Genomic DNA, 117,499 nt, shown 5'->3' with positions numbered 1-117,499 from the left:
TTTTAATTATTAAAGTTATCGTGATTGTCCTTTGGTTAACCTGATGGCGTAAAGACTTTTATGCTTTGATAATGCAAACTGAAAGTGCTTGGTAAGAAATCGGTTTGCTCTTCTCAACAAAAGTCGATTTTTTTTTTGTGACTCCCACTTTCCATCTGTCAAAATCATCAAACCAATTCATCTTCCTTCAAGTTTCTTTCAAAAAAGGCATACGAATCCAGCTTCAATGATCCTTCTTCATGAAAAACAAAAGATCCCTTTCCGGACCAAATAGATACAACATACAGAATTAGAAATGACGCAAATAAAAAACTCAGTTACTAAAAGTTTGTTCTTTGATTACCATTACCACCTCTTAAATTCGGACATTTTGCTTAAAAGTTCAAAGTAATAAAGGAAATTACTCATGGCAAATAATGACACGCATGCCCTTTATTATTCTTATAGCCTATTAGTTCTTCGATTCACTAAGCATTAGGAAAGTTGCGCATATTATTGCGTCAACTTTAAGACAATGTTTTATACACATATGAACACTTCTTCTGAAGTCTTCCTCTTTAAAGTTCTGCATTTTAAATATTTTATCATATTTTGTTCTTATTAGAATGCTTGGTTAAGTTGATTAATACTTATACAACTAATGATGCATATGTAACTCATTATGTAGACATGAGGACACACCATCTTCTCCTTGATTTAAAGGCAATATAGTAAAAAATGTACCTCAGTTATGTTCTTTATTTAAGACCTTTTTCATATATACTTTTTTCTTGACTTATATTATCCAATATGTATGACTTATAAACATTGAACAATTTCATCAAAGGTATTATCGAGGTCAATATATGAACTTAGCTTATAAAAGGACTTGATCCTGGAAAATGTGATTTGGTTTTACACATTGAAAGGCCAGCTTCTTAGTAGGCTACCGGAAAATAAAAACTACTGCAAATAAGACATGCTAAATAGCTAAGGAGCAACATAATTTTCGGGTGGACGGACAATTTTTTTATATATTTCTGAACACTTATCAAATCATATGTTATAATAACTTTGAACTGTAAAATTTTTTCAAGATTAATCTTTTCAATTGATGAATCTTTGAATGTTATCACCAAAAGATAAATGGGTATGTATTAATTTTCATTTCAAATATTTTCTTTTTTGTTTCTGTATCGTTGTTGTTGCTATTTTATTAATAAATTTTTTGGCTTTCTTATTCACTTTGATTTAACTTCCTACTTTCAATGGGAAATGCCAGAGTTCATATTATTTTCTTGTGCTTATTACAGAAAAAAGGAAACTGAAAAGCACTCTACCATTTTCAGCTTTTTTTGGGACAAATAGGATCTGCAATAGAATTAGTTCATAGATTATAGTAGTAATTTTTTTTTTATATGTATTGTCACTTCTAAAATCTGACTTAAAATAACATACAACTCTCTCATACATATAAAGTTGAACTTTTCAAAAGCAGAAACTATTAAGTCGAACGTGAAGAAAGAGTTCCTCATATGTAATAAATGGTGAGTGACACTATCATCGATTTACTATATTTGTAATTGTGTTATTAGAACTTACTTTACCATAATTTATTCTTATTAGAATATTTGGTTAAGTTGATTAATAGTTATACAACTAATGATGCATATGTAACTCAGACATGACAACACATCATCTTCTCACTGATTTGAATACAATCCCTATATTGCAAAGTTAGTACCTCAGACTGTCCTTTATCATACTTAGGCCCCAATATTAGCCCCAACGAAATTCATCTATTTATTTTTTATTTTAATTTTTTTGAATTCGATCACTAAATTTAATCTCATATATATATATATATATATATATATATATATATATATATATATATATATATGTTTCTATTATCTCTCTCCGTTCTTTTTTCATTTGAAGCGATCCGTGCATCGCGCAGGTACGTTTACTAGTTGTAAATTAAAGGAAGTCAAGTCACAAGTGTCATGAGCATGGGCGTAGAGGCTATTGGGCTAACGAAACGACATCGTTCTAGAGCGAAGTGCACCAGTAGCCACTTTTAGGGCTGCTGTTAAAATTATAACCGACGTTTATAGAATATTTAAATTTTAGCCATTCTGTTGCTCCCTTCTTCTATTGCGCTTCTTCCTATTCTTCTTCTTCTTCTTCTTCTTCTTCTGTTACATCTCAAAGGCCATATTTTCAGATAAATTCAATACTTCAGTTTCTCTTGGAAATGCTGCAATCATGCTTCGTGTTTGTCTTAGTCGTGAGTTAGTATACTGTATATGTAAACTATGCGAAATTGTACACATTTGCCCATCGTTAAAAGGTGGACTCAGTCTTATTCTTATCGTGTATAAGTTGGGTCGCATATGCCTTTTTTTAACAAACATCACTAATAAAATATTTAGCACCAGATTTTGACACGTGTCATAATTTGGTGCATTCCATCTATACCATAATTTTAAATAATAAATCAATCCGACCCATCACTTTTATTTTATTAAACTGACCCGACCCAGTCTTCTTTTTAATATACCCTAATCTTATTTTATTAACCCACTCTTTCACCTCTCTTTCTTCTCTCAGTTTCTGCTCAGCCGATCACACCACAAAGCTGGACCTCTAGGGTTTCCTTTTTAGAGACAATTCGAAGGTTGGATGCTTTTTCAAGGTATGTTATCTTTTTGTCTTATTTTCTTTTTTCTATTTGTGGATCAGAGTTTGTTTGTTAGTGTTTTATATGTGGGGTTAAGGTTTCTTGTCTTATAATGGGGCTGTTGTTTATTGATATATATTTTGTACTTTATCTACTAAAGAATACAATAAAGTGAATAATGTGTTGTAATTGATGATTTTGTTGTCTTGTTGTGGTCCTGCATTGAAGCTGTTTGTTTTTAGGTTTTTTTTACTCGAACTTGTATATTGCTTATGGCTTTCTACTTACGGTTGTGGACCCCCACTTGTCCCTCTTTTATACCTTTGCATGTGATACAAACTGAAGATGATTACTAAAGTGGACCTGGTATTTTACTATGGGAGTAATTGGGTATTTTCACCTGAAATAGTGTATGATCAGAAGCATATGTACACTTTGTCTGGTTATGATTCTTGCCTTGTCAACTATAAAAGTCTGTGTGAAAATTTACCACACAGACTTTTAGTGACTGGACCTTCGGAGAGGTACTACCTGGTAATTAACGGATGATGATGGTGTGAGGACTCTTCAGTACTTATTCTCTAAAGAGTTCAATGTGATTAACTTTTTTACTGTGGATGAGTTTGAAGCTAGGGTGTTTTCTCAAAATATTATTCATCATAAAGAACTATATTTTGTAGACATTGATGTAACCTCTCAATGTGAAAGTAGTTTGGGTGGTGGTATTTTTGATGATTCGGAAGGTTCTGAATATGATTATTCAGAACTTGAAGCTATTAGTCTAGAAAAAAGAGGGTTGTAACTGATAGGTTATAACATTTTAAGGAGTTAGAGTTATGTATGATATTTAAGGATATTGAATAAGCTAGAAGGACAGTAAACTTCTATGCATTAGCTAATAGAAGAGGGTTGCATGTGATCAAAACTGATTCAACTAGTGCTAACTATAAGTGTACTACTGGTTGTCCATTTAGATATTATATTTCACAGGATGGCAATAGTGATAGCTATCAAATGAAGACATGGAAAGATGCCTATACATATAATCCTTGCTTCAAAAATCCTAGGGCTGATCAGAATACTTTAGCATACCTATTTAAGAGAAAAATATAGTATAATCCTCAATATAGCCTGAAGAAAATGAAAGATGATTTAGAGACTGAATTTGAATTTAATGTGTCAATGTCTAAGCTTAAAAGGGCCAAGAATTTGACACTTAAAGAAGTTATGGGGCAGTTTTGTTGATAACTACAAGAAATTTGAGGCCTATGGACAAGAACTTAGACAATCTAATCCTGGTACTGATGTTATAATTAATATTTCTAAAGATGCTCTTGAAGAAGGGAAAAGAAAGTTCTTAAAGATATATATATGCTTCAATGCATTGAAGATGGGTTGGAAAGATGGCTTGAGACCACTTATTGGGCTGGATGGTACTTCTTAAAGGGAGATATAAGGGCCAGTTGCTAGTGGTTATTGGTCAAGATAATATGAATCATTTTTACCCACTTGCATGGGTTGTGGTAAGAAAAATTCTAGAACTTGGGGATGATTTATTGAGCTTCTGAAGCTTTCTTTGAAGCTAAATGATGGTCATGGAGTTACTTTCATCTTAGATATGCAAAAGGTATTACTTTCATCTTTTATTTGTTTTTTTTTTCAATTCTGTCCAGTTTTCTTTCTCACATTTATGTTTCTTTTGTCAATAGGGTTTACTTGATGCTGTGAAGAATGTACTTCCTAATGCTCACCACAGTTTTTGTGTGAGACATATTGAAGCTAATTGATAGAAAAATGGAGAAGTGGACAGATGGAGAAACTTTTATGGTGGAGTGCTTGGAGCACTTATGAAGAAGATTTCAATGATCAACTTACCAAGCTGGGTGAGATATCTGATGATGGTGCTGCTGCTAAAGACCTATTACATTATTATCACGACCCAAAATTTCACCACAGGCGTTGTGATGGTACTTAGTCTCTAAGACTAGGTAAGCTGATTACAATTACATTTCGAACCATTTTTTTAAATAGATAATTTAATACAAGTGTCGAAACCAAATGCGGAAAACAAATATAACCACCTCCCAAGACTGGTAATACTGAGTCACGAACCCTAACTGAATACATGCAATGATCTCAAGGATCATATATAATACTGTTCGAATAAGAGTTGACAGTACAATAAGATGGAAAGACTCCAAGGGACTGCGACGACAAACAGCTCTACCTTGAATCCTTACGATCAACACACTAACTCTGCCCGAGTCTGATATCTCCAATACCTGACTCTGCACAAAAATATGCAGTAGTGTAGTATGAGTACACCATAGTCGGTACCCAGTAAGTATCAAGACTAACCTCGGTAGAGTAGTGATGAGGTACGTCAAGACACTCACTAGTCAAATAACCTGTGCAATATAGCAGTATACAATAGTACTAGAAAATAACTAGCAATGATAGCAACAAAAATCAACCAGTGATATAAACAATAAGGCAATAAGAACACCATAATTATTGCTCAAACGAATAAGGAACACAAGTACAAATAATTAATCAAGTCCTTCAAATATAAATCTTTCACATATAATTCTTTCAGATAAATATCTTTCGAATATACTTCTTTCAAATAAATATCTTTCGAATATACTTCTTTCAAATAAATATCTTTCGAATATAATTCTTTCAAATAAATATCTTTCGAATAAAATTCTTTAAAATAAAGTCACTCCGTGACACCTCATTTCATAATCATAAAGCATAGGTCTCACTCCACTTTCATATTTTCGTAACACGGGTCTCAGCCCACTTTCATATTTCCACGGCACCTCGTGCCCATATTTATATCACAACCGCACGGATAACTCACGTGCCAAAATATCAATATATAAGATCCGCACAGACAACTCACGTGCCAATAATAAAATTATCATTTACTCACGGCAACTTGTGCCCCACGTCTCATTTCACAACTGCACGAACAACTCACGTGAAAATATCATAATCATTATATACCCACGGCATCTCGTGCCTACATTTCATATCACAACCGCACGGACAACTCACGTGCCAATAACATATTCCGCCCGACAATAGCCACATGCTCACAATTTCAACATGTATCAGACTATTATCAAATTTACTGAATTAACAAAACAACTTGCACAAGATATAAAAGTAATCACAAAAAAAGCACAACATTACGTGAAAATCACCAGCACAATAGCCCCACGTCATCACATAACATTCTTGACAATAGCCACCATTATCTCTCATATAGCCACCATTATCACTCCTATAATAGCCTCATTTATCCCTACCCCTGATAATATCAATAGCCACCCTTATCACTCCTATAATAGCCTCCCTTATCCCTCCGCCCTGACAATATCAATAGCCACCCTTATCGCTCTTATAGCCACCCTTATCACTCCTATAATAGCCTCCCTTATCTATCCATTTAATAGCCTCACTTATCACTCCGCCCGGATAATATTTCAACACATATAACAACAGTGAAATGCCACCCTTATGCCCGCATAATATCAACAGTGGGATGCCACCCTTATACGACGTATAACAGTAACCCAAATCACACAAAAATTCACACAGAATATTATCACAACAACACAACGTAATCAACTCGTATTTAAAAATTGCCCGTAGGCCACAACCTTTCCAAAGATACAACGGAATCAATTAATTTCACAACAGATATCCCACGACTCAACATAATGTATATAAAATCTCAAAAACAATAACAAGGATAGAAAAGTAACTCAGCAAGAACAACGCTTTCTTTAATCCAAATTTTTGATAAATATATTAATGCCTCTTAAACTTATTCAATTAATTATTTACAGATGAAAAATCCATAATGTAATTAATTCCAGGAAATGTCAACTCAACAAGTACACGAAATTCACATAAAAATCAAAGTAGCAATCATACCAAATTATCATATAAAACAAATTCGACAAACAAAGAACGAAACGTGACAAATAAGGATTAATAAGTGCCAGCAATTTCAAATTTAATACTTAAAAATGCCTACGACTTTAAACCAATAAAATTTGCACATATAAGTTCGAGTACGTACTCGTCACCTCGCGTACACGGCTTTCACATTATACAAATGGTACATACGACTCAATGCGTAAGGGGTAATTCCCCCACTCAAGGTTAGGCAGGATACTTACCTTTTTGAAGTTAGGCCGATATTCCAAAATAACCTTCTTGCGTGAAATGAACTCCGGACGGCTCAAATCTAGCCAAGTTATTTACATAACTTCATTAAAATTTATTGAAAATAATTCCGGATAATATAACTTCGACTTAAAATTTAACATAATAAAGTCAACCCGAAAGTCAACGCGGGGTTCGCCTCTCGGAACCCGACAGAATTTTTACGAAATCCGAACACCCATTCTGATACGAGTTCAACCATACCAATTTTATTAAATTGCGATAACGAATCGACCTCCAAGTCCTCAATTTAAGGTATAAAAAATTTCTACCAAATTCACTAATTTCATGATTCATGTATTTTAACAAAAATTGAGTTAGGAATTCTTACCCCAATGTGTTCCTTGAAAAACTCACGAAAAATTGCCTCACTTGAGCTTTCTTCATCCAAAAATGGAAGAATGAGATGAAGTCTCATTTTTTGACTTTATTCTGCTGCCCAGGGGTTTGTTCTTCGCGTTCGCGACCCTCCCCTCGCGTTCGCGATAAACAAATTCCTCAACAGCTATTTCCATACTCTTCTCCGACATCCTCTAGTATAATGGTCATAACATTTTTGTACAAAATTCTAAATGATATATGGTTTGACTTTTTGAATACTATACATCAAGGGCTACAACTTTCATGTTTTGATCATCTCTCAATTCCTTATAGATTGCGAGATATAAGTTTCCAAAGTCAACCCTGTGCAGCAAAACATTTCCTCTATGCGATCGCGAAAAGCCTTCCGCGATCGCGCGATTCACAGGCCAATATTTCCCATTTTACTCTTCGTGATCGCGGCCAATTCCCCGCGATTGCAATTCACACTATTGTAGCTAAAAACCAACAACTAAAAATGGCCTAGAAATGGTCCGAAACCACCCCGAAACTCACTCGAGCCACTCGGGACCCCGTTCGAATATACCAACAAGTCCTATAATATAATACAGACTTAATCGAAGCCTCAAATCACACATAACAACATCTAAACTACCTCGATCCTACGAATCGCAACCCAAATTCAAGAATATGAACTATGAACTTTCAAATTTCGAAATCAATGCCGATTTATATCAAAACAACTCCGATTGACTTCAAATTTTATAAGCAAGTCATAAAATGAAATTACGGACCTATTCCAACATCCGAAATTGGATTCCGACCCTGATATCGATAAAGTCAACTCCCGATCAAACTTTCAAATTTTATTTTCCAACTTTCGCCAATTTACGTCGAAACGACCTACGGACCTCCAAATCAACATCCGATCGTGCTACTAAGTCTAAAATCATCATACAGAGCTATCAGAATCATCAAAAATCCATTCCAAAGTCATTTACACAAAAATCAAACTCCGGTCAACTCTTTTCGCTTAAGCTTTTGAAACAAAAGTTATTCTTTCAAATTGATCATGAATCATCCGAAAACCAAACTCGACCTTGTACGCAAGTCATAGCGTATATTACTAAGCTGCTCGAGATCTTAAGCCACCGAACGAGACGCTAATTCTTAAAATGATAAGTCGGGTCATTACAATTATCCACTTCAAGTTTTATGTACAATGTATTTTGATACTCAGTGTAAAAACAAGATGGTTGACAACAATTTCACTGAATCATTCAATGTATGGTTTCTTCACGCAAGACATATGCCAATCATCAAGATGTAAGAGGAGATAAAGATAAATGTTATGAATTTGTTGGCTACAAATGGAGATAAGATTAGTAAATGGAATGGTGACTTCACTCCAACTACTTTGAAGCTTCATAATGATTATATGGCAATAACACTTTACTGCAAGGTTGAATTTAATGGTGACTTTGGATATGAAATCAGTGAAGGTGATGATAGACATACTGTGGATTTTAAAAAGAAAAATACACATGTATAATTTTGCAGTTATCTGATATCCCATGCTCCCATATAATCAAGGCTATATTGTATGACAAGGTATGAGTCACAATTATCTTTCACTGAATCATTCTAATGTTATCTAATTACTAATATATTTTTACTTTGGTAGGGTGAGCCACAGTCACAAATCTGAAGATGAAGGAATGGACTTTGACAGTGAACCTGTGACACAACAGACACAAGAATCATCTTATACCACAACTGCTTTATCATAAGGCTATGGTCTTGTTATTGGTACTGATGAAGATCCACCTCTGAGGTCAATGGTTATTGCTGAATCAGAAATAAGACTTGTAGTTAGAAAGCTGTCTGTAAGGCCACTAACAGGAACAAGAAGAATTCAATTTTATGAAGATGCAGATAAAGTGGCAGTGCCATCAAATTTGTCTTACTCACCAACTAAGGCAACTTGTAAGGGAAAACCAGCTGTCACACTCAAGCAGATCCAAGATGAAGCAAGAAAAAAGAAAATATTGAAGATGACATCAAATTATAAAGTTTAGCAAGTTTAGGAACCTTTTTAGGATAGATGCCTTTTCGTTAAAAACTTACATTATAAATGAAATTTTGGCTATTGGTTTTTGGTGATTTCAGACCTTTGGGATAGATGTTTTTTGATTAAAAATTTATATTATGGATGAAATTCTGGCTGATAGTTTTTTGGTAAACTCAATACTCTTCTATTTGACTTAAAATGGTTTTATGCAAATGAATATTATTCTAAATATTATTTTAGTTGGTTTGTTGCTGTTGGATTCTGTTTGACTTAAAATTATTTCAGTAAGCAAGCATGTGTATGTTTGTGGCTATATTGTATAGGTTTCGAAGGAACTTATATGTGTGGAGGGCATATTTGATCAAAATCGTTTAGTTGAAGGGCATATTTGATCATAATGCATTTACACACTGTTAACAAGTGAACCCGTTTTACTGAAAATCCTTCTAAGCTGCACATTATTAGCTCAAACTATCATTTCGGATTTAAACATTTCATCTACGTTGTTGCAAACTCATTACATTAAAATCAAACCATTACACAAGCAAAAATTACATAAAGTCATTACATTCCACTCATTCATATAGTCACAAAATATGATTAAATTCCATCTAATATTCAAAAGCTATATAACTTAACTATATAATATATAACCAACAATAAACCCAACAAGGAAGCACAATAACATAACAATTACATTTTCTCTCTTCTTTTCATATCTCCCATCATTTTCAGTAGAGAAAGGGAGATTATCAATAGCAAAAGATGTCTCCAAATCAGCAACTATATCCCTCAATGATTTAGTTTCAAGCTGAACAACAACAACTTTTTCTTTCAAATACATGATTTCTCTCTTAAAAAAATCAGCTTTTTTCTTCAAGTAATCATTTTCACCAACAAGAGTATACTTTTCACTTTTCAATTTGTTGATGACAATAATGCTCTTGGATGAAATTCGTTATCATCGCATTCCCAATAGCCACATGATATTGGATGCAACATAACAACTAAATTTGATTATAATTCAAAAACGAAAAAAAATCCTATAAACACAAATCTAAAAATTTAAAAGAAAACAATAACTTACATCAGGTTTATAACACCTAAAGAAATGTCTCCCAGGATTTTCAGGAGTCCACGAAGTGATATCGAGTGCAACATTTCCACATCGACAATTCCTTACACGTCGATTAGAAGAGCTCGATGTTTGCGACATTTCATGAATGAAGAAAAAAAAATAAAGGACCAAAGTTGTTGGAACTTAAAGACTAAACCCTAAGTAATTCTGAAATTGGGTCAACGATTTGGGAAAAACCCTAACAGACCAGCTATGGTGAGAGGAGAAATTGGGAGAAGAAAGCGAGATGAGAGAGTGGGTAAATAAAATAAGATTGGGGTTTATTAAAAAAGAATACAGGGTCGGGTCGGGTTTAATAAAATAAGTGTGATGGGTCGGGTGGTTTATTATTTAAAATCAGGGTATAGATAGAATGCACCAAATTATGACATGTGTCAAAATCCGGTGCTAAATATTTTATTAGTGAGGTCTATTAAAAAAAGGCATATGTAACCCAACTTATACACGGTAAGGGCATGACTGAGTCCACATTTTAACGACGGGCAAATGTGTTCAATTTCGTATAGTTTACTGGCGTATCTAGACCTTTTCCGTAATTTATAAACTTGAAACTTTGGAGCCAAAATTTTTAACTCATATAAAGTTGTGTGTTTTGAATCTTTTTGTTGCCTTCTAGTAATTTTCTCTTAATAGTAGAGTCATTTCAGTATTCTCTTGCCAACATTACCACGATATAAGTTTTAGCTTTTCTTCTATTGTATGTATGGCATAATTTTAGAAAACTCTCACACCTAAATATTAAACAAGTACCAATTAAAGCTTTTAAAGCTTAAAAGCTCACTACTTCCAAAAGAGAGTTAGGACCTCAGAAGAATTTGAGTTTTTATTAAATTTCTTAAGCAAATAATGGGTAAAGGAGTTCATCACCCCAAACTTCAAGCATATTGTAGTCTTCTTCCATTTTTTAAAAGTCAAACGGAAAAGTCATGGCTATTTACTCATTTATGGTTCAAGGGCTTATTTGAGTCTAAAGTTATACAAGAGATTTGGTGATATTATGAAGATAAGTTAAAAATTTACCTTAAATATGCTCGAGATAATTGACTTGTGTTATCACAATTCAATAACACAACCTACGTTCAAAACATGGCTATATCAAACGAGTGAATGCCCTGCGCTCTAAGCTTAAGCTGCACCTCTATCTATATTTAGCAAAATCATTACCTCATACACAATAGATATCATTGTTAAGTACATTCCTGGAAAATAATATCTTTATAATGAAAGAACCTTAACCTCACGCATTACAAAAACAGAACTTCAAACTTCAATAGAACTTGCCAAACACGTCAAAAAATAATACTGACCATACATAAACCTATTATAGTGACCTTTCCTAATTGTGGTGTCCCAGTATTTTAACTTCAATATACAGACTTATGGAGGCAATAGGATGTGCTAATCATTTTTCGTCAAGGCCGACTTGTGTTTTACCTTCTACATTTTTAGGAGACAGCTCAGACAAATCTATATTACAACGTTGGTCTTCGTTTTCTGCTTTCCTCTCCTCATGGTGATCCTTGACTCTGGTTATGTCCTTCACATCCTTCTCCTCGTGGTGATCATCGCATGTAGTTTGTTCTTTTACGTCCTCATGACAATCATCAAGTGGCATGCAACACTCCTTTTCCATTTCAGCAGGATGAAGATCAGGCAAAGCACCTTCATTTGTTTCACTAGATTCCGGTGTACTTCTCTGATGATCCTCATAAGAGGAATCATGTGCTTTTACAACTTCAGCATGTTCCCCGAGTTCAGAAGACAAATTGCTAACTGTTCTCTTTTGGCCCTCCAGGTTTTCACATGTTTCAGGGCATTCTCCTACCTCAGACTGACGTCCAGGCAAGAGCACATCATCGTGGCTTAATGCTGTTATATCCTTCTCCATATGGTGAGTATCAGATAACACCCCGTCATGGAAGCCATCTTGGGAACCAGTAAGCTCCTGTGTCTGGTTGTTGCTATCGGCATTGACTGACAGAGTGTTATTGTCACTAGCAATTTGATTTTCAGCAGTCATTTCTTCTATCTCATTCTGAGGTATAGACATTGAATTTCCCTTAAAGCCACCATCTGAAATTGTAACAGTAGCTTCTTCTACCTCGTTATGAGGTACAGAAATAGAGTCTCCCTTGAGGCCACCATCTGAATTTGTGCTCTCAATTGAGTGAGAATCCTGAAAGTCGGTTTTAGTTGGGCCGTCTTCATTAGTAGAAGGAAAAGACTGAAAAGTATCCCAATCATCGTCTTCCTCTTCCTCAGACTTGTCCTCAACCTCTTCTCTACAAGCAGCTGAAACAGTAGTTTCCTCTTCTCTACTTTCCTCTATTTTTGCAGGCAACTTGATACTTAAAGATGGTCCTGTGGAATTGACTTGTATTTGGTTCTGGTCTTGCATTACAGAAGCACGTATTATATCCTGTAAGCATAACATTCAATAGACTGAGAATCTCTTTTTGGTTTCTGTTAACCAAAACTCTTACTGATGCTGAACCACTTAACACATGCCCTTCGGAACCATAGTTAACTGCCAGACTTCTAACATTAGAGAAAGCAGAAAAACTCTCAGCTCAAACTATTAATGCCTGATTTCCTAGGCAGTCAAAATCTCAAAAGAAGGGAAAGGGCTGCATTACTACATAAGCACCTCTTTTGTGAAAATCTATGGGCCACACTTCCGTTTTGAAACATCATACGCTCTTTCAGATATAAATGAATTCTTTCTAAATTTCAAAAATTTCAAGTTTCAAATGTATTTGACACAACCAATTTAAACCATGATGGGAGGATTTGTCCACAAAAAACATTTGAAATATGATAACATTTAATTGAGGAGATGTATCCGTTATGTAGTAACATTACCAAAAAAGAAGAGATCTTGCAAAAGAATAGCAAATAAAAAGGTTAATACCACTAAAACATAAGAATTAGAGATCATCAAGAAAGAGTGCGTATTTCTCCTATTTTTAATAAAGTTATCACCTGCAGTTGTTGCTTTCTTGTAATGGGCATTGTCAGTAAGACCTCCTTGATATAAGCAGATGAGCCAGGGAGTTGAGCCAGTTGTGCAACTAATTTTATAGCCGTGATCTTCAAATCACGTGCTTCCTACAATGTAAACAAGATCAATCAGACTGTGAAGGCAGATGAAGCAAAACATAAGCTTCATATATGATAGAACCTGAGAAGAATTCTCTGATGTTGTAAAAAGGAGAACAGCTTCCAAAAACAGATTCATTAGGCATTTCTGACACTCATTAGTTCTTGAGAGTGTCTGAAGAAGCATCAAAATTTTCAAACACTCCCCAGCAATAGCCACCACTTCCCTGTTCATAGGTGTCTGTCATCAAGAGAAACATCAGGTTCTGTAACTGTGTGAAATTCAAGTCACCGGCTCCCCCCAGCCCCTGGCGCCAACAACAAGAATGGAACTCGTACAAGTGGGAAATAAGCAAAACTGAACACTTTGGCTACCTTAAAAAGTTTCTGGATTACAGATCCAAGGTCTTCAACAAGTTCCCCAACAAAGAACACAAGGAATGAGTTAAACTCTGAATTGGTTTGTCTTGTTAGCATGCCTTTCAATATTTGCAACCCAATTGCTTGGACCTGCAGTTGAAAAATTATGTTCGCTAACCAGTTAACAAAATCATCATTTGCAATAAAAATTGCTTACTTGAATGTCAGAATTAGTAAGAGCACTCCTGAAGCATCGAGTTGCATGGCATATCATGACATATAATATTGGTTTACATCCTTCGTTTTCTTCGAGAAGTTGAATTTCAAATGCTAGTTTAGTAAATGAAGTAGTCTGTTCAAGAGAGAGAGCAAGCTTCAGCAGCAGCAGTTTATGTAAGTGGGAGCTCTTATTCTTCTCAAGCTGATGAATTCCTTTAGTGCAGTTCTCAGCAAAAATAACACTCGCAGTCAGACAAGTTCTTGCTATTGTCGTCAAGTGCCCAATGCTATCATTTCCAAGTTCAGAGATATCTGTAGTTAGAGCAAATAACCATCAGTCAAGTAAAATAAATATGTTACTGTGGACAATTTAAGATTGGAAATTAATAAATGGACACACTGCACTTTCTCTAGATTATGGAATTGAACCTGGAGCTCACCATATGGATCAAGAATACATTTTTCTTCATGTTTCCAAGAATCACTTTCCCCAACTTGGTTGGGGCTGAAATGTAGATGTTGTTCCCAAGAATCACTATTTGGGTCCAAAATACAAAATACTTCATTTCTTGTGTTTAAAGAATCAAATAGTGTGAAGGACGATTGATAATTATAGTACAACAGTTTGTTCATTGGCAGTGGAAACCAAAGAGAAGTATGACCAAGGCCCAAATAAGAGAGCTTGCAGGCTGTGTTGTGCGGACTCTTCAAAATCCCTGCGCAGGTGTGGGATCCACACCAGATTTGGTCAACTTACCTTGTGTGCTTTGACTGCATCTGTGACCGAGAAGTATAGATTGATTGGGTATTTAGTTTGATATATATATATATAAAGTATGAGAATGCTTTACTATTACGTGAGAATATCTTATAAATAAAATATTGGGCATTTATAAAGAATTAAATTTTATTAGTTTTAGTTCAATAACTTTATCGGATACCCACACCCGACTCCGAGCAACATAGCTTGCATGGAACTTTGATAAAAGAATCTCCTCTTAGAATATACACAAAATATTCTCAGACATGCTCTCTTTTATGCATGGTGTCGACACACTCTACAAATACATGCAGGGCAATGCACAGAAAACTGTTGCAAAACTTGATCCTCCTAACTTTTGTGATTAAAGGGTTCTTCAGAAATCAATGGAAAACCATAAAATTCCCCTAGAACGTTAGAACGTCAAGTGTTAAATGCATTGCAACCATGCCTCTTAATACTTCAGGTCAAGGTTTGTCAGATTCTTTCAGAAAAACCATAAATATATTCCACAAAAGGAAATACAAGCTCACATCTAACTAAGTGAACTCTCTGAACACAAAGTTCTTCATATCACTTGCCACATCCATAGAAATGTTTAACTTTAGAATAATTTGCAGACAGATTTTGAAAGACAAGCAGGACCAGAAAACACAATGGAAGCAAAGGATCTATATAGACAACACCAACTAATTGAGATTCAGAATTAGTTGTTACACTTACATTCAGTCCGGTATTTGTCAAGAATCTTTTATTCTCTTAGAGACGTAAAAGCAAAGGACATATGTAGACAGCACCAACTAATTGAGATTAAAAGGTAGTTGTGTTACACTTACATTAAGTTCGTTATTTTTCAAGAATCTATTATACTCTTACAGACATATCTTTCTGTAGGAGTAAGTGCGAGATTTGAAAAAGCTCTAGTTTCGAGAACCCCTAATTTGCATTAACAGACAAATTATTTACTGCTGGATTGAAATGAACCCGAATAGAGTGAAATGGATATAGAGGATTCGTGTAGCTGACGCCCGCTAATTTGGGATCATGAAATATTTGACTGATTTTTACATGCGCAAATGAAACACAAACATGAAATTAACCGACTCCATACATTGGGGAATGAGTTAATTATGATTACTAGACTGAACAAGATTCTAAAGAAATCCAAGCTCAAAAGCTTTCTTTTACAACCTAATAATCAAAAGAACAAGGACCTGAATGTTCATTATGAGAATTGCTTACCAGTAACATACGATTTCATTAAAGAAGTTAGACACCGGACAAAATCATGAATTCTTGAGAGAGAAAATTCAGTTGAAGCCCTTTGAATGCACTTATAACCAACCAAAAGAAAAGCCAAAATTGATTTCAAACCCATCTGCACGAAAACCGTAAAAAAAGAATTGCTCAATTCTCGTCAGATGAAAAATTGGGATGCAATGGAAGCAGTAGAATCATTAAAATATTAACTAGAGACAAAAAGGAACTGTCTGTAAGACATGACACCCACCTTTGGCTCATAACGTTTTAAAAGTGTCGGTGCTGTGGTAAGTAAGACAGAAACAATATCGTCCTGACTTGAATGGTATTGAGACGTTGCACTGACAAAGACAACGCAAGTTAGTTCAAAACTACTTTTTGTTACTGTTTCATGTATATGGTAATTTGACTTCACTGAAAAGAAGCGGTACCTAGTGAAGGATTTAAAAAGAAGCGCCAAATAAAGTTCTGATACTAAATACACAAAACTTTCCGTCTTCAGGAAATCTGTGGGGCAGTTCTGCACAATCTACCAAACCAATGAAAAAGAAACAAGAAGTTCAAAGACAGATCCTTTATGGGGCTGTTATGCACATATAGATAAGAAATTCAATTATGTGCCTGCATAACTATAAGAAAATACATTGAAATTAAGCCATAAAGAACTTACCAGTATCAGGTCCTTTAGGTTACACAAAGATATTATTTGACAATAAAAGGTCGTGCATAAAAGGAAATCATAAGTAATGCAAAGTTTACAACAACATACATAGAACCAGGGTTCATATCAATTTCACTTAAGATTGGTAAGCCATCTTGCATTTCAATATAAAGAAGGACCTTGACGTGTAATAAGGACCCTTCATTAGATACATCCTGAAAGTAATAGCATGATCATGACATGAAATGGGATGTCACCTGTGATAAAATAGAGATTGCAAGATTGTCCCATGTATCTTCAACAAATATGGAGAAAAAGCAAACCTGCATCCATTTCAATTATTACTTTGATTAGACTTCACGAGAGGCATGTCAAATGAGAATATCTAACTGAAAACTTACTGCACCTCCTCGCAAAAAATGCATTAAAATAAGACAAGAAAAAAGAAATGAAGGAAGACATTGACATCCTAGAAGAAACCTCCAGGGCAACTAGTGTACAACAATAACAATAATAAACCCAGTGTCATCCCACAAGTGGGGTCTGGGGAGGGTAATGTGTACGCAAACCTTATCCCTACCTTGTGAGGAAGAGAGGTTGTTTCCGATAGACCCTCGGCTCAAAGAATAATGAAAAAGAAGCAAAACACTATAGCAACAACAAGGTAATAAGATAACGGAAGCGAACGACGCAACGAGTAATAATAAAGATCTAAGAATAAGAAAATACAAGAATAGTACTAATACTACTGGTAAAACTAGGAGAAAATCTCGACTACCTGTCAACTTGCAACCCTAATACTCGGCCTCTACACCTTACTATCAAGGGTCATCTCCTCGGTAAACTGAAGCAATATCATGTCCTGCCTAATTACCTCTCCCCAATACTTCTTCGGCCTACCTCTACCCTTCCTCAGACCTCATGGTCAACCTCTCACACCTCCTAGCCGGGCAATCTATGTCTCTCCTCTTCACATGCCCGAACCATCTCAACCTCGATTCCCACAACTTGTCCTCCACAGGTAGCACTCTCACCTTGTCCCTAATAACTTCATTCCTAATCCTATCTCTCCTGATATGCCCACACATCCATCTCAACATCCCTATTTCTGCTACTTTCATCTTCTGGACATGAGATCTCTTGACTGACCAACACTTAGCCCCATACAACATGGTCGGTCTAACCACCACTCTGTAGAACTTACCCTTAAGTCTTGGTGGAACATTTTTATCGCATAAAACACCAGAAGCGAGCCTCCATTTCAACCACCCCGCTCCAATACAATGTGTAACATCCTCGTCAATCTCCCTGTTGCCTTGGATTCCAGACTCAAGATATTTGAAACTATCTCTCTTGGGGATGACTTGTGTATCAAGTTTCACTTCCACTTCGGCTTCATGCATCCATCACTGAACTTGCACTCCAAGTATTTTGTTTTTGTCCTACTCAACTTGAAACCTTTAGACTCCAGAGTCTATCTCCAAGCCTCCAGCTTAGTGTTAACCCCGCCTCGCGTCTCGTCAATCAGCACTATGTCATCTCCTGGGCTACTAGTGTAGAAACCAAAAAGTTAATCCGTTAATTTCCTTTTTCCTTTTTCACTAAAAATTTCAGCTAGCACCTCCCTGCACAGCCTCTCAAAAACTGCATCAGAAAAGGACTAGAAGAAGGAAATGAAGGAGGATATTCGCATACAAGAAAGCTTGACAAGCAACTAGGGTAGAAATCGGAAAAAGTTAATATGTTAAATACTTTCTCCTTCCTTCCTAAAAGTTTTAACGGGAAAGACTAACCAACTAGAAGTTTAAAACATACGCCTATTTTCCTTCCTGATACGTCAACTCAAAAACCAAGCTAGTTTAACTGAACTGTCAGTGTCAACACAGTAAATAGCACTCTTGAACGCCCAGTCCTATGAACTTGGAAAGAAGGGACTCGATCTCAGCAAAGAAACTGTGTCCTCAACCTCTAACGTCATAATTGGGACATTACCAAGAGAACTTTTGGGCTTTCTGGACAAAGTTATGACATGCTCAAATACAATAAGCAACAGTAATGCATACTCTCTAGCTTCATAATGATGGGTAATAGGAACTCCAAATGAGAGTTCTGGTGGCTCCATTTTCTTTTCTTTTTTTTGTTTTAAACAGGTAAAGCTCTGGTGGTTCCATAACCAAGTATGAGTCGGCGATGGGCTTTAACCTGCGTGGAGTATCTTTTTTTGATAAAGCCAGCATTCAGTATCTTAAGGTGGTCTTTTCATCATGTCAGATGCCAAAGTATCAATAAAAGCAATTTGCAGAAAGCCACATGTAAGAAAATATCAAGATTCAATTACAGAAGTTCACATTAACTTCATTAGAGATCTTTATATGGAAAAAATTGTCAGAGGCCTATGCGCAGAAGAAGAAAGAAACATATATGACAAGCATGCCAAAAGCCTTTTGTTTGATGATAATAAAGGTTCAAAATTGGAATGTAAAAAATGAAGAACCACAGCATGGATATTCTCCAAAGAAGAAACCAATTTTTCAGTGACAATAATTACAATCTCTGTGAGGTTCTGCATAGTTGATTGCCCATATGATATGTCTGGAGAACCTTAAAATGCACACCCAAGAAAAAAAGAAAGGGTTATGATATCCATAATGCAAATACAGAACAGACAACCAAATTACTTTGGAGTGACTTAGCAGGAACAACAAGACATTGAAAGTACCTGCAGCAGTTCTTGACAGGAAACCACAGTGAGAAATCCTACGCTAAAAAATCTCTCCGCTGACAGAACTTGAAACACAGGCAAAACAACTTCACACAACTTCAAAGAAGTCGACTTTACTTCTTCACCAACACCGCCGCCACATAATATGGCATTGACAGAACCAATAGGTAGCCTAGATTCACCAAGAACCGAATCTTGCCCCTGAAATAGAAGAAGAAGGGCAAAGCCCCACAAAAATCGAAACTCTTCTGAACCTAACTCAACCATGCTGTACCCAGAAATTAAGTCCGTAATAGATTGATTTTCAGTTTCTGAGGATCGTTCTATATATGTGTTCAAAGGAACCGCATCCAATGCCACGGCTTGCAGGATCAGGGGCCAAGCTTCTTCCAGACATGCTAGCAATTTAGTTGAAACTAGCGTTGACTGAATTCCATCAAGAAATGGTTTCCACTGCATGTAGTGCATATTGGAACATGGAAAAAATTGCCAGAATTAGCAGAGAGAGTGCAACAACTACTTAGTGTTCCATTCCCTTAGAAGTGAAAGAAGCTATAGCTATTAAAGAGAGAAACATGTACCAAACTATGAGCTCACATTTTCTTTAGGAAATGACTGAGTCCTGATATAGCTGTAGTCCTTCAGAAGACAGAGCCAGTAAATTCCAAGAATTTTTGAACTCTCTGAGAAAAGAGGCAATAAAGCTAAATATTCATCAGAAATCTCCTTCTGTTGATTTTTCAAGAACGCAAAGGTGTAACATTTCAGAGATGCATGTGCTGTAAGGAGTCTCACTTTGATCTGGAAAGACAACATCGAGAAATAGCTTAGATAGGAGAAAACAGTGTAAGGAAATATGCCTATCCTAATTTTCCTCTGGACAGGAAGCAACCAACCTTGCATGAGACCCATTCTGCAAAGGACGGATAGTAAAGGTCATTGAATTCATTTAGAGGCCGTGAAATCAATGAAAATATCCGCTTAACGGCAAGTTGATCCCGACTAACAATTTTACATGTCAATATCTGCAATTTCCACACGTGATTCCGTTTAAAGCTTACAGCAATCAATTTACACTACTAGATGCATGGCAGCATTCTATAACCTTTGTGGCCAGCTGCAAGCCTGCTTCCAATAGGACAGGGCCGGAAGATGAGTCCAGTGCAGTTCGAACTGCAGACACCAATTGGGCCTGAATAGAAGTAACATAACTAGCTTAGTTGAGCTAATATCAGTAAGGATTTTGCATCAATTTGGATTATGCCTTTAAACTGGGATTATTCAAGACATTTAGGAAGTATACAAGCTGCTTAATAGAATAAACTGAAAGAATGATCCAAGGACTTACCTGATACTGTTCCAGTAGAAGGTGTCCAGGAAGCTCAGGGTCCAATGTTCCAAACTGAAATTTATAGTAATAGCATTGACAACACATGATAAGCATGAGAAACTAAAAATGAAACTCAACAAAGACAATGTAAGAAAGGCCATAATAATCTTGACGCCAATTATACGTGGGACTAAAATGAGCAGCAATAACCAAAGATGTAAAAATGTGCAAGGTCATTATTGGAGACTGGTTGGCAAGCTCAATGACCTTATGATCACACGACCAAGCTCTGTGTGACAGTCATTGGAATGCAGTAGTAGTTTACAAACTAAGTTATATGAAAGGTTCACCAGGATAAGGTCTATTATACGAGGATAGAGGACATACATACTGAGCGAGATCCCCTTTAGACAATTATGGCCCACTTCAGTGTATTGTGTCTAATAAGAGGAAAGCTAATATCTTGAAATAGTAAAACTCAAGGTGTAGTAGCTAAATCAAATGCAAAGGCAGACCAACTGCACCTTGATTGCAGTCTAATATCTAATATGGACTTACAAATCATTAAATTAGACGTCAAAGTATAGGCTGATGTCTAAAAGATAATGGTATACCATTTGAATGGCCATAATTGATTAAGTCCAACCGAATAGTTGAATGAACATTGAAGCAGTACCTTGTCAATAATAGTACTCAGTAGGGTCACACCAACTGGCCGCATGTTTTCAAACTGAATTGTGCTGATCTGTAAGAAGTGATGGGAGAGAATTAATTTATTTCGCACACTAAAGCTGATTTTAATAGCATTAGTGCAACAAGGTGTTGATTTCGAATTTTAGCACCTGATAAGCAAGTGAAACGAGTTCTTGCAATTGAAGAACCAGCCAGTCTCCAGAAGTTGGTCCACTGGCAGGCTGCTTTCTTGCCAACGCTACATCAAAATGGGCTGGATTCTTTCCAACTGCTGCAGGAAGATGACTCAAACACCTAAAAGCCAGAGAAAATTATTCAGATGGATACATTATATCAGAGACTAACACGTGGAATTTTTTTTTATATAACAAGCAGAACCATTTTCTTGACAAGACAAAGTAATTTGGAGAAAAGATATGCACTAATATATAGGAAAAGATTCTCACAGTGAAAGATAATAAAATGAGAAGCAACGAGAAAGAGAAGAATGAGTTGGGACGGCTCATAAAATGGAATTATGAGGGGATTCTGTTTTCATCGTAATTTGGACAACAGATAAGCTTATGGATCTGGAGCACATGGTATGCAATCGCATTAACACACCAATCCTAGATCTTGATACTCTCATGAGTGAATGAGCAGAAACAGTTCCGAAATGCTATTTCGATGAATACTTATTTGGACTAAGCACAAATTGCACCCATATCACTTTGCTACAAGCTTTCCAAGTGACCTTATCAAGAAAATCTTTACTGGATTAGTTAACTGCATTGGGGTTGTTGACCTTTAGCCTCATTTCAGTTGCAGCATAATGCATTCCTCTGTGTGCTTCTTTTTCGGAAGAATAGTATAGTTATACATCTATCTAGACGAGAAATACAAAGGCCTAAGATAATAACAAGAAACAGCCAAATAACATTTAAAATTTGTGGAATCTTAACAAAGGTAGAACAAATTTCATTAAAGAGAAGACATACAGGCGGGCACTGAGTGTAAAGACTTAATACTATCTAAATAGCATTTAATAGTGTGAAGTAATGTTGGACACCACAAATGTAGAAGATAGATGCCTGCCATATTCCTTTTGTTTCATTCCCACTGCTTGTTTGGCATTAATGATTTGCTGTCACTGTTTTTGACATTTCATTATCCTTACATAATTGTTTTATTGTTTTATAATTGTCCATAAAAACTCTGTTGGCTGATTATACGAGTTTGAAGGGTGGGTTGTGGGGAAGAAGGAAGATCAAGATGATGTCAAAGGAAAATGCTTACAAATGGCATACAACAGAGTTGCAGTGAGAGGAAACAAAGAGGGGAGCATAAAACCAAAGTCGGTTAGAGTGAGGAATAAGCTAACGTCATGATACACCAGGAACACAATTGCCTACTCACTCTGCAGCAAAAACTCTTGTTCGATATCTGAGGTGCTTGTTCCTAGGAAGATAGGCAATGGGATGATTGCTTCTATAACCTTGGAAGGTTGGGTTTTGGGAGCTAGACACCATGTTCTCATCGTCATCTCCATAATTAAGTCCAGTTTCACCATCCAGACCACTTGAAGAATCATTCTGTGAACTGTCACTTCTGCTGATCACTCTTGAGGATGACGAAAGAATCTAAAAACAATAAACAATTTCAGTGAAGCATTCTTCATCACCGGCATAAAACACTATAAAAATCAAGAAGGGAAACTACACGCGCCATGTGACACAAGGCAAAAATACTAGACAGGCAAGATAAAGATTGCCGAGAGCATAAATGCTAGACTCTGGGCTGTGAATTACATGCAGTCATATGATAACTGGTTTAACTTGCTGCATAATCCTTGAATAAGATCATAAATATTTCATAGACGAGTTTCGAAGAATCTTTTAATCCTGTTCAGTCTAGTTTAATTAAAAATAAAGTAAAATGTTTTCAATTCATGACTACACTCCTTCAATTTTCAGAATAGCTTATCCCGAAGATGTTGACCAGATTACAAAAATAAGTGGCAATGTGGATGATAAAATTACCATATTGCGGCAAATTGATAGCCATCGTGATGGCTGTGATGGACATGATACATAAAGCAACCGCATAACTGTGGTCCGTGCTAAGCTGCCAATCCTGCAAAATTGGAAGAACTCTAAGTAAGGCACAAAAGTTAGCACACAAATTTGAAAGCATCCAATTACAGGTAGAGGGAAAAACATTAAGATAATTAGAGCGAAAAGAGATAGCAAAAGTAAAGCAAATATAAAGCTATTCAGGTAGATTAATACAGAGCACTCGAACAGGCAAAGCTAGCAACAAAAAGGAAAAACACTTTCCAAGGGGGTAAAGAAAGAAGATGCATGGCATTAAAAACTACTATAATTCAACCAGCTACTCCCTTAGTCCGAGTATATGATACTATCAATAATTGGGAAGTCAATTATTTGTCTTTGACTACAATTTTCTCAAAAAATTCATAAATATTTTAAATTTTTAAAATTGTGGTTTACACATTACTTTGTGTGTAGTTTCTAAACTTGTAAATTTTCTTTCCAAAAAGTTAAGGAACTCAATGTTCAATCACACCAAAAATTACACGGTTGCCTCTCGTATTCCGAACTTCAAAACAAAATTAATTCCTACTTGATCCTTGACGGAATAAGCTCAAATTAGTAGGGTATTACACTACAGGAAAGCCTATGGTACGTCTTCTATGGCACATGAATTTTATTTTGAGAGTGAGTGAATTTTTTCTATCTTACATTTCTAGTTGTTGTTGAAATTTACTGTGTGTAGAACTATTCTCTATTTTGGTGTGAGGGCGCAAGATTTGCGAAGTAAAGGTATGTCTTTGGCCCTTATGTTAGAGTTAGTGAGCGGATGTTTAAAAATACGTGGTGCTTGTGAGTTGAGTCTCGAGGCTTAGTGATTATTGTATGGTGATGAGTTCGCTTTAAATATTCTTGACGTGATGAGTTAGGAAAATTATTTGATAAAGAGGCCGCCACTATTTGAAGTGTAATCTGATTGCTCCAGGATGAGCAATTGTTTAAGTGTGGGGTATTAATGGTTTGGGGGGGGGCTACATTTACCTTTATACAAGGAACTAAATCAATAAAAATGTTTTTCTTCATGCTTGGGAAGGATACATAACGATGTTAACTATTTCATCTTGTGTCATAAACTAGGAAGTATGATATACCCACATATTTCTTTCCTATTGCAGTTTTCTCCTAAATTACTTCCCTCCCTAGTCAAATGATTCTAGTGCATAACTTTGCTTGTTCAAGTAAAAAAGCATTTCATTAATCTCACACCGTTAAGAAAATGGACCTTGGGCCTCCCTCAATCTAACTAGTTAACTCATTTCCAAAAAAGAAAAGGAACGCCAGACACTAGACCTAAAACTAATAAAGCCAACCCAAACAAACGGAAAGAGACCAAATTAGAGAACAATTAAGGGATAAGGGTTAGGACCAGTTTGTGTGGGCATAATAACTTACTCAGCATCAGTTTCCTCATCCAGCATATGGAATAATGTATCTTCAATATTTTCATTCATGATGGACCCCTGCACACCATCAAGCATCAGTTAAAATATAGTGCACAGCAGACAAATCGGAACTCGGAAACTATAAGAGTGAATTGAAAATAGATCTCCTGAAATTGCCATTTTATTATTCTTCATAAACTCTTCTCGAGTATACATTACATTTCTCATTTAAAGAGGTTGTTCTTAGCTGTATGATTTTCACATGTTATGTTTTCCAAGTGGAAAGACATGGGAGCAGTTTTCCTGCCAGTTGAATGTCAAGAACAATGAAAGAAGTCATCAAAAGGATGAAGTCTGGAGTTGACTGCACAAAACAGCCCTGTAGTTTTGCAGTCATTTCAGAGTATTCAGAAAAGCCACTCAAACAGGCACGACAGGATTTCAACCAAGATCCAAAAGGTTGTCAGTATATAACCTGGCTGATGATTTCAATGTATTCTTCTGAATACAGGAATGGTGCCTGCATTAAGGGAGAGAGTGGGGATGGCCAGGCAGAAGCCCGAGGGGTGGGGAAGGGGAAGGTTGCCTCATTTCTAAGCCAAGGGAAAAAGTTGAAGGGTTAGGAGTTTGGAGCGGGGGACGTGGATTGGTGGAAGTAACAGGAAGAAGGCAAATAAAACAAACTCCTGTGTCAGTGGAGCTGTGCCGTGAAGTTCCACTTCTGGATTCCGTCGATGAATACTTGTGCTCTCGTGGTGTTTTTTGTTTCTCACATGGGATATATACTTTAGTTAGGATTAAAAGGATCTGACCCCCATTTGATGTGATGTTTTGCTCTTTAAGGATTTTCAAGTTTTAGACTATATGAAGAGTATTTTATTGCCTATAATGCCATATTCTAGTTTAACATATATTTGAACAGAACTCGTATCATTAGAGTTTAAGCAATTAACTTGATTCTTGAATATTAGCTCGTCCTAATTAGTATTCGAGCAAGCTCTATAGTATACAACAAAGAGGTTTAAAGCATAGAAAGTGCTATTGATCCGTCTATATCCCTGACAACTGGCAAAACCTAGCCTCTTAAGGTATCAAAATATCTAAAGCACAGGATGGCACATAGGTCAGAGTCAAATTACTTACTGGATCCTTTTCAATGAGATGTCTCAGAGTGGATAGAGCTAAACGTCGCAGCGTTGGCTGTTGTAAATGAAATTCAGAAGTTTCAGTACTCACAAGATTAAACAAGAAAGGAGTCACTCCCAGTCCTCTAGTCCTCTGATCCCCCACCCTCTTTTTCCAAGGGAGAGAAAGCACTACCTGTCTTGCGGATAGAGTTGGGAGGAGTGTTTGCACATTGTAATGCACAGTAACAGCTTGTGGCGCAAAAAGAACTAGCTGCTGAGTGAATCGGACATTCCTTCAAATTAACAAGAAAAATAAGATAAAATCCAAACATTAAAAAAATTCAACGTGAATATTACAAAGCTAGATAAAGCAGGCATGAGTCAAATGAAGTGCTTTGATGTCCTCGCCAGACCTAAACCACACTGGTCTCAAAACTATTGCTTCTTATTTGGTTAATAGAAAAATGGGACAAATATATGAGCAACAAGTGGCCATACTCATAAAGTGTTGCAGTCTCTTGCCGGGAGCTGATCTCTGCAATGACAGACTGAAGAAAAACACAAGATTAAATTGAAACTGGACAAATTAAGGTTAGAAAAAGCTAGTAGGCAAAAAAAGAAATGGTGCTACTGAAGTCAAAAGCCACCTCAATATATTGGAAGACGTGTATGCTAAGCACAATACCAGTGAAGAAGATTATTCACTGCATCAATTACCCCAGGCAAGTATTTTATATCTTTTAGATAACTTTGTTCGGATAATTGAATATCATAATATTGATAGCGAACAGTGACAACTGACAAGACGACACAGTTTATAATTCCTTGTGGTCAAATATAAATTAAAGACCTTCAAATATGGTAAAACAATTCATGCTAATAGGTCGTTTTGTTTAGTCCTCCAACTTTTAGTAGATTTTTGCGTCTCATTATCTCAATTCCTATACTAGGATTATTTGGCAGAAACCCCATAACATTTTATACGCTAAACTTTACAATAAATAGTTCTAGGACAAATACGGTTATCAAGGAAGTTGTTCCATCTTTTTTTAATGTATTTATCTCTTGATAAGAGCATCACACTACTTCTTAGCAGAGAAATTCCTCGGACCAGAGGATATCCACTTTTAGTGCATACTTTGTTATTTATCTAATGATGCCATAGCTCTATTGCCATCATTTTACCAGCCCATTTTGATCAGGGATGACATGGGTATCTTTAAAATATAATAACAACCTAAAAAATTAAACATACCCATCATATCCCTCACCAAATTTGACACTCCTACTTGAGCTCATGAAACAAAGTAACATAAAAATGCTGTAATTACATATAGGTTCCTGTGTATTGATATTTAATGATTAGAAAGTATCTAATTAAAAATCCATCCATCTTTTTCAGCAAAAATGATATTCAAGTGTATTTCATTTATACTTATAAATTTATCTAACCACAAAATTGCTAAAAGATAAATGTTTTGAGATGACACAGACAATCTCAAAGTTGACATTTTGATGGCTAAATCATCTCATTAAAGGTAAAATGGAAATTTAAAGTTAAAATGTTTCTAAATCAGAAAGTATGACATTCTTTTTGGAACAGATTAAAAAAGAAAGTATGACATATAAATTGTGACAGAGAGAGTAGTACATTACATATCCGATATTTGCCTCAGTTAAATTTGACTACATATAGAGAAACTTCAACAAACATGATGAGTTTAATGAATGTTTAAGAGACACTTGACATACACTTGTAACCCATAAGTGATCTTTCATTTATCAATACAATGTTACTTAGTTGCACATATAACACTTGCCATAAAAAGGTGGTAAGTAAACGACATACAGGTTTCTCAATTTTAAAAACTAGATACTCTCAGCAAGTTCGCTTTACTAAAACTAGCTTTCTAACATATCCATGTGAGCTTGGGGGAGTTCTTGCACTTTTGTTGTCTTAAGGTTATGATGCTTCTATTAATATGGACCAAAAATACAAATTAAAGCTTCTTAAAGATTGAATTGACAAACCTTGCAACGCGAGAAAAATATACTGCCAGGAGAAAGTTCAGGACCAAGGACAGCAACAATAGCATTTATAAGGCGTCCCACTGCCTGCTGCAGGTTAGTCGAACCAATCTCATTTGACAACAGAATATCCATGGCAAGGCTAAGTGTCGCCTGAAAGTAAAAGAAGATAGGAAACTTTAGAGTTAAACGAAGAGTTGAATTAGAACCTAGAGGTGCCAAACAAAAAAAAATGATAAATCGCCTTTCTTGTTCAACATATCAGAAGGGTAACCTCTTGAAGCAATGTGAACATAAAAATGGTAACCAAAAAAATAAAAGTTACAACTTACAACATATCAGGTGGGGAAGCTTTTAAGGCCTAACGATTCAAGAAAATTCCTTAATCAATAATTTATCGCGATCAGGCTTCAAAATGAAGAGCAATAAGGAAGGACAATTACCCACTTACAAAACACAAGATGACACAAACACCATCTGGAGAACATATCAATAAAATAGTAGAGTGAACATTAGATGCGTTTCTGAACGAAGGTAGCCAAGTAAATCTTAACGGATTTATTAGCAAAGCACGTTTTGTTCTTAGCCTATGGTCTCTTCTTCACAACTGAATATCTTGACTTTTTCCACTAGATCCAACCAAATATGTTATCTGAACATGATAATTAGTTTCTTGATAAGTAACATGCTCAAGAGAGAGCCATAAACAGCTGGCTGAAGTTCGAGAGTTTCTATTATTTATCATCTATTCAAGAGACACTTCTGACCTCCGATAAACCAGAAAATAGTTAAACCCATCCTCTTCTTATCAAACACTTCCTATTTGAAAAGAATATCTTAAATTTGGTCAGCATGAGTAGATTCTACAAGATGTGATAAGAGAAACAGACAACTAAATCAAATGTTAGCCATGACAACCGAAGAATGTGATAAGAAAAACAGACACTAAATCAAATGTTAGCCATGATAATCAAAGAATGTGGATAACTGATGCTCTCAGAGACACTGAAGTATCATACTCAGAATATATGGATACCTGAACATGAGAAACATAGGACAATCCAGCAGCCTCCACAGTCAACAATAGACCATGCAAAGACCAAATTTGTAAGGCAGTGTTTGAACTTTTAGCCAGAGAAGAAAGAGAATTAACAGTAGCAGGAACCAAACTTGACAATGCAATCCCTCCTGCGCTGCAAGAAGGTTTAACAGAATGAGGACTGCAGATAACTAACAAACAACAATTCAAACAGCATACTCAGACAAACCTCTTAGTGCAGAAAGATAACTATCTCGGTTTCATAAATAAACTTATATAGAATCTTTGGAAAAGACTTTCTTTCATAAGAAAGAAAGTACTTACTATCTTTGGGATCAGATACTACACATTTACTCAAGACTTTGGTGGATCGATTCAATTACATAAGTTACTTCCTAAGTATTTGCTCACATCATGAGATAAGTATTTCTTCCATCATTGACATAAGTAAACTGTTTTTTATTGTATCAGCTCAAAACCTCACTAATTGATCGGTGCTTACAAATTTTAGCTCCAAAATGCATTATAATTAGACAATCAGCTATTTTCATTAAACCTTTATTTACCTTAAATACTGCTTTGCACTTCAATTTGACAAGCTGCTCATGGACAAGCAGAATTGGTGCATTTAAAGTTGAAACACATCGACATAATTACCAATACCAAAGATCTCTTCATTGGAGGGAAGGGGAGAAAGAAGTAAGTAATAGCACCACCAGATTGGTCAAAGGTTGTGGAAGAAATTTTCATGTAAGAAAGAGTCGAGAGCGACAAGAACTGTCATATAAAAGGAATTCATGCATGTGTTTAGTGAAATGATAAAGGTACACACTAAGTTTGCATCATTCAACAAGCTTACCTGCGATGAATGCAACCAAGTGATATAGCAACTGAACCAGCATAGTTTGAATCTACCGCTGAATTTATATCACCAAGGAGCACTCTTGTCTGCAATGACACGTACCAGTTAAAATGACAACGGAGCATGGGTAATTGAGATTCTTACGGATTCAATGATACTAATTGTTGCATGACTCTACAAGATGCAACCCAGAAAGCTGTCCTAGAACCAGGAGGCTGTGAAAAGATTCAAATGGAACTAACCAATCTGGCAGTGAACACATCATTTCCTAGTCGAGCTAATAGGCCAAGACCTTCAGATGATGCTCTGCGTTGAGAAGCACAGATGTCACCCTCAGCCAGAATGCTCTGTCAAGGTAAACACCAAACGCTAAGAAAGACTGTAAAGGACAAAGAAAGGCAAGGGCACTAAAATATCAACAAAAAGATAGTGAAAACCTGAAAGATGGATTGTGCCAGACTAAGTACTTCCAATGGTAAGGGTTCAGGACGTAGAGCAAGCAAAGCCTGTGATGAAGGCAAGCACAAGAGAAGCAGATGTAAGGCATGTAAAATTCCGGACAAGCGAATAAAAAGTCTAAATTATTAGATCACCTTCAAGCCAGATAGCAGGCCCACACATATGTTTGTAACACTGGTTGCATGCCATGCTTGTTTCTTTCCAGCTCTCAGACACTGCTCAATCATTTCGAGGAGTGAGAGCATTCCACCAATATCCTGAGGGGAACAATGACAAACTAAGTTGCAAGCTATCAATGCCTCCATATCTGCACATAATTCTAACACAAAGCCAAGCCATCAACCATATTCACTTACCTCGGAAGCAAATATGGATCCAAAGCAGAGGAGCTTCTGATTCACTAACATTTTGCTTGTAGTCTCCGGCTTCATGATCAGAAACATGTATTAGTAATGGATATCAAACAAGGGGAAAAAGTTGAATCCTCTTCATGGCTTCTGAAGTTATATGACGTCAAGCAAATTATATTTCTTTCATAAAAAGTCAACCTCTTCAGCGAAAGTTCTTTACCTGAGGAAAGCTCGGAAGCTCGTTATCCCATACACATGGTACTAGACCATCTTTTCCACCTTGAAATGAGCGAAGTTCATCCTCAAACAAATCCCTGGATGAACAATCAACAAGATAAATGACTAATTTCTATATTGGGTTATTAGTACCAAGTTAAAAGGAGACAATATTTGGTAATGATGTGCACATCATTAACCATAGCCAAGTCCATGGTTAAAAAAACAAAGTTACTCCCCTGGAAATTGCAAATAATCCACGGAAAGAAAGGAACAAGTTCCATGATTTTGGTGCTAAGTACCTGCCAGGGTTCCAAGGGCCAAGCCAAGCATCTCTTTTGTCTAACAGCATCCTCAAGCATGAACTTTCCTCACATTTCGAAGCTTCCCTATCCCGAAAAGGAAAAAATAAGAATGACATCGCTCTTCCAAAAATGAAAAGAAAAAGAGGTGCCCTTGCAGAAAAAGAAAAGGAACGACTCTTGCCAGGGAAATACATATCTACGTCATAGCTGATGAGCTGGATCAAACATTCACCTATAAGGAGTTGCACATATCTGAATAAGACGGGCATGGTCTCTCCGATATGCAGTTGGATCTGAAATTGACTGATAGGCTATTAGTGTCTTGATGATAAATATCTCCGCTGCCTGTTTGACACTCATTTGGTCTTTGGCTGCCAACAGCAATATATATGACAGAGCCCTGTATTAACAATTTTCACAAACATAAGCAACATAAGAGAGCTCCACCAGACTCTCACAGAAAACGTACATAAGTCACATGTATCTATACCTACTAAGGTATAACAGAACTGGTTCAAGTAAGATCCCCTTGTTCACAGCACCAGAAGAGATAAAACTCTTTATAAATGCTGTCAATGCATCCACTGCAGCACACCATACGCTACAAATAAAATGAAAAGAGCTTCACAAAGTTATATATAGTCGCAGACTTCAGAAACCACATTAAAAGTTTTAGGAAACAAAATTGTACAGCAGCACAAAGAGCACAAGATTACATTTAGAGACATTTGCTTGAAGACACTTATAAAGTACAGAATGCTGCAATGGAACAAAAAAAGATAGATAAGTATAGAAATTATACTGATCATACCAGCACGTGGGCTATCTTGTTGATCAGTGAATGTGAAAGTCGGACTCAAGACCTTTATCAACTCGGATATACCATGTTCAATTATGTAAAACGCATCATCCAAAAGTTTAACTGGTTAAATAGGGAATACTTATTTATTATTTATTTAGGTTTGCGAAAGCAGATATTATATTTGTTGCTTTTCTTAAAAACAAGAGGATTCTTATCTGATGAAATTTGCTCTTTTTGCCTATGTTGTCCCTCAGTAAAATAGAATGAGAAAAAGGGAAGCCCGGCATTCACGCAAGGTCCAGGGATGGCCGCACCCCAGGGAATGTGATGTAGACAGCCTACACTGATGATAACTCGAACCCATGACCTATAGGTCACACAGAGACAACTTTACCATTGCTCCAAGGCTCCCCTTTGTCCCTCGGTAAAATAGAGTAGTTGTATAATCTTCGTGAATTTCCTTTTGCAAATTTGTAACTCGAAAGAACGGGAAAGACTAATAGACGTGGAATGATTTGTCAAAGTGAAAAATTTTCATCCTAAAATAAGTAATAATCTAAAAACCCATTAAATTGGACAAAATCTAAACATGCATACTTTCATCTGACTTGCTTACAAAATTCAGATTACTTTGATGCTATTCAAGTTACATTCTTTTCAATCAGTGTGGTCCTTCCATCGGAATAAGTATTTGGTAGATTCTTCTACTGTATCGCCAATGCAAATAGCAGGAACAACTTCATAAGAAGGAATTATTCAACATTACCATCCCTCTACAAGAAAAAATGAGGAATGGAAACCCAACTTTAAAGGCAGCACATTTCAGAAAATCAGCCAGATTGAGAGGAATGCGCTTGACTAGTCTTTCGAGGAGGATGAAGTGGAGCAAGCAGAGAGAAACATAGTACCATACAGGGACAAGTCACCGGCCTGTTAACAGCTTCAGTTCTGCCTTTTTCCATCATTGCTGGGTGGTGGTGATGAAAGATGTTAGGGAACGTTTGGAGTATTTTTACGATATTTGCTGTTTTGAGAAGAGCTTTCACTCCTCATTCATTGTTTAATCCTGAAGAAGGGGGAGCGCTGGACACTAGGAATAACGACACTAGCCTACTAGGCAAAATTACCACCAAAAGTACTTGTAAACAGATTGAAGGCGTCACGGACAAACTCATCTCGACACCAGAAAATACATTTGTGGGAAGGAGACAGATTTGAAACGCTACTCTGATTGCAAATGAGTCAGTAGATTACAGATCAAGGAGCAAACTTCAGGAAGTTAGGTGCAAGCTGGACACCGAAAAGGATTATGTATGTCAAGTAGAATTTCCTGCTCTACCTTTTATAGAATGAAATGCTGGACAAGTCGAGGAGATGGATTTACTAATATATCTCTAAATTAAGTTCTCCATATGGTGAATAGCACTCCACTTTGGTTCTTTGCCAGTGGCAGGGGCTTAAGACAAAGAGCCTGTTATCTTCAATAATGTTCTTAATGGTGATGAAAGCATTAAGCAAGCAATTCGAGCAAACCATCTGGGGAGGATAGTTTGCAGGTTTAAGATAGGGGGTTCGTCAAGTAAGAAGAAGTGTATCACATCCGGTGTCGTCAAAGGCACGCTTAAGCCCTGAAACGAGGCTCAAAACAGGTTGAGCGCTTCGCCTCGCTTTGTGGGCGCTTTAGTATCGCATCAAGGCTCTTAGGCCTACTTTTACTTGCCAATGAGTGTAATCCTGAAAAGGCATCATTAAACAATTGATATTTCACTTTATCGTAAATTTTTTTCAATTTCTTTGTCCATATATTTGTTATTCATGCTTATAATTAATAGTCTTACACTACATATACATATTTTTACTTTTTCTCCGGTTGCGCCTTTTTTCATTAAAGCCCACGCTTTATTTGCGCTTTGCGCTTAAAGCCCCGACAGACCTTAGAGCTTTTTTGCGCTTTTCGCCTTTGATAACACTGATCACATCTATTGTTTGGAGACTTACATGTTGACCATATGTGACCAAAGTGAAACAGATTCAAGCGTTTTTCAGGACTTTGATCTGGCTTGAGAAATGTCTGGCCTCCAGCTGGCTCCAGATGAAGATGAGGAAGTCAGAGCTCTTACCGGTTGGAGAGGTGATCATCAATGCATCAGCAGTGAGAGGGTTGTAAGATTTGTAAATTACATACAAGATAACTGATTTTCAGGACTTTGATGAGTTGATCTGGCTTGAGAAATGTCTGGCCTCCAGATGAAGATGAGGAACTCAGAGCTCTTACCGGTTGGAGACGTGAACACCAATGCATTGGCAAGTGAGAGGGTTGTAAGTTTTGTAAATTACCTACAAGATATACCTGAGTCTTCACACTAGGAGGAAATACAAGGAAGTGGAACTCTAGGAACCGGGGATGCAAATATTTGAAGAGTAGATTAGAGAGGTGGAAGAGATGGTATCTCTCAATAGGGAAAGGAAGTCACTTTTATAAAGGCAACGCTAAAGCATTCTCATACTGGAGAAACTAATGAGAAGTAACCTATGGGATAATGCAAATGCAAGAAAAGAAAATTTTCCACGTGAATTGGAATAGGACAAAACCTATTGAGCTTGGGGGCCTAGATATATACAGAGACCTGAGATATTTCACGGAGCTTTGAGGAGAATGGCTTCGAATATATGCAATGGAGGAGAAGCTGTTTGGAGGAAGGTGATTACAAGAAAATATGGTGATGATCAATTTGGTTCACTATGATGTACAATTACCATATTAGACCAGTAAATAGAAAGGGATCATGATAGGGAAAATGAACTTCTGACTTTATTTGTTTGTTCATTGGTTGAAACCATTAGAAGATACAATTTTGGCTCGATGTTGTACAGAGATAACACGATGAAAAAAGACTTTCCCTGCTTGTTCTAATTGGTCACAAACAAGAGAAGGGCAAGTCTCGAAGCCTGGAAGGAAACAAACTTCATAAGACATCTCCTTTAGAAGATCTCTGTAGAACTGGGAGTTTTATGAGGTAGAATCGTTCCTATTGAGTCTATACAACTTTACATACTTTGGCGGAATAGATAGTATCATCTGGAAAGGTTCTTCACAATATAATTCTCAATCAAGTCCTGTAAGAGATATTCAGGGGCGGAGAACCGAGCCCCACATAGAAGGCTATATGGAGTTACAGACTACAGGCACTGGCTAGTGCAACAGAAAAATTAGAAAGACCCCAGACGAATTTCCTATGGATGCTGCAGATTATATCAGAAAGTTTACACAGTGAGTAAGAGGGTCATCCCATCTCCGAAAAGAAGGTGGTGTTTCAGGAGGGAAAGACCTTAGAGTGTTCAACAAAGGTTTGCTAGAGAAATAGCTATGGAAGTTATGAGTTGAGGAGCAGGCTCTATGGAGTGGTAACAGAAAAGTATGGCACAATCGATGGCTGTTAGAGGATTAGAAATTTCTTACTACTGTTTGAGTGCGGACTATAGAGGAGCATTATGAAGGACTGTGAAGACTTCGGCGTCCATAATACATTCATGGGGATGGAAGAAGGATTAACTTTTGCAACCACAAATGGTGAGGTGAAAACATGTCGAAGCTTGTTTTCCCTAAAATCGGCAGAGTATAAACCCAGAGAGTGATAACAGCCCAATAGATACATTGGGTGCAAGAGAGGGGAGATACTTTGGGATCTGAAGTTTAGAAGGAATCACTAAGACATGGTCGCTTTCCAAGACTTGGTGGAGTTACTCTAAAAGCAGAGAATACTACTTCTGCACAAGATTCGTGAAGGTGGGGAAAGAGGAGAGATAGGTTGTTCACAGTTAAATCATACTAGAAATTGTTGCAGAGGGAGTAGATGGTTTTCTGTACGCCGCCAGAAAAGGTGTAATTTTTTGGACGGCAGCAAGCGATAGGGATAGAGGAGAGTAAGAAGAAGTAACATTAACATAGAGGGGCTACACTTTTAGCTGTTTGGTATGTCCCAACAAAGCATGACAATAAATTTCTCATAATGATCGTATCCATCCATCTTATGTGGTTTAGAGTTGGGATACTGGCTTATCCAAAATGTAGGTGATCTAGGCTGACTAAAACGATATTGAACAGTAGGTACACAGACAAAGTCACCATGTCATTACCAATATCTAATTTTCCTAAAATTCTACCAAACGACAAATAAAACATTCATAGTTGTGTAAAATTTAACATATCTAACCAGGCTTATTTAATTTTTCCTCAAATCATAATAAATAATTTTCTATAAATTTAACATATCTAACCTTATGTTAGATTGGAGATCTTCTGTTTCACTGATATGGCGTTCTGGATTTCCATGGAATGCGGAAGCCCATAAAGAAAGAATATCAAAAACTTGATCCTCAAGTTCCTGCATCTCCAATGAAATAGCACCATGAAAAACAAAAGCGGAGAAGTTATATCAACAAAACCACTAACTGTACCTCTTTCGGCATGCATGCAAGCAGTGAGGATAAGAGCATCCATCCAGCCTCCTTTTCAACGGCTGCTGCCATAGGATTCCGACTTGATTCCATTATCATTTTCTTAGACAGTTCAACTACTGATCTGGGCAAACTGCATAAGGTCCCCAAGATAAAAATAAGAAAAAAGTAAAGAAAAGCATGAGGACATGAATAAAAGAATACATGATACTGCTAACAACCATAAAAAATGCCTTCGACTGGAAAGAAAAGGAGGCTGAGATAATAGCTCTAGCAACAGAGATGATAATAAAATCAAGGAAAAGAACTACAGAATCCTGTCGAACTGTTTTCAGTTTTTTTTTTTTTTTTTTTTTGATGGGTAAATCTGTTTTGAGATATTATCTTTGAGTCATGTTACTTCAGATGCCTAACACCAGAAGGACAGAAACAGGCTACCCATAGAGAAATAGATTTCAGAAAGAAAAATGCAGCAAAGAGGAAATATATAGCATATTAACATTGTGACGCGAGACAACCATGAAAATGATATAACAGTTGCCCGTTATTTTTCAGATCAATATGCATGCCTGAACAAAGTAAAATCTACGTATCTCAAATTTCAAAGACAGCTGGATCAGATACAGATTGAAAACGACGATCTTCAACTACACGATGCCGAAAAGTATGCTTAGCAGGATCTGCTAAAATATTCCACTAATTAGCGGAGATCCTGAACTTCAAAGTTTAGGATATATTTCCAATAACATCTTCAGAAATGTTCTATACAATAAGGATGGCAGCACAGAAGCAAACCATTGAACGATACTACAACAGGAAGGCTCATCTCAGATACTTCAAGATTGGGGACTTTGTTCTGAAAAAGGATTTTCAATCAACAAAAACAGCTGGAGCAGGAAAGTTTAACCTAAATTGGGAAGGTCCTTATAAAGTGCGAGGTATCGCTGGGAAAGGTGCTTATGAATTAGAAACCATGGACGACAAGGTGTTACCTTCGAATTGGAATGTTGTTCATTTGAAGAAATATTATTTTTAAGCAAGGGAAATACCCACGATCAGGTATCACTTAACTACGATTTTGTTTTGTTCAGTTAAATTATACTAACAATTTTAGATGATAGGCAAAAAGCTAGCCCATACCAAATGATGATATTAGACCTGAAAGACACGCGGGATACAAAATTATTTTCGGTCTGAGTTACAACCTTTCTGATGGAAATAAAAAGGGTTAAGCAGTCATCATCTAAAAATATACCTCCGAGTCCGGTATGTATTTTCCTTTTTAGGAGATGGACCACATGGAAGGAATAATCAAGTGCTCGAGATTACATACTTCAAAATCTAACACTTGGGGGACTATGGAAGACAAAGAAGACTGAAAGTCAAAGAAGACTAAAAAAGACTAAAAGAGTCAGAATTCAAGTCAAGCCTGGATCAATCCAAAAATCAAAAATCAAGAGCTAATCAAGAGCCAAAACTTCAAAACTTCAAATACAAGGCCTGACTAGCTGTCCATGCAAAACTAATCTCAGCAAAAAAACAAAATTTCTACAGTTAGCCTATTCCTATTTCAGATTCATATTGGAGAGGTACATTAAACAAACAGCAAGTGAAAGAGCCATGGAGGAAAATCCAAATTTAACACTCCAATCAGAATCAACACATAGAGAATCAGCATAGCAGGTGAACAAATATTTAATCTTCTCAGTTTTTAAGTGAATTTAAAGCTTTCTAGGAATTAAGGGAAAATAAAATTTTCCGAGCCGCCTATAAATCAGATGCTCGTATTACAAGGACGAGACTAAGGTAGATATGATAATAAGTAAGAAAGCAAAGTCAAAACGTGCAGAGATTTTGCAAACTCAAGAAATATGAATAACTAAAACTAACTAACAGTCATCACAAGCATGGAACTTTAGACAGTTATGCATTCTTTTGGGGAGAAAGAAAAGGTTACACATAAATGGAGGAAGCCATTACCGAGATGGATAACCAAGAGGTAAGCTTGGTGAAATAGACACCAAAGCTGCCAAAACCGCAGCCTGACCATCTAGACACTCCAGTTCATACTTTAGATTAGTTCCCTGTAAATCAAACAGAAAACGAAATCATTAAACCAAGGGCAAAGAGAACATGATTTTCAAGATCAAATATAATTTTCTTTCTGTTTATTTTTTGGAGCACACAAGACATTGACTTGTATAGCTGATTGGGTAGGCGCTACTCAAGCCTGTGGGATTATTTTGGTTTTTTTACACCTCTCGTACAGGGGGAAACCCTTCTTTAAATCAATTAATTAGAAGAAGGATGACGTAATTTCTCAAAGTACTAACCCAGTAATACATAGCCAACGTCTAAAGTACAGGTATGCCTACAGATCTGAAGGCTAAAATACTGCAAAAAGATATACAACAGCAAAAGAAAGTGTTGTCAATCCTTGAAGACAAGGACAAGATAACAGTATCCTACCAAAAAGCTGAAAGGACATAGTGAGTTTGCCAGAGAAGAAAAACCAACTCAATAGAAACACATCTTGAGGAATTCTGAATCAAGGTCTTCTTGAAAAACAAATTTTTGGGTGGAAATATTCTCTCCTTTTCATTTATTTATGAAGGTATTTGAATGGAAATGGAGTTTAAAATGCTAAATTGACTTGCGTATTATATTAGAGGGATGGAAGAAAACACTAAAGCAATGGTTGAAAAGATTGCTTGATTGAGAAAATATCACCGTCAAAGTACAAAATTCAAATAGTTAAATGAATCTGAACATGAAAGTTGTAAAAGTTTACATAAAATAATACTACTAATGGAATAGTGTCAAACATGTAGGAACATCCCAAATAAAAACAATGTCATAAAAAATGAAGCACAGGATGTATAAGCGAAAGCACGATAATGAATAGGTGAATCAAGAGTTCATTGTTAAGCAAAAGAGACAATCCAACCTAAGTTCCATTTCCAGAAAATTGGAGACCACTGTCTTTAAATCTAGTTATGTGGTTAGTTGATTTGTTTATGGTCCATAATAACAGTTTGACAAGACAAACATGACCTATTTCCACCAAGAGATGCAGTTTGAAACAATTAGATAAAAATGTTGAACAGGAAACATCATGATGAACCAAGCTGATAGAGCCAGGTTACCAGGACAAAACTAGAAAAATGAGCACCAAGTATCTATCTTGGCTTTACCTTTTCAAATGAAATATTTTCTCTCACTGCTCCAAGCATCGTTATTGCATAAGAAATCAAACCACCAATACATGTAGGATCAACCTCAGCTAACGCGCGCAAGGTCAAAGCGGCCTCAATGCGCACCTAACAAAGCAACAGTGAAGGAGTCAGAAGCCAATGAGTAGATAGACAACCCATGAAATCAAGCAAATGATGGATTCAGTAAAAGGCCTTGGGTGTTCCAATTTAAAAGTATATAAACATATTATTACGAGACCAAAAGCATAAACAGGATTTCTTTCCTTCCTTCACAACTATTAAGAAAATGTTTGTGGTCCTAACTCAACCCCAAAGCTAGCTCATGAGATGTGTCAAGAATATTATAAATAATATTGTGTATCAATTATGATCAGTGAGAACTAATTAGATTGTTACTTCCCCAATAATTAGTTAGTTTATGGTCTTCCTTACTATTTTAGATCTTATACACTTCAGTATTTGAACTCACTAGCTTGAGGGAATAATCAAGCTGTATTTTCTCCTCTTTGCTTCATTCTTCACATGGTACAGAGGCAGACTCATCCTATTCTTGGTTTACCCAGTGTTGACTGTTGCTCCCATGCTATAATGTCCAAGCATCAGATGTCCAGTCGTAGGCGTGCTTGGGCATTAAGTGTCACACGTTGATTGGTGAAATAAGTTGTCACCTCATATGGGCTTGGAAATTCCTCACCTCATGAGTTAGCATTTGAGGTTGAGTTAGGCACAAGGTCCATTTTCTTTACAAGATGAGGATTGCTCAAGACCATATGAGGAGGCAACCCATTCTCCCAACCAATGGGGGACACTTAACCTCTCCTCATCCGTACGCCTAGGATTGGATATCTGGAGCACAACCAGAGAGAATAAGACGATTCGGAGCACCAACCCCCTGGTGCTTTATGGGTCCTTTGGAAGGAGAGGTGTTCTCAAGGAAATGCTAACAACTGTATATAAGTTAAAGAGCAAATGTTTGCAAATTAGACATGACCCCAACCTCAGGGATGTATATAAAAGTAGACATTTTCCATGATAGCAACTCCACATAAAAATAGGGATAGCACATCTCTCTCTCTTTTTTTCTTATTTTGATAATCGAGAAATCCTCGGGGGCCAGCTGCCACAAGGTTCTAAAATCAGTGGATAATGAGCCCATTCCTCTAGCCTTTCCACTTATATATAAAGTTAATTTGTCCAAGGCAGAGTTCGAACTCGTGACGTGCGTCTAACCACCCATCACACGTTGCGCTCTTATCACTGAATTAAAGTTCTGGAAGCAATAAAATTCTTAAGGATAGCCATCTTTTTGTTTTTCCCAACATTATCATAGTGCTGGTTTTTCCCGACCAATAAGAATTTTCTTATTCATCATAAAAATAACTTACTCTTATTTAATACCAAGATAGAAACAAGAGTGACTTCTGCAGAAATTAAAATAAATTACAAACTTTGCTAGACACGACAGGCTGATGGAACCTGATTTATAGATTTTCTTTAAGTATTCGTCTTTGATAACTCAAGTCTAGGAACATGTGAATATCTACTCCCGCATTCAATGAAGCCACATACGAACATAAGTAGAAGCTTACCAATGGTGCATGTTGTGAAACTGCAGCAACAACTGTATTATCAAGAACTTCCTTAAACTCAGCCGGAACCTGCATAATGGCATACCAATTACTAACCAAACACTGGCTCTACAAAGCAATCAAAACGACTTATCACAAACCAAACTACCGTATGTAGGGGCAAACATGAATTTCAATTAATTAGTCAAGCAATCAGCTCAAATCAATTCATCCTAGAAACAGATAACAAGAAACCCAAAGACCCATCAGCTCCCTGCTTCCACCCTGTAGGAGTATATTTGCTGAATATCAGCCAAGCCAAACCAGGTAATATAGCATAGCTGGAAGACTCGTGCTCAAAAAATTTTGATTATCGAGCACAGGTTAATCAGTAAAAACGATTAGATTCTCACTCTCACATAGCAAAATTAAGTCCACATGACACTGCACTTGTAGATGATTGGATGGAGTTTGTAGAAAAAAACTTTTCTCTGTAGAGATAGTGTACCACTTGTAAACATGATTTCCCATTTTCTGGCAATAAAATGTCTAATTACTTATCAGAAAAGAATGGTCCCATGAGTGAAAAATTGTGGTAAGGGCATAAAGGTACAAGTTTCCAATCTTCAATAAACCAATCAGAGAGAAAATCAAGCTGCATTGAATCCCAATCCCAACTATTAACTAGACCAAGCAAATTATCCAAAGGATTAATAAAGTGGACAAATAACAGGTAAACATATGCAAAGCAGAGAATATTGTCCTTCACCTCCCCTAGTGTTTTCAAAGCATACGACATGGTACGCAAAGCAGCAACCCGCATGGATGGAGTAGCATCAGGAGATTGAAGCTGCAGAAAGCAACTGTTAGAGCATCTCATGTGACAACACATTTCACAAGAGCCAAACACCACCAATAACTTCAAGAAGAAATTTCCAGAATACAATTCACTAGAACAAACCTGTTTGCCCAAAAGAACTAAAAGGCCTCTCTGAGTAGGTTCACTCATTTGGTCAGTTATACCCACTCGAAGGATGTATAAAATGCATGCCTTCAATTAATCATCAACAAAACTGGTGAGGATATTGAGTCTACAATCTTGAAATCAAAAAAAGCATATAGTACAACGCAATGAAGAAGATAAATCGTTGCAATAAATTAAGGTAAAGACCAAGTGGATACAACTTCCATAGACACCACTCTAACTTTATGGCATTATGATTGGATTTCGTGAACTTCCTTTTTGGTGGCTGTATCACTTTATTTCAGCTTCTTTTACAAATAAAACAGCATGCTTCAATTAGATTTCCCCCAGAAGGTTCATTAGCTAATCGGGAGTCGGTGAGTCCACACAAGAGCAAAAGTTGGTATCTAAGCAACCTTGTACTTGGAGACAAGTCCTTCAAGAGATAATATTTAGCATCGTAACCTAGATTATATTTTGTGCTTCAAATCAAATTAGAATGTCCATTGACATCAACAAGCTTTTGATTGAAGTTTATATCCATCAACTTCAAGCCACATAAAGAGCAAGCAATGATCAGAATTCCTGAATTTTAAATTTAAATCCGGACTTCGGCTGAGTATATTACAGATGTAAGTCTTATTGCATTTACTAACGTCCATAAGTCATTTCCAGAAGCTCTGAAGAATACAAATTCTATACGTTCTTAAACGCACTTAAAGTAATGATGGGAATTCTCATCCAGAAACAGCACGAACGTGCTATATTGAACAGTAATCTCGTGTAACTGAATAGAACAGGGGGAGGGAAGAGCTATAACCAACAATTTGTCATGCATCAGCAATTAGACAGATGAACACTTATTTAGTCGCTTCCTGGAGTGGAATAAACAACCGAAAAAATTAAGAAAATGTCCATGAAAGCCAACTCTCTTTCACCTCAGCAAAGGACAAAAGGCAAATATTTTGATGAGACCAGTCACCAACTAGCCAAAATAAAATGCACAATTGGATGAAATTTTGGCAGAGTAAAAAGAACTATATACCAGTGCTTGAGCATCAAACAAACTATCAGCACGAAGCATCTCCATCACTTGAAAGATGTACTTTTCAAGCTCAGTATCAGGCTGAAGATACTTCAAGCGAATGGCCTGAAAAGAGAAACTCATCAATGGTATGTTCTTCTAACATTCTTTGCACTAAATCTTCCTCTCTTTTTTTTTTTTTGCGGGTGGGTGGGGGTTGATAAAAGATTGTATTATATAGATTGCACCAAGGAGGTACAAATTCACGATAATAAAAAAATTAGGCATAGTTCAAGTGTATATTTTACTTGGGGTATGTTTGGAAACCACTGTGTAATTACAATGACAGGGCACCACGTGCATTGAAACTACCAACTTTTCATAGATAAAATTTGTCCTCCTTTCACCAGCTTCAATTATAGCGGAGGTGGTCCCCTCGGGGACATCCGATAAAAATAAAGGTATAGTGGAGGTGGGACGTTAAACTCTACTTTATCAAAAGAGGACAATGCCTGTATAATCTTCCTTGATGACTTAAAAATGTTCACGTATAAAATATTGGACAGACACCCACATGCATTTGTAACTTTGATATTCCAAAACAGTATAAATCTTTTATCCAAAACAGGAAAAAGGATGTTTGGATGTAAGACAGGATTTATTGATTCATTGGCTACCTGGAGAAAAGAAACCCATGACAAGGTTAGGCCAACGCGCAGAACTTTCACCCGAGGACCACTAGCTGCAATTTTTCAACTTATCAGAGACTCAGAAATCATTGTAAATCTTCCCAGGATTTTCAAGAAACAACACACACACTGAAACAAAGAATCATGAAGCAATGCTAGTTATGTGGAAAGGAGGAGAGACAAACATGTCAAGTTACACTTTGCAAACAAAAGACTAAGAAATCAAGCATGGAGATGTTACTTTTCAATGTGAATACTTCATTTTTGAAAAGGATCAATGTGAATACTTCATTTAGCAGATAACTGACAAGGCTGTTTCAAAAATAATGGATTGGTCCAAGTAGGAGTCTTTTCCATGAGAACTCATTGTTCTGGTAGAAAATTTAACAAAGATAAGATACGACACTTCACTTGAGAGTAGCAATTACTTAAACTTGGAACAGAAGGGACAAAAGAAGGGAGGGACACAAATTTCCAGTCCCTCCTGCTCCAATTCTGTTCCTTCAGTGTACGTCAGAAAAAGAATCTTGTCAATCCACCAAGAAATACACTAGCAAACTCCTTTGCTTGTGGATTTGTAGCTAATAAGGGTACTGTCATTTTACCTAGATAGATCCACTCACCATGATAATGGAGCAGGAGAATCAACTTAGCTAATGCTCAATTGTTATGATTTTTGAAAGATGAGCAAAACCGGAAACCACAATGAGAAGGAAGCTTGTTTGAAATTGGATTTTAATGGAGACTTTTTACTAAACATTTGAACATTTTAGAACTTCCGATTAAAAAAGGTTGTTTCTCTATAAGACGGTCAATTCCCTCAGGGAGAGCTACAGAAAGAAAGGATGCACCCTTGTATATTACGTTTAACACTCTAAATCAATAGCACATGCCATCTTTCCACATTCTGATTGCAATGATGTGTTTAAGACCTAAATTCACTGCAATGAGCTTTCTGACAAATGAAACATAGTGAGATGCTAAATATACCTTTTACAAATGGCAAAGTTAAGTGTCTCTCCAAACCCCCATCAAGTTTCTTGGGAGTAAAATTACTTTTTCCCCTTGGTTGTACCTAATGAGCATAAGCAAAGTCAGATCAAGAAATATAAAATATTTTAAAAGCATTTACAATATATTTATCTCCTTTTCCAATTCGGAGGTTTCTTTTTGCCCAGATTTTGTTTCCTTTCTTTTTCTGGGTTCCCTCTGTTGGTACATTTCTCTTCTAATTATATATCCTTTTCCTTCTTTTAATAAAATTTTCGTACTTTATCAGAAAAGGACTTACAACCTGTGCATCAGGATTCATCCCAAGACCAAGCAATGCTCCCAGAGCTTCTGCAAATGCATCCCTTATTGACGAGATAGGGTCTTCAAGGGCCTGCAAAACACAGAGTTAGAGATTCAGTGTTTATTTCCAATAGGATGAGAAGAAGCATCCACGTTAAAATGGGAAACTCAAAGGAAGAGAGCAATTCATCAACCTTGACACAAGAAGAAGAAGCATTATCAAGTTCTCCAACCCCTAATCCCGGCCCTCCGATGTTTGCAAACGCTTTTAGACATCTAGCTGCAGCTACTCTAACAATAGATGATTTGTCCACGATACCGATTCGCATAATGATACGAAATGCATCAGTATATGCTGAGGCAGCAGCAGCGCCCCCACAGCCTTCTAAAGCATTTTGAAGCATCTGTAAAGCTTCTTCTCTAACAAAGTCCTGAATGTACAAGTGGTTATATAAGATAATACCAAGTTTGAAATGCTAAACCGCCTTTTTCATAAGTCAAATAAACATTTGAAAGCTAAACATGAGCTTGAAGGAAAAAGATTTGGAGATTTGTGCTATATGGACAAACTTTCAGAGGTTCAGTTATTTATTCCATAATGCATCACTGGAATGATTATTCAAAAAACTTATGATAATATCAACTGATTAAAAAAGTAAAGAATAAAGACACAACTACCTATTATGCACCAAAGCTAAATACCCGAGAGTTTTCCATAAAATCAACCAAACTCTTTTCAGCTCCCTTAGCTTATATTGACAGCCTATTTACAAAAAATGAAAGACAGGTTATACCCACATCTCAATCTCCCACAACTGCACACCACTCACTTAAAACTAAGCTTAAGTTGGACATTATAAATGCAATATACTATTAGCATCGTAGCCATAACCCGAGGATTTATTAAGGCTTCAAAGGAATTATCCAGACTCTAAATTTGATGACAAGGCCAAAGCAGAACTTGAGACAAATATAATAAAACTTTAACTGAAGCAAAGAACAAAATACCATCTTGAACAAGCATTCAAATGGGTAGGAGAAAGAACTGGCAGCAGAAAAATGAAACTGGGAACAATACGCAAGTAACAGGTGCGAAGTTAAGGGACAAAAACAACAGCCTATACAGTAACTCTTTTATTAACTCAGGGCATAAGGTCCATAATGGCCGACTGTTCCTTCCCCACACCTCCACCATCTTGGACATGCATTCAAATGGGTAGAAGAGCACCCGCAGCAGAAAAATGAAACCGGGAACTATAAGCAAGTAGTAGGTGTGAACTTCAAGGACCAAAACAGCGGCTTGTACATTAACATCGTCTAAATACCCGAGAGTTCTCCATAAAATCAGTCAAACTCCTTTCAGCTCCCTATGCCCATAAGGCCAGCCTTTTTTTTGACAAGTATAACGACAGCCTATTTATAAGAATGAAATAACAGGTTATACCTACATCTCAATCTCCCACAAGTTCACACCACTCACTAGAGTCCTAAAACTAATCTTAAGTTGGACACTATAAACGAAATATAATATTTGCATCGTAGCCATAACCTAAGGATTTATTAAAGCTTCAAAGGAATTATAGCCACAGACTCTAAATTTGAATACAAGTCCAAAGTAGAACAGTTAGGACAAATACAATAAAACTTTAAATAGCAATATCTGCAACACTATTTGGACTTTATAATCCCCTGAATATAGTCGATTTTTGATTGCCAACTTTAACTGAAGCAAAGAACAAAATACCATCATGGACAGGCATTCAAATGGGTAGGAGACAGCACCGGCAGCAATGAAACCGGAAACATTACAGGCATCTATAAAGTAACATCTTTTTTTTATTAACTCAGGGCATAAGGGCCTACTGTTCCTTCCTCACACCTCCACCATCTTGGAAATGCATTCAAATGGGTAGGAGAGCACCGGCAGCAGAAAAATGAAACCGGGAACAAAACACAAGTAACAGGTGTGAAGTTCAAGGACAAAAACAACGGCCTCTGCACAGTAACATTGGGCATAAGCTCCAAAATGGCACACTGTGCCCACCCCCTCTCTTTTTCTTTTTTCTTTTTTTGAATAACAGGTAGGAATATTTATCTTTTGGATCAGTAACAAAAAAATAATATTTTATTAAGGATAGCGCCAAGGTAGTGCATTCTTTACGCAAAATGCACACTTTCACCTCCAGAAAACTATAGGAAGCTCATTTCCTCTGTATTATTTCTGATCTACTCGTGTCTCAAGCCCATTACAGTATGTAGTGTGTACTAACTTTCTGGTACTTAACACTCTGTATTGGAAGTTATGATTTGGTTGAGACTGCATTTATCAAAAGACTCCACTTAATCAAAAACAACTCTCGGCGGTCCACTTTTCTCCAACATCCAATTGTTTTAAGGGAGAGACCAATTTCAAAACCCAATGTCACCAATAGCCCTCTCAAAGGACCCAAGTCACGCAACACAACTGTGAGAAGGCACGGGAGAAAATATGTTATTGATATTGGATGAACAATACAATACAAGAGGTCCTTATTTATAGCTATACTATACAAGGACATACTACTCTTCTACCAATGTGGGACAATACTACACTATATACATGCTGTAAACTAACACTCCCCCTCAAGCAGGTGCATACAAATCATATGTACTGAGCTTGTTACATATATAACCAATACGAGGACCAGTGAGAGACTTGGTGAAAATATCTGCAAGTTGATCATTCGACCTCACAAACTTTGTAGCAATCTCTCCTGAAAGTATCTTTTCTCTGACGAAGTGACAACCAATCTCAATGTGTTTAGTTCTCTCATGGAACACCGGATTTGATGCAATATGAAGGGCAGCTTGATTATCGTACACAAGTTCCATCCGACTGATTTTACCAAATTTCAACTCCTTGAGCAATTGTTTGGTCCAGACTAGCTCACATGTTGCCATAGCCATTGCTCGATATTCTGCTTCTGCACTAGACCGAGCAACTACATTTTGTTTCTTGCTTTTCCAGGACACCAAATTTCCTCCTACTAAAACACAATATCCAGACGTAGAACGTCTATCAGAAGGTGATCCTGCCCAATCTGCTCATGACCTCGATCCTCAAAGAGTAACCCTTTGCCTGGAGCCGATTTTATATATCGAATAATGCGGACAACTGCATCCCAATGACTATCACAGGGAGAATTCATAAACTGACTTACAACACTCACAGGATAAGAAATGTCGGGTCTAGTCACTGTGAGATAATTTAATTTTCCAACCAGCCGCCTATAGCTTGCAGGATCGCTAAGCGGCTCCCCCTGTCCTGGCATAAGTTTAGAATTCGGATCCATCGGAGTGTCAACAGGTCTGCAACCTATCATCCCCGTCTCCTCAAGAATGTCTAAAGCATATTTTCTTTGAGAAATAACAATACCTGAGCTAGACTGGGCAACCTCAATACCTAGAAAGTACTTCAATCTGCCTAGATCCTTAGTTTGGAAGTGCTGGAAGAGATGCTGCTTCAGATTGGTAATACCATCCTGATCATTGCCAGTAATAACAATATCATCAACATAGACTACCAGATAAATACAGAGACTTGAAGCAGAGTGCCGATAAAACACAGAGTGATCAGCTTCACTACGAATCATGCCAAACTCCTGGATAACCGTGCTGAACTTACCAAATCAGGCTCGAGGATACTGCTTTAGACCATAAAGTGACCGACGCAAGCGACATACAAGACCACGAGACTCCCCCTGAGCAACAAAACCAGGTGGTTGCTCCATATAAACCTCATCCTCAAGATCACCGTGAAGAAAGGCATTTTTAATGTCCAGCTGATAGAGGGGCCAATGACGAACCGCAGCCATGGATAGAAAAAGGCGGACTAAAGCCACTTTAGCCACGGGAGAAAAGGTATCACTGTAATCGAGCCCAATTATCTGAGTATTATCCTTTGGCAACAAGACGGGCCTTAAGTCGATCAATCTGTTCATCGGGACCAACTTTGACTGCATAAACCAAACGACAACCAACAGTAGATTTACCTGAGAGAAGAGGAACAAGCTCCCAAGTACCACTTGTATGTAAAGCAGACATCTCGTCACTCATAGCCTGTCGCCATCATGGATGAGACAACGCTTCACCTGTAGACTTAGGGATGGAAACCGAGGACAAAGAAGATATAAAAGCATAATGGGGAGATGACAGACGATGATAGCTCAAACCGACATAATGAGGATTAGGGTTAAGTGTGGTCCGTATACCTTTCCGAAGTGCAATCGGTGTACTAGGAGCAGGGTCCGCAGCAGGAGCAGGGTCAGGTGCAGGACGAGAACCAGTTGGGCCTGATGGAAGACGCAAACGACGATGATAAGTCAAAAGTGGTGTTCCTGTGGCTGGGGAACTAGGGGGAACAATACTAGACTCCTCAACGGTTGGTATGGATGAAACCTCTGTGGTCGAAGGTGGAGGAGGAGCTATAGTAAACTCCTCAAAGGTCGGTATAGGTAAGAGCTCAGATATATCATGGTGGTCAGCAGAGGTAAAGAAAGGTCTAAACTCAAAAAATGTGACGTCAACTGACATAAGGTACCTACGAAGATCTGGAGAATAACAACGATATCCCTTCTGAACACGAGAATAACCAAGGAAGACACATTTGAGAGCAGGAGGAGCTAACTTATCTTTCCCAGGGGCTAAGTTATGAACAAAACACGTGCTCCCAAAAACACGAGGTGGAAGAGAGTATAAGGGTGACGGGGGAAACAATACTGAATGCGGAATCTGATTCTTGATGGGAGATGAAGGCATCCGATTAATCAAATAACAAGCTGTGAGAACTGCATCGCCCAAAAACGCAGCGGAACACGAGATTCAATTAGAAGCGTGCGAGCAGTCTCAATAAGGTGCCTATTCTTTCTCTCAGCAACCCCATTTTGCTGAGGGGTATAAGGACAAGATGTCTGATGAATAATTCCTTGAGAAGTCATAAACTGCTGAAATTGAGAAGATAAATATTCTAAGGCATTATCACTGCGAAAAATGCGAATAGAAACACCAAATTGGTTTTTGATTTCAGCACAGAAACTCTGGAATATAGAAAATAACTCAGAACGATCTTTCATTAAGAAAAGCCAAGTACATCTTGAATAATCATCAATGAAACTGACAAAATAACGAAATCCCAAGGATGAACTGACTCTACTAGGACCCCATATATCAGAATGAACTAAGGAGAAGACAGACTATGCATGACTCTCAACACTACGCGAAAAGAAGGCTCGGGTATGTTTCCCAAGTTGACACGACTCACAATTTAATGTAGACAAACTAGATAAACTAGGCACCATCTTCTGAAGTTTGGATAAACTCGGATGTCCTAAACGTCTGTGGATTAGATCTGGAGGATCTGTAACTAGACATGTTGTGGAAGGACTGAGTGAGTTAAGGTAGTAAAGGCCTTCTGATTCACGTCCTGTACCAATTGTCTGTCCCGTACTGCGGTCCTGCATAATAAAAGAATCGTCAATAAAATATATACCACAATGGAGGGCACGAGTCAAACGACTAACAGATGCAAGACTAAAAGGACAGTCAGGGACATAAAGAACGGAATCTAGGGTGATAGAAGACAAGGGATTAGCTTGTCCAACTCCTTTTGCCTTAGTTTGACATCCATTGGCTAAAGTAACAGTGGGAAGAGACTGTGAATATACAATATTTGACAAAAGTGATATATTACCAGAGATGTGATCAGAAGCGCCGGAGTCCATGACCCATGGGCCAAGAGTGCTAGACTGGGAAACACAAGCAAAAGAATTACCAGTAACAGAAGTATCAGTCTGAGCAACTGAGGCTACTTGTGGAGATGTCTGCTTACTTGCTCGATACTGAAGGAGCTCATTATATTCTTCTTTAGATAAAGAAAATCCTTGGTTACCTGGAGTCTCGGTCTGAGCAATGTAAGCATTTTTGGGTGGACGACCATGTAAGGAATAGCACATTTCACGAGTGTGTCCAAGTTTGTGACAATAAGAACACTTGGGTCTAGATCTTCCAAAACGACCTCCTCCTCGTCTATGCTCCATAGTTTGAGATGCCCGAACATCCATTGTCTGGGATGCAAGAACAGAGGAATCAAGTATCTGTGATGAGATCACTGGTGGACTTGGTGCTGCAGCAAGGCAGAGTAATCGAGAGAATAATTCATCAACTGTCGGGACAGACGGACTAGCCAAAATCTGGTCGCGTACTGAATCAAGATCATTAGGAAGTCCAGCGAGGGTAAGAACGAGAAACATCTTATGTCGCTGCTCTTGTTGTTTTTCCACACTAGCAGAAACTGGCATCAACTTCTCAAATTCCTCCATGACTGCATGTACTTGACCCAAGTAAGTAGACATATCCAATTCCTGCTTCTTTAAGTTTGTCATCCGTGATATCACATCATAGAAGCGAGATATGTCATTAGTGTATAAGATGCGTGCCTTTGCCCAAACCAAATAACATGTCTGGAATGGACGAAACAAGGGCATCAACTTGGAATCGATAGATCGCCACAAGATGCTACATAACTGAGCATCGATTTTTGCCCAGAGTGCTATTGCCTTTTCATCTCCATCGTTAGACTGTTTGATTAGATGATCTTGAACACCTTGACCTTTACACCATAACTCGACAGATGAAGCCCAAGCTAAGTAGTTTGAACCTCCCATTAAAGGTTCCGAGGTAATAATAGCACTAGAGCTTCCAGAGCTCATGTTTCTAGACCCAAAAGCATCAAATCCCAAAGACATCGTTGCAAATTATTACCAAATAGGAGAAAAAATCAACTGTAATCCACTGAAACAGTGTACGGAAACACAGAAACAGAATACTGAAATATTGTAGCTGCCGGAATCTACTGTAGCTGTCGGAATAGTACTGTAGCTGCCGGAAAAAATTCAAAGTTGTCGGAATGAAATGAAAACAGTAAGGGTAGGATCGGAATTACCAGGCGACCCAACTGTTCTGAAGAAAGATTTTCAAAAAATGGCCGAAAGTGGTCGTACGCGCCGGCGCGTGAGCTTCTGGTGGCGTGTGAAGGCGCGTGAGGAGGCTGCTGCCGGAGTTTTTCACTGGGGTTTGGTCGCCGGACAGTGACGACTATTGTGGTAGTGTTGGATTTTGCACAACACTGACAGAAATGAAGCAGATAGAAAACAGACTTAAAAAAGTACTGATTTCTCTTTCCCGGAATTGCTGGAAATTATGCACAGCGATTTCTCTTTCCCGGAATCGCTGGAATTTATGCACAGCGATAAGTCTCTCACAATTGCTCTGATACCATGTGAGAAAGCACGGGAGAAAATATGTTATTGATATTAGATGAACAATACAATACAAAAGGTCCTTATTTATAGCTATACTATACAAGGACATACTACTCTTCTACCAATATGGGACAATACTACACTATATACATGCTGTAAACTAACAACAACCAACAGAATAACATTAATTAGAACGCCATTCTGACTCACACAACTCTGTGAGGAAGTTGACTAGACTGTACTGCAAATATAAGCTAGCAAGTTTTTATTCCTAAACAAAGAGAGTCATGCATGAACACGTAATATGGAAAGACGTGGAATGATAATGAAATCACAGTACCTCATTGAACTTCAGTAGTTTTGTGACAATCGTGGTTGTTTCAAGTAAGCCTGAAGTGATTCGTCTACCAAAATAGCGATACAATTCTCCCAAGCACTCAGCAGCACCTAAAATACAGCGACTTAATATAGCAACTCCCATATACACAAGAGAAACCCGTAATGCATACCAAGAAAAAACATCACAAGGCATAGGTTAGGACATATCAATTATAATAAGGAAAACAAGATGCAACCTGAAAATAAAGCCACAGAAAATTTGATACTTAATCCCATATTAGGTAGTTCTTGGATTGTTGAATAGTTTATAAAGCTTGAGTTCTTGAGCACAAGATAACTGGGCATATTTGGGTAACTTCAACAAAATTGGTAAAGAATTCTAGATAAACCAATTCCATGCTATGAAGCTACAACCACTAGATAATAACAACTGAAAAGGAAATTTATCCTGTAATAAATGATCCCCCAAGTTCTATGTGCAATTATCAATGAAATAAAGAATATACAACAGAACTCAAAGTTTTAGTCGTTCTTGACACACCTGCAATTCGCTGAGGTTCACTTTTCTTTCCATCGGAAAGAAATCCCTGCAAACTGCTAGCCCTAGAGTATATTGAAATACTGTCACCCTTTTGTATAATCCTTGCCATTGCCACTGAGGCCAAATGACGCACCGGTTTCCTTGCGCCAAGCACAAGTAGAGAATAAAGTGCATCCTCACATTTCCTTTGCCACAGCAGTATACATTCCTGAAATTTTACAATTTTAGGTATCCATTAACATAATAAAGAAAAGAAAAAACAAGTGGATCAGAGTAAATAGCTCCAACAAAAGTTCATGCTAGTCAAACAAACAAAAATTAATAGACTCTTTGAAGTTGATCACAATCCAACTAGATCCTTCTGTCATAAATTGACAACGTGGTATTCAAAACTCTAACAAGTTGGAAGATTACAACTTTTAAAGTTCACTACATACCCAAACATATTAAAATTGATTGAATCACTTCGTTAAAATTGGAGAAAATTAAACTCTACACCTTTATGTTAACACAAATTCAAAACAAGTAACATTAGAAAGAATGTGAAGAGAAGAGTTCTAAAGAAAGACAAGTGGGACAAATAAGAGAAGAAATTGGAGACTGCGTAGTTGACTAATATGGAAGATACAACAACAACAACTATGCCTCAATCCCTAACAAGTTGGGGTCAGCTATAGCAATCCTCACAGACCATGTTACTCCAACATTCTGACACAGACTCTCTTTTTTTGTTGATGTGTCATTGTAAGACGGCCTTTCATGAGCAGACACCATCTCTCTTAATTGTAATCTTTTGCCTGGATCCGCTGGATGCTTTTAATGAATTCTCCTTACTTCGTCAAAAAAAAAAAAACATGGCCTTTCATTAAATTGGAATACGAAACATTGAATGGTCATCGCTAATATACCTCGAGAGTGTATCCAAAACATTTGAAAAGTGTATCAGGAACATTTACCAGAAATCACACTGGAAAGTCATCGACAAGTTTTGATACACCAAATCTCATCAGAAAAATTTTGGTCATCAAAATTTCAGCAAAACATTTACCTATAAATGCATCTTGAACGTCCTAAGGATATGTATAATGTAGGAAAATGCATTTATTAATTTTTACTTTTTGGTATACTTCTTGTATACGGGGATCTCCCCAACATTAATAAAATTACTTATCTTATTAAAAAAAGTGAATTAATTAGTATGGTCAAGGATGATACGCCCAAATGAACAAAAGTAAATTAAATGGATTAAGCTTTGCATCACCACCATCAGCTTCTCTATCCTAGTTTAAGGATCTCCTAAAGTTCTCTTTCCATCCCAAAAGGGGTTGAGACGATGACACCCGTTATCTCCTTTCCTCTTCATCCTTGCGGTTTGAGCAATATGTTAAAAATTACTGTCAGAAAAGGATATATCAAGGGATTCCAGATAGATTCTCCAAAGGCTAGCAAATCAAAATCTCTTCTGTATATTATGTAGAGGACACAGTAATTGGCTAGCAAATCAAAATCTCTTCTGTATATTATGTAGAGGACACAGTAATTCATGTAATGACGTGTGATGCAGTGGAGGAACAATAGAAATATCTCAGAATTACCGCACCAGCCTTTTAATCAGTCTCTGCTCTGAAAAAATCAACTTAGCCAATAGCTTCTTGTACCCACACTGAGGTGCTAAATATTCAGTCATTAGCAAGATGCTTTTGGTTAAATTGAATCCAGCCCAAACTATAACAGGGAACTTCTAAATTTTTACTTAATAGTTTGAATTTACTTTTATCAAAACATAACCAAGATAGACAATATGTATGTTAACCTCCCTGAAAAAACGAATCAATAATCATGTTAAACTGGATGAACAAATGATTCAAATAAAATTTGAGATTAATCAAACAATGTATTCGAACTAGACCAATGTATACATCCAATAGATATGGTAAAGGACATTCGGGGAAAAAACACTACCCAAAAGTTGCCAACAAATCAAGAAGAAACGCATTCCCCCCAAATTGGTCAACAATGCATTAATATAGATTGCAACCTTTGTATGTAATCCTTTCTTTGCAATATCTTTTACAGGGGAGTCACCATCTTGGCATTTTTTAATACTTTCTCCGATCAACAACCAAGAAGGATAGAAATTTTTGATAAGAAAGAAGATATATAAATAGTTATATCAAGGAATATCACGAAGAAACAATGGATCAGTACCTACTTGGTAGATTGATGCTTTAACATATCGCTATTTGAAAAATGAGCAGCAGATACACATGATAATCCAGGAAAACATCTACTACTGCCCTTTCAAATTTAGTTTTACTTCATCTTTGAAAAGGCGGAGACATTAAAGTATGCTTGTTAGATACCAACACTGATTGGCTAGGGAAACATTAAAGTATGCTTCTTCAAGTATAACAGAATGCAGCAACCCAACCAAACAGGCCCCAAGTGCTTAGCATCTTCCAAGAATTGCCAACCTCGATATGCAATACAATCAATAATAGCCAATACAACAACAAAACAAAAAAAAAAAAGTGGATGTGAACTTATAAAAAATACATATCTTTAAAAAAATCCTTAATGCATATAGTTTAAGTCAAGATTAGTTAGCTGAGACTAGAAAAGTGAAGAAAAGTCAATAGAAATTCCTTTTTTTGGATACGTTAATGGAATTAGAGTGACTTTTACTATGAATGCGACAATGTTGAAATAACTGGATACAATTCACAATGAAAGTCGATCAAGATCTAGCGAAGTTTACAAAAATAAAAGCGGAGTGAGAAATATAGTGACCTTGGATTCTTCATCAATGGCGGAGATGAGATCAGAGAGAAGATCAAAACAGAGGAGAGGGTCGGGAGACTTGTGAGCAGCTGAGGCCACTATAGATTCCAACTGCGCCACCAATACGCCAAATCTTGACAGTGGAACGTCGTCTCTGACGAATTTCTTCGCCATTGTAGTTTAACTGAAAGAGCAAACCTTTTAGGGTTTTAGAAAGTATACAGATTTCGCGGTTTCCTCATTAGTTGGAGTGAAGTACTGAAATGGCGAAGGGAATGAGTGATATTACAAGAAATCTAATGACTTCCACAGGCTGTTGCGAGTCGGGATCGGGTTTTCAAAGTGGATGTGAAGGGAGTACACGGTAACTATTTATAGAGAAGTGCTATACCGAGTCCGACACGCATATGGAAAGTGTAACTTTGGAAGTTGGAACTATGTTGTGTGAATGTAAATGAGGGGAAATTGTTCTAATATAACCAATTGATTCATGTAAATTGAACATGAGGTATACCAATATATTTTGTTTGCTAAGTTAATTGAACAGACTACACAATTTATTGAACAATTACCTGTTAGCGAGAGAAGTTTGTAAAATATGATGGAAACTCCATTTTTTATAGATATAAAATATTTTATTCGGAGAAAGTGAAAGAAAGTTAAGATACTTTAGCTTAGTTTTACTAACATTTAGCTAGCGTTTGGTCATAAATTCCCAAATTTATTCTAAAAAATCTGATTTCTGTGAAGTTTGGTTTGAAAATAAAAATGCGTTTGGACATATGTTTTGGGTGAAGTTTGGTTTGGAAAAACATGAAACATGACTTACACCCACAAGTTCTAAAAACTATCATAAATACTCAACAGTACCATTATCAATAACATTCATTATGTTATCGCAAACCATAGTCCTGAACATAAATAAATTTGATATAAAATTATCATTTTTATAATGAACTACATGATACACTATCAGATGACCGAGAAGACGAAGCAACATCGTTATAAAATAATAAATGATGGGCTCTTTTATAAAATACAAAAGTTTGGAGCAATTTTTAAAGAAATTTTTACATACCTATACACTATTAGAAATTTTATTACCCTCTCTACTCAAGTTTTAATTTAATTACATCCTATATACAAATTTACCAATTATATACACTTTAGGAATTAAATGAGTATCCCTTTTATATTATGAATCAATTATTTCTCATCCTTATTCTCTCTCCCTCATGCGCTCTCTCTCCGTCTCTCTCTCTCATGCGCTCTCTCTCTCTACGTCTCTCTATATCTCTCAATTTCTAATTTCAGTAATGTAGAGCAAAAGAAAAAAGAGCACAATTCCACCATTGGCGGCATTAAAAAGCTTCGATGCTTTGAATTCGAATTTGGGTTTTCAAAAAATATTATTTGTTTGAATTGGGTATTGCTGTAAATAATTGGGAATTATCTCTACGTCTCTCTCTATCTCTCAATCCATAATTCCAGTAATGTAAAGTAAAGAAAAAGAGAGCAGCAATTCTACCATTGATAGACATTAAAAAGTTTTGAAGCTTTGAATTCGAATTTGGGTTTTCAAAAACCATTATTTGTTTGGATTGGGCGTTGTTGCAAATAATTGGTAATATGGTTTGGAGTTTATATCTCAATTTTGAGGGTGTTTTGGTGAAGATCAGACTTGATTTTCGTTGAATTTCAGATTGAAACTCGTCGAAGAAGAAGAAGAAGACATGACATACATTATACTTACGAAATTGTAGTAAAATTGTAGAAAAATTATATTCTGTTGTTTATATATATTTTTTTTTAACTATTGTATGAAAGTTGAACAATATTGTATGTAAGTTGTATGATATTGTAGTTGCATATAACTAAAAATAATGTATGACAATTGTAGACAAGTTGTAGATAAGTTGTAGATAAGTTGTATAATATATATAATTAGTTGTATGAAATTTATTTTTACGATGTATAAAATACAAAATATACAAAAGACATATTGTATAAAATTTGTATATACGTGGTGTAATATTGTAGTTATATATAAATTGGTAGAAATAATGTATGAAAGTTGTAGATAAGTTGTATAATATATATAATTAGTTGTGTGAAATTTATTTTTACTATATATAAATCAGATACAAAATATGCAATAGACATATTGTATAAAATTTGTATTTAAGTGGTATAATATTGTAATTGTATATAACTGGACAGAAGGCGGAGATCACCATCACAATGAGGGAGAGGAGAAGAAGAAGAAAAAAGACAAGAAGGACAAAAAGGAGAAGAAGCACGATGAGCATGACAACAGCAGCAGTGACAGCGATAGCGATTAGATCTAATCCTCGATCATTAAATAAAGTTCCTTCCTAATTAGCCTTTCTCCAATGTATTTCCTACTGCTTTCTGATATAGATCATATATCTTCCTTACCACTTAGCAGTTGCTTGTATGTTTTAAATTCGGTGGAATTTAATTAATATTTGAATCACTTGTTGTATACCTTCTTCGATTTTTCTTTTACTTTTACTCGTTTTTGCAATTAAGAAAGTCACGGCCAAGGTGTTTTCGTCGGCAAGAGGAGGGCATATAAATTACTAGACAAATCTGTTCATGGATCCCAAGGGTTCAAAGCAGCCGCATGAGAGATCCCATACTAATATTCTGGAGAGAAGAAAAAAAAGAGGAGAAAAAAAAAGAAAAAAAAAGGCTTTAACTATATCCCTTGATTGAAGGCACTACTAATGAATTAGTAGTCTTTTAAGGTGGAATGTATATATTTTATAAACAAAACTTGTGTAGGTCGGGTAAATATCAAAACATGGACATTTTTCGTAATAAAGTTTCAAATAGTGTATAAGAATGAAAAAATTCCATTTTAAAAAAATATAATTATGATATTTTGGCCCAAAATCAGCTATTGAGCTGGTTTTGGGATTTAGAATTTTGCCAAAATGTAGGCAAAATCTATGGCCAAACATGTGTTTGCCAAATAAAACTCAAGTTTATTTTGACAAAATTTATGGCCAAACGGGTCCTTAATATATAAGCCTTTTAACTTAGCTCGGACCCTAAAGAAAGAAAGAACAGATAAAAGCGCAAACTTCATATACTCTCTTAGTTTATATCTTCACTGAGTCTTGGTCCAGTGGTTAATTAATACTTGGTTAAAATGAAAAGTGTTGAGATAGTTAAGTTCACTTAAGTGTGAATTTATATTCAATTATACTTTAAAAGTCGATATCTCCTAACTATTATTGTAATGATCCGGCCAGTCGTTTTGAATATTATAACCCCGTTCCCCCATTTACTGCTCAATTTATGTCTTGCAATTGATTTATGACTTATCGGGTTAGTTGGTTCGGGTCTGAAAGAAACTCGGAGTGAAATGAGACACTTAGTCTCATAATGAAAAAAAAATCTAAGTTAGAAAAGTGGACCGGAAATTGACTTATGTGCAAAATTTGAGGTCAATCGGACTGGATTTGTTATATTTCGACATCGATTCTTCAAGAATACGTGATATCCTATTAATCAAATGAGCTCCAAATTCAGTTTTCATTGAAGCATTAGATCCGTATTGAAATTTTGGAGCCATAGAAAAAAGAATCGTCGAATTCGGACATCGTATGAGAGAGTTATGCCTATTTCTGTATCGGAGGAGATTTTCCGTCACCGCGAGCGCCCAGGATAGCGTGGGGCGCTAGCCCTGGCGCTGGGATATTTAAGGGTACTGGAAATAGTGCCACAAGCAGCGCCCCACCCTACCTGTGACGCTCGAAAATACCAGAGGCTCTATAAACGAGTTTTTGGCCATTTTTGACATAAAAATAGTTGGGGAGCTCGGTTTGGGCGATTTTCACGGGTAAACATTGGGGTAAGTATTCCTTATCCTATATTGATTATTTCATGATTCCATACTTATTTACATCATGAATCCGTGAATTTCTAGAAGAAAAATCAGTTTTTTTTTGTAAAATCCTCCAAAAATATAAAATGAAGATTTGAAGGTCATTCCGATATCGGAATTTGATAAAATTGGTGTAGGTGAACTCGTAATTGAATGGGTTATCGGATTTTGTGAGTTTCGTTGGATTTCGAGACATGGGTCTCACTGGCGATTTTTGAGTTAATTTTTGGATTTTGTTGGAAAATTTGTATTCTCATATGGAATTAATTCCTACGATTCGTGTTGAGTATATTTAATTAATTATGAATAGATTTGGAGCTTTTGGAGATCGAGTCCAGAGACGAGGGCATCCAGGAGTAGGATTTCTATGCTGCTAAGGTAAGTAACAGTTTTAACTCTGGCTTTGAGGGTATAAACCCGGAGAATTTGATATCGTGTGACTGTTTGGAGGTAATACCCACGCTAGGTGACGGGCGTGTGGGTGTATACCTCGAGGGATTGAGACTTGGTCCGTCCCGTGAGGCCTCATGGCTATCATCTGTCTCTACGTAGTTACTTGTTGTTGGACTTGTCTGTCTTCATGTTAGAGATCATGCTTAGGCTTTACTCATGCTCACATTATTTGTACTCAATCATAAAAATTATTGTACATATTTACCTCAGTCTCTATTATTTGTTATTATGCTGTGATACTTGATATGGCTGTGTTCACTTATTTGTTGATGATGGTGAGGCTAGCGAGGTACATGATTGAGTGAGGCCGAGGGCCTAGTTGTAAGAATATTAATACCATAGCGCGTGAGTTGACCGTGCGGGTCCAGGTATTGATACCATAGCGTGTGAGTTGTCCGCGTAGCACGTGAGTTGACCGTGCGGATCCAGGTATTGATATGATGGTAAGTGAGTTGTCCATGCTTAGCGCTTGGATTTTGGGAGCCCCTCCGGAGTCTGTACACACCCCAGTGAGCGCAGAGTGTTGAGTGTTTTGAGTATTGAGTGCTGAGGGCGAGTGATGAGAAATGGAGTGACACTGCTGTGAGGTTGTATTTATTTGTGTTGTTGCTACATTTACTGAGTTATGGAATTTACCTGTTTATTTTTAAATTGTGAAAATAAATAATTGGATTATTTTACTTAGCTCGTCATTATTGCTCAGTTCCTTAGTTATTTCTGTTACTTGTTGAGGTGGTTATACTCATGCTACACCCTGCACTTAATGTGCAGATTCGGGTGAGTTAGAACGCGACGATCGTTGAATTCAGGCCGGCTATCTGTGAAGATTGCAAGGTAGCTGCTAGCATCCGCAGGACCTTGTTACTCCTTTTATCATTTCTTCTTTTGGATTGTATTGACAGTTAGACAGTTTTATTTCTTAGTTCATAGATTTAGACGCTCATGACTTAGTGACACCCCAATATTTGGGGCTCGTTTTCGTATTTCTAAAAATATATTTAGAGTTGATTTAGTTATGAGAAATTCAAGTGTTGAATTATTTTATTAAATTCTTATAATGGGTTTAGTAGAAATATTTTGGGAAGTAGGCTTGCCTTGTAACACGATAGGCGCCCTCACGACCATGGTCATATTTTGGGCCGTGACAAGTTGGTATCAGATCTCTAGGATATATAGGTCTCACGAGTCATGTGCGGGTTTAGTAGAGTCTTGCAGATCGGTAAGGAGACGTCTATACTTATCTTCGAGAGGCTGCAGAACCTTTAGAAAAAATTTCACATTCTTGGATTCTTATCATGCGTTCTGTGTATTCTAGTAACTAAACATCTGTATTTCATTCTCTCACAGATGGTGAGGACTCGTGCTACCGGTCAAGAGGGTCAGCCACCAGTTCGGGCCGCGAGAGGTCGAGGCTGCGGTAGAGGCCGTGGTAGGGGCAGAGGTGCAGCCCGTACAGCAGCTGGGGCAGTACCTGCAGATCCACTGGTTGTCCAAGATGAGGACCAGGTTCCAATTGTTGATGCATCAGCCCAGGCACCACCTGTGCCTATTGTGATTCCAGGCCTTCAGGAGGCCCTAGCTCAGATTCTGACAGCATGTACCGTCCTTGCTAAGGCAGTCTCTATTTCGACGGCTGCGGCCACTTCTCAGGCTGGGGGGAGGCACTCAGACTCCCGTCGCTCGCACACCCGAGCAGGTTATTCAAGGACTTCATACACCGGAGGCACCACCAGCCCAGCCGGTTGCAGCTGCACAGGATTATGTGGTTCTTGCTATGACTGAGGATGATCAGCGTAGGTTGGAGAGGTTTGGGAAACTCCAGCCGCCACCTTTCAGTGGCACCGAGAGAGAGTACGCTCAGGACTTTTTGGACAGGTGTCAGAGGATACCCTGTACTGCTGGTATTCTGGAGACTTGTGGAGTCTCATTCACTACCTTTCAGTTTTTTGGGGCTGCACTCAGATGGTGGGAGACTTACGAGAGGCGTAGGCCTGTTGGCGCAGCACCCCTTACTTGGCAACAGTTCTCCGTTCTCTTTCTAAAGAAGTTTGTACCTGAGTCCCGCAGAGAGGAGTTGCACAGGCAGTTTGAGCAGCTTCGCCAGGGTGAGATGCCTGTTACACAGTATGAGATACGGTTCTCCGAGTTAGCTCGTCATGCGGTCTAGTTGGTTCCCACAGACCGAGAGAGGATCGGGAGGTTTATAGATGGCCTCGGTTTTCAACTTCGATTGCTTATGACCAGGGAGAGAGTATCTGGGGTTACCTTTGATGAGGTTGTCGACATTGCTCGACAGATTGAGATGGTTCGAGGTCAGGAAAGGGCTGAGAGGGAGACTAAGAGGCCTCATGGTCAGGGTGGTTTCAGTGGTGCTCCTCAGGGAGGTCAGTTTCAGCAGAGTCAGTCATCATTCAGTGCATTGTCAGCACAGGGTTCTCATTATGCCCCGCCCGCTCAGGTATCATCGGGTAATATTTTTGGGCATAAGGAGAAACAGTTTCGTCAGAGGAGGGGTTGTTTCGAGTGCGGGTATTTTGGTCACATTGCGAGATATTGCCCTAGGCTGTTGGGTGAGACTCCAGAGCGGAGTACTCGGCCAACGACACCAGCACCAGTTCCCCCACCACCCGCCCATCCAGCTAGGGGCGGAGCCCAGTCAGCTACGGGTCTCACGAGAGGGGGAGGTAGATCAGGGGGTGGTCAGGCCCGTTTCTATGCCCTCCCAGCCAGGCCAGACGCTATTGCTTCAGATGCTGTGATTTCAGGTATGTTCTTCTGTTAGACTCGTTCGAGGACTAACTTTTGTTTAAGAGGGGGAGAATGTAATGACCCGACCAGTCGTTTTGAATATTATAACCTCGTTCCCCCGTTTACTGCTCAATTTATATCTTGCAATTGATTTATGACTTATCGGGTTAGTTGGTTCGGTTCCGGATAAAACTCGGAGTGAAATGAGACACTTAGTCTCATAATAAAAAAAAAAATATAAGTTAGAAAAGTGGACCGGATATTGACTTGTGTGCAAAATTTGAGGTCAATCGTACTGGATTTGTTATATTTCGACATCGATTCTTCAAGAATACGTGGTATCTTATTAAGAAAATGAGCTCCAAATTCAGTTTTGATTGAAGCATTAGATCCGTATTGAAATTTTGGAGCCATAGAAAAAAGAATCGTCGAATTCGGACATCGTATGAGAGAGTTATGCCCATTTCCCTATCGGAGGAGATTTTCTGTCGCCGCGAGCGCCCAGGGTAGCGTGGGGCGCTAGCCCTAGCGCTGGGATATTTAAGGGTACTGAAAATAGCGCCACAGGCAGCGCCCCACGCTACCTGTGATGCTCGAAAATACCAGAGGCTCTATAAACGGGTTTTTGGCCATTTTTGACATAAAAATAGTTGGGGAGCTCGGTTTGGGCGATTTTCACGGGTAAACATTGGGGTAAGTATTCCTTATCCTATATTGATTATATTTCATGATTTCATACTTATTTACATTATAAATCCGTGAATTTATGGAAGAAAAATAAGATTGTTTGTAAAATCCTCCAAAAATATAAAATGAAGATTTAAAGGTGAATCCGATATCAGAATTTGATAAAATTGGTATGGGTGGACTCATAATATAATGGGTTATCGGATTTTATGAGTTTCATCGGATTCCGAGACATGGGTCCCAAGGGCGATTTTTGAGTTAAATTTCGAATTTTGTTAGAAAATTTGTATTCTCATATGGAATTAATTCTTACGATTCGTGTTGAGTATATATTAATTAATTGTGAATAGATTTGGAGTTTTTGGAGACCGAGTCCAGAGACGAGGGCATCTCGGAGTAGGATTTTTACGCTGCTAAGGTAAGTAATAATTTTAACTCTGGCTTTGAAGGTATAAACCCGTAGAATTTGATATCGTGTGACTGTTTGGAGGTGATACCTATGCTAGGTGACGGGCGTGTGAATGTATACCTCGAGGGATTGAGACTTGGTACGTCCCGTGAGGCCTCATGGCCATCATCTGTCTTTACGTAGTTACTTGTTTTTGGATTTGTCTGCCTTCATGTTAGAGATCATGCTTAGGCTTTATTCATGCTCACATTATTTGTATTCAGTCATAGAAATTATTGTACATGTGTTACCTCAGTCTCTATTATTTTTTATTATGTTGTGATACTTGATGTGGGTTGTGTTCCCTTATTTGTTGATGATGGTGAGGCTAGTGAGGTACATGATTGAGTGAGGCCGAGGGCCTGGTTGTGAGGATATTAATACCATAGCGGGTGAGTTGTCCGCATAACATGTGAGTTGACCGTGCGGGTCCAGGTATTGATACCATAGCGTGTGAGTTGTCCGCGTAGCACGTGAGTTGACCGTGCGGATTCAGGTATTGATATGATGGCACATGAGTTGTCCGTGCTTAGTGCTTGGGCTTTGGGAGCCCCTCTGGAGTTTGTACACACCCCCAGTGAGCGCAGAGTGTTGAGTGTTTTGAATATTGAGTGCTGAGGGCGAGTGATGAGCGATGGAGTGACACTGCTGTAAAGTTGTATTTATTTATGTTGTTGCTGCATTTATCTGTTAAACTTCTTTGTGGCATTTACTGAGTTATGGAATTTACCTGTTTATTTCTGTTTATTTTTAAATTATGAAAATAAATAATTGGACTGTTTTACTTAGCTCGTCACTATTGCTCAGTTCCTTAGTTATTTCTGTTACTTGCTGAGGTGGTTGTACTCATGCTACACCCTGCACTTTATGTGCATATTCAGGTGAGTTAGAGCACGGCGATCGTTGAATTCAGGCCGGCTATCCGTGGAGATTACAAGGTAGCTGCTAGCGTCCGCAGGACCTTGTTACTCCTTTTATCATTTCTTTATTTGGATTGTATTGACAGTTAGACAGTTTCATTTCTTAGTTCATAGATTTAGACGCTCATGACTTAGTGACACCCCGATGTTTGGGGCTCGTTTCCGTATTTCTAAAAATATATTTAGAGTTGATTTAGTTATGAGAAATTCAAGTGTCGAAATATTTTATTAAATTCTTATAATCGGTTTAGTAGAAATATTTTGGGAAGTAGGCTTACCTTGTAGCACGATAGGCGCCCTCACGACCATGGTCAGATTTTGGGTCGTGACAATTATACGTTAGCTATTTCATTTAATTGAATTTATGATATATGACTTTTTACCAGTTGACCATAGGATTATTTTTTTTTTTAAGAAAGTAGGTTTAATTTGTGAAGATTTACAATCAAGAATAAGAATTTTATACGAGTTAAATATTTATTACTCAATAACAAAATAAATAAATAAAAATTATAATACCTTAAAATGACTAGAGTCCCAATTTCATTGGTTCCAAATTTATGTGGATGATATTGATTACTGTGCGGAACGAGGACAAAAATATTAATATTTTAAAGTTTAGGGCAATATTGGCTTCTTTTTATTTCACCTATGGCGGTTGTTGTTGCGGAGGGCGTTTTTGTGCTACTCGGCTAACGACGAGGGCATTGAGCTACTTGATTAACAGTGAGTGCATTTTGCCACCAAAAAAAACTAAATGAAAGGCAAAGTTGTCTCATTTCTAATAGTTCAGGGGCAAAAGTACCTTTTTTTTTTTTTTTTTTAATATAATCAACAAAATTCATGATAAATTAAATCAAAAAATGACAAAATAGTCCCTTATGTTCGGGTAGGGTTAAAATACTCTTAAGTATACTTTTGAATAGTTTTGACTTTTGGTGCCCTTCAAATATTTAACAAACTCTAGTTGATAATAGTAAAATTTTTTTTTTGATAAAAACTCATATTTGGAGGTGCAATTTTTTGCAGATTTATACTACTTTTTAAAAAAAAAAATCTATTTCTGGTGTTAGATGTAATTTTTCAGTATAATTTCTGCTATTTTAATCTATTTATGTGTCTGATGCAGCTTTTTGTGTTGTAATCTTTGGATGTGATGAAACTCTGTTTCTGGCAAAAGTTTGGACTTTCTTACTTCATGACATATCTTTATGAAATCAAATACGAATTCACAGAAACATGAAGCACCAGAAATAGTTGAAGCCTTGACCAATATCATACATGCCCTTCTACTCTATTCTATAAGCTATAGCATCCACAACATTTCCACATGACTAAATTTAATTAAAAATCATTCAACATGTCCAACTATATATATTGCTCCAACTTAATACCTTAATAAGTTAATAATGATCATGGATAAAATTCTTGAGATGAGACGTCATATCATGAGTTCTTGGCTGAGAAAGTGGAGAATTATGCAGAATCTGAAATGCATGTCCCACACCTTTGTAAACCTGCTTTTCCACTTTAATTCCAGCATCTGCCAATGCACTACACAATTCCAAATTCCTATCTTTGAGTAAATCCGTCTCCGAAATACAAACCAATGTAGAGGGCAATCTTATATTATAGCTCAATCTTGGCTTACACCACGGATGGTCACGATTAGAAGCTACTGGCAAAGCAAGTCTCCAGTAAGTATCTGATGCAGGTAAGTTTAGTGCAGAGTATGGAGGCTGAACTGAATATTTCTCAGAGTGAATACGTGATTCGCCTCCAAAAAATGGTTGGATTAAGATAAGTCCTTTGAGAGATAATGGCTTGAGATTATATGAATTGAGCCTAGTGGCAACGTGATAAGCAATATTAGCACCAGCACTATCACCACTAAGGAACAAGTTGGAAAAACTGCATTTGCTTGACCACCAATTGTGTTCCTTGGAATTGGCTAGTGCTTGATTTTTTAGCCACGTTATAGCGTGGACTCCATCGTCATAAGCAGCAGGAAGACGATTTTCAGGTGCTAAACGATAATTAACTGACATAATTACACAGCCAATTTTTGAAGTAAGATTTGCTAAGAAATCATGGTAACATTTCCATGCAGCAGAACCTACACAGAAACCACCTCCGTGAAAATAAACAAGTAAAGGCAGTTTCTTAGCTGGGATTAAGGTATTGGGAAGGTAAATTCGCGACCATAAATTGGTTGGATTGTGTAAAATGACATCTTTGGCTGTGACACCGAGTTCTTGAGGCAGAGAATAAGGTGGGACAGTTGGGACAATTTGTGGTCTTTCGATGTGGCCATTGTTGTAAAATTTTATAAGACCTTCAATCTCTTCGAGTACAACTACTCCATTTTGTTGATGATGGTCGTTTCTTACGTTGAGATTTTGCCTTGGATCATAAGAAATGGCAGTCACCATTTTTTTCCAGAGGATGATAGCTATAGGGAGTATATCTTAATTCTTAAGTAATGTAATTTGGTTTTCTGTTTCTGAGTTGTGGTGAGTCCTAAATTGGGACTTTGGAGCTCCTTTTATAGAGGCTCAGAAACTCAAGGCACTTCTGTAAAGGTGAAGCAAGAATATTGAGGATTCTTTGGCAACGTGGAATATTTTTGGGTCAATGTATAGTTAATATATGTGTTCACAAAAAAGAAAGATATATTATTAGACTTTATAAGGCGATTATTCAAATTTGCTTGCATTGCATTATTTGCATATCAAAATTACTTGGCATTGATTATCAAAATGGATTTTTCAGATTGCATATTTAAAATAGTCATTGTTAAGAGGCAGACACTATTTTTTGTAGAGAACATCTAAGTTTTGTGTAATATTGTACATTATTTCTACACCATCAGGTAAATTAATAAATTATACGTGAAGTTATTGTTTATAGCAAACATAATCCAGTAATCAGAAAAATAAGTGGAGATGATTTGTCGCTCTGACAATTTAAACTATGTTAATAGTGTAAAAATTCTTTACATTATTAGGATATATATTTTAATCTTTTTCCTAGTGATCAGATTGTGAACAACAATGGTCGGGGAATTAAGCACTGTGCGCCCAAAGTTAGAGCAGTTTTATTCATAAATCTGCTGCATCAGTAGTTATGCGAAAGTCGGCATGTAATTCTTCGGCTTTGTAAAAGTTATTCGTACCAAATTACACAAGCATATGTCGTACATGGATAACTGGAACTAAAGTTACTCGATTAACCAATATTGGAAAGTCTAAGAATTTCCCTTTTTGTCCGTTTTCAAGCTCCTTTTTATTCCATAATATTTGCGTAATGTTAATCAAACCTCAATTAATTAAATAATTAATTAAGATTCTCATACTAGGAGCATTTGATGACCTTTTCTTGAAGTAGCAGACTGAGGAATTATCTTTTGGAAAGGAGGGCCGGGGAAGAAATTTGAAGGGAATATTATGCATACTTCCTCACGAGGTGCATGTAGAAAATAATTCTTCTTCTTTTTATTTTATTTTGAACTTCTTGTCCAGCCATATCTCATTATTCTTTTTAGGATGGATGGACTAGTTCATATTTGTCCTAAAAGATTACTTATTCATTCATTTCATCATAACGCAGGGCGACCTTTCACCTTTTTTTTTTTTTTTTTGGGAGAACCTTTCCATGGATGCATGTTGATTTTGTTAGGATCGAAAAAATCAGGTGTCATGCGGAAGCTAATAAAGCAAACCTTGAATGATGATACGTCCGACAACAAAAGAGAAATATACCAAAAGAGACAGAAACATTTAACGTGGTTCGGTCAATTGACCTACGTCCACGGGCGGAGATGAGGCAAACACAAGTGACACACTAACACTTGTCCCGTAAAGTTCTCCCCCTAAACACGACTCTCAAACCTCTTATGGCTACATTGTGTATGTTACTGAATAAGAATGAATGATCCTCAATTTATAGAAGTCCAAACTTTTTCCTACAAGAAAAGAGACTAGCCAAATATGAAAGATATATAGTTTCCTTCTACAAGAAGGAAAACCCAATTATGGTAAATGTGTTGGCTCTTTCCTTCAAGAAATAGGAGAATCAAATATGATAAGAAAATCAGGACAACACCTAACAGATTTCGAGTACATGCATTGTTTCTTGTGATCCAAGCTCATTTAAAATATTGCTTACTTTTCATTTTATTATTTTTTAGAGAGGAAAATCCTTTTTCATATTAAAAAAAATTATAACGAAAAACATCAAATTCCTGTTTTTCATTCAAGAACAAAGGATCACATGCCGATGGAAGTCGAACACTCAAGTGGTGAAAATAAACTTCACGTTCAAACACTCACAAAAAAAAAAAAAAAAAAAAACCAGAATTAAAAGAAAAAACAAAAGCAACTCCAACAAAATTGTTTTCTAATCCAAACTCAAGTTAAATTCGAAAAGATAAAAGCCTCTAGGAAAAGACAAGAAGTGAAGAACTTTCCATTAAACACCGAGAGAGAAAAGAAGGAAAAAGAAAACAAGAAAGTAACAAAGGGAAGCCTATCTATTTCCATGGAGCATCTTTTTTTGCATTCGCCACTTGCGCGCATTTGGACTTGATCTGACCACCCTTAGGTAAGGTACTAAGGTTAAACGTAAAATGCAAATTGGTAAACATGACAACTAGTGGCGGACCCAGAATTTTGTGCAAGCGGGCTCAATCTTAGAAGTACATAACTTTAGCCGTAAATTAGTAGTTGTCAAATAGGTTCAAATAAAATATTTATACAAAATTTACGCAGTTTTAATCCTAATTTATACATATACACAGTATTATTTTTTTTATGAAACGAGTTCAATATATACACAACAAATTTACGCAGCTTGCCATCACGTGCGTCCGCCACTAATGACAACTTAGAAGAAGAGAAAAATTAAAGCTTAAGTTGTATATATACACATCGATAGTGATTTTTTTTTTTACAATTAGGTTAATTAAGTTAATTTACAACGACAAATAACTTTTCATAACAAATCCGATATGATAACCGAAAAAAAACAAAAAAATAACTTACTATTTAAAAAAGAAAAGCGGGACAACTGCAAACTGCAAAGACGAGAAAGGGTGAAAAGCTAAGGATATTGACAAAGAAACGTTCTTTATATCCTTAGAGATGCAAGCATGCAACTATGCAATAGGGAGAAGTGAGTTGGTCAAAAAGGAAGTCCCGAATATTTGAAGATCATAAAGTTGGCAAACCAGTTGCACGTACGTACTTGAGGTCTGACTAAAAATTAACGTGTATTTCAGCTGGAATCTTAATTATGTGACCTTTATGCTTGCAAAGAGTCTCTGATTGGGAAAGACAAAGAAAAACTCTATCTGCTGAGAGAAGTGCAAAGAACTAAAGATCTCTTTTTTGATAGTTGAATACTTCAATTTTCCGATGCATGGCATGCATAACCGCACATCCTATATCATGTCGCTGTGACAGCATTATATCTTTAGAATAAAATCTTCTGCTTGGGACCTACTAAATTTTCTTCTTACTATAAGGGTTCAAAACTTGATAACGCGGTAGGAGAAATAGAATGCAATAAAATAAAACCACCACACGGGAAAGATTCACTCGGTGAGTTCTTTGTATATGTCTAAGTTTTGGTGCATAAAATTACTCGATACTTATGCAGGTGTAGTAATTAGTGTCTAGTTAAATTAGTTAAGGTACAAACTTGCCCGAACATCAGCAACAAAGCAACAACAACCATGCCTTAGTTCTAACAAGTTGGGATCGCTATATATGAATATTCACTAACTATTTATCTATATTACGAGGATCCATCATGAATTGGTTAGTTTTATTCAAGTTTAGAACCGACAACACGAGGAAGCTCACACAAACAAAATTGGCTCAAACACCAAGTTATAAGTACAACTGACGTTATAGCAAACAAAATACCAATAATAGTACAATAATAGAAGTAAAACATAAGTGCTAATTAGGGGCGTATATGTATCGGGTTGGTTCGATTTTTATCAAAATCAAACCAAACCAACTGTATCGGTTTGGATTGGTTCGGTTTTGTCGGGTTTTTCGATTTTTCGATTTTTTTTGTTACATGAATATTATTCCAATCTTACTTTGTTAAAGTTATAGATAAAGTTTTGATAAGTGAATATATGTTTAGTAAATATTGAAAAAATTGACAAACATATGATCTATTAACATATTCTAATGGGAGAATTTTTTTAGTAACACATGATGGCTATTTTCTTAGTCGTCTAATAATAATTTTCGTTAATGTGCGCTTTCAAGGTTAACACATGAGAGGATCCCAAATATTTCAATATTTTTTAAAGAAAATTCAATATAAAATCTTAAAAATATATATAAAAGTTATATATTTATATGTCGGTTTGGTTCGGATTTTTTTACTCAATACCAAACCAAGTCAAACCAAACCTAGTCGGATTTTTTAATCGGTTTGGTATGGTTTTCCGGTTCGGTTTGAATATCCCTAGTGCTAATGCTATGCAACTAAGATAGTCACATGCTTGTAAGTTACTGACATGCAATATATAGGGATGGCAAGCGGTGCGGTGTGGGTGCGATGCGGTTCTATATAAAATCGTAAAATTTCAACCCACCTCGCTTCGCCCCGCCTCGCCTCGCCCCGCATGGCACTTCCACCCGCACCACAACCACACCCGCATCCACCCGCCCTGCCCCGCCCCGCTTCAGTTTTTATTTTTATTTTTATCATTTTATTAGTTTTGTTTCTTTTTTATTTTTTTGGCTAAAATTCTCCATGTCCGTTAAGAATTTAAATTTGGATTCAACTGCTTTGTTTAGTTTCTCAAATATATTGCATAGGATTAAAAGTAGACAAAGTCCAAAAATAATAAGGATATCTAGAAATTTAATTCTTTTTAAAAATATTTTAAAGTAGTAAAATTATATAAAAGTAGTAAGTAAACATGAAACTAATTTGTATGCATAAAGACTTGTGCGGCTTTCGTACTCCATTATAGATTAGATTCATTACACCATGTAATAAGACACTGTTAATCTTTGTACATTATTTGTTATGAATTACTTATTAAAAAAATACGAATTAGGCTAATAAATTTAGGATTGTTTATTATGATATGCATAAAACCTTTCTAATGCAGACAAACATACTTTGACATGAACACTGAAGCTTAATATCTCAAAAGTAAACCGAAGGCATCACTGAAATGTTGTAATTTTGTAAAAATATTAAGCTCTAACCCACACCCGCATATTTTTTTATTTTTTTTAATTTCAACCCACCCTCCCGCCCCGTCCCGCCCCGCATATGTTAAAACCCTCCCCACATCCGTCCCGCCCCATTGCCATCCCTAGCAATATAGTACCATACCTCTAAGGGCCCGGTAGTTTGGTTGTTCGGATAAGGAATAACAATTTTATCCCGCGCTTGATTATGGGTATTATTTAGTCCCGAGAACCATTTTATACAAAAATGGTTGAATTTGTTATCCCATATAAAAAATAGATTAGCTAATCTCATAGAATATCTCATGTTCTATCTCATGCCACCACCAAACTATCCCTAAACTACTCACACTTGAGTTTGAGTTATACATGGTTCGTGAAAATTAATATATACAGCTAACTTTTGCCAAAACTTGTAATGTAACATTAGAATAGTCCAAAATATGAACGTGATTTAAATTGTCAAACTAGAGATTTGGTTCCAAATTCCGTATTTCCATGACCAAGATGCCAAACCAGAAAAGTCAAGCCCCTTAGATATCAGGCTCGTGCATTATACCGAGCCTTGAATTCTTTGGATTAGACATTGTAGATAAGGCCTAAGGGTCACTATTGATTTAGTAGCTGTCAAATGTCAGTTGGGCGGTTCACAAATTATTCCTTGAATTGAATGAAACTTATCCCACCTAAATATATCTATAAGGCACCTGATTTACGCAAGGATCGAGTGGGCTTAATTCTACAATGTCAATGTTGAATCTCCCTCCTTTTCAAATCTCCTATACCTTTCAATAAGATTGTTTTTGCAAAAGACAAAACAGTTGACCAGAGTTCCTATCCATTTACTCGAGCTCTTATACCATTTCTTGTGGTGGGAAGGGGTAGGAGAAAAAACTCGAATATTGTCATAGTTTTAAGAGTCTAATCTAAATTCATTAAATTTGAAAAAATAATTTCTGATTTGATTTAGATATGGGAGGGAAATTTGAAAAAATAAATAAAAAAATTTAGATATGGAACATGATTCGAACTCTACATAGTCTAGCTCAAGAATTGAAGAAAAAGAAAGCACCACAGAAAAAACAAAATGTCACTAAAAGACTAGGATCAAATGTAAAATCATTCCCCACTGACAATTTACGGTCAAATGAGAATTGATAGAAGCACTCTGTGCAATCTGCCAAACTTGCGTTCGGAACCAGAAAATAACCTTCCCGACATATATAATATGTCGATTCCATAAAATGAAAGTCCAACTTGCGATTTATGATCAAATGGCACAGTCCGAAGAGATCCATTAGCATCTTCCTACATTCAAAAACGTGTTCTGGGATTAGTTATGCTGGTTTTATTCGTATTGACTTTTTAGTAGTATATTGTATTAATCCTGGAAGTGTCGTTATTTTTACTGCTTTATCCTAAGATAACTAAAATTATTATTCCACCATTTGGCAATATAAGTTATTCCGATACTATTTTTAATTATGAGATAATTTATCTCAGGACTAGTAACCAAACAAGGGATAAGCGATACTAAATTTTTATCCCAACATTATTTTCGCTTATCCATAGTACCAAACGACCCCTCAAGTGTCTAACTAAACCAATAAATATATGACATCACCGAACCATGGTATATCAAAATTTTACCTAATTTTATCATCCAACCATGGTAATAAACAAGAAGTATGAGTAAACATTTTTTTGCTGATGGCCTGAATTGCAACTTGCAATCCGTAGCCATTTGGCTTCACTTCAACATTCCAAACGCCCACCAATCAAATACCCAGAAAAATCACTCTTACCATCCTTTGACATGAAAGAAATGAACCTCCATAGAACGCAATGAATACAGATGATTTACATACTCACTAAGTAGAGATTAAAAATAGTCAACTGATTGATAAAAACATCTTTTGATAAGTACATAGTGCAGAAATACAAACACGAAAGATGTGGTTGGATATAATAATGGTGTAATGGTTGGAATAGAAGACATGCTAAAAGAGGCAACTGATGAACAAAATTATCCAGGCACAATCTACCCTTGTGAAGGCCTTGTCAACCACCTATCACATTCAAAACACGATTTGCCGTCTCACACCACCAACTCCATCCATCTGGCTTGTTGTCATTTTTCTTTTTCTTTTTTTCCCCAAGAAAATTTAATGAACACGATGAATAAACATAAAACTATTATCCTATGGAAATAAATATACATGAAAAAGAACAACTAAGTTGGCTTCCGCATGTTACGTCCTGCACGGATTACTTCATCAACAAGTAGCAGCTGAGATGCAATAACAGGGCTGCAAAACAAAAATAGATTATGGGTCAGATGCTATCCAGCAAAAATTCACCTTTAGTTGGGTTGGGAATTAAGGGAAAAAGAAGAAGAAACGGAGAGCAAAGAACAACAAATATCGCTCCAATGCTTACTGAAAGATGCTTTCGCTCAGAGCTGACTGATATTGAAACATGAATTAATACATGCATATACAACAGAACATATATGCAATGAATTATTTCTACATACCCAGAATTCACAATCTGACGCTTAACAGAATAATTGTCAAATATCCCCTCCATCTGGGGATCTATAGGTTCTCCAGTGTGCTGATTTAGTCCCACAATATTTCCTTTGTCATGCTCTCCCTGCAAAAAGATGACATGCCAGGATGATAATAGGATTACTTTTTTCTCAGTAGGATGATAATTGAAACGATTATAGTTGCATTCAAGAACACGAGCAAGAGTAGTATTCAGATACCGTCAGCGCTATAATCACATCTTGAGTGTCAAGGCCAGAGTTCTCAGCAAGTGTTTTTGGTATCACAAGGAGGGCATTTGCAAATGCTTCCACACCAAGTTGGGCACGCTTATCAGATATTTCGTCATAGACCAAAGAAAGTCAGAAGATATATACACCCCTCAAATACATCTTGCATATGGAGGTAAATATTTAGACAATAATAAATCTGTACACATACCCCTTTAACAGTTTTCTTCACTTCATTGATCAGGTATTGTCGAGCTGCAACTTCAAAGGCACCAGCACCCTTAAAATGATCATACAAGAATATATCTCAGGAGCAGACGATGCATTACTTCATTCTCATAATATGCAGAGACAATGCTTTCACTACTTCAAACAAGTGAATCACAAAATTTCATAACCAAATACAGGCACATGGACGAGAATTCATACAGCAAGTTGTAACATCTACTAATTAGAGATAGAGTGCTGCTTACGAAGTCTAATATTGCTTCCTTTTCATACTGCTGTGAAATAAAAAATCAAGATAACAAATGACAATTCCGTTAAGTCCATTAAACCCTTAGTCGAGAAGAAAGATTAACATCAATACCCAGAAGAGCAACATGTTTATAAACACATGTAAAGCATCATAATGCATAAACAAGGAAAAAGCCATCAAGTGAAGGCACTTGTACATGGAAATCACACAAATATCCATTTTCTGGAGTTCCAGGTATCAATTGAGTACCATACCAGTACAACTGCTTCATCTTCAATGGTATTTTTGACTGCTCTCAGTCCATCACGAACGGCATCCTTAATTTGTGCTATTGTATGGTCATTTGGCCCTGTATAGGAAACATCAGCATTTAACAAGAACCAATTCCTCAAACAGTGACATTACAAGCACCATCACCACAAAACAATAGAATCCACAAGAAGAAAACATTAAAAAACATTAAATGACAACTAAACAATTCAGAATACCTTTTATAAGAATAGTGCAGGAATGAGGATTTTTGACATTTTCAACAAACGTGTACTTCTCTTCGCCAAGAACATGCTCATAGACCAGACCAGACCAGCCAAGGCACTCAGGAGTAAGGTCATCAACAGAGTTTACTGCATCACCACCACATGCCAAAATCAAGCGTTCCATATTTCTCCTCTTTGCTCTTCGAAGAGCAATTATCTAAAACATGAAATTGGAATGACAGTCCATAAGTTGGAAAGTGGAAATAAGATTCTTAAATGTCACCCATAATTCAAATGAAACATTTATGCCATAACATCTCTAGTTTGGTATCTCAAGTTGCTATAAGGAGCTTTAGAAAAAGCAACTTCAACAAAGAATGGACGTTTAGCGTTGAGAGATGTGGCAATGCATTAGTGTTTTCAAAATATCCTTGATCATTAAAGATAAAAAGTAAAAATTGTAAAGAAAAAGGGGAAGAAAGGCTAAAAGGGGCGCAACTGTATTCAAGCATACAATGGCCAACCTTGATCTACTTATGACATAGAAACTTCTGATTAACTGTCAACTATGAGAATCCAATAACCTAATATTTCTATCTACTCCAACCCTTCCACATAAATGGGATGGAGAAGGCATCGGTGCATGTGCTCTCGTGGAACCTTCAGTTTAGTCTAATAATAAAAAGGGAAGACCATCTAATTTTTATATGCAAGGATGGCGCAGTTCCACAAATTTTTCTTATTCTCTTAATTAAAAAAAGGATTAAAAGACAAAGGGTACACGTCCCCATCATAACTGCTCCCTTGTTAATATAGAAATTCATGATAGGTGCATAAGTTTCATAAACATCTTCGATGAACATATTACATTAACGTATTTTGGAGGTTGAGCTCATTTGTTGTACTATATGATAACCCTTCTTTCTCTCCCTGATTTTCCTATTTCTTGTTTTTTCCTTGTAGGACTATCAAAGAACTAATTTATTATCTTTTCAGGAAAAAAACCAAGTATGGTAGGAGTTAGCTGATAGAGATCAGTTACCCAAAAGTACTAGCATGGCAACAGAAGGAACCAACATGTTTCTAGGAAGAGCAGACATGCAAAACCAATTTGAAGAAGCCACATGCCTTCGACGACTAAATGGTTCAACTTGAGAATTTACTAAAAACTGAATAAACTAGAGGGATGACAACTTACTCCTGCGCGAGCAAGAATGTCAAGAGACGGAGGATCAATCCCCTTCTGATTGATAACAACAAAGTTGTTTTCATTTCCTGAACAAACCTGCATGCAACCAGGAATAAAGGTCGAAATAAATATTTCATTACATTGACACAACACAACAACAACAATAACAACAACAACAACGACAACCCAGTAAAATCCCACAAGTGGGGTCTGGGGAGGGTAGTGTGTACGCAGACCTTACCCCTACCCCGGGGGAGTAGAGAGGCTGTTTCCGATAGATCCTCGGCATTTCATTACATTGACACAAAAATGCCAAATACTCCTAACAAAACTGCAGACCTTATTTTTAAGATCAATTATCTTTTGCACTCTCTCATCAACTGAGCGCCTTTCAGCAGCAACCATTGCCTCTCTTTGCTCTGCATTCGAGTAGAAAAACCCTGCATTTACTTCACTGAGAAAGAGAAGTGCATCAACTACGCGAACTCAATAAATCCAAGTGAATATATGTAAATATGAGGCTGCGATGAACAATAATCACCTCTTCTCGTATTCCAAGGATACATTACAAGTCAGAATGTAACAGTTCTCAGCTCGTCTTTTCATGTCTGGATGTCGTGAACCATGGTCGAGCACAAGACCCTCAACCTGATAGCAGCACCAAAACATGAGTACTGCAACATGTTAAATCTGTGCTCATAAAATTCAACTTTCAGTTCAAATTTTCATAGAAAATGGAAGGGTGTTTGACGCTTTTCTAAAGAAACATGTCTACTTTTGTGATTTTTTAAAGGTTGATCACTTGGGATAAGACCAATTTGATGTTTTCCAAGTTTCCTCAAAGTTTACTTGTTTCTCTGTTAGTTTCCTTCCATTCCCCTTTTTCTGTGTTGTAGACATCTAGCATTAAAGATATTGTTTTTAAAGCATACAAAATTTAAATTGGAAAATGGTTTATTAAGCAAAGAGTTGAAGACTTTGAAATCAAATAAATTTCTTTTTTATTAAACATCTTTTCTTATATGAACTATGTAGAAAGTCTTAATATTTAGCACTTTAAAATCATTTTTTTGATAAGGATGAGATGCACGCTGTCTGTGGGGATCGAACCCACGACCACGTGGTTTTAAAATCATTAAACAACAACATCAGACACAGTGTAATCTCACAAGTGGGGTCTGGGTAGGGTTAGGGGCGTCAACGGTACTAATAATAGGGTACGTTTTAAATTTCATAAAAATAAATCAAAAAATATTGAACCGTACCGAATAAATTTATATATGAAAAATATGTTTTATATACTAAGTTTAAAACTAACAAAGCATTAAGTTTTTTTTCTTGGGTCTTGGATTATGGAAATGGCTACAAGTGACCACTCATGAATTATTTTTCTTTCTTTTTGCATTCATTTCAACAAATGACCACTCCCTCTATTCTTCATATACTAAGTTATTAGTTCTAAGATATTAACTTAACGTTAGTCATTTTAAAACTTTGCATTAATAATTTGGGATGCAACACAAGTAATCAAACATGTTCTTCTTATATACATATTTTACTGATTGACGCTATGCACACATGCAACGCACATACACTAAAACTAGTTTATGAGCAAATGAAAGAAAACCCCATAAAGAAGAGGCAGTCAGAGCATTTAGTGGATGAAGTAACACTTTTCAATTTGGGTGGGGGTGGGGGGTAATAGTGTAGTCATTTCTTGAAGTTACATGTTTAAGGAAATCATATGCTTTAAACACTTTTTTCATCAGTTTCATGTGATCCAAAATCTAATGCCGAACAATGTAACACATGGGTAACTTTGCGGAAATGACAACCAACATTCAGAAGTTATAAGTTGCATTTCACATACCAAACGAGTGTCTACATCAAACTTATGGCGCATGTGCATTATCTCAACCATGAAAAGATCAATAGCTTCTTCAGGCTTGCGTATGCAGAGCACCTGTCACACAATTTGCAGGAATAGTAATAAATCATCAGGAGAGGGAAGAAAAAACCCACAAAAAATTAACAAAGCTAACTTGGAAAGACAGAGAGACAGATAACAACTAATGGTAGTGAATCATGAATCATTAAGCAAAAGTATATCTCAGCAAAGGTGCTATCTAAATGCATTCTCTAAATGCTAGAAGCAAGGAGGAGCACTTACAGCATTCGCAACAATATCTGTCAGTTGATCAGCTAACGCTTCATACAACTGTGCAAAACCATAAATTGGTATAAGCACCAACAGTAAAGGAAAGGGCATTTAAGAAGAACGATCATAATTTACATCACATTCAAAGTGCAGAAGAAACACCTTTGTTCTCAATGTTGTTCTTGCTACCATCTTCAATATCTCTCTATCTGGCTCGTCACCCATCACTACAGGAGTCTTAAATTTTTCAAGAAATTGTAGTGTTGCTCTTTTTGCGATTTCAAAGCCATCAACTAGCACACGAGGATGCATTCCTGAAAGAATGTTCCAAGCACTTAAAACCTAAATTAACTAAAGGAAATTTTTGTCGAGGAGAGTTCAACAGTCATCTTTGGCGGGGAGTGCAACCAAAAAATGGACTAAATACGACACTCAACAGATCGCCCAAATATTTAATTTGTCCAGAACATGTTCTATGATCAGACAAGCAAAACGTAATCATGAAATAGTTAGTTGCAACCTATGTTGCTAGGACTCTTAAAAATGCCGCCGGATGCATGTCGGATCCTCCAAAACTACACAAACTTTTCAATACACGTATCTCCACAAATAATTTTCTGAATCTTTCTAGATTTTCCATTTTAGACCGGGTCTCATATTACATCAGAAGAAAAGGCAGCGAAGTTGCTGGGAATAGAAAATATATGGCAAACCTTCATCTATGCAGCGCTCAGATTGTTTCATGAGCTCCCCAATGAAAAGTACTGTAGATGTAGTACCATCACCACTTGTATCATCTTGAGCAACAGCAGTCCTAGCAATCATTATTGCAGTTGGGTTCTGTATTTGCTGCAATTTTATTGAGCAGAAAATTATCAATAACAACAAAAACACTTATCTTTTAGCCATTCACAATTCACATCCTCAAAATGATATTCTTAGTTTAGCTGCATAAATGAACAACAAAGGAAGCCCCACATTACCAAGACCAGCTTCAACACTAACCTATTACAAGACCCAGTTCCAACTTCGTTAATCGGTATGTCAGATGAATCACAAAGGAAGATGCTCTAGGTAAACAAGACCATGTTAAAAGATGTGCTCCCACCAAACCAAAAAGACGGCGTTTAACCACAAGCATTAGCATCTCTAATTTTTGGGGTGAATTCGGACATCAATTTTTTTACTTTTCTGAATTAAATTTGACATTTTTAGTGAGTACTTATAAAGAACTATCAATCACAATCTTTATAACTGTATATTCTTTTTATATGTGTCATAATCTCAAAAGTTAATAGATATTTGAAAATGTTTGGGAAAACTATTGGAGTTGACACCATAAAGAATAACAGTGCCTTGGTGACAGAGGGAGTAGTATTCATCTTGTTGCTGGGTCGACTTCCATCAACAAACTTAACTTAATTCTACATCTCGACTTCCACCCACAACAACAACAACAAACCTACTATATTCCCATAAGTGGGGGAATCCCACCCACACCATTATCAAATAATTTTCAAGACACTTAAAAAGTGCAACATTGAGTGAAAATGTGGCACAGCAAGCAGGACATTGAAATGCATAAATCAAAAACAAAAATATCAAAGCAGCTGAAAATAATAAGAGTAATAACTCACCATTTCTTTCAATAATGTATTGCCATCCTTAGTAAGTTTAATATCACCCGCACCACCAACAAGCCTAGCAATTGTAAGTAAAACAAATTTCTATAAAAATGACCCAGAAAAAAACGTAGAACTGAAAGCAAAATCGAAGAGCTAGTGCAACTCACATTTTAATGGTGCCCTTAGGGCCGAGATTGGTCTTGAGAACATCCTGCAAACCCTTGGCAGCATTGATGTTCATATGAAGCGCCGCCGACTTGTTGAGTACCTCAGCATTTGGATTCAATACCTTAACAGACATCTTCTTCGCTTACTGTTATAATTAGTGCTAAAGTAGATCGCAGAATAATGAGAGAGAGAGAGAGAGAGGGGACTGGGTTTTGAGGGCTCGCTTTCTGGAAGGGTTTTGTTCTTCGAAATTGAACCTGAATTTAACTCTGGACCAATGCGGTTTCCAAGCTAAAAATCTGAATGCTTTTTGTAAAGTCGTATTTGTAGTGTTAGTTTGTATAAAGAAATCTTTTTTTCGAGTCAATAAAATTTTTAATTTTCACTGAATTTTATAATTTTTTAAAAATTTAAAAAGTTCAAAAAAATTATTTTTTAAAATTTTCATGCAGATCACTCGTAAAAATTAAAAAACAAACGAAAATTATATTCATGTTCAAACACAACTCCAATTTTCAAATATCATTTTTACTTGAAAAAAAAATTATTTTTTTGGTATTTTACAATTCTTATGTCCAAACGCCCACGTAGAATGCGATGTAAAAGTCGAGTACAATATGTAAGTTTTGTTTTGAGTCGCATTCACTTAACTACGACATATAAGTCGCATATGGTTATTGCAAATATAACCAACAATAACATACCAAATATAATCTCACATGTGGGGTTTAGGTTATTGCAAATATAACCCGCATTATTAAATACGATTGGTAGTTGCATACGTAGCTTTTTACTATATTCCCTAATACCCAGTTTTTTCCCTATTCTCCATTCCTATTTTGGATTTTCTTATTAGTTACGTATAAATTTTCTTTTCAAGATTTTACTCTTCATTTATGATTCTCCGAAAGATAATGACTTGCCTACCAAAATGTATAGGTTAAAAATTATCTTTGATATGATTAAACTGTATCAGCATTAAGAAGGTCTTCATAGGCTGCCACGTGTCACCAGTACGACTTCAATAAAAGGCCTGCCCAAGGTTGAAGTGGTCTCTTAAGAGATGAAGGGCGGGGTCGATGAGTCATTGAAGATCAAGGTCGATGAGTTATTGAAAATCAAGGTCGATGAGTCATTATGGACCAAGGTTAAGACCGAGCATTCATCTTAGACAGAATAATAACGGCTAGTTTTAGAATAAGACATTAAAGAGGATATTCTAGTGGATATTCTCTTTACCTGTACTATTAGGGTTTTTAGGTATATGTTCCATATAAATAAAAGGAGACATAATTATAGGGGACATAAGATATTCACTTGTAAGAAAATACTTTGACATTCTTTATGGAATCTGGCTTTATTGCACACACAAAATATACCTTTTTCTTGAGATTCTTGTTTAACTTTTCCCCACGATCCAAGAACGATTCGAATATTCAAATGCTCATCAATTATTCATCATTGTCAGAAAGAATATCTTCAAATCTTCCCCTTTTCGGGTTACTCACACGCTCTTATTTACTTAAATATCATTCATTGGTATTTATTGTTATTTAATCTACCTCCTACCTTTTTGGATTATTAAACATTGTTATTGTTATCGTCATTTATTACTAGCTAAAGTAATATATGTATCATCTTGTTACAAATGTCGGTTAAAACTTCTTTTGGACATTAATATTGGCTAAAATTGACTATATTTCATTAAATCTAATTGTTTAAACCTAGATCTAAATTTTGGGTTAAACAGTTTAGCACCGTATATGGGAACTTCTTAGCTAATCTTTTTGTTTCCGTTAGATCTACAACTCACGTGATTTTGCTAACCTAACAAACCACAACGTTTTCTCTTTCTCTGCACGTATAGAAATTTACATGATAGGTAACCAAGGAGACAGAACGAAGGTGACAGGTGACATCCCCGGCAACCTCATGAATGCTATCAACAAGAGCTATGAAACGTTGGGTGATGATGTGACACCCACTGCCTCCCCTAGGCACGAGAGGTTGCCTCCCCCCATTGTAGCACGACGAAACCAAATGGAAAAAGGCCATCCACATCCACAGGAGAAGGGACGACCACCTGCCATGAAAAAGCTCCTCGAAGCGTGGTTGACTGATACCTTAGTAAGTGTGCTCAACAAAAAATCTCTATGCGCGACCACAAAAATCGCAAGAGCCTATACGGTACAATGAGGAGACGAACAAGGCGATCAACCAGACCCTCCAACGTCAGGTATTACTCATAATGTTACTGGCAGTGCAGGTGATGGCGTCCTCGCCGTTGTCTTGAAGAGAGTGGAAGAAATGGAGAATGAGAACAAAACGCTCAGAGACCAAATGAAAGAACACCAAGAAAGAGTCGACAAGATACCAGGCGCCCCTAAGCTACTGCAGAAGAGGGACGCCGACATGTTCATAGAGCAACCATATAGCGAAGAAGCGGGCCCACATGCCATACCAAAGACCTTCAAAATGCCACCATATCTCAGGATATATGATGGAACTACCGACCCCGAAGATCACGTGACTCATTACATCACCGCCGTGAAGGGCAACGACCTCACCAAGGAACAGTTGTCCTCCATTTTGCTGAAGAAATTCGGCGAAACCCTCACTGGAGGGGCATTAATATGGTATTCACAGCTACCAGCCCACTCTATAGAAACCTTAAAAGAAATGGCCGATAAGTTTGTGATAGTGTATGTTGGGGCCAAGAAAGCCGAAACAAGAGTAAATGACTTATTCGCCATCAAGCAATCCCTATGAGAGGGACTAAGGGACCTCTTCGCCCGATTCAACAGGGTAAGAATGACTTTACCAATCGTAGGGATGGCAGTCGCAGCCTTTCAGAAAGGGTTAAGCAAAGAGGGTTCAAGTGCGACCAGAAAGTTGCTGAGCTGATTGAGGAAGTACCCTCAAACCACTTGGGACAAAATCCATAATGCCTATTGTGCCGAAGTCCGGGCAGATAATGATGACCTCAACGGACCAACTCGATGGCTCATCTCGGTAGAAGCTGAACCTAGGAAAGAATGACATCAGCTTTACGTCAGAGCCTTCATCCCTCCTTCCTTCCGCTATGATGATGGTCCATCTAGGGCGAGAATGTGGACTCACATGAACGAGAGAGGTAGGCCCCCTATTATCTACTTGCAAATTTTGTGTTTCACTTACAGAAATAGTATATGCCCAGGAAACTCAGAACAAAGGTGAAGTGACCATCAAAGGTGAGGTCCGACCTAAGTACTAGAAATCTGACGCCCTCTACGAATTCCACCAGGAATGCGGGCACAAAACAGAAGATTGCATCACCCTAAGGTAAGAGGTAGTGAACATATTGCAGCAAGGGCACCTCAAAAAGCTACTAAGCGACAAGGGAAGGAACACCTTCACCAGGGGTCGAGAATGTCAAGGTCCGCCGAAGCCACCCTCACCGGCCCGCACCATCAATATGATTATTGGTGGCAATGACGATGACTCCATCAATGGCATCAAGTTCACTGCCACTCACAAGCTCAAGAGATCGATCACCCACAAATGGTATGATGGACTCGAAGAAAGTATCATCTTCGACGAGTCAGATGTTGATGGTTTGACTTTACCTCACAACGATGTTGTTGTCATTACTTTACAAATTTCAGATAGTGATGTTAAACGTATCATGGTAGATGATGAGAGTGGAGCGTGTATTATCCATCCCCGAGTCCTCGCCCAGATGAGACTCGAGAACAAGGTAGTGCCACGCTGCATCACATTAATCGGTTTTAACAATGCAGTTGAACAGACCTCGGGAAAAATCACACTCCCCGTCCTCGTCGGCGGCATAACTCTGGAGAAAACGTTCCACATCATGGACCAGGTCACCGCATACAATTACATAGTAGGACGACCATGGATACATCCCATGAGAGTCGTCCCCTCTAGCCTATACCAAGTGATCAAGTTCCCAACACCTTGGGGAATATTCAACATACGAGAGGAACATCACACGTCCCGGGAATGCTATCGTATCGCCATGAATGACTCGACAACCCAACAAAAGAAAGATAAGGAAAAAGAAATATAGCAATCAACAGGGCCGAGGTCGACACAAGAAGAGACCAGGGACATCATTATGGACCCTGAAACGGTTGAAGCCACAGACTCAACTATAGAGGACCTAACGACGAGAGTAGAATATAAGAGCTCGAAGAGGTTGACGGACGAAGAAATATGGTAGCATGGTCGCCCAAAAACAACAGGCGAAACTTTACTACAACAAAAAAGCAAAGGTCTAACCGCTCAAGATCGGGGACTATGTACTCAAAGCCAAAGCCCAAGCAAACAGAGATCCACGAGAGGGAAAATTGGGAACCAATTGGGATGGACCATTCAAAATCATAGGAAGAGTGAACAAGGGTTCATTCCAACTAGAGACAATGGAAGAAAAGCAATTATCAAACAATTGGAATATTAGCCACCTCAAATACTTCAATTTTTAGAAAATAAGAAGTGCCCCCCAAATCGTACTTGTCGCGCCCCATTTTCTCGCGAAAGCCGGTTTCGATGTGTGACAACTCTTTTAAAGGGAGGTATTAAAAGAGAAGAGTCACCACCTAACAATTTTTTAAGGTGCGTAAGGGCACCTATTTGTGAATAACTCTGTTTGACTACTCTGTGTTACCAACGATCGGGTAAGGGCTTAAGTTACTTCGAAGAGAAGGTGTTAGGCATTCTTCGAATACCACAACTGTGGGTCTCGGCTGAACTTTAAACCATGTGAATTATGTGATTAGGCTAGGTGATCAAATAAACAAACTTAAATATAGAAGTCGAAGAGTCATACTATAACATATGAGAATCGGTACGAATCTTAATGATTACAAGGATATAACTACATTGGTCTATATTAAATGAGTAAGTGTAAATAGCCAGTATATAAAGAAAGGGGGGGTCCTAAGTTTTTTAGCCTAATGGATCACCCTGTGCAACATAAATAATACTTCATAACTCCCTTAAGGTAGGGTTTGCTCATATTATTCAGCGGGCACAGACTATCACCTCCTACTACCCAATTACTATGTTGAAGTTGTTACTTAAAGACGCTCTAATTCAATTCTAAATCGTATCCTATGCGAGCACTACTCGTCACATACCTATGGTCGAGGAGGCTTCGCACCTACTATTTGGATGGTTCTAGACTTCACCTAGGTTGCTCAAAATGATAAAACTAAGCGACATTCAAAAAGACATGACTTCACATAAAGACAATTAAAGGCCCAAGTTAGCTTCCACACATAAACAACAAATGCACGCGGGCAGTTTAGGCAGTACACAGTTTCAAAATCGAGACTTAGAGTCCTATAGGCATGGTTTCTAGGTGATTATGAATTCCAGTATTATGCAAACAACATTGTTGTTTCTGACTAATGAATTCGCAGATTACAGGCGTTTAAAAATCTCCTCTAGGCATGCTCTCTGAACTGTTCAAACAATGAGCTAGTAAAATCTATTTGAAAGTTCAGAATTAGCGACATTGATTTATAGGCATGCTTTCTAGACGAGTGATAATATCCTATAAGCAAGATTTATAACGAATTGACAATTGAACTTGGTTTCTATAGCACTTTATTCCTATAGACATGTCATCTAGGCGGGGCAGTGTAATGAGAACAACAAAAGTAGTTTATTAATAAAGTAAAATCCTATGGTCATGATATGTAGATGAGCAAAGTATGGAAGACATGTATTATCAGATCATATAGGCATGGTGTCTAATAATTAATCAAGGCGTTTGATTCCTATTGGCATAATGTCTAAGAGTGCACAGTGATAGACATGAAATCAAGTATAGTTATTACTAACATGCTTGAGATAGTATGCGAGACAAGTTAGGTGCAGTGTGTGCGATTCCTATCAACATGGTTCCTATTAGTGTGCACAAATAGGGCATGCTAGACGTAATGGCAAATAGAACACATAGACCCTATAAGCATGTTTTCTACCCATTCATGCAAATATTAGAGTATCCCAGTCCTTTTTACTAATCTCCCAATCATTTGTTATAAATTGTTACAGGTCCTATTGAATAATTACAGGCAGAAATATGAATACACAATGTTTCAGTAACAATCTGGCCTTCAAGATAAGTTTAGAATTCCATGTGGATTGCATGCCCAGACTCCAGGTGCAAACGGTATTCTTTAGACTTCCAATACCAAAGCAGGCCCAACATACCAGGCCCAAACGAATAATTTCTTACCCAAAGTATGCTAAGCTTGGCTATACATATGACACTACACACATAGTTAAGTGAACAGCTCTGAAAATTAAAACACTCAGTCCTTAAGTTGTGACTAACAAACATCTCTAACCAAGACTTATAGATAGGGTCATATAAACACATATGCGGCAAGGTTTGTGGTTGTAACTCCAGAAACAGAGTTTAAGAGTAACGTGGCTATTTCAAATAAAGTTCCAGAACAAAGCTTGGTCAAAACCATCCTAAGGAGCCTTAAGCAAGGGTTTGAACATGGAATTCTAATAGTGTCATGGGCGAGATTAATGAAATGTAGACTTAACATGGAAACTTCAACACAAGAACCTAATGAGAGCAGCTAATTTGCAGAGCTTAACATATGGGACAACAAACTAACTCAGTTTATCAATAAATGAGTATTTAGATAAGAGGAGGATGATTTTCAGGCATGTCAAGTAAGCAGGCATCGTATAAATAAGAGTAAACAAGACTGGGATTGAAATTCATCCTAGGAGTCTCAAACAATAGGTGATCACAAAGCATCAAAGCAAAGAATGAGCATGCTCTGGTATTACAACAACATTAGCACATAGAGTTCATATGATCACAAGTTGGTTTCAGGGAATAACAGGTATACATAAAAGATTTGGCATAGGTTCTAGGCATGTATTGATTTCCCAGAAGAGTCCCAATCAAAACAACAATAGTCTTGAATAATCAATTAAGCTTAAACATGGAGACAAACATTCAAACAACTTGATTATCTATAATAGGCAAGCATTGAGGCCAATAAAGTCAGGGAAAAGCATGCTAGGCTAAGTATTCATGTAATGTCATCCCATAGTTGCAGCAGGATAACAAGTGATGGGTAAGGGATTCGACAAGAAGAAAAACACTTATAGACAGACATAGCTTCCCAGAAATCCAAACAACATTATATGAACATTAATCAAGTTTAGTTGCAAGCCTAGTAACATCATGTATCACTTAGTAAAAGTCAGTATTAGAGCAGGTTTGAGATAGCATGATATAAAGCACCCACAAAAATGCATACAATCAGAAAGTAATAAAATTACGAGAGTATAGGACACTAACAAGTTGCAAATAAACTAAACAAAGGATGAAGAACTCAAAAATCTTAAGAATAGATATAATTATTGAAGACCAGTAAAACCCCAACTCCCCAGTGCTTCAGAGTTCACATGAGCCTCGAAATGGACCCCGAGCAGTGCTTGCGCTGGAGGAAGGTGAACAAAACCCGGTGGCCTTGGCTTTCAGCAGGCCAAGAGCTCAATTTCAGAATAGTATAGAATAAGTGAGAGTGAGAGAATAGTTCTTAAGGTGATTCCGGTCCCTCTAAATGGAAAATTGGGGAGGGGTTATATAGTGGTAGAAATCAAACAAGCAAACATGAAAAACAATTAATCAAACACAAATAAATAAAGAAAAATCAATCATGTTTAAGCAGGAACAAAGGAAAGTCACATGCATAGCCTATTCTGAATTAAAATAGGTAAAAAATCTGACAAACCCTAGTTTGACAAATGGTCAAAATTAGCCAAGAATCTCGGTGAATCAGACCCATACAACCGTGTTGAGAGCGTATACAAACGGATTTTCGTCTGAATCTTGTAGGTTGAGGATGATTGTAATTGATTCGGCGAGGTAATACTTGCAAAAATCGGGCAAGTACTAAGTAACACCATGAGTGTATGAATGATAACGAGATAATGCAAATAAGGAAAGCAAATCATGAAAGAATTTCATGATTTAGCCAGTTTTTGATGGGATTTGGGAGGAGACGACTAGGGTTTAGATATGAGAGAATGCAAAGGCGACCGGTTTGGGAGAACGGTCTTTAGGGTTTGATTGTGGGGATATAAGAAAAGATGGAGATTTATTATGGGTCGTTGATCATTGAAGATCAACGACCAGGATTGGCTAAGAAATGGGGCGGGTCAAATGCAACAGGTTGTGACTGGGTTGGTCGCAAGGGTCGTTTTGATTGGGCCAGGGCATATTGGGCTAAAGCTTGGGGTGTTTGGGCCATGAATTTGGTCCGAAAATTGGCTCAAAATTGGGCTACAATTTAAATACACGAAATTCATTAAGAATAAATTATAAAATAATTAATAAATAATACAAATATTATTTGTGCAATAAAATAACAACTTAACATTATAAAAATATAAGAAAAACTATTTTGATATAAATAATATAATAAATACAATTATGTGTAGAATATAGGCTATTATTGTAAAATTATATAAAATAGCTTTAAAAATACAAATATAATTATATAAAAACAAAGTAAAATATTATGAGATATGTATGTGGATGCAAATACTAAATTTGGATGATTAAGTTACCACAAAATAATTTAAAGGGTAATTAATACATATTTAAGTAATTTAAATGTAAGAAAATTAATTTTAAAGTTTCAAAAATTATGAAAAATTATAGAAAATGCAGGAATGATATTTTAAAAGCATATAAAAATATGAGGGTAAAATTGGGTATCAATAGCTGCCCCTCTTTACCCGGGAATGATAAAAGAGTTGTCGGGTAAAGAAAATAATGACCAATTTTGTTCGAAGTGAGTGAGGAGTGATGTATTTTGAAACCTGGTTCTTGAGTTGCCTACATATCCCCTGTGTTACAAAAATCATACCGTGTATAGTTCTGGATCCAACGGCGAACGAAACCGATGAAATTGTTATAAGATTGGTTGTGTGTTTCGGAAAAGGATCTTTTGAGTGCGATAGTATCGTGAGTAACAGATAATTTCAGGGTGGGGTTATGAGTGCAAATTGAATGTTATGGATGTACAGGGCAGCTATTTGAACGGCTATAGAACAAACGGTAATCAATTACTGATCATCGATTACGTTTGAGGTGATCGAAGGATGTGAACGTTGTGAACGGAAACCGAAGCAAGAATTGCTCTTGTTTGTAGAGCGGTTACCTCCCGAGTTACTTGCAAAACTTAAAACACGATGCATGCGAATATATATGAATTATTTTGAAAATTTAAACATGATGTAAATTCCCCTCGGACTATGAGAGTTGTCTTTGGATGATGAGAATGATGTCCTTAGATTATGACGTCCCGGACCATGAAGTATTTGATAAGGGATTCACATGCCATGAAATGATATCATTGGGCCATGAGGATGGTGCCTCTAGACTATGACACCTTTGAATAATGATGTGAAATTTTGAGAGATCCCCATGCCATGGCATGATGTCTTCAGACTATGAGGATGGTGTCTTTGGACTATGACTCCTTCGGACAATGTGGCGGTGTTTTAGCCCATGAATGATAATATCGATCGCTTGATAAAGGAAATAGGTGATGCTTAGTCATTCGCTAAAACGAGACAAGACAAGGCTTAGTCTTATATGAGATGAGGGCAATGCTTAGCCCGTTGCGAAGAAAGGCAACGTTTAGGCTTATGCAATGATGGAGGCAATGCTTAGATTGTTTAGCCTTATGCAATGATGGAGGCAACGCTTAGCCTTATGCCAGGAATGAAGACAGTGCTTAGTCTCTTGCAAGGAAAGGCAATGCTTAGCCTTATGTAATAATGGAGGCAATGCTTGGCCTCATGCAAGGAATGGAGACAGTGCTTAGTCTTATGCAAAGAAAGGCAGTTCTTAGCCTTACGCAATAATGGAGACATTGCTTAGTCTCATGCAAAGAATGGAGATAGTGTTTAGTCTCATGCAAGGGAAGGCAATGCTTAGCCTTATGCAATAATGAAGACAATTCTTAGTCTCATGCAAAGAATGGAGAAAGTGTTTAGTCTCATGCAAGGGAAGGGAATGCTTAGCCTTATGCAATAATTGAGACAGTGCTTAGTCTCATGTAAAGAATAGAGACAATGTTTAGTCTCATGCAAGGGAAGGCAATGCTTAGCCTTATGCAATAATGGAGACAATGCTTAGTCTCATGTAAAGAATGGAGACAAAGCTTAGTCTCATGCAAGGAAAGGCAATGTTTAGCCTTATGCAATAATGGAGACAGTGTTTAGTCCCATACAAGGAATGGAGATAATGCTTAGTCTCATGCAAGAAAGGCAGTGTTTAGTCTTATACGGTGATGATGGCAATGCTTAGCCCTATGCAGGAATAATAATGATTGAATGCGAAAGGGCAAAGTATTTCTTAGCTTGATGCGTTTGCGTTTGGCGACTTTTGTCGGTGTGAAGATAGTGATCTTGTTGTGTGTATATATTTTTCGGATGTTCCTGTTATATCCATTATGCCTGTATCCAAATGAAAATTGTGAGTTTGGAGGGGAAAGGTTGGTTCGTGCTCTCGATTCCTTGCTTTGCCTTCGTTCCTATTTGGAGGTCCCGTTTGAGTTTCCCCACTGTCTTATGAGTTACATAGATGATATAGAACTCACTCACCAATATCTTCCACTTTGCTAACTCACCCGTAGGCATGGGCTTCTTATAGATGTATTTTAGCGGATCCATCCTGATATGATATATGTAGTGTACGCACAGAAATATTGTCTCAACTTCTGAGCTATCCATGTCAAAGCAAATCAGGTGCGTTCCAACAAAGAGTACCTGGCTTCGTAAGACGTGAACTTCTTGCTCAGATAATATATCGCATGCTCCTTCCTCCCAGTTTCATCATGTTTTCCTAGAACGCAACCAAAGGCCCCATCCAACACAGGCAAATAAAACAACATAGGTTTCCCTGGTTCTGGTGGGACCAATATGGGTGATTTAGATAAATACTCCTTGATTTTGTCGAAGGCTTTCTGGCATTCTTCAGTCTAGCTTGTTGCAGCATCTTTCTTCAGCATTTTGAAGATTGGCTCACATATCATCGTTGATTGTGCTATAAAATGGCTAATATAAATAAGGCGCCCTAGAAAACGCATCACATCTTTCTTATTCTTTGGCGGTGGCAAGTCCTGGATAGCTTTAATTTTTGACGGGTCTAACTCAATACCTCAGTGGCTGACGATTAAACCTAATAATTTTCTGGCAGGGACTCCGAAGGCACATTTTGCGGGGTTCAACTTCAAGTTTTATTTTCGAAGTCAGTCGAAAAATTTCTTCAGGTCTGCTATGTGATCTGAACTCCTTTTAGATTTGATGATAACATCATCCACGTACACCTCTATTTCTTTGTGTATCATACCGTGGAAGATAGTCGTCATGGCCCTCATATAGGTGGCCCCAGCGTTATCCCCCATGGTATGATAAAGGCGGTCTTTTCGGCATCCTCTTCATCCATCCAAATCTGATGGTATCCTGCAAAGTAATCCACGAAGGATTGGAGTTCATGCTTGGCGCAGTTTTCAATCAGTATGTGTATGTTAAGTGGCGGGAAATCATCCTTAGGACTTGCTCTGTTCAGATCTTGGTAATCGACACATACTCTAACTTTCCCATCTTTCTTTGGAACCGACACAATGTTGGCTAACCAGGTCGGGTATTCGACCACTAGGAGAACCTTGTCTTTAATTTGTTTGATGACCTCCTCTTTTATCTTCAAACTCATATCCGGTTTGAACTTTCTGAGCTTTTATTTTACCGGTGGACACATGGGATTGGTAGGTAGTATGTGAGCTACTATGGATGTGCTCTACCTAGTCATATAGTCGTAGGACCATGCAAAAATATCCTCATATTCTTTTGAAAACCTGATATACTCTTCCTTTTTTGTCGGTGATAGATGGATGCTTTTGCGAGTTTCCTTGACTTTTTCAGAATCCCCTAAGTTAACAGCCTTAGTTTCCTCCAAATTAGACTTCGGTTTATTTTCAAAATTCTCTACTTATTTAATAATTTCCTCAGGTATTGCATCATCCTCTAGATCTTCCGAATCACTGTCCTTATGTTGCGCTGTCTCATTACATGTCACAATCGTAGGTTCATCAGGATATGTAATAATTATGCTAAAAAGAATGTAGAAAGATAATAATAAATATGAAAAGCAGTAATGTATTAATAAAACTTTAAAATGTCAACAAGTGCGACTTGATGGCTCCAGTAATTATTTCAAAACAAAATACTGAAAATGTCTTAAATGCTCAAAACAATTTGAAATCAAGTCATGCTAATTTGCGAGGCTATCCAGGAACTCGGCGGGCCCGGGATGGTGCAGCGGTCCAGTTCTTGAGAACAACTCCTTCTTCCATTGTCTGAATGGTAAGGTCTTCCTCCTTCTCCTCCTCAACAATTGCACTACAATCCATGTCTTCCTCATCCAGAAACATCTTCCTCATACCAGCCAAAATCTCATCTTCTTCGGTTCCCCATATCATATAAGCTTGACGGAATGTCTGGTGCAGAGGTGGTATGGGTTGTTCCAGCAGATAATAATGGGCGCGCCATGGCGGTGTCCAATCCTGATACACTTGCACGGTATATTTATATCCGAGTCCAAAGGTCGTGCCATGATACTATGGTTGTACGGGTTTAGTGATCCCCTGAAGCTTTTTGCCAAGACCCTTGCTTGGTTCATATCCTGTCCACAACAATATGCTTTCTATCTTCTTGCTCCACCATCAATACTTTTCAATTGTGTTCACTCGCTCAATGCGGTGATATATTTCTCCTCCCAACTTTCTCCTGTTTTCGATGACTGTAACAGTCTGATTGGTGTAGATAGGGTTGCTTCCGTCTCCATGAATGATCACCTCCTGATGATTCCATTCGAACTTCACAGCTTGGTGCAGAGTAGAAGCCACTGCCCTAGCTGCATGTATCCATGGTCGTCCTAACAATAGGTTGTAAGTAGCAGATATATCTAACACTTGGAACTCAACATCAAACCAAGTCAGACCCATCTGTAGATCAAGGTTGATTTCCCCGATAGTGGCTCTCTAAGATCCATCTAATGCCTTCACATTCATGCTTCCCATTTGTATCTTCAGAGTGGTCAGTAGACATATGTTCAGACTCGAACCTCCATCTATTAGGACCCTGGCAATGAACCTGTCCTCGAATTGCACTGTGATGTACAATGCCTTGTTGTGACTTATTCCTTCTGCTGGTAACTCATCTTCGTGGAAAGTGATTTTATGGCTCTCTAATATCTGTCCGACCATGTTAGCCATCTCTCCACTAGTGATGCCGGCGGGTACATAAGCTTCACGTAACACCTTCATCAAAGCATTCTTGCGCGCGTCTGAGTTTTGCAACAGTGATAAAATGGATATCTGAGCAGGTGTCTTGTTCAAATGGTCAATAACAGAGTATTCCCTTGATTGTATCTTCCTCCAAAGATCGTTAGTGCCAGCCTCAACAACAGGCGACTTAGGTGCAACTTCCTTACTTGTTCCTCCCAGATTCTCAAGTGTGTAAACTCTGCCAGTTCTAGTCATACCTTGCGCGACACCTGTTTCTTCCATTTTGGCTTTTCCCTTGCTTCTTGATTCCACAACATAATCCCACGGGATGACATCGGACTGGTAAGATGGTGTTGGAGCTACCATTACAGTGAAGGGTATAGCTATCTCAACTTCAAATAGCACCTGAGTTTGTACCACAACTGGCGTGAGGGTGACCAAAGATGTTTTAGGAGCGTCTCCCTCTCGAATGAGTCAAATGGACCCTTCCTAATCCCACTCTTCATCAGTTTCTATCACATTCACTCCCTCGCCTCTATGATTCGAGAGAGGGTTGTTGCGGACGTTCAGTGCAGCTTTCTTTGCTTGTATAACCTTAGTGTCGATTAGCGTCTAAATCTTGTCTTTCAACGTGCGACATTCCTCAATGGTATGACCTTTCATGCCTGAATGATAAGCACATGTTTTGTTAGGGTTGATCCACTGGGAAGGATTTTCCACAACAACAGCAGGAATAGGAGTGACGTAACCAACAGCCTTCAGTCTTTCATACAGTTGGGCTATAGTTTCAGCAATTGGGGTGTATTGTCTAGGAGGTCTGCGGTAGAAATTTGGACATGGATTTGGGTAGCTTTGGTGGGCGGGTGGAGGTGAATGGTAATATGCAGGTCGAGTGTTGTAGGCATGGTAGGTGGTGGCAGGGTATTAGTATTTTTGGGGTGAGGGTTGATACGTGGATAGAGGTGTTTGGTGCGTGAGGGGAGACTTAGGGCCCTGGGCTACCATCACGGCACCCACTTCTTTCTTCTTTGAAATACCTCCTGATTCCAAAGCTTTATTCGTGGCCTGCAGCGCCTCAAAATTAGTTACCATTCCACTCTTAATTCCTTCTTCTATTCTTTCCCCTAATTTGATGATATCCGAGAACTTGTGATTTTCGATAACCATCAACCGTTCATAATATTGTGGATCTTGTGCTCTAACAAAGAACTTGTTCATTTGTTCTTATTCAAGTGCTGGCCTTACCTTTGCAGCATGTAATCTCCAATGAATAGCATACTCGCAGAAGGTTTCTATCTGCTTATTCTTAAGGTTTTGAATGTATAAAACGTCTGGCAAATTTTTCGTATTGAACCCGAATCTGTCTATGAAATCTGATGCCATACTTACCCAATTAGCCCACTTCTTTGGGATTATACTGATTTACCAAGAAAAAGCGTCTCTTGTAAGGCTTTGCATGAACATTTTCATGAATATTTGTTCATTCTTACCCACTCCTACAAGTTTGTCGCAATATGTTCTTAGATGCACCTTCGGATCACCAGTGCCATCGAGCATTTTGAACTTTGGAGGTTTGTAACCCTCTGGAAGTTCCACATTTGTCTGAATACATAGATCTTCGTAATTCAGACCTTCAACGCCTTTCCCACCTTCAACACTCTGGACCCTTCCTGTGAGTTTCTTGAGTTCCTCCGCCATGTTTCTAATAAGCATGTCCTTCTCAGTTGATTCAGGTATGTATAGGGTTTGATGTGGGTATGGGGTAAGGTTTCTACATATATCGAATTGCTTTGATGGATCCCTGAAGCTTGGGTATATGGGTGATTGTTGGTCAAGTTTTGGGGATCGTAAATAGGTTGTGGTGCAATTTGGGGAGTGCGATATATAGTGGTGTGCGGGTATTGAGTTGGATGATGGTAATGTTGTTGAGGGGTTTGCACTGGTGGTGGTTTAAGGTTCTGGGGAGGTGCGAGATTATGATACTGGTGTGGTGCGGGAGGATTTGGAGCCATGAGTGGTGGGTTCTGGTTTTGTGTGTTTTGTGGTGGTGTTTGGTTTTGGGTAGTCGGGTTTTGCTGGTTGATGTCGGGAACATTGAGAGTAAGGGAAAGGTTTACCATATTTCGGTCCTGCTCAAGCTCGCCCTGTAGTTCCAGGATTTTCTGCTCCAAACGTAAGACCAACTTGTTCTGCCCCGGAGTACTTCTACCATCTGAAGTTTTAACATTTTCTGCCACAACAACATTGTCTTTTCGGATACCACTTAAATCATCCTTTTTCCCTTTGCCCTTACTTTTGCTTTTCGGGTCGCTAGGTGGAGGAGGAGATGGAGGACTATGGATCTAGTGTGGTATGCTGACGATGCCAGTATGCACGAACCAACCTTTGGGAATGTGAGTAATCAGAAAGAAAGAAAAAGCAAAAGGTAACCAAGTTAGTACGGTGGAATAAAAGAGTGTTTGCAATATTTAAACATGTTTCACAAAGTCATGTAACAATTCACGTCCTAATTTGGGGACCTCATTGTGCCTGAGGTGGGCCTAAGAGACACATAGACTTAGAGAAAATTGGTGCCAAAGTTTGCTTCATTTCATTAATGTGAAAGTGAGCCAAAACAATCTTTTACTAAATCGACAATAATGTAATAAAGCTACTAATGGCATTTAGCCGTATTACATCGAAATCTAATCTAAGCTAGAAAGCAGTAAAGAACATCATCTTCTAATCTACTTGGTCTCTGAAGGACCTTCTCCATGCTTGGCTATTTTGACCCCATCATCATGTTTCCCAGATCGCGCATATCTAGAAAAAAGTAAGCTTTTGCCAGCTTCCCTCTTTCATCGTCGTCCATGCCTTGACAATCCGAAAGTCTTTTTCTCATCTTCTCTTCTAGCTTCATCAGTCCCTATTCCAGGTATTCCAATCTTTCCGTTGACTTAGTGGAAATCTCCTTCCGTTCCCTTATCGCCTCCATGTTCACTTTATGCTACAGATGTTTAGCTTCGGACTCGAACACCCTTTTGCATAGCCTCTTGTACTTCACCTGTGCCTCATCCACTTCGTCTATGATCCTATCCTTCAGATTGACCCCTGGTTTGACGTCCTCAGCTACGTCGTCTTCTAGCGATGATAGATAGTAGTACATATGACCGGTGTAATACCTGTCTGGCTCAATAGTTTCTCCTTCCACAATGATCTTTTGGTTCCACATGTGTTACGCTTCGAACTTGAACGAGATGACATCTTCCTTGAAATCTACCTTGTATTGGACCATGTTAGAAACCTGGGGTATGACTTGTTATCTTCCAGCTTACCTCATTACCCTTATAGGAGCATAAGGGTAGATGCCCCACAGCCCGATCAGTACCAAATGAGTAGTTCATTTTGATCTGATGATGAACTCACTACTAGGAAACCATTCAAACATCCAATGCACTTGCTTATCTGTCAGATTGCTGAAGAAACGCACCCAATTTACAACATTTCCAGGCTTTGCAAACTTGTCTGGAATAAACGTCATTTTCTTTGGGTGATGGTTGGCTATGTAGTCATTTAGTGGTCTTTGAAGAAGCTATTGACGATACTCACCCCTCTGAAAGTGTTCCAGCAACCAGACTTGTAGCAATAGATTGCAACCCTCAAAATGTCCAAACCCACGCTTGCACCAATCTAGATCACAGAACATCTCAGCTAAGTTCATTAGAATGATAGTATCAGTTTGTCCTTTGATACCATTTATTAAGGCTCGGGCGACCATGGCTAAGCGAGTATGAATTCTTCCTCCTTTTATCGGAAAGATAAACAACCCCAGGAAGCAGACAATGAAAACATAAACTGGGCGATGCACCCATCCCAAAAAAGTAATGGCTTGTTCATCATGATGAAGACGATATGACTTGCTATGCCCATAACGCTCGTAAAAAAACTCAAAATGGTTGTATGATTTCTTTAAAGATAGCAGTTCATCATTCTTCTTAAAACCCAACATTCTCAAAAAACCGCAGGGAGTGCGATTTTCTGGTACTAGCAGTCACGGACAAACCCATGGTAACTTGGCAAACCCTCTATTTCTTCTAGGAGAGGAGTCATTTCTATATTGCCAAATCGAAAACAACTTGTTTATCATCCCAGAATATGGTAGCGGCCTCGATCAATTCCCTATTTGGTTGAATATTCAGCAAAGATGGCAGGTCACCAAGTACTCTCCTCACATGATTTTTGTCACAAGACGCGATGTCTTTCCACCAGTCAAGTAGCAAAGGCGGGATGTTCTGGACCATACCAAACGGGGGATTTCGTGCTTCATTTATGCAAACAAATAAAGTTAATCCTCTTCCCCCTCCAGATTCGGCTACTTACGCAATAATAATCAATATGTTAGCACATTTTCTCCAAGTAATGCACATAACATGATAGTGACCTTTGGGATTATGGAAAATCCTTCGAACTTTGGACACGGTTTATCTAAGCAGGTTATTATCTCAATAACGCTTCAACTCGTATTAGGTTTAGCATGATGCATGTATATTTAAAATTAGAGTGGGGTTTCTAAAAGGATCTAGACTTGTACTCCTCAGTGGACAACTTGGGAGGGAAAGGCACGGGACCATCGACTGCACTGCTGATAGACTAGTCTTCCACAAATAAGCCTTTCTGATTTAAAAAGGGTAATTTTAGGAAAGCGCGGACACTCATCAAGTGCCGCTATGTTGATAATTGGCACGAGTGGAGTATGATGTGGAGCATGATTTATGCAGGAATAATAACACATTGCCAAGTATTTGCATGATAAAAGTACGTAAAAGCAGTAAATAACATAGCAAAGGTGAACATGAAAAAAAGAGGAATGAAAAGAAAGACAAAAGAGAGAAGTCAGTTTAGCTCATGAAAACGTGCGACAACGTAATGAAGCAGGTAGGGAAATAGTGATGGGAGAGTCATAATATAGCAGTCTTAGGCAAGATGAAAGAGATGGAGAGAGGCCATACATGTCATAGAAAATAAAGGAGAATAAGGGAAGGGATGTGCATGTCATAGCAGCTTAAAACAAATAAAGGTGAATAAGGAAAGGGATGTGCATGTCATAGCAGTTTAAAACAAATAAAGGTGAATAAGGGAAGTGATGTGCATGTCATAGCAGTTTAAAACAAACAAGAAAAGTAATCCACATAAATCAAGTTCGTCATGGTAAGATCCCAAATGTTTCACCAGCAGAGTCACCATGTTATCGCGCCCTGTTTTCTCGTGAAAACGGGTTTCGACGTGTGACAACTCTTTTAAAGGGAGGTATTAAAAGAGAAGAGTCGCCACCTAACGATTTTTTAAGATGCGTTAGGGCACCTATTTACGAATAACTCTGTTTTGACTAGTCCGTGTCACCAAAGATTGGGTAAGGGCTCAAGTTACTTCGAAGAGAAGTGTTAGGCATTCTTCGAAGTCCACAACTGTGGGTCCCAGTCGAACTTTAAACCATGTTGATTAAGTGATTAGGATAGGTGATCTAATAGACAAAAGGGAAATATAGAAGTAGAAGAGTTTTACTATAACACATGAGAATCGGTACGAATCTTAATGATTACAAGAATATAACTACATTGGTCTATATTAAATGATTAAGTGTAAATAGTCAGTATATAAAGAAAGGGAGGGGGGTACTAATTTTTTTAGCCTAAAGGATCACCCTGTGCAACATAAATAATACTTCGTAACTCCCTTAAGGTAGGGTTTGCTCATATTATTCAGCGGGCACTTACTATCATCTCATACTACCCTATTATTATGTTGAAGTTTTTACTTAAAGGCGCTCTAATTCAATTCTAAATCGTATCCTATGCGTGCTCTACCCGTCCCATACCTATGGTCCAGGAGGCTTTGGACCTACTATTTGGATAGTTCTAGACTTCACATATGTTGCTTAAAATGATAAAACTAAGCGACATTAAAAAAGATAGGACTTAACATAAAACAATTAAAGGCCCAAGTTAGCCTCCACACATAAACAACAAATGCACATGGGCAGTTTAGGCAGTACATAGTTTCAAAATCGAAACTTAAAGTCCTATAGGCATGGTTTCTAAGTGATTTTGAATTCCAGTATTATGCAAACAGCATTGTTGTTTATGACTAATGAATTCGCATATTACAGGCATTTAAAAAGCTCTTATAGGCATGATCTCTGAACTGTTCACACAATGAGATAGTAAAAACTGTTTGAAAGCTCTAAATTAGCGACGTTGATTTATAGACATGCTTTCTAGATGAGTGATAATATCCTATAGGCAAGATTTATAACGAATTGACCATTGAACCTGGTTTTTATAGCACTTTATCCATATAGACATGTCATCTAGGCGGGTCAGTGTAATGAGAATAGCAGAAGTAGTTTATTAATAAAGTAAAATCCTATGGTCATGCTATGTCGATGAGCAAAGTATTGAAGACATATATTATCAAATCCTATAGGCATGCTGTCTAATAATTAATCAAGGCGTTTGATTCCTATTGGCATGATATCTAAGAGTGCACAGTGATAGACATGAAATCAAGCATAGCGATTACTAACATGCTTGAGATAGTATACGCGTATTAGACAAGTTAGGTGCAGTGTGTGGGATTCCTATAGACATGGTTCCTATTAGTGTGCACAAATGGGGCATGTTAGACGTAATAGAAATTAGAACACATAGATCCTATAGGCATGTTTTCTACCCATTCATGGAAATATTAGAGTACCCCAGTCCCTTTTACTAATCTCCCCATCATTTGTTACAAATTATTACAAGCCCTATGGAATAATTACAGGCAAAAATATGAATACACAATAACCCACTAACAATTGGGCCTTCAAGATAGGTTTAGAATTCCATGCGGACTGCATGCCCAGACTCAAAGTGCAAACAGTGTTCTTCAGATTTCCAATACCAAAGCAGGCCCAGCATACCAGGCCCAGACGAATAATTTCTTACCCAAAGTATGCTAAGCTTGGCTATATAGATGACACTACACACATAGTTAATTAAATAGCTTTGAAAATTAAAACACTCAGTCCTTAAGTTATGAGCAACAAACACCTCTAATAAAGACTTATAGATAGGGTCATATAAATAATTATGCGGCAACATTTGTGGTTATAACTCCAGAAAAAGAGTTTAAAAGCAACATGGCTATTTCAAATAAAGTTCCAGAACAAAGCTTGGTCAAAACCATCCTAAGGAGCCTTAAGGAGGGGTTTGAACATGGAATTCTAACAGTGTCATGGGCGAGATTAATGAAATGTAGACTTAACATGGAAACTTCAACACAAGAACCTAATGAGAGCAGCTAATTTGCAGAGCTTAACATATGGGTCAGGCAAACAAACTCAGTTTATCAATAAGTGAGCAATCAGATGAGAAGAGGTTGATTTTCAGGCAGGTCAAGTAAGAAAGCATCATATAAAGAAGAGTAAATAAGAGAGGGATTAAAATTCATCCTAGGAGTCTCAAACAATAGGTGAGCACAAAGCATCAAAGCGAAGAATGAGTCTGCTTTGGCATTGCAACAACATTAGCACATAGAGTTCATATGATCACAAGTTGATTTCAGGGAATAACACGTATACATAGAAGATTTGGTATAGGTTCTAGGCATGTATTGATTTCCAGAAGAGTCCCAATCAAAACAACAATAGTCTTGAATAGTCAATTAAGCTTAAACATGGAGACAAACATTCAAACAACTTGGTTATCTATAATAGGCAAGCATTGAGGCCAATAAAGTCAAGGAAAAGCATGTTAGGCTAAGTATTCATGTAATGTCATCCCATAGTTGCAGCAGGACAACATGTGATGGGTAAGGGATTTGACAAGAAGAAAAACACTTCTAGACAGACATAGCTTCCCATAAATCCAAACAACATTTGATGAGTATTAATCGGGTTTAGTTGCAAGCCTAGTAACATCATGTATCACTCAGTAAAAATTAGAATTAGAGCAGGTTTGAGATAGCATGATATAAAACACCAGAGAAATGCACACAATCAAAAAGTAATAAAATTACGAGACTATAAGGCACTAACCAGTTGCAAACAAACTAAACAAAGGATGAAGCACTCAAAAATCTCAAGAATAGTGGTGATTATTGAAGACTAGTAAAACCCCAACTCCCCAGTGTTTCAGAGATCACATGAGCCTCGAAATGGACCCCGAGCAGTGCTTGCACTGGAGGAAGGTGAACAGAATCCGACGGCCTTGGGTTTCAGCCGGCTAAGAGCTCAATTTCAGAATAGTATAGAATTAGTGAGAGTGAGAGAATAGTTCTTAAGGTGATTCCGGTCCCTCTAAAGGGAAAATTAGGGAAGGGTTATATAGTGGTAGAAATCGAACAAGCAAACATGGAAAACAATTAATCAAACACAAATAAGGAAAGAAAAATCAATCAAGTTTAAGCAGGAACAAAGGAAAGTCACATGCATAGCCTATTCCGAATCAAAATAGGTAAAAAATCGGACAAACCCTAGTTTGACAAATGGTCAAAATTAGCCAAGAATCTCGGTGAATCGGACCCATACAACCCTGTTGAGAGCATATACAGACGGATTTTTGTTTGAATCTTGTAGGTTGAGGATGATTGCAATTGATTCGTAGAGGTAATACTTGCCAAAATCGGGCAAGTACTAAGTAACACCATGAGTGTATGAATGATAACGAGATAGTGCAAATAAGGTAAGCAAATTGTGAAATAATTTCATGATTTAGCCGGGTTTTGATGGGATTTGGGAGGGAGGCGACTAGGGTTTATAGATGAGAGAATGAAAAAGTGGCCGGTTTGGGAGAATGGTCTCTAGGGTTTGATTGTGGGGATTTAAAGAAAGATGGAGATTTATTATTGGCCATTGATCATTGAAGATCAACGACCATGATTGGCTAAGAAACGGGGCGGGTCAAATACAACAGGTTGCAACCGGATTGGTCACATGGGTCGTTTGGATTGGGCCAGGGCAGATTGGGCTAAGGTTTTGGGGTGTCTGGGCCATTAATTTGGTTCGAAAATTGTCTCACAATTAGGCTACATTTTAAATAATCGAAATTCATTAAGAATAAATTATAAAATGATTAATAAATAATAAAAATATTATTCGTGCAGTAAAATAACAACTTAACATTATAAAAATATAAGAAAACCTATTTTTATATAAATAATATAATAAAGGCAATTATGTGTAGAATACAGGCTATTATTGTAAAATTATATAAAATAGCTTTAAAAATACAATTATAATTATATAAAAACAAAGTAAAATATTATGAGACATCTATGTGGATGAAAATACTAAATTCGGATGATTAAGTTACCACAAAATAATTTAAAGGGTAATCAATACATATTTAAGTAATTTAAATTCAAGAAAATCAATTTTAAAGCTTCAAAAATTATGGAAAATTATAGGAAATGAAGGAATGATATTTTAAAAGCATATAAAAATCTGAGAGCAAAATTGGGTATCAACAGTACTCTTTTTTCCCTCACTTGAGTTTTGCCCCAATTGGGTTTTCTCAAGGAGGTTTTTAACAAGGCAACAAGAGGGACATTTCATGTCGAAATATAAGAAGAACAAGCTGGTTTCTTTTTTCATTTCCCGAATCCTCAACATTCTTCCAGTCGACCAATGAAGGGACTAGATACACTAGGGACTCGGACTCAGACTGGAACGCCAGCCAATACCCAAAACTTGTAACATTCTCCAATTAATAGAAATTCATGTTTATCACAATCACTCTAACGAAAGGTTAAGTTCGACCACGCTCGAACAATACCTACCGGCTCTCTGCCGCGACTTAGCGAAAGTTTAAGTTCGAACATGCTTAAACAACACTTACCAACCCTCGGCCGCGACTTAACAAAATGTTAAGTTCGACCACACTCGAACAACACCTACCGGCCCTCGGCCGCTGTCACACCCCGAACTCGGGGAGCGCGACTGGCACTCAACCGAGTAAACCCAGTCGAGCAAGCCTACTTTACATCAACCTCTCATCATTACTCATGCATGATTTACCATAACATAATTAGATCTTGACTTTCAAATTGAATACATTTGGCTGAATAGCCTATAATCTTTCTCATGATGGGTGCGTAGCCTCATAAATAACTGTGAACATAAATACATGACAAAGCTCAAATCTTTAATTACATGACCCACAGTGTACATGGAGCTTCTATGACAATAGATATCTAAATACATAAAATGAACTAGACCCAAACACCCACTAGAACTGTAGCGGGCTCACCATAAGCTGAGTAGTGAAGAAGATCCCTATCAAAGATCCATATCATCCTATACAAGTATACCTGCATCCATTAAAAGATGCAGCACCCCCGGCAAAAGGGATGTGAGTACATGTGGAATAGTACTCGTATGTAAAGCAAACAGAACAACATATGAAGTTATGATAACTTAAATAAGAGGCAAGTGAAGTACATCAATAAACTACGAAACATCCCATAAAATCACATTTCAAGTCTTACTATACTTGCATCATTCTAAACTTCTTTTAGGATCAACTGAGCCATATGAACTATACGTGGAATACATAATATAATGTAATTGAAACAACATCTACAAACAAGGCTAATGAAAGTGGCACCTATTGTCTGCGTTAACAATGCGTCTCACTAAACCGTCCATAGTGCTCATATATCATATTATACACCTATACATTTCATATACAATACACCTATGCATTTCATAAACCGTCCATAGTAATTCCATACACAATACACGTATGCATTTCATAGACCGTCCTTAGGATCCCATATATAATACACCTATGCATTTCATAGACCGTCCATAGGGTTCCATACACAATACACCTATGCGTTTCATAGACCGTCCATAGGGTTCCATACACAATACACCTATGCATTTCATAGACCGTCCATAGGGTTCCATACACAATACACCTATGCGTTTCATAGACCGTCCATAGGACTCTATTCACAATACACCTATGTGTTTCATAGACCGTCCATAGGGTTCCATACACAATACACCTATGCATTTCATAGACCAGTCATAGGATTCCATACACAATACACCTATGTATTTCATAGACCGTCCATAGGGTTCCATACACAATACACCTATGCATTTCATAGACCGTCCATAGGGTTCCATACACAGTACACATATGCGTTTCATAGACCGTCCATAAGGTTCACATATTATATACCTATGCGTTTCATAGACCGTCCATAATGTTACTTACAAAATACACCTATGCATTTCATAGACCGCCCATAGGATCATAACACATCATTATTCACATGACCATATATAAACCCAAATCGACATGACTAGCGCTACTTTTAAGGTCGTAAGTTCCCGGATCATTGGAACACTTCATGTTCATATTCATGCTCATCATGGAGAAATACGCCTCATTACATTAGCACATGTATGGTAAATCAATAAGTCAATTTTAATGGCACATGGTCCAAATACGTTTTCCATAAGATTTATCGTCACTTAGCATAGGACATCCCTCTTCCACTTCATTATATACTCCCTTGTCATCTTAAGGTCATTAGCTAAGTTCATTATTCTTGGGGACTTAACATCGAAGTCATTTACATTAATTATTTTAGAAGCATACATACTATGATTTAAACCATTGGGACATCCAACACCTCATAATTCTCATTTTGGCAAACGGCTACATTTCATGTTCATTCTATCACTTACTTATACTTGCTATGTCACAGGACATCAAAAACATTTAAAATAATTAGGAACACCATAGACTCTCCTCATGAGGGTGTAGGAGCTTATAACACATTGGAAACATAAGTACAAATACGTTCATCTCATAACCTTTCACACCATATATCACTTCACAATTACTTTCAACTACTTACAACATCATTATTTCATTGGCTCAGTTGGCCATACTTATTATTCTTCATTCATGGCACTGTGGCCGTATATCATATTCCGCACTTTCAAGCATCTTTATAGATTACCGATAACAAAGAATCTCTAATAACGACTTTTAGTACACCTATGAGCAATTAAGAGTCTTAAGCACATTGAGACTTCTTACACAATTTGGCATAATAGCCTTCACTTGAAACACTACTTGGAATCATAACATTTGTATACCCAACTCATGCTTTGAACACATTTCCGAAGGATAACATCATATGATAAGAGCATCTGGAACACATTTTGAACATATACCTTTCAACACAAAGCTTATTCGGAATAGTTAATTTATAATGAATAGCTCGGGACTTAAAAGAACATCATGAGATTCAATTAGGAGAGAAGTTTAGCCAACATACCTCAAATTCGTCCCTTAATGATACAACAACGATCCACTACACTAAGCAACTTCAGTCTATAATAACAACATACAATGGGACCAATATACGAATTCCATAATTTAGGCTATTTAGGCACTTTATCAAATACCTAATAGGCATAAATCTCTACATCTCTTAACCATAGAATTAGTTGATCCAACTACTACCATTTACCAATAATTTATCCCACCATCATTCTTAAACAATTCATAACTTCCAACATCACATACATGACCATCCATCCCACCCAACCAACAAAATTCCATCAATTAATCATCTTTCAATCTCTACAATGGTTATGTATTTAAATTGATAACTTATGGCTTCCAATCACCATACCATAAGTTCCAATACTTAATTCATACTCATATTTCCATAATATATCCATACATGCAAGTCTAAGGGTGTAAGGTTACCTTTTGGAAGAAATCTTGCAAAACTCTCCTTTGAGTTCTTGAAAACATTTCTTGAAGATCTAAGTATTTTATGTGTAGATTTCATCAATACTAGCGTAGAAATGATAAAATTTCATACCAAGATAATGGGGATTGCTTACCTTGAAGGAGATGGGATTTGGGGGTCTTGAGAGAGTGGAAAGTAGCTCCAAAAATCGGCTAAGAGAAGTGGGAGAAGTGAGCTACCGAAATGCTCTTTATAAAGGCTTTAGGCCTAGCTTGTCCTTCCTTGTGCGTCGCACGGACATGCACGAGCTCTCGTTCAAGTTTGCGTGCTGGGGCAATACTTCGCTGTTTTGTTGAAATGTCTGGGGGTCATGGCTCATTCAAACCCGCGCGGCGCACGAGTTCAGACGAGCTCCCTAGTTACATCCTTTCTATATTTCTTGTTTTCCAACTTACCTTCCTTTGATACCTTCCTATGATGTAGACCCCAATTCACTTCCAATCTTTCATATAAGTATGAAACCATGATTACACAATGTTACCCTCATGCATAGCCATCTGGGGTACACAAGCGAAGTGGAGATCTCGAGGCGCGATATCACGCCTTAAACCCTCAGTAAAACTTTCTTTGTTCCACCTGCCTTATTTTAGTAATTTGATCATAACTTCTTGTAGAAACATCCAAATGATAAATGGTTTGATGCTTTCGAAACAAGACTCGAAGGGCTATGCTTCAGGAACAAAATTCGGGGAAAATATCCTTTTGCTGTAAGAGTAATTCCCGCTTACAGTAAGGTGTTGTGCAAATTGAGACATCTTTTCCACTTAATGTATCCAACTTGTCACGCACAAATTTTTCCCACTCACAAACCACCTTAATATGTTCCAATACACCTTAAACATATATTTTCATTTCAAAATGATGTGGTTCTATCACATAGATCTCTTTTAATACTCGAAATGTTATTCACAAATACTGCTGGCGCAGTTTAAAATCTTAAATCATTAGGAAATTTTAATGGGGCCTTACATTCTCCCCCGCTTAGGATCATTCATCCTCGAATGAGGGTTAGAGTCTGTACAACACACCCAACATAACTCGTCCCTTCTTTCACACATCTCATACTCCCAAATTTGACTAACTCCCAAATGTTTCAGAAATTTCGGTAGAGTTTCCCCTATAAATGGGGCCCATCCATCTGCCAGAGAATCACATAAATCAATCCTTACAACATATAGATAACATCACATTGCACCATATACATGAAAACAACACCAACAATGACTCTCGAGGCTAATATTATGACATTGCTTACCTTGGTCGTATCTTTGACTTTTCCTTCCTCCATTACGAGGACATTGGGAACCTCACACATTATGCCTGTTATGTGCGTCATTCCTTTAATCCTTAGGCCTTTCTCATTTCGTAGCACGGCGTGCAAACATTCCTTGATATTAACAAGGGAACTCCGAGACTAACTCGGAACCTTAACGCACGATCGAGGATAGAAGAAGAGAAACATTTCCTAAATGTCATTGTAGCCTCCCTATTATAAGTGTGGCCGAAAATACACCGATAAGAGGGACTCTACTGACACAACTACATGACACCTTAGGACTCCTAAACCATGCTCTGATACCAAGTTTGTCACGCCCCGAACTCGGGGAGCGTGACCGACGCTCAACCGAGTAAACCCAGTCGAGCAAGCCTACTTTACATCAACCTCACATCATTACTCATGCAAGATTTACCATAACATAATTAGATCTTGACTTTCAAATTGAATACATTTGGCTCAATGGCCTACAATCTTTATCATGATGGGTGCGTAGCCTTATAAATAACTGTAAACATAAATACATAACAAAACTCAAATATTTAATTACATGACCCACAATGTACATGGAGCTTCTATGACAATAGATACCTAAATACATAAAATGAACTAGACCCAAACACCCACTAGAACTGTAGCGGGCTCAACGTAAGCTGAGTAGTGAAGAAGATCCCTATCAAAGATCCATATCTTCCTATACAAGTATACCTGCATCCATTAAAAGATGCAGTGCCCCCGGCAAAAGGAACGTGAGTACATGTGGAATAGTACTCGTATGTAAAGCAAACAGAACAACATATGAAGTTATGGTAACTTAAATAAGAGGCAAGTAAAGTACATCAAGAAACTACGAAATATCCCATAGAATCACATTTTAAGTCTTATTATACTTGCATCATTCTAAGCTTCTTTTAGGATCAACTGAGCCATATGAACTATACATGGAATACATAATATAATGTAATTGAAATAATATGTACAAACAAGGCCAATAAAAGTGTCACCTATTTTCTGCGTTAACAATGTGTCTCACTAAACCGTCCATAGTGTTCACATATCATATTATCCACCTATACATTTCATACACAATACACCTATGCGTTTCATAGACTGTCCATGGGATTCCATACACAATACACCTATGCGTTTCATAGACCGTCCATAGGATTCCATACACAATACACCTATGTGTTTCATAGACCATCCATAGGGTTCCATACACAATACACCTATGCGTTTCATAGACCATCCATAGGGTTCCATACACAATATACCTATGCGTTTCATAGATCGTCCATAGGATTCCATACATAATACACCTATGCATTTCATAGACCGTCCATATGATTCCATACACAATACACCTATGCATTTCATAGATCGTCCATAGGATTCCATATACAATACACAAATGTGTTTCATAGACCGTCCATAGGATTTATTCATATTATATTACACACCTATGTGTTTTATAGCCCATCCATAGCATTCATTCATATTGTATTACACACCTATGCGTTTCGTACACAATACATATATGCGTTTCATAGACCGTCTATAGGATTCCATACACAATACACCTATGCGTTTCATAGACCATCCATAGGGTTTATTCATATTATATTACACACCTATCCGTTTCATAGCCCGTCCATAGGATTCATTCATATTATACACCTATGCGTTTCATAGACCGTCCATAATGTTACTTACACAATACACCTATGTGTTTCATAGACCGTCCATAGGATCATAACACATCATTATTCACATGACCATATATAAACCCAAATCGACATGACTAGCGCTACTTTTAAGGTCGTAAGTTCCAGGATCATTGGAATACTTCATGTTCATATTTATGCTCATCATGGAGAAATACGCCTCATTACATTAGCACATGCATGGTAAATCAATAAGTCAATTTCAATGGCACATGGTCCAAATACGTTTTCCATAAGATTTATCATCACTTAGCATAGGGCATCCCTCTTCCACTTCATTATATACTCCCTTGTCATCTTAAGGTCATTAGCAAAGTTCATTATTCTTGGGGACTTAACATCGAAATCATTTACATTAATTATTTTAGAAGCATACATACTATGATTTAAACCATTGGGACATACAACACCTCATAATTCTCATTTTGGCAAACGGCCATATTTCATGTTCATTCTATCACTTACTTGTACTTGCCATGGGTGATCACATGACATCAAGAATATTTAAAATATTTAGGAACACCACAGCCTCTCCTTATGAGGGCGTAGGAGCTTATAACACATTGAAAACATAAGTGCAAATACGTTCATCTCATAACCTTTCACATCATATATCACTTCATAATTACTTTCAACTTTTTACAACATCATTATTTCATTGGCTCACTTGGACATACATATTATTCTTCATTCATGGCAATGTGGCCGTATATTATATTTGGCACAATCAAGCATCTTTATAGATTATCAACAATAAAGAATCTCTAATCACGACTTTTAGTACACCTATGAGCAATTAAGAGTCTTAAGCACATTGAGACTTCTTACACAATTTGTCATAATAGCCTTCACTTTAAACACTACTTGGAATCATAACATTTTTATACCCAACTCATGCTTTGAACACATTTCCGAAGGATAACATCATATGATAAGAGCATCCGGAACACATTTTGAACATATACCTTTCAACACAAAGCTTATTCAGAATAATTAATTTATAATGAATAATTCGGGACTTACAAGAACTTAATGAGATTCAATTCTAGGAAAGAAGTTTAGCCAACATACCTCAAATTCATCCCTTAATGATACAACAACGATGCACTATACTAAGCAACTTCAATCTATAATAACAAAATCCAATGGGACCAATATTAGTAACAAATTCCATAATTTAGGCTATTTAGACACTTTATCAAATACCTAGTAGGCATGAATCTCTAGATCTCTTAACCATAGAATTAGTTTATCCAACTACTACCATTTACCAACAATTTATCCCACCATCATTAATAAACAATTCATAACTTCCAACATGACATACATGACCATCCATCCACACCCAACCAACAAAATATCATCAATTAATCACCTTTCAATCTCTACAATGGTTATGTATTTAAATTGGTAACTTATGACTTCCAATAACCATACCATAATTTCCAATACTTAATTCATACTCATATTCCCATAATATATCCATACATGTAAGTCTAAGGGTGTAAGGTTACCTTTTGGAAGAAATCTTGTGAAATCCTCCTTTCAGTTCTTGAAGAAATTTCTTGAAAATCTAAGTATTTTATGTGTAGATTTCATCAATACTAGTGTAGAAATGATGGAATTTCACACCAAGATAATGGTAATTGCTTACCTTGAAGAATATGAGAGTTGGAGGCCTTGAGAGAGTGGAGAGGAGCTCCAAGAATCGGCTAAGAGAAGTGGGATAAGTGAGCTACCGAAATGCTCTTTATAAAGGCTTCAGGCCTAGCATGTCCATCCTCGTGTGTCGCGCGGACATGCACGAGCTCTCATTTAAGTTTGCGTGCTGGGGCAATACTGCGCTGTTTTTTTGAAATGGCTGGGGGTCATGGCTCATTCAAACCCGCGCGGCGTACGAGTTCAGACGAGCTCCCCAGTTGTATCCTTTCTATATTTCCTGTTTTCCAACTTACCCTCTTTATATACCTTGCTATGATGTAGACCTCAATTCACTTCCAAACTCTTATATAAGTATGAAACCATGATTACACAATGTTACCCTCATCCATAGCTATCTGGGCTACACAAGTAAAGTGGAGATCTCGAGCCGCGATATCACGCCTTAAACCCTCAGCAAAACTTTCTTTGTTCCACCTACCTCATTTTAGTAATTTGATCATAACTTCTTGTAGAAACATCCAAATTACAAATGGTTTGATGCTTTCGAAACAAGATTCGAAGGTTGTGCAAATTGAGACATCCTTTCCACCTAATGTATTCAACTTGTCCCACACAAATGTTTCCCACTCACAAACCTCCTTAATATGTTCCAATACACCTTAAACATATATTTTCATTTCAAAATGATGTGGTTCTATCCCATAGGTCTCCATTAATGCTTGAAACGTTATTCACAAATACCGCTGGCGCAGTTTAAAATCTTAAATCATTAGAAAATTTTAACGGGGCCTTACAGCCGTGACTTAACGAAAGGTTAAGTTCGACCACGCTCGAACAACACTTACCGTCCCTCGACCGCGACTTAATGAATGGTTAAGTTTGACCACACTCAAACAACACCTACCGGCCCTCGGTTGTAACTTAACAAAAGGTTAAGTTCGACCATGCTCAAACAACACCTGCCAGCCCTCGGCCACAACATAACGAAAGGGCAAAGTTTGACTAAGCTCGAATAAATGTCTATCGGCCCTCGTCCACGTCTCAACAAAAGGTTAAATTCAACCAAACAAAAGGTTAAGTTCGACTAAGCTCGAGCAAAGACCTACCGGCCCTCGACCACGATTTAATAAAAGGTTAATATTGACTAAGTTCGAACAACACCCATCGGTCCTCGACCATATCTCAACTAAAAAGACATACTCGATCTATATAGACAAATGGATGATTCGGCCTTTGGTTGTTCAGCCCAAGGACTACGGTCAGCTAGAGGATGACAATAAAAAATATAAAGGAGCAAAACATACAAGTACAGAAATAAATCACCGCAAATAAGAAAGACACAACTAAAAGCAAAAATTTACTTTGATATCATATATAAGAGTTTGTTACAAAGGCTCTTGGAGACGCCAAACAAAAACACACAAAAAAGGTTAAAAACGAACTATTGGCCATTGCCATCACGATCCTCAACATCCTTATCAGCCGATCTTTAGCAAGATCACCACCCTGACCATCGACACCATCACCGTCCCGGCCTCCAACATCCTCTCCATCCTCGCCCTGAGGGTAAATAGAATCATACTAGGCGTCCTCCTCAAGGAGATATATGGCATCCTCCTCATCTTCATCATCCTCGCCAGGCCGAGGCATAGCAGGGTCGTAGACACAAGCAAGCCGAGTCTCACGAGCCTTAACCCAAACATCCTCAAAGGCCGCCTCTAAAACGGAGCCCATCACATGCAATTCACGAAACACATCTAGTCAGACCTTAGTATGAATCCATTATTCATACATCTTAGGGGGGACGTTAGGCAAGTCAGAAGCATTAGACAAAGAAGGATGCGCAAGAAGTTGGGCCTTTTCGACCTCCAAAGCGGCAATTCGATCATAAAGATCGGAGGTTTCCTTGTCCAACTACCCAGTTCTCTCCTCAAGTCGGTCCTCCTTATCCCTCGCCGTTGACAGGTCATTCTCCCGCTTGGAACGAAGGGTTTGGTTTACCAACACAAGGAACTCCACTCTCCTCCGAGCCTCCAACTGAGAAGACTCTGCCTGATCGAGCTTGTCACGACCCAAAATTCAACTAGTCGTGATGGCACCTAAAGCAACTCGCTAGGTAAGCCAATTTATCAATAATCCAACTCAAGAAGATCTACTGAGAAAATAAATCATGAAACAACTGAACTTTTATACAAAAATCTCAAGGATTGGTAGTACAAATCATGAGCTTCTAAGACTTAGAATTTACAAAGTTGGTACATCTTCAATGCCAGCTCCCGCCATACACAACAACATCAGCTCCAAAATTTGCACGTAAGGTGTAGAAGTATAGTATGAATACAACCGACCCCATGCACTCAATAAGTAACAAATCTAACCTTAGGTTGAAAGTAGTGACGAGCTTGGACAATGGTCAGAGTCCAACACCAATAGCCAAGAACAACTCGTAACAATATAATAAAAGCAGTAACTCAAATATATGATGTTCAGCTCGTTCACAGTTATGGAAAATAGGCATGCTTTTCAGGTATAACCGTAAAACCCAAATCTTTTACCGAAGTCACCAAATTGTGATTACGTCAAAAAAAGTGATTTTCCCCCAAAACATTCCACAACAGATAAGAAGATCCATTATGAGATAGCATGAGGAAAGTACATCTTTATGCATACATGTCAATGTGTATGAGAAGTCATAAATGTCACAATATCGTATAACATGAGGAAATGCATCTCTATGCCTACATGCCAAGTATGCATGTCAAATGTAATGCACCACAGTGATAAACTCATGTGCTCATGCTTTCGGAGTATTCAACCTCACTCAGCACCTCCAAATCACTCAACACTCTCGATCGCTCAGCACCTCCCAATCACTCAACAATCTCAATCACTCGGCACTCGCACTCAGTAGGTACCTGCACTCACTACTAGTATGTCAGACTCTGGAGGGGCGAATCTTGCCCAAGCGCTAATATAAGACAACATGGCATGTTACAGCGTGCATCCCGATCCCATAAATATCACTCACAATCAGGCCCTCGGCCTCACTCAGTCATCAATCTTTCCAGCCTCTCGGGCTCACAAATCTCATGCCAATCAACCCGAATAATGATATATGATGTAGTAATAAATGATAACAGAACTGATATATGATATGCAAATGATGAATGTGACTGAGTGCATAATTGCATTTTAAGCAAATAACTCAACAACATGAATGACCTCAGTGGATCCCAACATGATAAACATATAGCCTAAACATGGTTTCTAACATGGATCACAGTTCAATTACACTAGCATGTAGAAATTTCATGGATAGAAACAAGATTAGGTAGCTACATAGTACCACAAAATCAACCGAGTCATAATTCACACGGTGCATGCCCACACGCCAGTCACCTAGCATGTGCGTCACCTCAACACCAAACACATAACACATATATTGAGGGGTTCATATCCTCAGCACTAAGTTTAGAAGTATTACTTACCTCGAACAAGTCGAATCCAATACCGAGCAAGCCAAACAATACTCTAGAAATGCCATCCCGCACGTACCGACCTCCGAACGACTCAAAACTAGCCAAAGGCAACTTAAAAACATCAAATAATGCCAAAGGAAACAAACCCAATAGATAAAGATTGAATCTTTAATCAAAAGCTCAAAGTTAACCAAAAAATCAAACTCGGGCCCGCACTTCGGAACCCGACAAAACTCACAAAATTCGACAACCCATTCAATTACGAGTCCAACCATACATAGTTTCACTCAAATCCTACTCCGAATCGATGTTCAAACTCAAAAATTCACTCTATGAAATTTTAGATAAAAACCTCCAATTTCTCTTCTGAAATCATCAATCAAATGCCAAAACGAAGATAGATTCATAAAATATAATCAAAATCTAGTAGAGAACACTTACCCCAATCCATGTGCTGAAAATTGCCTCAAAAATCACCTCAATCCGAGCACCATAGTTCCAAATATGTTAAAATGACACAAACCCCCCAAAATAGAGTACTTATAATCACTAGACGAAATAATGAATCGCGGTCGAGGAAACACCATCGTGATCACAAGGAAGAAAGATGCATTGTCCCTGAAATACTCTACACGTTCGCGAGCCTCCTCACGCGAACACAATGCCCAAAGATTCCAACTCTCCGCGAACGCGGACTGACCCACGCGAACGCGGAAGAGAACTCACCAGCTCCCAGCTCCCCGTCTCAGCTCTACGAGATCGCGGTTCCGAGCAAGCGAACGCGAACAATAACCAACACCGTCCTACGCAAACGCCTTTCTCAAGATGCAAACGCGAATAAGAAAATTACTCAGATGCAGAATCCTTCTACGTATCACATCACCATCTTTGCGATCACAAAAAACCACTGAGGCATCAAACACCAGCAACAACCAGCAATGAAAACATGAAGCAAAATGGTCCGAAATCAATCCGAAACACGCCCGAGCCCCTCGGAACCCCGTATGAACTTTCCAACAAGTCCCATAACATAACACGGACCTACCCGAGACCTAAAATCACCCAAATAACATCAAAACCACAAAATCGCACCTCAAATCAAACTTAATGAACTTTGAATTTTTCAACTTCCAAAACTCGTGCCGAACCTTATCAAATCAACTCGGAATGAACTCAAATTTTGCACTCAAGTCCCAAATGACATAACGAAGCTATTCCCATTCCCAAAACCACAATCTAGACCCGATATCATCAAAGTCAACTCCCGGTCAAACTTATGAATATTTTAAACCTTCAGATTGCCAACTTCCACTAATTAGTGTCGAAACCTTCTAGAAATATACAAATGCAAATCAAGCATACGCCCAAGTCTAAAATCCCATCCGGACCTAACGGAACCATCAAAACGCCGATCCGAGGTCAAATAGTTAAAATTCATACTTGGTCAACTCTTCCAACTTAAAACTTCCTAGTTGAGAATCATTTTTCCAAATCAATTCTGAATCACCTGAAAACCAAAACTGACGATACACACAAGTCATAATACTTCATATGAAGCTACAAGACTTTAAATGG

At 37.5% G+C, this 117,499-nt stretch overlaps 5 protein-coding genes across 5 annotated transcripts; 2 read left to right on the top strand and 3 right to left on the bottom strand.

Annotated features, from left to right (window-relative positions):
• Positions 1-11,554: 11,554 nt before the first annotated feature.
• Positions 11,555-56,788, bottom strand: LOC104113825 (protein SWEETIE). The gene is made up of 48 exons (XM_009624118.4): positions 56,378-56,788; positions 53,588-53,795; positions 53,048-53,154; positions 45,604-45,840; positions 45,411-45,500; positions 45,107-45,191; positions 44,105-44,169; positions 43,449-43,553; positions 42,401-42,490; positions 42,209-42,289; positions 41,461-41,529; positions 39,851-39,976; positions 38,637-38,740; positions 36,657-36,789; positions 36,477-36,583; positions 31,887-31,997; positions 31,629-31,796; positions 31,394-31,480; positions 31,096-31,189; positions 30,882-30,950; positions 30,660-30,782; positions 30,504-30,572; positions 30,309-30,413; positions 30,064-30,152; positions 29,202-29,358; positions 28,169-28,318; positions 26,636-26,685; positions 26,331-26,430; positions 26,154-26,210; positions 25,021-25,088; positions 23,557-23,650; positions 22,934-23,157; positions 21,688-21,832; positions 21,522-21,590; positions 20,864-20,917; positions 20,621-20,707; positions 20,412-20,540; positions 20,113-20,316; positions 19,513-19,968; positions 17,051-17,116; positions 16,564-16,661; positions 16,383-16,473; positions 16,115-16,250; positions 14,111-14,424; positions 13,909-14,043; positions 13,616-13,774; positions 13,417-13,542; positions 11,555-12,853 (listed from the first exon to the last, which is right to left on the bottom strand). Exons 1-48 carry the CDS (start codon positions 56,540-56,542, stop codon positions 11,837-11,839), a joined length of 6,873 nt encoding a protein of 2,290 aa, XP_009622413.1. The 5' UTR covers positions 56,543-56,788; the 3' UTR covers positions 11,555-11,836.
• Positions 56,789-62,973: 6,185 nt separating this feature from the next.
• LOC138904623 (uncharacterized) lies at positions 62,974-66,684 on the top strand. The gene is made up of 2 exons (XM_070193127.1): positions 62,974-63,492; positions 66,670-66,684. Exons 1-2 carry the CDS (start codon positions 62,974-62,976, stop codon positions 66,682-66,684), a joined length of 534 nt encoding a protein of 177 aa, XP_070049228.1.
• Positions 66,685-66,782: 98 nt separating this feature from the next.
• LOC104113824 (probable carboxylesterase 17) lies at positions 66,783-68,034 on the bottom strand. The gene has a single exon (XM_009624117.4). It carries the CDS (start codon positions 67,970-67,972, stop codon positions 66,944-66,946), a length of 1,029 nt encoding a protein of 342 aa, XP_009622412.1. The 5' UTR covers positions 67,973-68,034; the 3' UTR covers positions 66,783-66,943.
• Positions 68,035-74,642: 6,608 nt separating this feature from the next.
• LOC104113823 (T-complex protein 1 subunit zeta 1-like) lies at positions 74,643-81,917 on the bottom strand. Its single transcript, XM_009624116.4, has 15 exons — positions 81,639-81,917; positions 81,484-81,547; positions 80,560-80,695; positions 80,009-80,160; positions 79,859-79,906; positions 79,559-79,651; positions 78,230-78,336; positions 78,028-78,142; positions 77,698-77,784; positions 76,512-76,716; positions 76,278-76,372; positions 75,757-75,825; positions 75,537-75,644; positions 75,303-75,421; positions 74,643-75,075 (listed from the first exon to the last, which is right to left on the bottom strand). Exons 1-15 carry the CDS (start codon positions 81,770-81,772, stop codon positions 75,000-75,002), a joined length of 1,608 nt encoding a protein of 535 aa, XP_009622411.1. The 5' UTR covers positions 81,773-81,917; the 3' UTR covers positions 74,643-74,999.
• A 3,176-nt stretch (positions 81,918-85,093) lies between these two features.
• LOC138904622 (uncharacterized) lies at positions 85,094-85,708 on the top strand. Its single transcript, XM_070193126.1, has one exon. The coding sequence runs from the start codon at positions 85,094-85,096 to the stop codon at positions 85,706-85,708; it is 615 nt and encodes a 204-aa protein (XP_070049227.1).
• Positions 85,709-117,499: the final 31,791 nt, after the last annotated feature.

Source organism: Nicotiana tomentosiformis, chromosome 2 (genome assembly GCF_000390325.3).
Source record: "Nicotiana tomentosiformis chromosome 2, ASM39032v3, whole genome shotgun sequence".
Lineage (NCBI taxonomy): Eukaryota > Viridiplantae > Streptophyta > Magnoliopsida > Solanales > Solanaceae > Nicotiana > Nicotiana tomentosiformis.
This window is presented reverse-complemented; position numbering and strand designations above follow the sequence as displayed.

What these genes read in the sequence shown, in the direction of transcription:
- LOC104113823 (XM_009624116.4), bottom strand. Translation starts at nt 81,772, where the DNA reads ATGTCTGTTAAGGTATTGAATCCAAATGCTGAGGTACTCAACAAGTCG. An exon ending in TGAGCGCTGCATAGATGAAG is followed by an intron (nt 80,161 to 80,559) that starts GTTTGCCATATA and finishes ACATTCTTTCAG; the next exon opens with GAATGCATCCTCGTGTGCTA. An exon ending in TAATTGATCTTAAAAATAAG is followed by an intron (nt 77,785 to 78,027) that starts GTCTGCAGTTTT and finishes GGTTGCATGCAG; the next exon opens with GTTTGTTCAGGAAATGAAAA.
- LOC138904622 (XM_070193126.1), top strand. Translation starts at nt 85,094, where the DNA reads ATGATTATTGGTGGCAATGACGATGACTCCATCAATGGCATCAAGTTC.
- LOC138904623 (XM_070193127.1), top strand. Translation starts at nt 62,974, where the DNA reads ATGACCAGGGAGAGAGTATCTGGGGTTACCTTTGATGAGGTTGTCGAC.
- LOC104113824 (XM_009624117.4), bottom strand. Translation starts at nt 67,972, where the DNA reads ATGGTGACTGCCATTTCTTATGATCCAAGGCAAAATCTCAACGTAAGA.
- LOC104113825 (XM_009624118.4), bottom strand. Translation starts at nt 56,542, where the DNA reads ATGGCGAAGAAATTCGTCAGAGACGACGTTCCACTGTCAAGATTTGGC. An exon ending in CCTATGTTTCTCATGTTCAG is followed by an intron (nt 28,319 to 29,201) that starts GTATCCATATAT and finishes TTTTACTTTCAG; the next exon opens with GCGACACTTAGCCTTGCCAT. An exon ending in TATCAATTTGCCGCAATATG is followed by an intron (nt 23,158 to 23,556) that starts GTAATTTTATCA and finishes TATTGTTTTTAG; the next exon opens with ATTCTTTCGTCATCCTCAAG.